The sequence below is a fragment of the Setaria italica genome, chromosome II (genome assembly GCF_000263155.2).
Source record: "Setaria italica strain Yugu1 chromosome II, Setaria_italica_v2.0, whole genome shotgun sequence".
NCBI classification, from domain to species: domain Eukaryota; kingdom Viridiplantae; phylum Streptophyta; class Magnoliopsida; order Poales; family Poaceae; genus Setaria; species Setaria italica.
The window spans coordinates 44,971,618-45,106,571 of NC_028451.1; the positions used below are offsets into that span (position 1 = coordinate 44,971,618).

At 46.7% G+C, this 134,954-nt stretch overlaps 20 protein-coding genes, 1 non-coding gene and 2 pseudogenes across 32 annotated transcripts in view; 9 read left to right on the forward strand and 14 right to left on the reverse strand.

The window, feature by feature from the left end:
- Window positions 1–806: 806 nt before the first annotated feature.
- Window positions 807–5,436, forward strand: LOC101762382 (COBW domain-containing protein 1). Its single transcript, XM_004958157.3, has 10 exons — window positions 807–1,021; window positions 1,459–1,676; window positions 2,100–2,214; window positions 2,480–2,569; window positions 2,746–2,904; window positions 3,603–3,722; window positions 4,241–4,351; window positions 4,529–4,610; window positions 4,689–4,790; window positions 4,999–5,436. The coding sequence occupies exons 1-9, from the start codon at window positions 887–889 to the stop codon at window positions 4,742–4,744; spliced, it is 1,086 nt and encodes a 361-aa protein (XP_004958214.1). The 5' UTR covers window positions 807–886; the 3' UTR covers window positions 4,745–4,790; window positions 4,999–5,436.
- A 720-nt stretch (window positions 5,437–6,156) lies between these two features.
- On the forward strand, window positions 6,157–9,945 carry LOC101762781 (pentatricopeptide repeat-containing protein At1g26460, mitochondrial). Its single transcript, XM_004958158.4, has 7 exons — window positions 6,157–6,898; window positions 7,800–8,016; window positions 8,212–8,685; window positions 8,795–9,001; window positions 9,101–9,238; window positions 9,308–9,494; window positions 9,633–9,945. The coding sequence occupies exons 1-6, from the start codon at window positions 6,285–6,287 to the stop codon at window positions 9,488–9,490; spliced, it is 1,833 nt and encodes a 610-aa protein (XP_004958215.1). The 5' UTR covers window positions 6,157–6,284; the 3' UTR covers window positions 9,491–9,494; window positions 9,633–9,945.
- Window positions 9,946–12,693: 2,748 nt separating this feature from the next.
- LOC101763191 (RNA-binding protein 42) lies at window positions 12,694–16,308 on the forward strand. Its single transcript, XM_004958159.3, has 6 exons — window positions 12,694–13,334; window positions 13,427–13,524; window positions 14,861–14,957; window positions 15,054–15,139; window positions 15,219–15,310; window positions 15,913–16,308. The coding sequence occupies exons 1-5, from the start codon at window positions 12,953–12,955 to the stop codon at window positions 15,270–15,272; spliced, it is 717 nt and encodes a 238-aa protein (XP_004958216.1). The 5' UTR covers window positions 12,694–12,952; the 3' UTR covers window positions 15,273–15,310; window positions 15,913–16,308.
- A 938-nt stretch (window positions 16,309–17,246) lies between these two features.
- Window positions 17,247–24,071, reverse strand: LOC101770503 (putative pentatricopeptide repeat-containing protein At1g26500). 10 transcript variants are annotated; one of them, XR_002676258.1, is made up of 5 exons: window positions 22,489–22,520; window positions 21,808–22,042; window positions 21,272–21,692; window positions 17,977–20,594; window positions 17,247–17,604 (listed from the first exon to the last, which is right to left on the reverse strand). XR_002676258.1 is itself a non-coding variant. In XM_022823917.1 (3 exons), exons 1-2 carry the CDS (start codon window positions 24,065–24,067, stop codon window positions 22,587–22,589), a joined length of 1,374 nt encoding a protein of 457 aa, XP_022679652.1. In that variant the 5' UTR covers window positions 24,068–24,071; the 3' UTR covers window positions 21,755–22,042; window positions 22,543–22,586. The 10 variants fall into 10 exon arrangements, 4 of the variants coding, with proteins under 4 accessions (XP_022679652.1, XP_022679649.1, XP_022679651.1 ...); XR_002676255.1 differs by having other exon boundaries at window positions 21,797–22,042; XR_002676256.1 differs by lacking the exon at window positions 22,489–22,520 and having other exon boundaries at window positions 21,797–21,891; window positions 21,979–21,995.
- A 1,573-nt stretch (window positions 24,072–25,644) lies between these two features.
- On the reverse strand, window positions 25,645–26,711 carry LOC101764266 (proteoglycan 4). The gene has a single exon (XM_014804795.2). The coding sequence runs from the start codon at window positions 26,609–26,611 to the stop codon at window positions 25,889–25,891; it is 723 nt and encodes a 240-aa protein (XP_014660281.1). The 5' UTR covers window positions 26,612–26,711; the 3' UTR covers window positions 25,645–25,888.
- Window positions 26,712–30,059: 3,348 nt separating this feature from the next.
- LOC105913556 (cornifin alpha-like) lies at window positions 30,060–30,966 on the reverse strand. Its single transcript, XM_022824615.1, has one exon. It carries the CDS (start codon window positions 30,932–30,934, stop codon window positions 30,311–30,313), a length of 624 nt encoding a protein of 207 aa, XP_022680350.1. The 5' UTR covers window positions 30,935–30,966; the 3' UTR covers window positions 30,060–30,310.
- A 4,534-nt stretch (window positions 30,967–35,500) lies between these two features.
- On the reverse strand, window positions 35,501–38,892 carry LOC101763867 (pollen-specific leucine-rich repeat extensin-like protein 1). The gene is made up of 2 exons (XM_012843373.3): window positions 38,132–38,892; window positions 35,501–36,426 (listed from the first exon to the last, which is right to left on the reverse strand). Exons 1-2 carry the CDS (start codon window positions 38,799–38,801, stop codon window positions 35,714–35,716), a joined length of 1,383 nt encoding a protein of 460 aa, XP_012698827.2. The 5' UTR covers window positions 38,802–38,892; the 3' UTR covers window positions 35,501–35,713.
- Window positions 38,893–42,036: 3,144 nt separating this feature from the next.
- LOC101770914 (vegetative cell wall protein gp1-like) lies at window positions 42,037–43,490 on the reverse strand. The gene has a single exon (XM_004959754.2). The coding sequence runs from the start codon at window positions 43,307–43,309 to the stop codon at window positions 42,338–42,340; it is 972 nt and encodes a 323-aa protein (XP_004959811.1). The 5' UTR covers window positions 43,310–43,490; the 3' UTR covers window positions 42,037–42,337.
- A 4,559-nt stretch (window positions 43,491–48,049) lies between these two features.
- LOC101771308 (periaxin-like) lies at window positions 48,050–48,716 on the reverse strand. Its single transcript, XM_012843869.2, has one exon. The coding sequence runs from the start codon at window positions 48,635–48,637 to the stop codon at window positions 48,302–48,304; it is 336 nt and encodes a 111-aa protein (XP_012699323.1). The 5' UTR covers window positions 48,638–48,716; the 3' UTR covers window positions 48,050–48,301.
- Window positions 48,717–50,034: 1,318 nt separating this feature from the next.
- Window positions 50,035–50,614, reverse strand: LOC105913502 (periaxin). Its single transcript, XM_012843870.2, has one exon. It carries the CDS (start codon window positions 50,521–50,523, stop codon window positions 50,197–50,199), a length of 327 nt encoding a protein of 108 aa, XP_012699324.1. The 5' UTR covers window positions 50,524–50,614; the 3' UTR covers window positions 50,035–50,196.
- A 4,850-nt stretch (window positions 50,615–55,464) lies between these two features.
- On the forward strand, window positions 55,465–56,067 carry LOC105913505 (protein TonB). The gene has a single exon (XM_012843838.2). It carries the CDS (start codon window positions 55,561–55,563, stop codon window positions 55,897–55,899), a length of 339 nt encoding a protein of 112 aa, XP_012699292.1. The 5' UTR covers window positions 55,465–55,560; the 3' UTR covers window positions 55,900–56,067.
- Window positions 56,068–57,920: 1,853 nt separating this feature from the next.
- LOC101765093 lies at window positions 57,921–58,396 on the forward strand (annotated as a pseudogene).
- An 11-nt stretch (window positions 58,397–58,407) lies between these two features.
- Window positions 58,408–58,752, forward strand: LOC101772105 (annotated as a pseudogene).
- Window positions 58,753–61,596: 2,844 nt separating this feature from the next.
- Window positions 61,597–65,772, reverse strand: LOC101765488 (ribosome biogenesis protein WDR12 homolog). Its single transcript, XM_004958162.3, has 14 exons — window positions 65,508–65,772; window positions 65,320–65,420; window positions 65,115–65,221; window positions 64,412–64,447; window positions 64,230–64,312; window positions 64,035–64,102; window positions 63,826–63,936; window positions 63,617–63,751; window positions 63,097–63,240; window positions 62,618–62,726; window positions 62,398–62,534; window positions 62,274–62,309; window positions 62,058–62,190; window positions 61,597–61,923 (listed from the first exon to the last, which is right to left on the reverse strand). The coding sequence occupies exons 1-13, from the start codon at window positions 65,653–65,655 to the stop codon at window positions 62,098–62,100; spliced, it is 1,308 nt and encodes a 435-aa protein (XP_004958219.1). The 5' UTR covers window positions 65,656–65,772; the 3' UTR covers window positions 61,597–61,923; window positions 62,058–62,097.
- Window positions 65,773–69,238: 3,466 nt separating this feature from the next.
- LOC101765899 (PLASMODESMATA CALLOSE-BINDING PROTEIN 3) lies at window positions 69,239–72,662 on the forward strand. The gene is made up of 4 exons (XM_004958163.3): window positions 69,239–69,590; window positions 70,340–70,573; window positions 71,503–71,536; window positions 71,991–72,662. Exons 1-4 carry the CDS (start codon window positions 69,533–69,535, stop codon window positions 72,232–72,234), a joined length of 570 nt encoding a protein of 189 aa, XP_004958220.1. The 5' UTR covers window positions 69,239–69,532; the 3' UTR covers window positions 72,235–72,662.
- Window positions 72,663–73,707: 1,045 nt separating this feature from the next.
- Window positions 73,708–85,283, reverse strand: LOC101772514 (putative anthocyanidin reductase). Its single transcript, XM_004959756.2, has 5 exons — window positions 85,028–85,283; window positions 84,771–84,940; window positions 74,899–75,111; window positions 74,381–74,769; window positions 73,708–73,945 (listed from the first exon to the last, which is right to left on the reverse strand). Exons 1-5 carry the CDS (start codon window positions 85,164–85,166, stop codon window positions 73,813–73,815), a joined length of 1,044 nt encoding a protein of 347 aa, XP_004959813.1. The 5' UTR covers window positions 85,167–85,283; the 3' UTR covers window positions 73,708–73,812.
- An 8,829-nt stretch (window positions 85,284–94,112) lies between these two features.
- On the reverse strand, window positions 94,113–96,765 carry LOC101766312 (putative anthocyanidin reductase). The gene is made up of 5 exons (XM_004958164.2): window positions 96,653–96,765; window positions 96,374–96,549; window positions 95,134–95,343; window positions 94,554–94,939; window positions 94,113–94,426 (listed from the first exon to the last, which is right to left on the reverse strand). The coding sequence occupies exons 1-5, from the start codon at window positions 96,759–96,761 to the stop codon at window positions 94,285–94,287; spliced, it is 1,023 nt and encodes a 340-aa protein (XP_004958221.1). The 5' UTR covers window positions 96,762–96,765; the 3' UTR covers window positions 94,113–94,284.
- A 2,440-nt stretch (window positions 96,766–99,205) lies between these two features.
- On the reverse strand, window positions 99,206–99,762 carry LOC101773333 (cytosolic sulfotransferase 1). Its single transcript, XM_022823746.1, has one exon. It carries the CDS (start codon window positions 99,737–99,739, stop codon window positions 99,260–99,262), a length of 480 nt encoding a protein of 159 aa, XP_022679481.1. The 5' UTR covers window positions 99,740–99,762; the 3' UTR covers window positions 99,206–99,259.
- Window positions 99,763–100,936: 1,174 nt separating this feature from the next.
- Window positions 100,937–105,255, reverse strand: LOC101766722 (uncharacterized hydrolase YugF). The gene is made up of 11 exons (XM_004958166.2): window positions 104,961–105,255; window positions 104,714–104,811; window positions 104,452–104,549; window positions 104,271–104,320; window positions 103,765–103,860; window positions 103,451–103,540; window positions 103,101–103,190; window positions 102,497–102,592; window positions 101,799–101,864; window positions 101,513–101,679; window positions 100,937–101,404 (listed from the first exon to the last, which is right to left on the reverse strand). The coding sequence occupies exons 1-11, from the start codon at window positions 105,192–105,194 to the stop codon at window positions 101,395–101,397; spliced, it is 1,095 nt and encodes a 364-aa protein (XP_004958223.1). The 5' UTR covers window positions 105,195–105,255; the 3' UTR covers window positions 100,937–101,394.
- A 3,874-nt stretch (window positions 105,256–109,129) lies between these two features.
- Window positions 109,130–112,991, forward strand: LOC101773750 (histone deacetylase 5-like). The gene is given in 11 exon segments (XM_022824037.1): window positions 109,130–109,395; window positions 110,054–110,252; window positions 110,370–110,516; window positions 110,590–110,614; window positions 110,617–110,701; window positions 111,248–111,459; window positions 111,735–111,799; window positions 112,148–112,184; window positions 112,187–112,317; window positions 112,425–112,743; window positions 112,852–112,991. Coding segments are annotated over 10 exon segments (1,347 nt in total). The 5' UTR covers window positions 109,130–109,180; the 3' UTR covers window positions 112,656–112,743; window positions 112,852–112,991.
- Window positions 112,992–118,372: 5,381 nt separating this feature from the next.
- Window positions 118,373–126,031, forward strand: LOC101767795 (histone deacetylase 5). The gene is made up of 13 exons (XM_004958168.3): window positions 118,373–118,760; window positions 119,354–119,555; window positions 119,671–119,817; window positions 119,979–120,091; window positions 121,307–121,518; window positions 121,857–121,921; window positions 122,262–122,432; window positions 122,524–122,613; window positions 123,227–123,583; window positions 124,188–124,381; window positions 124,630–124,786; window positions 125,349–125,413; window positions 125,556–126,031. Exons 1-13 carry the CDS (start codon window positions 118,384–118,386, stop codon window positions 125,719–125,721), a joined length of 2,316 nt encoding a protein of 771 aa, XP_004958225.2. The 5' UTR covers window positions 118,373–118,383; the 3' UTR covers window positions 125,722–126,031.
- Window positions 126,032–127,871: 1,840 nt separating this feature from the next.
- TRNAN-GUU lies at window positions 127,872–127,945 on the reverse strand. The gene has a single exon. It is a non-coding gene; the product is annotated as a tRNA-Asn (tRNA).
- Window positions 127,946–131,350: 3,405 nt separating this feature from the next.
- Window positions 131,351–134,954, reverse strand: part of LOC101768205 (glycine-rich RNA-binding protein 3, mitochondrial) — a 3,823-nt gene continuing 219 nt past the window's right edge. For 2 of the 3 annotated variants that reach the window (XM_004958169.3, XM_022823789.1), the window contains exons 2-5: window positions 134,174–134,320; window positions 134,002–134,070; window positions 133,805–133,911; window positions 131,351–132,764 (exon numbers count right to left, since the gene is read on the reverse strand). In XM_004958169.3, the coding sequence (XP_004958226.1) occupies window positions 131,841–132,764; window positions 133,805–133,911; window positions 134,002–134,070; window positions 134,174–134,285 (1,212 nt within the window). In that variant the 5' untranslated portion in view covers window positions 134,286–134,320 and the 3' untranslated portion in view covers window positions 131,351–131,840. Of the gene's footprint in view, window positions 132,765–133,804; window positions 133,912–134,001; window positions 134,071–134,173; window positions 134,337–134,954 lie in introns of all 3 variants that reach the window. The other variant, XM_012843411.2, reaches the window with a different exon arrangement.

The following is a 134,954-nucleotide window of genomic DNA, read 5'->3' on the forward strand; positions in this document are numbered from 1 at the left end:
AAAGAAACCTCTTCTCTATTAATGCGAAAGGAACAACCTCATGCATATAAGAAAAAGAAATACTAGAACAAAAATGTTGCTCCCCAACTGGGCTATTTAGATGCACAGATAGCCAAGTAGGCGTTATATTTGCTTTAGTGCCCTCGGATGTGGATCGGACGGCAGATCTTTTATTGATACCCACGAGCCAAAATCCCAAACACACAAAAGAGAATAAAATAAAAAATAGAAAAAAGGGAAAGAAAGCGCAATCACACGCTTATGTCCAAATAAAATTATTTAGCCAGTACTATTTTACGGCTCAATGTATATGACCATGGCTTAGAACTATAAGACATGACCACGTGTAAAAAACCCAAGATTTTATCTTTATTAATAAAACGAACTTAAGTTTCTACTGCATGAAACTGGATGTTAGGGCAAAGCTAAGGTCGCGTGACATAAGACACGAAAACTTGAAAAAAAACCTACTAAAACAATATTTTATATATACTATTGGTATGCGCCGTATACTTTGAGCATGTGGTTTATGTTTTGGTAGGCGTCCTTTGCTAGGGAAAAATACTCATCTTTATCGATGTAAAAGGAACACTGTCATGCTTATAAAAAAATAATACCAGAACAAAAATGTTACTCCCCACCTGCGCTATTTAGATGGACAGATAAATGAAGTAGCCAAGTAGGCGTTAGATTTTCTTAGAGCCCTCGGATGTGGATCGGACGGCACACTAAAAGAGAAGCCCCAAACACAAAGTTCCCAAAAAAAAGAAGAAGCGCAGAACACAAAAGAGAATATAATAAAAATAAAAAGAGAAAAAAAAGGAAAGAAAGCGCAGTCACACGTACTCGAGCTGCCCCCTCCCTCTCGGCTCTCTGCGCCGCCGCCATGGAGGACGACGATGACTGCCCTCCCCTCGCCGTCCCGCAGCGAGCGCCGTCTCCTCCGACGCCAGATCCCTCGGAAGCCTCTCCAGTTGGCGTCACCGTCATCACCGGCTACCTCGGGGCCGGCAAGTCCACGGTGAGATGTTTCTTCTTACCCTAACGGCGTAACCGCTCCCTCCCCCCCGCTGTGTTTGGTGAACTAGGCGCGTCAGCGTCCTGTTTCTGCATAGAATCAGAGGCAAATCGCTGGCTACCAAATATTCGCTGTACAGAGTCGGGCTGGTAAAGTGATAAGACACATTTAATCTCACGAAATTCGATCATGGTTTAATCTATGTCCTGCCATATCATGATTAGAAATTATAGGATTATCTCAACAGTCCCTCTGAAAGTTTTCACCAGTTTATTTTTTTTTCTAACATACTTGTTGTGTAGGTGTAGCTCACCTTATGTTTTCTCATGGTACCACTTGTACCCATTAAAGCAGTGTTATGTTAATTTTCTTACTCAGTTTGTTAATTTAGCTGATTTATTTATGGCTTGACACTTTCTCCTTGGACTTGAAACTTTCAGTTAGTCAACTACATTTTGAACGAGCAACATGGGAAGAGAATCGCCGTTATACTAAACGAGTTTGGAGAGGAAATTGGGGTTGAAAGGGCGATGATCAATGAGGGGCAAGGTGGTGCACTTGTCGAGGAATGGGTGGAGCTGGCAAATGGATGTGTCTGTTGCTCTGTAAAACACAGCCTGGTTCAAGCACTTGAGCAGCTTGTGCAGAGAAAGGATAGGTAAAATACAGTTATTCCTATCTACGTTAGGATACTTTGGATTCAAAGTATGACCTAGGATCCAGAAGTATTGGCCTTCCTATCTGTATTTTATTGGCTATTCTTTTCTTTACCTTTAATTTGTTGATGTGGCCAAATAATTAATTTGATATTGACGTCCTGCCTGTTGCTCAAAGTCACTGACACCTGTTTTTGGTTGACAATATCCTGTTTATTTATGAACACGGGGCTGATTATCTTTTGCTAGTGATGGTCGCTTGCCTTATCCAATCTGCATGAAACTGTGGAGTTCAATTTAATTTTTTGATTTGTAATAGTTCATGCTCTTGCATTGGTCCTATGCTATAAGCTGGTTTGATAGCACCCTTTTCTTATGATGATGTAAAATGTCCTAATATGTTGCAGTAATTTGGTATTCTGCAGAATGGATCATATATTACTAGAGACAACAGGATTGGCTGATCCTGCACCACTTGTTTCTGTTCTTTGGCTAGACGACCAATTGGAATCATCAATTAGATTGGATTCTATTATTACGGTTAGTTCTGCCATGTCATGATTCTTTGTTTTCCTTTGTTTGATCAGTAGCCAATCATCATTTTGTGAGATGTAGAAAACACTGTTGCTAATCACATGCATAACCTTGTTGTGGCAGCTTCCTGTTTACACTTCCTATTCTGGTAGTATTTTATAAGTTCTGCAAACTATCTGTTCTTGGCTTCCTGTAGTTGCTCTTAAGATCACATTTTAAAATATTGAATCAGATTGGACTTTCTTTATATGTTTTCTCTATCTATCTGCAGGTTATTGATGCAAAAAACTTCAGGGTTCAGATTGATGAGCACAAAAACTCTTCCTCATTTCCTGAAGCATTTCACCAAATTGCATTTGCGGTAACTCCTTTGTCTCTCTCTTATTCTTGTCATTTCATGGTTTATTTTTGGGATCTTCACTTCTAGAACTAGAATTTGGAGGTTGGCTTTGTTTTGTTTATCCTTGCTGCTGCAGTTAGAATTCAAAGTCCAGCATCCAAATAACTACAATATTATGTCACATTCGTGTGTAACAGGATGTTGTGATATTGAACAAAATTGACCTAGTGGAAGACAATCTCGAGGATTTGGAAAAACATATCCATGATGTGAACACTCTGGTTACAGTGGTGCGGTCTGTCAGGTGCCAGGTTGACTTGAATGAAGTATTTAACAGGCAGGCATATGGTGCCAAGGTCAGTAAATTAGTTAATAACTTTTTCAGTTTTTTTTCTTAATCACGCCAGTGTTTGAAGCACAAGTTTCTTTGATATCTTTGGCAACATGGATATTTATTCTCAGAGGTCATTTGAACCCTACAGTGATGGAGTCTATAGCCGTAAACTGCTTAGTAAAAGATAGCATAAAATTATGAAGGATATATCTAACCAACAAGTCAGTGAACTACTGCTTTGGGGCTTGTGTGTGCTCCGGCTATCTAGCAGTTGACCCTGTAAATTGAAGCCTTGAGCAACTATATGGCATACAATTGATCCTCTATACTTCATATGCTGTTTAGGGTACGAAAATATTACACTACTAATCAACACTATTATTTTTTTTCTCGAACACTCAGGAGAGCTGCGTATCAATATATTAAGAAGGAGAAAGGGTATAGAACCCGAGCAAACTTACACAGGTTTTTAGAAACAACCTGAACACCACTGCACTAACCAAAATCTATTACACTTCCTTTTTCTGGCCAGACCTGACCCATAATCAACACTATTCTTATATGTTCTGAGTTTTAAGAGATTTAAATGGATTCAACGGAAAAATGATAATTGTGCAAAGCTGATTCCTTGTCCATTACAAGGCGTTATACATGCTAGATTTATACAGTGGTCTGATCTTGGGATGCAACTGACTTCTTTTGTCTTTTTTTTTTTGCTAGAATTCATCTCATCTGCAAGAACTGCTGGACTATAGTAAATCAATACCACCTAATCGCCGTCATGATAACAGTATTTCCACCTTGTGCATCTATGAACAGGATCCAGTTTACTTGGCTAAGGTACGTTCTCTCCTTAAATGAACCATTTCAACTTGGCTAAGATACATAAAATGGAGACTCGAAAGAGATTTCTTATTTAAGGATGCCAAGTTGACATATGCACATTTGAGACACCAACAATAGTAGTGCCAGATTGGCTTTCTTTGTATAAACTACATAGTTTCGCTAGAACTTCAGAGTATGTTTCGACTTCTTTCATTTACCGTTCCACATTATGTGGCATTCCTATTTCATAGGATAAGTTGTTCCTATGCCTAATTTGTGATTCCGAAGATATATATATTTCTTGGGACATCAAAACAAGATGTTCAGCACTTTCCCTTTCAGCTGATTTCAGCAGCTGAACTAAATGAAAAATTAACTATTTTATATGGAAACGACTATTTGATATTTTATGGTATCCATGCCTTAGTGGATTTTCCCCAAGGTTTCTCAGTTTTTAATCCAGCGAGTGTGAAACCCCCACTTATTAGTCCCTTCACATGTTTGTCTGGTACTATGTTGTCTTGCTTTCACAGGTGGAATCATGGCTTGAAGATCTTCTTTGGGAAAAGAATTCTAGTATGGATATATATCGTTGTAAAGGGATTTTACACATCCAGGACTCAGATCAAATTCATACATTACAGGTTGTTACACCACTTACATCATACAAGAACCACAGAGGAATGAGTCATGACCTAGAGCTATCAAGCATTTTTTTTAGATTTCCCCTTATCAACCCAATAGCTAGATAGTTGTGCCGTGCAGTTGATTCAGAGTACTATTTTGCCACACTACTGAAGTCTGATTTTTCCCTTATGCAGGCAGTTAGGGAAGTCTACGAAGTTGTGCCGGCTCGAAAATGGTCTGAGACAGAGTCTCGCATGAACAAGATAGTTGTCATAGGTAAAACCCAAAACTCAATAGTTTATGATCTGCAACTTCTAAAGTGGTTGTAATCATTTAATGCCCATTTTACCACAGGTCGCAATTTGGATATCAATGTTCTACAAGATTCATTTAGTGGTTGCAAGGGCTGACAATGATTATCTTGTTTGTCTTGCGCAATGTTCATTTTTCTGCAAGGTAAGTTGCCCTTTGCATTGGCAGTTCTCATTCACATTTTCCATTTTGAGGATATCACGAGCCATTCTGGATAGTATTGCTGTGTGGTATTCTGCTGCAATCACCATGAGTTGCTACATTCACTAATTGGCTTGGATTCTGTTGAAATAATCTGAATTTATACTTGTGTTATAGTAACACATCAGTTTAACTTACTCAACGCACACAGGTCGCCGTGTAATCAAATGCTGAACTGAAGGGGCCCATATGGGCCTAACCTCAACAGTTTAGGTGCTCCATATATATACTTTGTCAGTGGGGGAATCGTCATAGGAACCCACTATTCCAAGATTAAGCGAACATCTCAAAGTGGTCGAGTAATACCAATGTTAGTGCTTCTCTAACGCATCATGTTAGTGTTTTTCTGCTGGGCTTCGTTCTGCTCAGTTGAGAATGCAAGCTGATGTACTTTGGGCATGGGGCATGTATCCTATTATGAGATGCACTTTGTGGAAGGATTTAAATTCGAGGCCTATGCCATCGCCAGCTGATTGAAAACATGTTGAATACAATTATACAAGGGCAGTGGCGGAAATCTTGCATGAGGTAGTAAATGTGATACATCAGGTGAATTTTGCTTTGTGAATTGGTGGCCTCTTTTGCGGCATCTTGTATTCTGGTCTGTGTTCTGTATTCTGCAACTTCACGGAAGAGTAGCGTAAAGCTCAGATAAACACACTGCTGCTTACGGAAATACGGAGTGATGTCCCGTTGCATAAATTGCATAGGCATATCACTGGAGCTCACATTCTAGGAACTATTAATGGTGAAAACCACAACGGATTGGCTGCACAAGAATTACAATGTTAAACCTTCCAGAATACCCGTAGATGATAGACGGTTCTGATAGTAGTGATCCTGTGGGTGACAATTCCATCATCAGCTAAAAACCTCTCCAACGAGTGTCTCGTAGAGAAGAAGCTGATCATGTGGGGGTTACTAAAGTAATAGACTCTAGTTCATCGGCATGTGACTTTTTTAAGAGTTCTCATCGATACAAGATGACACGTAATCTGAGTTCTCATTGAAACTGAGATTTTTCTCAATTTCTTGACGCCCATTTTGAGCATCGATACACGATGACACGTTTTGACATCACGCTCTTCCATACTTCAGCTTATAAGCTGGTTGAAAAGTTGAAACGGCTGATTTGTTGTGATTCAAAGAATTCCATACCACGACGCTCCAACAATTATTCCAATAATTACATAAAAACTTTTGGATATATTCATTCCAATTGAAAAGAGTCTTCGTTTATTGGGAAAGAATCAATATGATAAGCTGAACACGTATCCAAATAACGAAACCACACCATCCAACTCGGCACTCCGCTCTTCCATTCCTGACATCACGCCCGCCCATCTCAAGATCTCTCAGCCGCCGTCTTCTCCCCCGCTCCGCCACTCCTCCCTCCCTCCCTCCCACACCCCACTAAAACCCTAATCCCTCGCCGCCATGGCTGCGGCGGCGGCCGCCACCTCGCTCCTCCTCCGCCGCAATCGCAACCCCCAGCTCCTCCTCCTCCGCGCCGCGATCTCCTCGTCCCGCACGCTGCCCCAGCAGGCGGAGCTCTCCCCGGACCCGACCGCCGCCGCCCCCGACCCCGCCCCGCTCCCCCCGAACCCCAGCACGGGGAGCCCCTTCTACGGCGAGAACTGGCGCAACCCCTCAGCCGCCAACCTGCCCTCCTCGCTCCTCCCCGCCGTCGTCGGGGGCAGCCCCTTCGGGGCGCCCCACCGCACGGCAGGCTTCTCCGACGCCGCGGGGCTCAAGGAGACCTTCGCCGTGTGGATGGCGGAGCAGCGGTGGGAGGACATGAAGCAGCTCTTCGAATCATGGGTGCGCTCGCTCGACGCCGCTACGGGGAAGCCCAACCGCCCCGACGTCGATCTCTTCAACCACTACCTCCGCGCAAACCTCATGGCGGGGGCCCTGCCGCACGAGATGCTCGATCTCGCCGACCACATGCGCGAGTTCGAGGTCGAGCCTAACACGGCCTCATACAACCTCGTGCTCAAGAGCATGGTCACCGCGCTGGAGGCCGAGGGCGCCGAGAAGCTCGTTGAACGGTGAGTGCGTTATTCTTGGTGTGGGAGCGTTGTCATTGCCAAGTGCATTGGATGACAGACATGTCGTGGTTTTGCTGTATTTTGTGGCGATCTATTTGGTAGGTAGTGTATTTACGATATATTTTTAGGTTCGGGCGTGTAATAATCTGCCGGGAGCCTATGGATGCATAGAGCAGGGTTATCTGTTGTAATTACAGGATGTGGTGTTTGATCGAGATGACTGTTACTGGGTCTGATTAGATTACTTCGAGAGTTCCCAGTTTTATTTTGTGTATTGATATGCTAGGGCCATAATCTGATAGCTTGACCAGAGGCATACAGAACGGCAACACATATTTTTAATTGGAACATTTAATTATGGAAAATGGAACTGGCAACATATATTTTGAATTGACACACATAATACTGAAAAATGGAAAATGTCATGATCTCTCAGTGCTCAATGTGTTTGGCTTTGCATTTTATTTTATGGATGCGTGAAGATATTTAATTTGTGATGCTCTGTGTGAATTGTTTTGCTGAGACTGCAGCTGTACTATGGATTTGTGATGTGTGATTGATACAAACTATCCTGTACATGACATGGTGTGTCCATACCGCAAAATCTATATATTATTGTATCTAGTGCTAAGTATACAGGAACTGATAAATGTCTTTGAGGTTGGGATGATAAGGCCAGAAAATTCTATTATTTACACTGCTGTAGTTTACTTCTCAAAACGAGTTGTGTTGATGCACGATAGGTTTCTTGCATTCCTTTATCTTCCTTTTTTGCTCCTTGGTTTTAGTATTGCAATAACTTTACTCTAATTTGTACCAAAATGTGTTGTCTCAAAGTCACTTTGTGACTCTCCACTACATTAGATCTGACTATGAATTGTTTCCTGTTTGTTGAAATCAGGATGCTGCAAACAGGAACTGTACCAGATGATGAAACCTACAATTTGGTTATAAGCCTGCTGATTAGACAGAACCTTTTTGACTCAGCTCTGAAGTACTTGGATCTGATGCTTAAATCAGGCCACACACTATCGCTAACTATTTTCAATGATTATGTCCGAGCATGTGTGAGATCTGGGAGATTGGACACACTGGCATCAATTATAGAGAAGTGCAAGGTATTTATCCTTGGAATAGTTAATGTTGTGTGCCTGAGTTATTTAGGTCTCAGCTCTCAGTGTTTTTTTTTTGTTTTTTGGGGTTAGATGAATCTTTGGCATTCTTATTTTTGGTATATACCTTTTGCATGGATATGTCAACTTTAAAAATATTTGGCTGCCTCATTTGTGATACTGTGATTTGTTTTGTTTCAGACAACAGATAAGAACAAAGTCTTGTGTCCACAATGGGCCTGGTGCATTGACATAGCAGAAGCTGCATTTGATGCTAACAATAGCAAATTAGCTCTTTTTGCTTTGGAATTTCTTGCAAGATGGATTGTTCTTGGTGAGAATGCTAAACTTCAGCTGTCAGTTAATGAAGGTCTTGTAATATCAGCTCTAAGTGCTGCTGGCAGAACTTACAGTACTGACCTCTTGAATGCTGCTTGGTCGCTACTAAAGAAGTCCCTGCGCCAGAAGAGGGCACCCACTCCAGAGACATATCTTGCCAAGATTTATGCTCATTCATCAATTGGCCAGCTTCAACGGGCTTTTGGGACACTTCGTGAATTTGAAAATGCCTATGGGAACTCTGAGGACATTGATTTAGAGCTCTTCTCGCCATTCACTTCCTTGCATCCACTTGTCGTTGCTTGTTGCAAAGATGGCTTTAGCACACTGGATTCGGTAATATTCACATAGAACCTATTATACATGATTTATCGAGATGTCCATTTGTGATTTTCATTTGCAAAGAATGATGAAATACCCTAATCCTATAGGCTTCTCTCTGCAGGTGTATGTTCAATTGGAGAATCTGAGTCGCGCGGACACACCATACAAATCTGTTGCTGCTCTTAACTGTGTTATATTAGGCTGCGCAAACATTTGGGACATTGACCGAGCATATGAAACTTTTGTTGCCATTAAGGACAAGTTTGAACTCACACCAGACATACATTCATACAATGCCCTTCTGTGTGCATTTGGAAAGAAGAAAAGGGTATTATTGTCTGTCTGGTCTATATAGTTAATATTTGTGGCCTGTTTTCAACTTGTTCCACAACAATTTTGTCAATCTGTTTTCCCTTTTATATTGCAGACCGACGAAGCATGTAATGTGTTTGAGCATATATCAACTCTTGGTGTTAAGCCAAATGCAACAACGTACTCCCTACTTGTCGACGCCCATCTTGCAAATAAAGATCCAAAAGCTGCTCTTGCCATAATTGATAAGATGGTTAGTCTAAATTACCATTCAAAAATGTATTTCTGCACGGAAACTTTTCTCTAATTATGTTTGGTTCAGGTTGATGCTGGATTCACACCTTCAAAGGATACCCTCAAGAAGGTTCGAAGGCGCTGCTCTCGTGAATCAGACTTTGACAGTGACGAGAAGGTGCAATCCCTGGCTAAGCAGTTCAACTACCGAATGGGTGGTGAAAACCGGAGAGAGATGCTTTATAACATAGAATACAATCCTGTGTACTGAAGCAGTAAGTACTGGTCCACCAATTACCTTGTAGTGGTTGCTATTTTTGCCAGGACAGTTAGTGTTCCATCTTGTTGCTTAGGCTTCACTGGCTTGTTTTTTCTGACTTTATATGACGCCGGTGTTGTTTTCATTTTGATAGGCAGCTCGTGCTCAGTTTGCTGGCAGTTGGAGAGCACAGACATTGTAGCTTGTAAATTACTTCGCGGTACCTCCTAAGCGGTTTTCAGTTACCCAACCCATCGTTTTTGCTGGAAGGATTGATGTTAGGACATGATAATAAGGCTGTCATACTATTTGTTTGTTCGGAAATGGAAAATGTCAGTTCTTTTTTCATAATTGTAGTAGCATTTTGCATGGCGCTGATATCGCTCTTTTCAATGTTTCCGGAAGTTTGTTTTGGGCCATGTTTACACTTGGAATGCAACTAACGAAGAAGTCCTTGAAAGATGCTATTCGCTTGTGAAATTTAATTGCCAATTGCTTTTATGGACGTTCTCGAACGATGTGGCCACAGATTTATGGAAGTTGGTACATTGTCGTGACACCATCAGATCGACGGATCCTCTTGACATTGTAATGTCGAGTTTGTTTTTGGCCACCAACTCAAATACTAATGTCGGATCTTAGTTTCCTCTTGAGTCTTGACATCCTCAGATTGACAGATTTTATGGAAGTATCTATCACGTCATGACTGGCGCCTCCTAAGAGCAGCTGGAGCGTGCGTTTTTAGGTAGTGCTAAGATGAGAGAGTGAGGTGAGGAGGTGCAATACGCTTGGAGCACCACCCGCAGCTTTACTTTGGCACCCACATTTGGAGAAGAGTTGCCAAAGAATATTTGAATGAAGGTGCATACGTTGGAGATGAATTGAAAATTTATCACTGGCAGTTTGTAGCACCTTCTAAACTATCATAAGCATAGTTGCTTTAATGGTAGCAGATCCGAACACTGCCTGCAAAGAGCATCTTCAGCAGTCTCCTTTTCCCCAATCCAATACTAAAATAGTGCTCCAGTAGTGTCCATTTACTTTTCCCTTTCCCAATAATTATTGGGATAACCCAATAATTCACCCAAACTCTCCCTAAATAAAAGATGAGTTGTGACTCTCCCAATACGGTAGTTAGATTGGGATGAAATATTTGGGAGATTGCAAAAACAACTTTTACAATAGTGGTGAAAGTAATATTGGGATATCCCTATTAACTAATTATCAGGAAACATTTGTTGGGGGACTGTTGGAGATGCTCTAAAGACGATACTCCTTTCCTGTTTGCAGAGTACCAATAATACCTTGAGATTATAATGTAGAGAAAACTGATACTCTTTTTAATAACTAATGAATTTCTCGAATTGTGAAAGAACTCCTGAATTTTTTGAAAAAACCAATCAGATTTTTTAAATCGGGTGCATAGCTAAAGCAATTTTGAGGGTGATTGTACAAACGAAATCGAGAAAACGTTGCAACTGGAGGAGATGCCTTTAGCTGTGGAAGCGGTCCACTGCAAAGGAACGCATGAGCCCATCTGATTGCGCAGCGAGCAATGAAGAAATGTTAGGATTGAGGTACAAAGAGTCTGTTTGGTAGCCCGATCTATCTTAGCTAGGCTCGTCGGTCAGTAGCAGGCCAACCTACCTAGATCCATAGGATGTAGAGATGTTATTTGGGGAAAAAGAATTATATAAGCCATGTTTCACTTGGATCCTGATTGGTAGCCTGGATGAATTTGTGTGAATACTACATGGGCTATGGTAGAGTTACTAGCCATTTTTTTAATCTCTCAGCGAGTAGTGCCACTACACACCGCGCAAGGCCCAAGCGACAAAAATGGGTAGGTGCACGGCGATGTGAACATACACGAATGCTCACAATCGAGGTGAAAGTGGCGACTCCCGTTCAAAAGCCGCCATCGAGCATTTGGTGAAGAGCATGAAGTATGAAAAAAGCATTGAAAGTTGTCCTAACCCTTTTCGCTTGGGCATTCTGAGCCCATACTGCGTGGAATGATCGAAATTTTCATTCCACGTGGTGTAGGAGCTGCTAGGTCTGGTTCACAACTCTCAACAGTCTAGCAAACAAGTCTTCCTGCACCAACTGGGTCTGGCCCAACCCTCATACATGTTACCAACCCAACGAAAGGATACAAGGTAAATTGTAGAAGGTAGAAAATCAATGCTCTAACACTATAGACTAAATAAGAAGGGAATTTTGTCCACCGGACACCATCGAAACGTAGATTTGTGTGTGACACATCCAACTCGTCGATTTAGTTTCACGGATACTACGATTTGGTTGTTTCGTATGCAGCACACTATACCATATAAAAGGACCACCTTACCCTCATCATCTCTCCTTTCCCGTGCTCAGTGTAAAGCTCAGTAGCGGGTCAGCGATATCGGGACGGCACTGCGCGACGAGATCGGCAGCGGTGGTCCACTATGCTTTAGGTGGCGAACTTGACAATGCAGAAGCAGATGGCGGCGCTGTGCTGCAGGTTTTGCGAAATAGGAGTACCGGTAGCAGCAGGCTTGAATCGATTCGGTGGTAAAGTCAGACTCGAAATCGAGTTCATGCTTGATCGGCTGCAAGAAAGAAAGATGCTGACCCGTTTTGTTTTGTCTGAATGATCCGTAAAATGAGATATTTTTTTTCCAATTTATCTACAAATCTATGGCTGTAAACCTTCCCGGAAGGTATTAAACAAATGAGGTTCTAATCTTCTCATAACTGAAGAAAATTATATGAACTGTATGCTTACTTTTATGTTGATTAAATTGTTAATCACATGGTGGTGGAGGTCATCACCTCCGTGGGAGCTTGGAAAGGACGGGTGAAGGAGACAAGGGAGAGAGCAGATTATGAGTGGACCAGCGTTGGGTGGAAAGAAAAATGGGTAATATATTCATTTTATGTACTACGGTGTAATGGAAGAAAATATAAAATCGTAGTGTCCAGTAGATAAAATCGACGAGTAGAGTGTGCTATAGATAAAACCACACATTCGCAGTGTTAAGTGGATAAAAGATCCTAAAAATAATTACTTGGTTGAAATTCATGCACGTGTGAAAACGTAAAATGCCTCGCGGGAGTGAAGTAATTTTCGAAATACGCTTTCATTGGTCACAATGCGAGACTACCACGAAAGCGTTTTCAGCTTTTACGAGTACACGAGAGCAACTAGCCTGTTCTCATCAACCCCCGGAGGCCCTGATCCCCAGCTAGCCAGCTCATCCCCCAAATGGCCAAATCTTTGTGCTCCACCAAAACGCAGGTTGCCGAATCGAGCGTAGCAGAATCGAGCGGAAGGCGGCGCAGCTCGCGGCAGGCGCCTAGACTTTGGGTGAGGGCACGAGCGGCACCACCTGACGAACGGAGAAGTCGGCGACACAAGACACAAGACTACCCTAGCGTCCGTGTCGTGGCTTGCGGCGGTTGAGCCGCTCCCCGAATCGATCCGCCTCCATGCCTGCTAATCCTCCGCCTCCGCCTCCCGGGTCGTCGTCTTCGGCTCCGGCGGGGGCCAGCTACTTCCCGCTCCCTTTCCACCTGCAGCAGCACCAGCCGCAGCCGCAGCCGCAGATGCCGCCGCCGATTGCCGCGAGCAGCTACCAGCAGTACCAGCAGCAGCTGCATCAGGCGCACCAGCTTTTCCAGCGGGACGCGCAGACCATCACCCCTGAGGCGCTACTGAGCGTCAAGGCTGCCCTCGCCACCAGCGACGTCCTCGACCCCGCCGTCGCCGCCAGCGCCAGGCCCTCCGATGCCTCCACCAGCAAGAAGCCCATCCCCCGCCGCGCCGCGGGACAATCCTGGGAAGACCCCACCCTCACTGACTGGCCCGAAAGTACCAAACATGCCTTCTCTTAATTCAGTTTCCTTTGTTTTATGCCTCACCTTCTCCCGTTTCATTGGGTCTGAACTCTCAATGATCTGCAGACGACTATCGGCTATTCTGTGGAGATCTAGGGAACGAAGTTAATGACGATGTTCTCTCCAAAGCATTCTCACGGTTCCCCTACTTCAACATGGCAAGGGTAACTACTGCCTCTGTCCAAAAGACTTATTGTGGTGAAACTTGTTCTTTTAAATTTGATATGCAGTATAGTGCCAAATTCTTTCGAGAGTTTTTATACGAAAGTCAAGGTAACGAAAATGCTCACATTTTTAGTTGTGGCATATGTAGAAATATATGAAAAGACAAAAGTTATGCAGATAGTCTGGCCTGAAATGAGTAATGTAGTCAGGTAACTTTGACAGCCTGCATGTGGTACTTCGAGGCTGATGGGGACTTTATTGCCAAATTCATAGCCTAGGGTAGATTCTACGGTAATTTATACCCCAAAATGATTAATCTTGGTAAGGTTTAATATCATGCATCAGCTTCAACATAATATATGCACTAATATTCGGGCTGTGAATTATGATATATGTACGCGCATCATCGTATTTAAATAGAAGTTGGTGGAACCATGCTTTGCGACAACTCTTGGTCACAAAAGGAAAAAAAATCTTCGATTTTGTCTTATCTGCTGCTTTTATTATCTTTTCTATAGGTATTTAGTTTAGGATGTGTTGATTTGTTTCAGAATATTTATGTAATAACTTAATTGGGTTTTAGTTTACAATAGAAAACAGTGGCGTCCAAACTTCAAAATGTCCTTTTCTATGACTGGCAAAAGTAAATTCATAAATTGTTCTCTTTCTTTAGATCTGCGAAAGCTAATTCATAGGTATCGCCGTTTTGATGGCATGAAAAAGGTTCACGACTACATATATCTAAAATCCCTTAACACACAAGTGTAATAATTAAGCTCGGAAGAAGTTAGAATGATTGGAAATACAACTGGACACAATAACTATATGTTATAAAAAATTTTGCATGTGAGAAACCCAGCATTTGAAAGATATTTCCCAAGAATCTTTTTAATGGTATAATCTGCTACTTCTCATTAGCTAGCTCTGGAAAAAAATTCCATTAGTTTCTATTCATTGACACATGTGAAGTAGCAAAACTTAAAAAAAAAGCAACAGCCTTCAAGTAAGCTTACTCACCCCTGAAGAAACTTGTAGCTAACAATCAACAATCTCCTCTTTGTCCAACATGTTATCTGCTTTCTTCACATTCTCTTCATGTAAAGAGACCTAAACTAGCTCGCGTAGGTTGATGGAGAGAGGAGCTAAGAGGTCAGGAGGCAAATATTCTGAGGCTGGCCTGGCCACTAGATTCACCACCACATTCAATTCCTATTTATGATTGATCCAGATGCTGAGCTATATGTAGCATGGTTTATATGGGTCATTTATGCAGTTATTTGGTATGCATTTGATGATTGTAAACGACTCTAATTTGGATTCGTACTCTTTATTCAGGTTGTTCGGGATAAGAGGACTGGTAAAACTAAAGGTTATGGATTTGTGAGCTTTTCAAACCCTACTGACCTGGCTGCGGCAATAAAAGAAATGAATGGTTTGTATCTCCAATATGTTCTGCGGATTCAGTTGCTGCCGCTTATCTGCATGTTTTCATTGATTCCCTTGTTACTTTTGGACGAACTTCTTTCAGGAAAATATGTTGGGAACCGCCCTATTAAATTGCGTAAGAGTAATTGGAAGGAGAGGACAGATGTTGAGGCTCTAGAAAGGCAAAAGGTGCCTGTCTGTTTCCTTCTTTAATTGTTTTGCTCCCCTCATGTCATCTAATTTTGTCCATACTTTTTCCATCTTTCAGAATCATGTCCAGAGGAAGCCTAAAATGCCTAAGAAGGGTATTCTCCACAAGTAAAGCTATGTCGGCCCTACCGAGGGTGAGCCCTGCAGATGGTAAGTTCCTTCTTAGTTTACAAGCTGGCTTGGTTGTAAACAAATGCTGTGGCTCCACAGTATGGCGCCTCGGAATGTTTTCTAATGTAGATTGTTACCAAATTGTGCAAAAATGTTCTATTGTTTGCACAAATTGCAAATGCACATGTTACCTTGCTTAGGCTGAACTAGTGTCTCAGCACGATCTTGTGGTTTGTCACTTGCAACTTTTCATGTAGCAAATGCTGGGTGTGTACAATAATATTATGGAGAGAAACTGAGGAATGAAAAAAAATGATATGTTGGTGTCATTTTAGTCCTATGTAAAGAATATAGCCAGCCTAGTTATTTCCCGTAGGTCTTGTATAAAATTGAGAAAGTAATTCTTATGGCATCCCAGTTGCTTCCTTCCATTTTTTTGTAATTCTTATGGCATCCCAGTTGCTTCCTTCCATTTTTTTAATCATCCAGCCTGTGCTGATAGGTCTAAATTCTAATGGTTTTCTGATGAACTTCTCATTTTGCTTTTTTCCTATGTTGTTTCATCGCATGTAATTCATGCCTAGGCTTTTTGTATGGACCTTGAGAATGCTGATTTTACCCTACCTAACTATCCTTGCCAGGCAACTTGCCATGTTCCTGCACCGTTTTGCTTGGCCGTACCCAGGGTGGCTCCCGTAGTCCCCCCCCCAGATGCAATCTGCAAGAGCTGTTACTTCTTTGGTGGAAATGGGAAATGAGCTGCTGCCTTTCGGTTCCCTTGGTCAGTGTGGAACCGTCCCCAGGCTTGTAACATAAAACCTAGCCTTAGGTGCCACTATACACAATTGGTGCCCATTTTGCTGTTTCTTTTTCTTCCATTTTGGTATTTCATTTTTAATAGTTTTGCGTTCATATTCCTTTGATATGCTGGAGCAATGTGGTGACTAATGATTAATGAGGGCTTTGACTTGATGAGATGGTGGCCCGTGTTGGGAGCGGAAGAAGACAACCAAATGTACTTTTCGCATTAGGTTTCAGCCAAGTATCATCCCGTATTGAGCTATTTATTTTTTTTACGAGAGCAGGGCTCCGCCTCTGCCAGAAATTATGGAGTTGCTAGACAAACAAGAGTACTAGATCGAGTAAGGTCCTGTTTGGGAGGAAGGTGCTAAAATTTAGTCCTGGACTAAACTTTAGCCCTCCCAAATAGAGTGCTAAATTTTAGCCCTTTGGGGTGTTTGGGTGAGGTGCTAAATTTTAGCACCTGTGTTGATAAAAGATTCATTTACCCCTGTTTTCTCTCCTCTTCTCTACCCCTCCTCTATTTCTTCCAAGTGCAAATCTTGCCCATGCCGTCCCGTGCTCGTGCCGGCATCCCCGACTCCGCCGTCCGCACCGGCCTCGGGCGGCACCGAGGGTGGCAGCACGGTGCCCGTGATGGAGAGGAGCTCGAACTGGCCCCGGAGCAGCGCGGCGGCGCCGCGCACAGCGACGTCCGCGACGGCGCCCAGGACGCAGACGCCGCGGCCACAGCGGCGCACGTACTCAGCGACGCACGCGGACACGTCGGCGCCCGGCGCCACCTCGAGGACGCCCTGCTGCTTGCCCTCTGGTGAGGCGCCGGTCGCCGCGGCCGCGGGCGCCGGCGCCATGGCCAGCACCAGCATGGCCACCGCCGGATCCAGCTGGAGGAGGTGGGGGCCGGCGCGGAGGCCGCGGGGGCGGGCGGGGCCGGCCGGAGGCGGCGGGGGTGAGCGGGGCTAGCCGAAGGCGGCGGGCGAGGTGGAGGCGGCGGGACTGGCGCGGAGGTCCGGGCGGCGGTTCGGGTGAAGGAGGCGGGGAGAGAGAGAGACGGGCGGTGGCGGGCGGAGAAGGATGGCGGCGGGATCTGGCATGGAGGAGAGAGAAGAGCGCGGGGGAGGAGAGAGGGGAGGGTACCGGGTGGAATTTTGGACGAGGGGACCACTTTTAGCACTTTTAGCCAATTTAGCACCTCTTGAGAGGCTAATGGATTATGGGAGGTTAAAATTTAGTCCCTCCATTTTAGCCTAGGTGTTTGGGAGCACTAGGGGCTAAAAGTGACTAAAATGGGGTGCTAAAATTTAGCATCCCCCTCCCAAACACCCCCCTAAACCACTTGTCCGCTTGGTACATTTTTGTCGAAACGGGAGTTTCTATTAAAAGCTGAAACTATCCCTCCACACCGACGCGTCCCACGGTCCTGCTCTCCAGTCTCCACATTGCACAGGTTGCACGCATTGACGCACCCCTGGTCAGTTTGCCCAAGCCGCAGTAGGGACTTCTAAGCCGCAGTAGGGGACTTCCCTGTATGGCTGCATATCCAGAGAAGATTATTGTCAGCAGTGGCTCACCTTAACGTGAAATTCCACAAGCACAAAAACAAACATCTAAAGAAAAGCTTTTGTCTCGATCAAGTTGGCAGGCTAGAAAGATATAATTCATTAATTCTACATAATTCACAGATAACTTTGACTTGTAACCTTGTATATGGGCACCATTTTTTTAAAACCAGCCGACGATTGTGGGCTATAACAAGTGGCACGACATGCTGCTATTATTTCATGACGACATTGCATCCAAGAGATGCATCTTAAAGATAGCATCAATCATGATAATATAACAAACAGTATAAGGATTTTTTAGAGTTCAAAACAAAATAAGGATTTGTTCTTGTTGAGAACTACCTGATCAGCGCAGGTTTTTGACATGAATGCACTTGGCAGCATCGCATAGAAAAGTATTCCGCACTGGTAGGCAGTGACTTAGAGCTCACAAATCTTCAAAATTTATCTAAAATTGAGGACCAAAGGGGTTTCCCCTGTGATCTAAGGGTGGATCCGTCCTTGACTCAGTCAGCTCCCACTGTTTCTCTTTGAAAATGATGGTGGGCTTGTCGAAGTTATTGCTAGCATAAACCTTCAGAGATTGAACAATACCCTTCGTGGCATTACTCGGACAAGCACGAATCAAGACCTCCTTAAGATTCAAAAGAAATTCTATACCTGCAATCTCTTGGATGTAAGTTCCTTCGAACAGAGACAGCTCTAGCTTTTCGAGCCTTGGCAAAGCTCCTTCATGAAATCTTGCTTTCCAAGCTTCAGGCAGAGCAAGATGAATGACAAGCAGTTTAAGACATGGAAATTCTGATGCAGCAACAACAAATTTGTTTTCGACGTAAGAACTGTGATGCAGCCTAAGGTAGAGCAGGCTAGGCAACCGTGCAAGCACCTTCAGGTCTTCCTTGGCACTTAATTCAGTTGCACGAAGGGTTAAATCGGTGAGGTTGGAAAGCAATGGGATCCACTTAGGTAGTTTTCTTAACTGGCCTCGGAAGTTGATACTTTTCATAAACATTGGTGGTCTGGATAATGCATCAAGAGAATCAAAGTTCATCGCACCATCAGGTCGCCAAAGTAACAATGAGCAAAGGTTGCCACTTAGATTCTCAAGTGCAGAGATTAAGGATGCCCAGCTGTTGTCATCATCAACAAACATCATTACTCCAAGCTTTTTCAACCGAGATAGCTTGCCCAGCTCATTAATGCAATGGGATGTGGACTCTGTGAATTCTACCTGTGCAAGTGTTTTAAGGGCATCCATGTTGCCTAGTTTCTTAGGTATATGTATACCCCAGAACTCAGAAATTGGCCACGACCCATTGTGATGGTAATGCCTTTTCCCTCCAAGTAAATTTTCCAAATGCAGAAGATTGGTAATGCCTGGAGGCAAACGCTTTATGGCTGTGCCCCTTATATCCAGAGTCTCTAACTTCTTCAGCTTTCCTATTTTTGTGGGAAGTTCCATAACACGTGTTCCTCTGAGACTAAGATACTCCAGCTGAAACAGCCTGCACACGTTTTTGAGATCTCTACTCGTCAGCGATTCATGGCCTTCCAAGTCTAATATCCTAATCAGTTTCATACAACCAAACTGCAATATTTCTCCATTGGCGAATATGCTCAAGGACCGAACATGGGATAACATTCTGCTCATACCGATATCTCTCACATCTCCACTGTGAACAGAGAGACGCCGAATCTTCTCTTGTGGAACTAAAGTGTGCTGTTCACCTACCAGAGTGATAAAATTCTCCTCAATTGACTTTGTTACAATGATCTCCAACATCACATCATGAACTCGAAATGTTTTAACCTTCCCAGTGAAGCTAATTTCAACCGGCTGGATAATGCTTCGATTGATGAATTCGTCAAAGTAGCTTTCTGCCACCTCAAAAACACTTAGTCCACGCCTTTCAGTCACAAAACGCTCTGCTACCCATCGTCTTAGTACACTTTTCCTTCTGATCTTGTGATCCTCAGGGTAAATACTCAAATATAAGAAACATGTTTTCAAGTGGTAAGGCAGATCATTGTAGCTAAGCTCAAGTATTTTCTTCAATCTCTCAAGTGATGGACTGGTCTCAAGCTCTGTACCAAGAGAACTATAAATCTTCTGCCATTGATCTTTACTGTGCACAGGCTTGCTAGTCAAGAGACCTGCTATACTGACAATGGCTAAGGGACTACCCCCACATTTTCCCAAGATCTTTTCTGAAATTTCTCGTAAGTTCTCGGGACAATTAACTGTGCTGCCAAATATTCTATTGAAAAAAAGGTCTCTCGATTCATAATTAGTGAGAGGTTCGATTTCATAAGCTCGGTCATACTCATGGAAACAACAAGAGTGTGCCACAGCTCTGATTCGTGTAGTAACCAGTACCCTGCTACCATTATTTGAGTCGGGCAGAGAAAATCGAAAAGCTTCCCATGCAGCTATGCTCCAAATATCATCAAGAACAATTAGATATCTCTTGTTTTCCAATTGCTGCCGCAACATGCTTGCAATTACTCCCACATCCCATGTTTCCATGCCCTTGAGCATGCCTTCTCTGGATGCTTCACCAGCTTCAGTTGATGCACGATGGCCTTGTCGATGGACTGGTTGAATAATTTGTAGAAGAATGTCTCTTATCAGCACCTTGACATCAAACCTCTGCGACACAGTTACAAAAGCTTGGCACTGGAAACTTCCACTTGTTGCAGATAGACTTTGATATGTTGTCATAGCAAGAGTCGTCTTGCCCAAACCACCGAAACCAAATATGGATATCACCCTACGTTTTTGTACATGCCTGTCCGTCAACCACCGCAGTAGACTTTCTTGGCGTGCTTCAACACCTACAAGCTGCTTTCTCTCTGGAACAAGTGCAGTGATGCGAACATCAAGAGTTAAAAGATTAGTTGGGGTGTCATAAGCCATGCTATTCCCAGCAGCTCCAAAGATGAAATGATTGCCACTATACCTACATGAGTAGAATCAGCAAGTTATAACCACAATTTGTGACAAAGTATAGCACAAAGTAACAAAGGAAAAAAAAGAAACATTTTAATGGATAATCCTTGTATATGCAGTTTACATGCAAAATGCAGTCCATTGAAGAAGGTTGAAGTTACGCTTATGTGATTACTCAGTTGATGTTTCATTTATCAAGGAAAAAATAACATATATATCTGTAAATCAACTAGTAACTAAAAAAAGCCAAAACAACCTACAATTTGAAACGGAGGAAGTATAACTTAAAAAATTGCTTACAAACCTTTACATATTCTTGTAACCTAGAAAATAATCAACCTAGGCTGCGGACACTGCATATCTCACATCTCTAAGTTATGTATAACCTTGGGGACTAGAGAATTTGCCAGAGTTCAATAACCTATCGAAAAGTATTACTGTCAAATCCAGTTTCTTAAGATGTCAGACTGCTACCATATTTTCACCCATTAACTAGTAGCAGAAGAGCTCATACAATAGTGTGCTTATAAAAAGGCTATGGATATGAGAAGGATAAAATAAATGATGTTGCTCAATCTTTAGTTGCCGGCATCTTGCTGGCGAATGAATTTCAGAAGAAGTGAAAACAGAAGTCCAGAATCTGATACTGATAGTTTGAGAAAGAAAAGCAAAAATTGTGCGAATTACCTAGAATTTCGGTTGGTAACATTTGTAGCACGCATTTTTAGTTCTTGGATTTGTTTGGCTAATCGATGCCGCACTCTGGTGGTTCGTAATATGTGAGTGATCCTGTGAATAAACACAGGTCCGCTGCCTCTACCATCCCTGCTGTCTCCAAGATGGTGTTTGAATTCATCAATACAATCCTCAACATCATATGCAAGCTCACGTACTTGCTTCATCCAAATCTTAACTTGCTTGCGATGTTCATTTCTCTCAGCAAGATCTTGAAGGAAGGCTGTCATGCTTTCCAGCTCATCCTTCAAGTATTGCAGTTCAACCTTGACACTGCCTAGAAGCTGGGCTTCCTGGACAACGACTGCCCCAAGCTTTCCCAAAAGAGTGTGGATTGCACCTTCTGCAGCACTAACAACCGCATGCTCCATTTCTGCATCAAAAGGTCGAGTCAAAGATAAACAAAAAGATACAAGGTTAGCAACTAAGCTTCTGTTCTTGTGACCTCAAATGAAAGCTGGATATGAAAGAACACACCAAGTTAGAACCTCTTAAATTGTTGTAACCTCTTCAAATAACAGCTGGATGTGTGAGACATGGAGCTTGAATACTCATCCAGACTCCAGAGTCAACTGTCAGTTACATAATATTATCTTCTTAAGGTTAATAAAGCCGTGCTGAACTTGCGAACCAAAGTTTGACTAGTATAACGTGGACACCTTGTATTGTTTACTGCTGGTACTTAATTTTAAATGTATTTGCAGACTGCAGGTGCATCAGTACCTGGATACCCAACACAAGTTGCACAAATTAGGTGTGAGGAATTCAAACATAAACTTGGGTGACCATAAAGTGTAGGAAAACACTAAAACATTACAGGTAACTGAATCCTTGTAAAGGAGTAAAGTGCACCATGATCCTTTGATGATCTGACCTTATTATAAGCAAAGTTTTTTTATGTGTTTGCTAAGTAATATGAAAGGAAAAGGAATAGCTGGTGGGTGACACCACCAAACATCAATAACATTGATTGGAACAATACACAGAAATGCAAATGACTCAGCTTGAAATTAACTTATCATGTGTGGTCAATCCAAAGGACCTACTGAGACAAACCCAATGGTAATCAATTCAATCCCTAGAATTGCAGAAATATGAACACAAGCATGAATTATTTGCATTTTCCTCCATAGTTCAGACTACATGAGCAGATCATCTAGAATATGTACTTTTCTGCAGAACATCATAAGCTCCTAGCTCCTGAGAACACAATTAGTAACAACCATCCTGAACTGATTCTAGAAGTCCATTCATTGCTCTCCTCCTCCTATCCCTGGTGGTCATGCGCTCTCCATAGGTTGACAAAATGTCTGCAAGATCAAATAGTCCAACCTCCCTCAGTCTCTTTCCAACCTCTTCAAACATTAGTGCCCCCTCTTCATTGGAGAAATAGTATAGGAACTTGTTATAATCGAACCTTGGCACGTTCACCCCACCCCACATCGTCCTCTCAACAAACTTAGTTGCCTCCAATGTCCTCCCGGCTTTCACCAAGCCACCAACAAATATGCTCTCGAAGTTCACCGATGGATCCTTCCCCTTCCGGCCCCTTTTCCCCAAGTGCCCCTGAAGCAACATGATGTAAGTGTGCATGTTCGGTTCACATCCCCTTGTAATCATCTCTCTGAACACCTCGGTTGCTTCCCCTGCCCGCTTGATCCTCAGCAACCCCTTCATCAATCCATGATACAAGGCAATGTCCTTCTCTCGAACACCATGAAACATCCTGTATCCTTCCCTAACCCTTCTCCTTGCCATCAGCCCATACACCAAATCCCCTAGCGCTTCCCCATCCACCTCCACACCTCTCTTCACCATTTCAGCCAACACCATGTACGCGCCCCACACCTTCCCATCCTTGCAGAGCCAAGACACCACCGCGCGGCAGCACCCACCTCCGTCATCTTGCACTCCGCTCCTCCGCATTCCGTCGAACACCTTCATGGCGTCCGCGGCGCGGTTGTTTTTGAACATGGTCACCACGATCTCCTGGTACGCCGCGGCGCCCGGCTCGAGGCCGCGCCTCTCCATGCCGTTCCACACCCTGCAGGCGTCCGCGAGCGATCCGGCGCGGCAGTACGCGACGACCAGCAGGTCGTCGCACCTCGCGGTGCGCGAGACGCTGTGCCGGTGCTCGGCGCGCTTGATCACCTTCTCCGCCACGTCGGGCAGCCTGCACGGCTCGGAGCACGCGACGTCGGTGACGAACGTGAGGATCCGAGCGCGGTGGCATTCGGGGAAGAGCGTCACGATCGCGGCGACCTTCCCGACCTCGCGGGCAGGGGCGAGGCCGCGCACGGCGGCGCGGAGTGCCGCGGCGGAGAGGAGGGTGCGGGGCAGGGAGAAGAGCGTGGAGTGGAGGATGTCGATGTTCCCGGACTTGGCGAGGACGTCGAGGAGGCGCGCGGCGGTGGCGGGGGAGTGTGGGAACCCGCCGCCGTCGCCGGCTCCGCCGTGGCGGGCGGAGAGGTGCGCGAGGAGGCGGTGCACGGGGCGCCAGGAGAGAGGGAACCGCGCGGAGGCCTGGAGGAAGAGCTCTCGGAGGTCGGTGGGGGCGGTGGGAAGCGGCAGCGCGGAGAGGCGGCGGTGCAGCTTGTCGTCGGGGGCGTACTGGTGCTGGTAGAGGATCGTGCAGAGGCGGAGCAGAAGAGCGGGGTCGTTCGGCCTCGGCACGGTCGCCGGGGCGGGAGACGACGTGGAGGTGGAGAGGAGGCGGCGGAAAACGAGGGGACGGAGGCGGGGAGACATGGGTGGGCGGAGGCGGGACGGCGGCGAGGAGATAGATTGAAGAGCGCGGCGCGGAAGGTGGCAGGGCCGTGCGAGCGGATTCTCTTGGTGGGTTGGGCTGTTGTCTCGTGCAAAATCTGCTCTTCAATTTTTTTTGACGTGTGGGCTGTGTGTGTATGGGCCTCCTTGTGGGTATGCAGCAGATTCTTGGACAAAAGCCCATTTGTATCATGCTACCGCAGCATGCGCTCGTATATCGCATGCACGTGTTGTCTTTCCGAGTCCCATTTGTGTTTGGGTAGGCCACCGACCGGTGGACCCAGCTGCAGGTTACCTTGGGATGTCAGTTTACTGTTTCCTGGTCCGATGACGCAGCTTGTTTCAATTAGTCATCGAGTTAGTTGAGGAAGAGTGATCAGATCAGCTGGTTGGTGACCACGTGGTGGTGGTGCACCCATGAGGCGATTTCTGGTGCAGATAAAAAATCGCGTGCAGGTGCATATGGAATGATACTGGGTCATTATGATCTCTGCATGATGCTTGGTTTCCAAAAAAGGGACTTGATAATGCACGGTAACTACTGATGTTGATGTAGGAGTACACACAACTTGGAGAAGGTTGGTGCTGCTAAAAGCTGTTGGTTTGAGTTTACCTGCTGGTAGAAATTGCTTTCGTCAGTTTCTTGGTAAGCACACGGTACTGACACATCTTAGAGCTGTGCACCATTACTCTTTCACAGAACAAAACTAGGAAAAATAATACAGGAACGATAATATTGGTATTGGTTTAGTAAGAAACTGCTAGCAGGTGCGTGCGTGGATTATTGCTATCCGATCCACAGCATGGACACATGGTGAATTTTATCAGGACAGATAGTGAAATAGGTGCTGGTAGGTATAGCTCTTGGTTACATGTTTTTTCTTCGAAAATAGTTTTCTTCATATAATTATTTGATTGATCGGCCATCTTTTTCATATAATTGCGCACTGATGCATTCTCAGTGAAGTGTTAATAAGAACACCTCTATGAGTTTACTCAAGATGGTCTTTAAACATTTTTGGAAAAAAAAGGGCAACCTTAATTAAAATGGATCTGAATAATTCGCAACAAGAAAACCTGACTAACTCTGGTGTTGATGTGCTTCAACAATGAAATGATAAGGGGATCACGTAATTCATAGGATTTTTCCCGGAAACAATGTTCGTAAGATTATAGTCCTACAAAATAAGTAAATAACCTTTCCATTCCCTGCAAAATTCCAAACATGCTGGCACTGAGTTGTTACGTAGCTCTCACTGAAAATGGCATGCAGACGCTTGTGGCAAAGAAAGTACCGCGCTAGACATTCACTGCAAAAACTATGGCGTGTAGACGTTTGTCCCAAAATTAGCAACCATTTAACTCTTCTTCTTAATACAAAGATACGCAGCTTTCTTGTGTATTCACGAAAAAAATTAGCAACCTCTTGAGATTCACTGCAAAACTTCACTTTCAGCATAGTAGCATGTATTATTGCTCTTAACCAGCTTTCTGGAAAACGAGCATTGTAAAACAGCTTTAAGCAATACTAGAAACACACAGTATTTTGCAAATATGAACAACTCTCAAGAATGTGATAGAACTCTTTTATTCATACAAAAGATATACATACGGTGAAGCACAGATCTCTCCTAGCTGAAAGCGCAGCGCTAACTAGCTCATCACAAGCAAGCTCTCGTAATAAGCAAAGCACACAGCAATACAGCATCAGAACTCATACACATAACTGTGCATAGACACAACATGCACGGGCGTAAAATGATAGAATATAGATCAATAGATGACTATGTCTGCAATCTCCGCTCATGGTTTCGCCTCCGCCGGCTCCGGGTAGTGCTCCTCTGGCTTCGGTGGCAGCTCGTGCTTTGGCTCCTCCGGCACCTCTGGGTGCGGCAGCTCCGGCACGGTGGGGTGAGGAGGCAGCTCGGGCTTTGGCAGCTCCGGCACGGTGGGGTGAGGAGGCAGCTCGGGCTTTGGCAGCTCCGGCACGGTCGGGTGCTCTGGCACGGTGGGGTGAGGAGGGAGCTCGGGCTTTGGCTGCTCTGGCGCGACCGGGTGCGGCTCCTCATGTTTTGGCAGCTCAGGCTCAGTAGGGTGAGGTGGCAGTTCAGGCTTCGGAATCTCCGGCACAGGGTGCGGCACCTCGGGCTCGGTAGGGTGAGGAGGCAGTTCGGGCTTGGGCAGCTCTGGCACGGGGTGCGGCTCCTCAGGTTTGGGCAGCTCTGGCTCGGTTGGGTGAGGAGGCAGTTCAGGTTTGGGCAGCTCTGGCACGGGGTGCGGCGCCTCAGGCTTGGGCATCTCCGGGACGGCGGGGTGGGGTGGCACCTCGGGCTTTGGCAGCTCAGGCACGGTAGGGTGCGGCGGCAGCTGGGGCTTGGGCAACTCCGGCACAGCAGGGTGCGGGTACTCCTCCTTGGGCGGCGCCTCCTCCAGCAACCGCGCCGCGCCGCTCATGCCGCTGCAGGAGAGCAGCAGCGCCATGAGGAGAAGCGAGGACATGGTGGTGCTGCTGGAACTCCAAGCCATGGCTGGGGTGGTTTGCACTCGTGATCGATCTACTGTGTGCTTCTTGTCCCGATGAGAGAGCAAGATCGTTGTGTGTGATGGCTGGGAAGGGAGCGAGGCCTGGTATTTATAGCGCTCGATGAAGCCCTTGAGCTCTCATCGTTTGGTAGCTGGTAGGTCATCTGCATCAACGTGGTTGTTTAACTTTGTCCTTGCGATAAGGTTTAATTAGTTGGGAAATCCTGAGACCTGGGTGATCTGGTTGGTCGATATGATGCAGTGGTATTGTGGCGGCTCGTACGTGTGCAGTGTGTCTCATCATCAAATCTATTTTTGTTTGGCCACCGGGGGTGGTTGGGCAAAATTATGGACTTGCATGTCAAGAATCGACTTAGAAACAGACTAACATGGATACGTCTGTAGTGAGGAGAGGATGGGTGGATCTGCTTGCTCTAAACTAAAGAGACCCAGTTGAAAATGACCCTACCGCCGAAACTTATCCAAAGTGTTATTTTTCTTTTTTGCTTGATGCTTTAGCTTTCCTTTTTCAATAATTTCTTTGAGTTGTAAATGTGAAGTAGTAACATTTACATATAGATGTCCTGGAAGATAGATGCACTTCAAGTATAAATTTGGGTACACTATTGTCACATGAAAAAAAATATTAATAAGTCCACTAAAATTAGTTCCATAAAAAAATTTATGCCCAACTAAAGATGTTGGATTTAGTTATTCCAATAAGTATACATGATGGTTGGATTAGGAGTAGTTTGCCAAATTTATCTGCTTGTTTTCCAACCTAGCTTCTTCTTCATGCATATGTATAAATGATATTTGTTTTGAAACAGGTTATGCATGCCGTCATGGTCAAAAGCATATACTATTGAATTGTAGAGGTAGGAAATGACGGGGAGGAAGAGGGAGAGCGCCGAGGTGAGGAAGAGGCGGACTTTGGGGGTCGAGGATGGCGCTGATGTCGGAGATGCCGCTGAAGAGATTGAGGTTGAAAAAGAGGCCGGCGAGGACGAACATGATGACGGAGGCGGCCACCATGCTGGGCTCATTGCGCTTCTCTGTGTAGGATGACGTGAGGTTGCCGATGCACGAGTTAATTTCTACTACTGGGCAGCTGGGGAGACCCATCGTTCTACAAGCTAGCTTGAGGGTCGTTTTCAGGGATGCTAGCTACCATGTATGGCCTGCACGCATATATAGGCCAGTGTGCAAGGTCATCGTCGTCGTCAATCGTCCGTCGAATGGCATCACGTGCATGCCAAGTAAACTTGTTTTGCTTTGGTGTCAAGTACGTTGAGATGGATCGACGGATTGTCGATGCATGTGTGGATCAAGAGACGGCGTCGCAGGTTTAGAGGGCTCTTGGCATGTGCAGATGTGCTCTTGCTGATCATCACGTACGTGATGAGCTAGCAGTCTTTGCTTTTATTCTTCTTCTCCGTCTTTGTCTTTGGTATCTGTTCCATTTTTTCTTTTCTTTTCCGATGTTTGCCAAATCAAGGACGTACAGGGCCACGAACCTGATTCACATTATATTATTGGAGCTATGCTTTAACACGATGAATCCGCTGAAAGGCTGCACTAATTAAAGATTGATGCAACTTTTTGTCAGCTGTATGGAGCTTTTGTCATGTGTAAGGCAACTCTAAAGTTGTGGAAACGAAGCCGATAGTCTTTTATTATGAGCAAATTCTAGTTACGGCATCACCATCAGCTCGATCTCCGGTTAGGTTATTGCTGGGAGCATCTGATCTGGTCAGGGGGCCGGCTAATTGCTAGCTAGCAAAGCACATGCACCTTTTGTTTCTGTAGCTGGATACTGCACTTCTCTCTGTCCCTTCTATATATCCCAGTCAGCCTATTCCGAAATGTGTTGATGCACATGAGGACTATGGTGGTGGAATCTCATCTTCCTAGTTGTCTCGTTGTAACTGTATCTTCTTAGTTTGTAAATCAATGGAAGGAAAGAAAAATATCCATCGCAGCAATGGTGCATGAGTTTTCGCATAGTGCTAAATTTTATCTTACAAGGTAGTTGTGTCATGACACCTTCACGACCATGCACAAGATGACTGATGTCACCAATGTATTTTTACGTGGATCTTGAATGATGCTCGACTATTTCCCCTCAAACAAAATTAGTAGTTTGCTTGCTTGTTTATTAGCAACTACTGAATATAGATGGCACAATCTTTTACATGATTTAAAGGGAAATTGTAATCAAACCCAAATTTAAAGTCGATAATTAAATACATTTAGTCCGTCCACCGTACTCTCACATGGGACTAAAAGTTTAGAGCGGCATCAAAAGTAAAAAAAATAGTAAAAAAGTTAAGCCCATAGCTAATAATAAAAAATATTTAGAATAAAGGAAAAATATTATCACACTAGTAGAAAAATGACCTTCCATCCTCAACAAAAATCTCAGGTGTTTTTGGACCCGGGACTAAAGCAAATTTTGTAGTCCTTAGAGACACCTTTAGTCCCAGTTGACTAAAGGTGATCCTGTAGTCCGTGGAGACATCTTCATGCATATATATAAATGATATTTGTTTTGTAACAGGTTATGCATGCCGTCATGGTCAAAAGCATATACTATTGAATTGTAGAGGCATAATCTTTTAATAGTTACCTATGAATAAATCATTACTTATATAAGTTCTTTAGGTTGTCCGCGGTCATATTATCTATATATACTTATTTTATTTCACCATCAATCTTCTTTACATGTATGTTGAAGCCGAATGACTGGAAGTAGTATTGGTAGACTTATATATTGAAATGAAGTTTCAAAATACAAATTTATAGTATAAAAGTGCCATTATTTTACTTTTGTAAATATATAACAAAATAAACTAATTGTAACTAGTGGCCTTAGCCTTGTGATGGAACCTTCATTCCTAACCGACTTCAAGTCCGTGACTTAGCACATGTGCATGTGCTCATATGTTCAACTTACTATTTTTTAGTGGTAGACGATATGTCCATTAACCGCGAGACACGGTGCATTGTGTTTTGAAAAACAAAGCCTGAGCTGTTGGTAGCTACTTCCTCCGTCCCAAATTACTTTTCGTTTTAGCTTTTCTAGATACATGACCTTTGAAATGCACCTAGATAAATATTATGTCTAGATACATAGCAAAATTTATGTATCTAGAAAAGTTAAAATGAATAATAATTTAGGACGGAGGGAGTAGAGTAGTATCTAGGAGGTCCTTTTGCCAGAAGTGGAGCAGCTTTGGCACAACTGTTTTCCTTGTTTATTTCCACAAACATCCGTATAGTCATTCATATCTTATTGCTAGAGGTAAAGGACTGTACTGATTTGCAACATTCTCACGCGCAAAAAAAAACTAAAAATATAAGCAATTTTAAGCCACATCTTCATAATATACATGTAAATAGAAGTATTTGGAGGACTCTATTGAATCATATACAGAAATGATAGTGCATATATAACATGAAGATAAATAAATAAATAAAAAACGTGTGATACATACCATGCATAGACTCGCATGCATACAAAGCAATGTACATTACATCATCAAAGTACAAGCATATACATACAGAGTAAACTACTGGTAACATCGATCATGCTCTCCTAGCTAGCCCATGGCCAAAGAGGTCGCAGCCTCGCAGGCATACGTCGAATTTTACACCATATGTACGTACACGGTACACAGATGTAGAAAAAGAAAAAGGTGGTTATTGATACTGGGGCAATGCGGATGCAAGTCGATCATGGCTTGGTATCTGGCACCGGGTAGTGTCCCTCGGCCTTCGGTGGTAGCTCAGGTTCCGGCAGAGGTGGCAGCTCATGCTTTGGCACCTCCGGCACGGCGGGATGCTCAGGCACCTCAGGCTCGGCGGGGTGCTCCGGCACCTCAGGCTCCGGTAGCTCCGGCATGGCGGGGTGTTCCGGCACTTCGGGCTTCGGCAGCTCATCAGGCACGGCAGGGTGCTCCGGCACCTCAGAGGCTTTGGCAGCTCCGGCACCTCGGGCTTCGGCAGCTCGGGTACAGTAGGGTGAGGTGGCAGCTCAGGCTTCGGCAGTTCTGGTACGGCGGGGTGCGCCGGCACCTCGGGCTTCGGCGGCTCCGGCTCGACTGGGTGCGGCGGTAGCTCCGGCTTAGGCAGCTCAGGCACCGTGGGGTGCGGCGGAAGCTCGGGCTTGGCAGCTCCGGCACGGCAGGGTGTGGATACTCCTCTTTGGGTGCCGCCTCCTCCAGCAACCGTGCCGCGGTGCTCATGCCGCTGCTGCACGAGAGCAGCAGCTCCATGAGGATCCATGAGGAGAAGGGAGGCTGGCATGGTGCTCCTGGAAGCCATAGCTAGGTTCTTTGCACTAATGAAGCGATCGAGAACAAGATCGCTATGCATGGTGACTGGAAAGGGGTCGAGAGAAGCATGGTATTTGTAGTGCCAAATTATAAAAATCGACCGATCGTTTGGTAACTCTTCATGATTGTTTTTTTTCGAGAATACGTAGGAGAGCTACGTATCTTTGAATTAAGAAAGGAATAAAGTTTTAGTTACAATATGAGACTCCCCGGCACACGCACACAGTTCAACACTATTAGTAGAGTGATTACGTAGAGGAAACAACAACTGAAAACAATGTCCCAAGCGATTAGCTCACTAACTAGTTGTGCTTCCACCGGTACCGGCCATCCTAAGAGGTGTTTAGCACCTGCACAGGACCATAGCAGTGCTTCTTCCAGAATGTCTTGTGCCAGTTGTGCAGCCTGCTTAGGAGAACCTCTTCTGAAGACTCGATCGTTACGTTCTTTCCATAACTTCCATGAGACGAGCATGAAGGTAGAGTCCAACCCTTTTCTCTGTTGAGCGTTGATTCTCTGTCATTTCTGAATCCACCAATCCATGAGACCTATACCTTGAGCTGGTGCCTGGTATTGCAATTGCAGTAGCGAGGTAATGTTTTGCCAGACTTGCTGAGAGTAAGCACATTGGACAAAAAGGTGATCAGCGGTCTCCAAATCCTGATTGCATAGCGCACAAGTTGTGTGGTCTTGTAATTCCGCTGTCTAGAGATGGTCTTTGGTAGCCAACCACATGAAAGAGCCCAGGTCTTCCAAATTAGCTTCCCCCCGGCGAACTTTGCTGCATCAATGAAGAACATTCTTTAGGTTGATCTTGCTAAGTAGGAGCCAGATGACTCCCATCTCCAAGTGATCGTGTCTTCTATGCCTAGGTTGAGGTGAATCCGTTCCATTTCGTGCCACAGCTGAATGTATTGTTGGATGGCGCTTACTGTTACCGGTCTGACAATATCCGCTATCCATTGTTTCTGCTGCCACTACTAGAAAAATGAGCATTCGTCCTGAGGCTCAGTACTGGTTGCATTTTGGCCCGGTACTAATATGAGCATTAGTACCGGACCTATTGGATAGTCCCCGAGGAGGCCCCCCGTGACCCGCTTTAGTACCGGGATGGAGCCTGTGCCTGAGGGCTTTTAGTACCGGGTGGAGCCTCCACCCGGTACTAAGGGGTTCCCTCTGTCCTCGCGCTGCCTTTTTAATTTGCACTGGGCCCCTCGCTCCCTTATCCTCTCCCTCCGCTCTCCTCAGCCTCCTACCCCCACAGTGCCAGGAGGTCCTTCTTCTCACCCTCAACGCTAGGAGCCCCTCCTTCCCCTTCCACCGGCCCCCTCCCTCCCTCTCTCCGGCCTTCCCTCTCCTCTCCCCTCCGCTCGCCCCTCACCTCGTGCCTGAGGCGAGGAGCGGCGGCGGCCATCGGGCGGAGGGCGACAGCGGGGCAAAGGGCAGCGAGGCGGAGGTAGGGCGGGTGGGGACGGGGGGCGGTGGCGGAAGGAGGGTGGAGGGCGGGCGGAGGGAGGGTGGAGGGCGGGTGGTGGGAGGGGTGGCGTGGCGGGGGGCGGCTAGCGGGAGGGGGTGGGCAGTGAGAGGGGGGAAGCGGGGGTAGGGCCGGTAGAGGATTTTGTTTTTTTTTAATTTTTTAATACCGTTTAGTACCGGTTATTTCAACCGGTACTAAAGGTCCTCTTTAGTACCGAACTACCAGTACCAGTTGCAAAACCGGTACTAAAGGGGTTCTCAATCGGTACTAAAGGCGTTTTCCATAGCAGTGTACATTGCTTCCGCAACCGTTCACCTTTTCTTGGTTCGCGCTCTTATGAGGTTGCACAGAATCGGGGGCGATGGTACATGGGGAGGAGTCACCATCCCCATGGTTGTTAAATTAGGATCCGTGAGCTCTCGTTCTCTTGATCCATGCATCCTTTGATTTGTTCGGAATGCTGCGCGACTTGCATTGAGAGAGATCAGCTGGTCGTTGGTTGAATCACTTTCTTGGCACCTTGCGTTGTGGCTACACACGTGTGCGACGTATCCCATCGTCTCATCGTTGTGCAAGTGTTTGGCCACCGGATAACGCAAAGTATAGGGACGTCATTCATGTCAAGGACAGGCTGAGACTGAGAAACCAACATGATCACGTGTTGCGAGCTGGACGAGAAACGCCTTACCAACCATCATTAGATCAAAGCAGCGCAGTGGCGAGATGGAATACAATCACTCCATTGACAAGGGGTGGATCTAGATCCAATACAACCCAATTGAAATATATATACGTACTTACAGAAAGTATCGTATGTCCAGGGAAAAAGTGTTTTAAGGTTTTTAATTATGTCGATGTAATGATCTTGAAACTAATAAAGATTCCATTATCAGAAAAAAAAATTGGAGGAAAAAGCCCTGCATGTCCCCTCCCAACTCTCAATCTCACAAGCAAGGACTAAATACTTTTTACTAGATATCAAGCATATTTCAGTAACAATGAATTGATTTTCATAGCAGTTGTAAAGCGAGTTGAAAATGGCCCCTACAATAAATGTTGAAGGGCCTTTTTTCCTACATCGATAATTTTAGATTTTAAACAAGTTGCATCAGCTTACATGCACTCCTGAATTATCACCCACGTTGTGTGCTATGCAAGTTCTTTAGTTGGCTAGCTATCCAAGACAGGATATGGATATCGGATCGACTAGAGCGTCGGGGATGGCCCAGTAACCCACGTTGTGTGCTATGCAATACTACACAGGAGACCGGTTATCACCTTTTCACCGACTGTCACTTTGCAAAGACAATTTGGATAGGGATGAGTGCACGGACAAGGTGTGCAGATATTAACCCGAGTCATTGGGACATGCATGACTCTTTACACAATTGGTGGACAGCTTTAGTGGCCGCTCTAGTGGTCGGCAAAATAGGGTTGCGTAGTCTAATTATCCTTGTCCTATGGGAAATTTGGGCGAAGAGAAACGCGATGATACTTCAACACAAGGAGCAGACAGTTAATCGAGTACTTAACAAGAGCAAAGACCAGACTGCTACATGGATCGGGGTAGGAGCTAAACATTTAGAGTATTTCATTTACGCGACATGACATTTGTAGTTGCCCCTTCTGAGTTTCTAGCAGGGTTTTGTTTATCTTTTCCGCTGACGGGACGATAGTGTACAGTATGTAAAGAACCTTTTGTTTCTCGGCCCCTCGGACTTTCCTCTTTTTTAATATAGCATCAGCCACTGGCTCGTTTCAAAAAAAAAAGATTTCTTCGAAACACAGTTACACATCCCGGGAGCAAACTCATTAACACCTCCGCTAAAATGTGTTCTACAGTTCATCATAGTTCACACTTCACACGCAAATGAGCACCCCTCCTACAAGTTCTCCAACATCAAATAGATTCGACGTTTCCTCCAGATTTGGGATTAAATTTAGTGAGGTATATGTTGGATATATATTCCTACATCCACAAATTAGCGAGTGTACTGCACTACTACTAGGGCATTCATTATATTAGCATGTGTGTGTATGTGGTGCACGTGGTTGTTTGGTAAAATTGCATAGACACCCCTATAAAAGACCACTTCAAGTTTGGCATTGCTCCCCATAAGTTATTATGTTACAAATACCCACCCACCTACTTAATTCTATTGCAAATATCCACCCAGTGTGTGCAAACTTAACCGATTCAACATGATTTCAAAAATAGCGAGCTGCCAATGTGATCTTTATTGAAATTAAATACTTCTAGGAGTATAATCTTGAAATTTTTTTGGAGACTCCACAAAAATAATTGGTAAAATTGTGCATATTGGGGTGGTTTTTTGCAACAAAATTGAGTATCATGGTGGGTATTTGCAATAAAATGACTTATGAGGGGCAATGTGAAACTTGAAGTAGCTTATTGGGGGTTTCTGCAATTTTACCTTACTAGAATATAAATCAATGTTTCCTCTTGTTTCTAGTTCTAAGGGAGAATATTTTGCTCACTTTTGGAAATATAATGCAATCATTTGGAAATGATTTTGCATTTCATTCATCCATAGAGAGGCGATATTAGATGCAATTGGTAATGAAATGCATCTAGAACCTTTTCTTTCCTAGAATACTAGTATATGTGAAAATGTTCAGTGAAAACAGACTTTCCTTTTCTTTTTACCAGTGGGAACTGAATTTTTTCTAGTTATTGGGATCGACGTATATGTTATGACAAACAATTCCTACAAGACTTGCAATTTTTAGTTTTGGATAAACTAGGTTTTAGATGATTCACATTGTGAAATTGGTTTACTAATTTTTTCTAATTATTTTTGCAATGCATTAAAGACATACATGGAAATGAAGTAAGCAAGTGCATTTGACGGGACACTGATCCTTCATTAGAACTAGAAACACCCATAGATTAATCCAACACAAAGAATGCTTATGGGGAATCCTTCATATAGTACTGCTACATTGAAAGCCTACTTATCTTGTAGTCAGTCATGTATGTATTTTCATGCCCACATCATTTGTAGAGTTTGGACATCCAGATAACTCTTTAATTACTGATTAAATATTACTCCAAGATAAATGAAACACATCTCATACACATACTCTGTATATATATAGTGCATAATAAAGGACAATATATACGTACATCACCAAACATACAACATTGAAAAGTAACAATCCTAAAGCTAGCTTGTGACCAACAAGATCACATTCAAACATAAAAATATCACACCATAATACACAAGCACATAACGTTTTTATTACAGGGGCGACAGTGATGCAGTCCGATCATGGCTTGGTCTCTGGCTCTGGGTAGTGGCTCTCGGGTTTCGGCGGCAGCTCATGCTCTGGTACCTCCGGCACGTCCGGGTGGGGCAGCTCCGGCTTTGGTAGCTCTGGCACCGTGGGGTGAGGAGGCAGCTCAGGCTTCGGCAGCTCCGGCACGGCGGGGTGCTCCGGCACCTCTGGCTTCGGCAGCTCTGGAACGGCGGGGTGAGGAGGGAGCTCGGGCTTCGGCAACTCCGGCACTTCGGGGTGCGCAGGCACCTCAGGCTTCGGCAGCTCAGGCACGGTGGGATGAGGTGGCAGCTCAGTCTTCGGCAGCTCGGGTACGGCGGGGTGCTCCGGCAGCTCCGGCACCGTGGGGTGCGGCGGCAGCTCGGGCTTTGGCAGCTCCGGCACGGCAGGGTGTGGGTACTCCTCCTTGGGTGCCACCTCCTCCAGCACCCGCGCCGCGCCGCTCATGCCGCTGCACGAGAGCAGCAGCGCCATGAGGAGAACAAGGGAAGCCATGGTGCTCCTGGCAGCCATGACTGGATCGATGCTTAACACTTGTGAGCTTTTCTGTGCCTCGAGTCTCAGTATGTAGAGCGAACTAGATCGTTGTGTGATGGCTGGGAGGGGAGGGGAGCATGGTATTTGTAGTGCAAAACGCATGTCCTGTAACCACGATCGATCAGGTGAGCGTTTACGTCCTGGAGCATCTTGTATTTTGGTAGCAGCTGGTAGGTCATCTGCATCTTTGGGTGGTTAAAATTTTGTCCTCGATTCGTGTCCTCGTGATCTCCCTCCTGACCCCTGCTTGCGTATGATTTAGTTGGTTGGGAATACACTGATATCTGATCGATCTGGTTGGTTGAAGCACTACATGTTTTTTGGCAACACGTGTGCGATTTATCTAATTGACCCGTATGTGTTTGGCCAGCAGATGATGCAAAGGACGTGCAAATGTCAAGGACAGATTGAGATTTGTACAAGCATGAGCTATAAAGTCCACGCTGATGAGATGTGTGGTTCGGAAGCAGTTCTGAAGTTAGTTGAAAATGACTAGTGACGTGTGAAATGTCCAAAGGGGCCTTGCTTCTCATTTTTGGCCTGGCCATTTTTCAAATAACTTACGTCAGTTTACATGCACTGATATGGTAGCATAGAGAAGAAGGCTTAGTTGTTTTGCTTCCCTCAGTTGCTTTAGAACATTATTTCTCAGAGAATCAATATTGAGGCATGCATGTTCCAAGATACGTGTTGGGCGGCATGCATATGCATGCTCAAAGATACGAGTTGGGCGTGGTGATTTGAATTGTCAGAGAAATATATTTTGGGCTCTTGAAAATAAAATTCAATTGTTTGATAACTGCTTTTGCATTTTGTTCATCAGGGCAACATTTTAATAATTAACTGGTAATAACATGTGCTGTTATTTATTATTTAATTTGGCCTCAGTGATAATATATATGTGGAGACATTATTTCATCAAAGCTGAAATCTTTTATCGACAAAAGTATTTGTAAATAAAATGCTTTGTATTTCTTTTTTTATCTTTTGATAAAAAGAGAAAGTGGAGTGGCATTTGTTTTTGATAAAAAGAGAAAGTGGAGTGGCATTTGTTTCCCACAGAACTCTTTACTGTTTTGGAAAAACTTGTGTACCTGAATTTTTGTTCTTTTGAAACAGATTAGGTTGTAGATAGTTGGACTCGAAACTGAACTACCAACTTTATTTCTTTGTTTGTGTCGGTAATGCATTAAGAACATGCTTAAATGACATGAATTTTGATAAGGTTTATGGAAATGGAACAAAGGAAGGACAATCACATGTCTAAGAATGAACCCCTTTAATGTATCAACACAAGCAGCTACGTAGAAAACATAAGGTATTTAATTCATCATAGTGGTTCTAAATTCAAGGCTGTGACACATACATTTTCAGCCACATATTTAACATATGCATACCTTGTGCACAACTAATTTGGAGATTTCATTGTTTACTCCCATGGTTTGAAATTATGAGTATTTTTGTTTCATTAGGATAACCCTTTGATCAATAATTTCTCTATTATAGTACATGATTTTTGTGACAGGAACTGATGTCATTTAATTCGTAAACATACTTTCTTAGTAGTATACTTTTGTACCATATAAATAAAATAACAATAGTGTAACTGTGGGCCAAATTCAGCCCTAACAAAACGAAGTACGCCTTGAAATTACAAATGGAAGGATTATATAATAAGAGACCATAATAATGTAATGAAAAAATACGTGTATATATATCATACGCCAAAAGCAATACACGGGTAACATCATCAACCGACAAATCAAAGGAGCACAACGTACAACCCTGAACGTCAGGCTCCTACTGCAACATCAGATACACACAAGTACAGAACGTATTTTACTACTGGGGAAACACGGGTGTAGCTCGATCATGGCTTGGCCTCTGGCACCGGGTAGTGGCCCTCCGGCTTCGGCACCTCCGGCACGTGAGGCGCTTCTGGCTTTGGCAGCTCCGGTACTTCGGGGTGAGGCGGCAGTTCAGGCTTCGGCAGCTCCGGGTGCGGCAGCTCGGGCTTCGGCACCTCCGGGTGCGGCAGCTCTGGCTTTGGTACTTCAGGCACGGCGGGGTGCGGCAGCTCGGGCTTCGGCACCTCTGGTACGTGAGGGTGTGGCAGCTCCGGCACGGCTGGGTGTGGCAGCTCCGGCTTGGGAACCTCTGGCACAGGGTGAGGGATCTCCGGCTTTGGGTGCTCCGGCACGGTGGGGTGCGGTGGCAGTTCAGGCTTGGGCAACTCCGGCAAGGTAGGGTGCGGTGGCAGTTCAGGCTGCTTCGGGTGCTCTGGCTCGGTGGGGTGCGGTGGCAGTTCAGGCTTTGGGTGCTCTGGCACGGTAGGGTGTGGAGGCAGCTCAGGCTTTGGGAGCTCCGGCACGGTGGGGTGCGGCGGCAGCTCTGGCTTGGGGATCTCCGGCACGGTAGGGTGCGGCGGGTACTCAGGCTTCGTCTCCTCCAGGTACCGAGCCGCGCTGCTCATGGAGCTGCAAGCGATGAGCAGCACTGCCATGAGAAAGGCGAGGGAGGACATGGTTTTCTTGGAAACCATGTCGAATGGCTTGTGCTTTCTCAGCTGCGATCTCTGTGTGTATCAGTGTGAGCTAGTTCTTTTGTGATGTTGTGATGGCTGGAAGGGAAGAGGAGCCCTCTATTTATAGTTGCGAAGCAAGGCTTGCTGCATGCATGCATGGGTGTGCTTGCAGGAGTCTTCTGGTCTTGGGTGCCTGGTAGCGGTAGGTCATCTGCATTTTTTCCTCCTGAAACCTCTAGACTCTAGGTTATCTTCTCGATTTAATTAGTTTCCATGCAATCTCTACTACCAGTGTCAGGTTTAATCAGTTGAGAATACTCTGAAACATGCGTACGTGATCTGGTTGGTGGATGCTTTACTTTTACAAGCGTAGTTTCTGTTGGTGCTAGGTGACATGTGTGCTACACGTCTTCTGTGGTTAGGCTACCAAATGTACTACCGCAAAGTGACACCGTGCATGTGAAGAACAGCAGATAGCTGAGATACAGAGAGCAATGTGAAAACCAAGCTGACGAAACGATTGGTTTTGGTAGTTCCAGATAGGGTTGACAACGACGACGGCACTAGAATAAGGTAGGAATGAACTTGCAACGTATGCAGTCACAGTACGTAGCAGGACATGAACCAGAAAAGGAGTTAATAGCTAGCTTATCTCTCTGACTGAGATGCCATTTACTCGAATGGTCAAGTACACAGAGTCCTTGCAGATCATCTGACAATAAAACGGAGTGGCAGTTCAGCTGCTTCGAGTACGTGGTAGTAGGTTCTGGTCGTTTTCGTCATCCTTTTTAGAAGCTTGTTTCAGATGCCTGCGATATCGAGTTGCTGAAGTCCAACTGATGACCCGGTTGACGATCTCTGCTACAAATTAAAAGAGGTGATGGAGCACGCTTTCGCGTAGCAGCGTTCAGGCGTTAGGTCACCGGTGCAGTACGGTGTGAATGGAGATGTATAGCTGGGCTCGTCCTTCTTAAGGCTCAGGAAGCCAGGAACACCGGCCGACACGTCGTCAAGAAGGACCAGTGTGAGGAGATATGTCAGCTGACATGATGATATATCGGCACAGGAGAGTTGTTGGGATGCGAAATCAGAGCAGAAAATGATCGCATGTCTAACAGTGTTGAATTTGCTGCAGACACACTTGCTTCCGTTGCTTGCATGTTGAGTTAATTGTGGTTGATAGGCCATCGGCATGGCCGTCTTGGAAAATAGGAGCACGTAGCGCACAACCGTGAACCGCCCTGCCAAATGTCACTTCACTACGGCTCCGAAAGAAAGGAAACCACAGCCAGTGGGAAAAAAATACAGCTGGGGCGACTTGGACTCAACTCACACCCCACCTACTACTCCTGGTCCGTGCATCACCAGAGACGTACACCGCCGACCACCGATCGACGCTCCTGCTGTACTCGCTCGCACGGACAATTTGGAAAGTGGGATCGATCGAGCCTCTCGGCCTCTCTGGTGTGAGTCCGTTGATTTTTATTGACTTGGCCATTGGGCCTTCGCGCTTCACCTATGGGCTACGACTGCCGAGCGCTTGGCATGGCCCAAGAAAAACAATACCACACAGCAGACACAGGGTCATCTTTCTTCTCACGCTTGTCGTTTTGCTCATCGTCCATGGCGCCCGACGCCGTGCTCGGCAGAAAAACGGATGGGTAGAGGCAAGGACCAGTGTCCAGAGGTGTAAGAGGGGTAGTGGGCTAGCACACCAGTAGCTGGGGCGGCCGCCCCACCGTAGCTCCGCCCCTGACTACAGCTAGTTACCAGTAGTTAATAATCAGATGTGCTACAAAATCTTTAGATAATCTCTCTGTTTTTACAAAGTGCTCATGTATATGTCACATTTTGTAATTCTTGACCATCGATTAGTGTCCCATTATATTATTTTGGTGACATAAATTGGTTGAGAGTGTTATATTCATATTTGATGACACTTCTCATACTAAATGAGTTCTCAAAAATATCATCACAAAGAACATGAGTTGAAAGAATGCCATCCCAATGCGTCTTTTTCAGTTGCAAAACACCATTCTGTCATGTTTTCCATCACCAACAAACATTAGAGAACTATTTGGATGGAGAAGCTTTTAGAATATCAATACTACCCTAATTTTCATCTTGTTCCTCTTTGCATTGCGGTTTTATTTTACTAGTTTTGCCAAAAAAATAGAAATTCTACAAAACTTGGGTCTTTTAAAATCTTTTTAGATGGATTAAAATAATTAAATTTTCTTAGGTGAGGTTAGCACCTCTAAAACAAAATAATCTTTTTTTTAATAATTTTGGAAACTTCTAACATATTTATATAAGGCTTGAAATCACTTCAAACTGCTGTTAGATACCTCCTAAATAAAGATAAAAGTAGTGGCAGTCCACATGCAAAGATAGAAAGGAGGAATACGGGTAGCCATGTGTATGGTATTTGCAACTCAAGACACTTTGTGATGTCATTCTTCAACTTATGTTATTTGTTATGATATTTTCCAACTCCATAGCTCTTTTATGATGGTACTCAGAATATTAATCCATAGACAGATTGTATCATATAACGGACTAATAACCAAAGCTCAATCCTGAAGAACTAGAACTTCAGTTCGTACCATGTCATATATTTATCCAATCAAATTAAAGGATCGATTTATTTGGAATGCTGATCGTTAAATTTATACTGAGACAACTAACAATAACTGGAACTGAAATGACGAGTCGGCAAAGATCTATAGTGACTCATGGTTGGTTGATAATTGGTATAGCGGCTTTTACCAACTCCAACATAGTTGGTGATATGAGGCTGTGGTATTGTGGATTCGGTGAGAGCGTGCATTGAATGATATTAATGTATATTTCCCAATGAATTGATCTGTTTTGGAGAGATTGGTGTTAATTTAGCTATAGAGTAATTAAAGAGGACAAAAAAAAAGATGGGTAAGACCTCAAACCATTACATTTTAGATGAGAACAAAGTTACTCAAACCTTGCTGAAGCTACATAACTACCGTAAGATCTTACAATAGAGAGTAGTTCATTAATTTGATGGTATTAAAAATAATGGCCACGAAGTAAATGTCTTATTCATGTTTGTCCACATGTTTCTGCAATAATAGCCGCAACAACGGCCAAATTTCATGAATAAAACGAAGAGAGCTTAGGAGGTCTTTTTTTTTCCTAGCATTCAATGGACACATGTAATGCATTCGTCCATGACTTCAATGAAATTCTGAAATCCATGCATTTGTTCGGTAATTCAGGGTCGAACTCGATATGAATGGTTTGACAGAAATACGTAGATATACAAACGAATCCATTTATTTATACACATGGATCTCGGCCAGAACACACAGAGATCACAGTCACGGCCGGATTAGATGGCATGGCGATGCACATACATCGCTCACGCTCCAAATCTGATATGCTAGCTATACAATATCGTCAATTACCCAGCACGCATGCATGTGTGTCACACGAATGAGCAAATTACAATAGAAAATAATGTCTAGAGCGCTGTTTCAATAATATGCGCCCCTAGAGTTATCATGGTAGCTCATCGATCATGGCTGTAGCGGGACCACCTCCGGCTTCGTTGGCACTACCTCCGGCTTTGGTGGAAGCTCACCAGCCAGCACCGGAGGTGGCAGCTCCGGCTTCGGGAGTTCGGGTTGGGGCAGGGGCTGTGGTGGCACCGGCAATGGCTCCGGCTTCGGCAGGGGTTGTGGTGGCACCGGCAATGGCTCGGGCTTGGGCAGAGGTTGTGGTGGTACAGGAAGCGGCTCAGGCTTGGGCAGGGGTTGCGGTGGCACCGGCAGTGGCTCCGGCTTCGGCAGGGGCTGTGGTGGCATCGGCAACGGCTCCGGCTTCGGCAGGGGCTGCGGTGGCAGTGGCAGTGGCTCAGGTTTGGGCAGAGGCTGTGGTGGCACCGGCAGGGGCTCCGGCTTCGGCAGGGGTTGTGGTGGCACCGGCAGTGGCTCGGGTTTAGGTAGGGGCTGCGGTGGCACCGGCAACGGTTCTGGCTTCGGCAGGGGCTGCGGTGGCACCGGCAGTGGCTCCGGCTTCGGCAGGGGCTGTGGTGGCACCGGCAGCGGCTCGGGTTTAGGTAGGGGCTGCGGTGGCACCGGCAGTGGCTCCGGCTTCGGCAGGGGCTGCGGTGGCACCGGCAGCGGCTCGGGTTTGGGCAGGGGCTGCGGTGGCACCGGCAGGGGCTCCGGCTTCGGCAGGGGCTGCGGTGGCACCGGCAGCGGCTCGGGTTTGGGCAGGGGCTGCGGTGGCACCGGCAGCGGCTCAGGGTTTGGCAGGGGCTCAGGATTCGGTAGGGGCTGTGGTGGCACCGGCAGCGGCTCAGGGTTCGGCAGGGGCTGCGGCGGCACCGGCAAGGGCTCAGGCTTCGGTTCTTCAGGCTTGGGAAGAGGCGGCAGGTCAGGCTTCGGGAGCTCCTGCATCCGCCGCGCCGCGTTGCTCATGCCACCGCATGAGAGCAGCAACGCCAGGACGAGCACGAAGGAGGACATGGTGTTCGTGGAAGCCATGGCGCCTTATCGATCAACTCTGTGTTCTGGATGCAGAGAACGGAAGGCGAGCTACGGTATTTATAGAAGAACGAGCTCACCGGAGGCGTTCATGTCGGTGTCTTCCCGCTCACCCGAGCGCGTGCGGTTGGCCGATGGCCATAGCCCTGACGTTTCTGCTTCCCAGCTTCATTTGGCTTCTGTGATCGATACGGCTGCTTGGGGGCGAGGACGTATAATTCCTGTCCTGTGATTAATGGGGGTTGTCGACTGATCGGGCGAGAGGTCGCCATATCGGCGTACGCCGGGTTGCTTGCCGCGCCTGCGCGACGTGATGATGAGAGCCGTGGGGCGCCTGCCCGGGTACCCGCCGCCGAACTGATCGAGCCCCCTCGCCGGAACGGAAAACGACGGCACCGTACGGTGGCGCTGCACAGGTCGCGGTAACATGTGGTCCGCGAGAGACTCGCGCGGCGTGGGGAGAAGAGTAAAAGGTGGATCACGCGGCGGCCGCGGTGAGGTAGGCCGTGGCCGTGGGATTCTGACGCGCGAACGGCGCCGGCCTGAGGCCTTGGGTGCCGCCGGCTGTTGGCCGAGCTCAAGAGTCGTTACCGCGGGGTGATTTGGATGGCTCCATGATACGAAGTTGTTGCCCGGGGACTCTGGAGTCGGGCGCCGACATGCTGCGAGGAAGTGTGGATGGAGCGGTAGTAGTGCCACCGTGCCGGCAATCGGGAGCTCCTGATCGAGGGGCCGATTCGGGAGGGAGTGGGTGCGGAGGGAATGGGCTTTGGCGTGCGACCAAGAAGATGAGAACAGAATTAAAGTTAGAGTGAAGAAATTTTATATATGGCAGTAAATAAAATCGTATGAGTTGGTTCCAAACATACTGTATGAGTGATTTTGCTTAGTAAAAAGAAAAAAATTGCTACACTCTTAGTAAACAAAAGAGAGAGAAACAAAACATCTCTGTCCTCTCTGTTTTTAAGCACAGCTCCAAAACAGCACGTGTGAGGTAGTTAGCCTAGCGGTGGTGATGATTAGTGACACGAAACAATGAAGTGGGGAATGGTTAGTCATGGGTGGTGTGGAAGGAAGAGAAAAAAATATATTGATGTGTTGGTGGAAGCGAAATGAATCTAACTATGAGAGTTGTTGAGGTCACTACAAGACTTTATAGACTTTTTCAATATCTTTTTATTTTTAAATGGGCAGTTTGTAGTTCTAATATTAATTATCTAGCATAATTGATAATTGTTGGCAATTTGTTTTTTGAATGATGTTATTGGCAATTTGTTAATATTATTGAGAAAGATAAGTAAATGTACTAAAAAAACTTTGGATGCTCAAGAAAATTCTAAAAACTGTTAAAATTGTTGGTCACTTACTGAATAACTATCGTGAAACATTAAAACTCTTGTAGTGAGACAAAATGGCGGACAAGGCATGAGCGAAAGCATGTGTCGAACAAGAACCCTTATGAAATGCTTTAGGAGTGTTCTGCTAAAATTTAGCACCTGTCACATCAGTTGTTTGGATACTAATTAGGAGTATTAAACATATGCTAATTACAAAACTAATTGCACAGATGGAGTCTAATTCGCGGGACGAATCTATTAAGCCTAATTAGTTCATGATTTGATAATGTGGTGCTACAGTAACCATTTACTAATGATGGATTAATTAGGCTTATAGCGGAACAACTTCCTCGCGAATTAGACTCCATCTGTGCAATTAGTTTTGTAATTAGCTCATATTTAATTTTCTTAATTAGCATCCGAACATTCGATGTGACACTGCTAAAGTTTAGCACCTGGTATCCAAACACCTCCTTAGTGTAGTGGCAGAATATTGCTTGTGCTTTTGCTCTTATGAAATGCTTCTCTCAATGACTCAATCGATCTTACTCTTATCTCTCCATATGACATGTTTTTCTCTATCTTAATATTATCTCTTATTTCTTGCATTCTTTTGAGCGGCGATGATCCTGTTCTACATAGGCATATTATCGCTTCACGAACAACAATATTTTTCCTAGTATAATTGAGTAGAAAGTTAATTCCTAGTAGAAAGCTCTAAGTTCTAAATTGAGCGTTTGGGATAAAAATTTGACTAGTTGTGAGTTTGAAAAAGTTCAAATTTGCAAGTTGAAAGCAAAATTTCAGGTTAATGATGAATGGTTGAAAATTCTGGTTCTAAAGTTCAGCATAAATGTTTTATTGGTGGGTGAACACGTCGATGATAGAGCAATATAATGTATAAAAATGGAATATAGCAAAGAAATAATCATCTGAAAGTAGAGTAGTATTCCCTCCATTTCAAATTATAGGTCATTTTAATTTTTTTAAGATCATAAATATTATTATGCATTTAGACATACACTATATCTAGATGAAAAAAATTAAAACGAACTACAATTTGAAACGGAGGAAGTAGTACATTATATTTCATCCGCTATGTTTGGATATTTGGTTGCTAATCGTAGCAGCTACGCACGCGCAATTCGCCGTGGCATGTTCGATCGAAGCAATTCCATCCTTCGATGCCAGGTTTAATGAAAAAAAAATTACTCGGTTCAAAGCCAGATAGAAATAAAATAGTTCCTGGGCCGAGGGCTCGCTGGTGTGATCGGGCCACCAGGGCAGCTTGTTCATCTGAGTTCGGCTGATGGTTTGGTGACAGCATAGCGCTGTGCGCTTGTTGCTGACATGCAGTACAGGTTTTGCGTCTCTTACGTGCAGACTGCTTATGTGACTTCACAGTTTCCAGCATCGTTAGATCAGCTGCACAAGAGTAACTTCAAAAGCTCCAAATTACCCCTAATACCTTAATTAGGGATAAAAAAGAAAAAATTCGGCCTCCAACAGCTCCCGAAGAATCACCGTAAAGTTTCGTAGACTCATATCCCGCGTACCTCGCTCCGCATATTTCCGCGGATCCCTCACCTCCCCAATCACCCCCCGAGTTGCTCCTTCACGCGCGAATGCCTCCGCCCTGCTCGCGAGTACCGCTGCCCAGGCTGCAGCAAGTGCTACGCCGTCCAGACCGGCCTCAAGGGGCACGCCAAGACCTGCGGCACCTGCGAGTACCGTTGCGACTGCGGCACGCTGTGATTGCTTGCTCGCTCACATGTCGCTTGCTTGCTTCTTCTTCCTCGTGGCCTGAGCTGCCTCGTGTGGCGGCCGGAGCCGTTGCCACCGTGCGTGGTGGCCTGGTGGTGTGTGCGGGGTTGCATATGAGCCACCACCATCGCTCGTCTCGATTCGTGCGCGTGGAATCGTGGGCACGATGAGAAGGAGCTGCGGTTGATGATAAGAATGGATGGACTATTTTTTATTTTTCTATTAATCGTGGGGTCCACACGTGCTGGTGTGATCAGTTTTGAAGTATTGAGAATTTTATTATTGGGATCTGCTGTGGGGTGACATTATTTTGGGGAAAGAAACTTTTAGTAGAGTCTCCAATAGATAATTTTGGAAAAGTATTTTTTGGAAGACTCTTAAAGTTGCTCTAAATGAACTTCCTTTTAGACTGAGTTTTAAAAAAACATAGATACGTATATTGTTTGGGCTGAGATTTGTATTCAGGTGGCACGCTTTGTGATTCTTGTGGCTTCTGCACCCCCACGGAAGAGAGCTCATGTGCAGATAGTGGTAGTAAATGGCATTTAGCAGGCATCCAGATGCCTAGGCCGTGGCCGGAGGAGGAGGGTGCCACGACCCGCGCGAGGCGCTGTGGGGCGGCGCGGGAACAGAGTGCACACGCCGGAGCTGCGGCAGCCTGCGCGCCATGGGGCTTGCCTGACCGCGCATGGCCGTCAGCAGGGAACGGACCGTCTGGGAGCCGCGGCGAACCTGCTCGGGCGTTGCCTTCGTGTGGGAGAACATGAACCCGCTCCGCCGCGGCGTCTACCCTAGCTCGCCGCCACCGCCCGGAAGCGGAGAGGCGATGCCGTCGGGCCCCGCCTCGAGGTGTACCCCAAGCAGCAGCCGACGCCGCCCATGGCTCATCCTAGCCGGCGAAGACCATTTTACGTTGACCCCTGATTTGGATCGCGATTATTAATCGCGATCCGATGTTTAACACTTTAACCCTTTTATTTTACATTTACCACCCTATTTTGGATCGCAACTATTAATCGCGATCCGATATTTTTCACTTTAACCCCTGTTTTTTACAGATCAGCCCTGCCCCTCTCTTTCTCCTCCACCGTCGGTGGCCCGTTCGCCGCCGCCCGGAACACCGTCGACCAGTCGTTCAGAACCAGCAGGCGCCGTAGACTTCGCTGGTCTTTCTCTTGCTCGCCCGCCGCCGTCCGTCCGTTCACCTCCTCCCGAGGCGCTCGTCTAGCAGCAGTTCGGAGCTACTACGTCGCCATGGATTGGTGTAGGAGGGTTCTCTTCGCCGATGCGCCGGCATGGGCGGATGGTTTGCTCTCTGCCGGTCCGCCCCTCCAGTCTCTCCCGCTGCCCCTTCCTCCTTCCGCCGGCACACGGCGCGCTCGTCGAATTGCCGTTTGGGATGGAAGCCGCGATGCGGATGCTGGCACCGTCGCTGTTGTCGGAGAAGAAGGACGTCCGTCCGACGACTTGGGCTTGATGCAACAAGCCGGGTAAAGGCCAGCCCAAAAGACGAGAAGTGGGCTGGCTCCACCATTTTGGGCCGGAACCGAGCTGTTCCGGCCTTCCGGGCCCAATATACAGTGTTGGACATTTGTAGACTTTTGCATCTTCTCTCACTTGAAAAACATATATTGCTTCCTTTAAAAAAAATATATATTGCTCAAATTTACCGAAGACGGGATCGCCGAAACCATGCGTGAACTGAATTTGTTGAAGCACACTCGATGGAAAACGAAGCTGGCACCAAGAACACGAGCAGCACACCATGCGGTGCAAGGAACGATGGGACAACACAGGCACACAGCTTACGAGTAGCAAGAACAGCACAGGGCACGAACAGAACTCGTACACACGACACGATGGATTATGCAGCCTGCTTTATCGCTTTGCGTCATGGCTTAGCCTCCGGCACCGGAAAGTGGAACTCGGGAACGGTGGGCATCTCCGGCTTGGGCGGCAGCTCGACCTCCGGGAACGGCGGCAGGTGCACGTCCGGGAACGTGGGCACCTCCGGCTTGGGCGGCAGCTCGACCTTGGGCAGTGGGGGCAGCTCGTGCTCTGGCACCGGCAGCTCCGGCACGGGCAGGTGCGGCGGGAACTCCGGCTCCTCCTCCTTGGGCGCCGCCGCTTCCTCCAGCGTCCGCGCCGCGCTGCTCATCTGGGCGGCGCACGAGAGCAGCAGCGCTAGGAGGAGCGCAAGGGAGGGCACGGAAGTTCGCGACGCCATCTTGGACCGGACGGCTCGTACGATCTGTGGGTTCGAGCTTGGGTGCGCGTTAGAACGCAGGTGCTCGATCTGTGTGATGGACGAGGCCTAGAGTGATGGTGCATTGGTACTTATACCGTGTCGTCGTGTTTCAGCTAGCTGCCCAGCGCGCTAGCTCGAGGACTTTGGTTGTTCACCTGCCGGAGCTGCTACACATCAGGTCGTGCCTGGTTCTGGTGTCCGAGATCCCTGTGTGCTGAACTGCCGGCGACGGTGCCTGATGACTCTGCACGCCGGACAACTTGGTTGAGAAAAGAGTGTCAGTGCACGGTGGATGGATGTCGTGTGCAGGACAGGGGTACGCGCACGGAGTAGTCTAGCGGATCCCTGCATCGTTTGGCATCGGCGTCGTGGAGACCATTCGCTGCGACTCCAACGGACGATGAGACGACAGCCCGCGCGTACTCCCTGGCCGCGGAATCGGCATTCAGATGATTTTGCCGGGTTTGTGATCGGGCAGGGAGCATCCGGATGCGTAGCCGCAGCCGGAGGATGATGAGACTGATACGACGCGCGCGAGGCGCTCAGCGGCGGCGGGCGAGCAGGCGTCGTGTGCGCGGGAGCTGCAGCGGCCGCCGCCCGGCGGTGGACGCAGCCTCCGCACACCGCCGATCGGGCTTGACCGCGCATGCCAGTGGAGAGGCGAGCCGTCGGGCCCCGCTTCGAGGCGCACGCCAAGCAGCCGCCGCCGCCCAGCCTAGCCGGCGAAGCCCCTTTACATTTACCCCCCTAATTTTAGATCGCGATTATATTAATCGCGATCCGATATTTTACACTTTAACATTATTATTTTACAATTAGCTTCCTATTTTGGATCGCGACTATTAATTACGATCCAATGTTTTGCACTTTGACCCCTGTTTTTACAGATCGGCCCTGCCCGTCTTTCTCCTCCGCCGTCGGCGGTCCGTTCGCCGCCGCCCGGGACACCGTCGAGCAGCCGTTCAGAACCAGCAAGTGCCCGTAGCCTTCGCTTGGCGGCGGAGGATACGTTTTCGTTGTTCATTCATGGGCGGATGGATTTGATTTTGGTCTCTCCCCTGTTCCTTTCCTCCTCCCACCACGACCATCCTTCCGCCGGCACTTGGTGCTCTCGTCGAGGTTCGAGGCTGCGAGCACACCCCTTCACCGTTGCCTGTGAAGAAGGACTTCCAGCTTGGCCTTATGCAATGAGCAAGGTAAGCGCGAGGCTGCAATAGCTCAGGGGTTCGTGTTGCTGCTGTCTGACTGTCTCGGCTCAAACCTGAGCTTTTCCACGGCAACTGAGCTCGTCTGTCGCTTTCAGAGCGGCCCGACGGCATGATCACCTATGAATCTTTGCAGATTGCCCAGATTGCAGAAAAAAATTGGTCATCGGAAAAACATTGATATATCCATCTTATTGTTGTTGATAAACACACAAGCACTCTCATCATGCATCAAGTACATGGACCAGGGGTCCAGGGGACATCACAAGTACACACGATGACACAAACAGAATCCATACACGCACATGACCGATACGCAACCCGATCGTGCAATCATGGCTTAGCATCTGGCTCTGGGAAGTGGAACTCGGGAACGCCGGGGGTCTCGGGCTTAGGCGGCAGCTTCACCTCTGGCAGCTCGGGCTTTGGCGGCAGGTCGACCTCAGGGAACGGCGGCAGGTGGACCTCCGGGAACGGAGGCAGCTCGTGTTCTGGAACCAGCAGCTCCGGCACGGGCAGGTGCGGCGGGAGCTCCGGCTCCTCCTTATTAGGCGCCTCCTCCTCCAGCCTCGGCGCCGCGCTGCTCATCATGATGGCGCACGAGAGCAGCAGCGCGACGAGGAGGAGGGCAGGAGAGGACACGGCGGTTCTCGATGCCATATTGGACCGGACGGCTCGAACGATCTGTGAGTTAGAACCCCGGAAGCGTTGGAACGCACGTGCTCTGTGGAGTCGGATCGGAGGAGGCTTAGGCGATGCAGTACTTACAGGCCATCGGCTGCAGGCGTGTTGTGCGTGTCGCAGGCTAGCTGCCCGGTGCTCAAAGACTTTGGTTGGTCACCAGCAGGGCCTGTGCACGGTTGGTGCCTTGTTTTGGTGCTGGAATATCTGATCCCTGTGTGCTGAACTGCTGATGCCTGATGAGTCTGCTTGCCGGACACTTTTTTTTTAGGTGTAACGGGGGGAGAGAATCACCACCTTTTCATTTCATGGAGCTTATTGTAAGCTCAGTAAACCAGGAGGGTTCAGCAATTTTACAAACCATGGGGCGGGAGATAAGAGAAAGTAATTGTTACATATTGAAACAAAACGTTTGACACCAGGCTTCAGTCACCATTTGCTCGTCGCGAGGTAATCTGCATCGCCACAGACGTGCTTCTTCCTTGCAGGCCATCATCAAGCGTGGGAGGGAGGCGTCCTGTCCTCGGAACACCACATCGTGTCGGTGCTTCCACAGCTGCCAGGCGCACAGGAGGATGTATGTGGTGAAGGACGACGCAGGCAGCTGCGCCGGCCTGGAGATCTCCCAAAGGGTCGCCACTGTCAGTTCCGGCGGGATCACCACGCCGACTGCAGCCTAGAATTGAGTCGCAAAGGGGCAGCGCAGTGCCATATGATCAGGAGACTCAGCGCCAGAATTGCAAACTTCACAGCGATCCTTGTCGACGACTTTTTTCAGCAGCAGGTTGGTCTTGCACTGGATCCTACCTTGCACCAGGAGCCACCCGAAGAAGCGCACTTTTGGGGGCGCTCTGTTGATCCAGATGAATTTGTAGAAGGACTCACTCCTTCTGATCGCGCAACCATGGTTGCTCTGTACAGAGGGCCCGCCCGGAGCACACCATCCGGAGCTGCAAGTGGGCAGCTTCTTATGTCAGCGTCGCCTGAGAGTTCGATCGGCTGCAGCAGTTCCTCCAAGGCTGCAAGTTCAGCTGCCGCTACTCTTGTCAGGCGTGGTACGAGGTGGTCCCTCAGTGGCGCGCCGAGGACAGCTGCTACGACGGCATCTGGCGCCGTGGAGTGGGTGTAGAGTAGTGCTGGCATTGCCTCACTGAGGCGGCCAACCGGCAGCCGATTGTCGTGCCAGAAGGATGTTGCGGTGCCACTGCCGACCGAGGAGGAGGAGATGGCCCTGTACACAGGTAGGAGTTCCTTGAGATCCCCGAGCACCTCACCTTGTAGTGTAGCCAGATTCACTTGTGCATTGATCCAATTGGCCCAGGAGGAGTCATTTGGCCGGTGTAGCAATTTTAGTAGGAGACATTGGTTCAGAAGCTGTAGGTCCTTAACACCGAGGCCGCCCTGTTCCTTCGGTAGAACGACTCGTTCCCAAGCAACAAGACATTGGGCTCCGGAGGTAGTAGCTTCACCAGACCACAGGAAAGCGCGCCGGCGCTGGTTGAGCTTGTCAATCACACCTTGCGGGAGCTGCATCGCGGACATGATGTATATCAGTGCACTATCTAGTACCGAGTTCAGCAGAACGGTACGCCCCATGGCGTTCAGGAGAGAGGCTTGCCATCCACTTAAGTATTTATCAGTCTTGGAGATCAGTGGGGAGAAGGCATTCAGGTTCAGCTTGACGTTGGACAGTGGCATGCCAAGATTCGTTTGTGGGAATTGCTCTTGCTTGCAACCGAGCACATTCATTAGTTCAGGTAGATCTTCGGCAGGGACATTCATCGGCACAACTGTGCTCTTATGAAAGTTTATCTTTAGGCCAGTGGCTTCAGCAAATTGGTCCAGCAGGTGTTTGAGACGGGTGGCACTTGTTAACTCAGCCTTGAGCACAATCAAAGTATCATCCGCGTATTGTATGACCGGACACGGCGTGTTGCTGGCTGCTGGATGGAGAACGCCCTTGTCCCATTGGATCAGCCTCTGCAAAACATCTGCCACGAGGAGGAAGAGGTACGGAGACAGCGGGTCCCCTTGGCGCAATCCTCGCTTGCAGGTGAACCATCTCCCGGGGCATCCGTTGAGGAGGATCGCCGACTTGGATGTGCGAAGGATGTTGTCGATCCAAGAACACCACCTAACAGGGAAACCTCTAGCTGCCAGAATGCTGAGCAGGCTGCCCCAATTAACAGAATCGAAAGCCTTGGCGAAATCTAGCTTGAGCACTAGTGTTGGCAGCTTTCTCTTATGGCAGCACTGCACTAACTCCATGGCATAGATGAAGTTCTCTGAAATCGATCGTCCTCGGATGAAGCCTGTTTGATCTGTGTCAATGAGCTTGGTGATTTCTCGCTGTAGAATTGGATGTGAGAATTTTGAGGGGGCAATTCTGCAGGCAGATGGGCCGGAATGCATCTGGCGTGGTGACTCCGGGCTTTTTCGGAAGCAGTATGACATATGCTCTATTGAGGCGTTCCAGATCGACAGTTCCATTCTCAAATGCTGTCAAGAAATCCATGACCTTTTCCTCAGAGAAGCTCCAGGTGGCCTCATAGAAGCTGGGACCAAAGCCGTCAGGGCCCGGAGCGCTGTATTTGTTCATTTGCTTGACCGCCGCCCTGCCTTCCTGCCGGACAATTTGGTCGAGGAAAGACGAAAGAGTCACAGTTGCCTAGTGTCCGGTGAGCGCACGGTGGATGTCTTGTGCCGGGCAGGTACGAGCACGGAGCGCGTACGGCTGTTAGGCCACCAGTTGGGAGGAAACGGCATGTCTGCAAGAGCACCAACCCTGTACTGCACGGGCAGGGAGTTCAGAATCCGTGCCAGAAAACGGTAGGCGCAGACAGTGTTTCATGTTCAGTGTGGTGATGGATCAATGATCAATCGATCACGTTATGGATTCAATATCACACTACCGCATCGTCCACGTTCTCTGATATGACGATCAAGAAAGGTTGTAAGATTACTGAACTCTGCTCAAAAAGAAAAGGAAAAAGGATTACTGCACTGCATAGGTTCGTAATAATTAAATTCCTTGCCAAATTAAACATGAACCCCGTTGAACACGATCGAGTCCAACCGACCCAGTCCCCTTCGATTACGCACCGGCACCCACGCATCTGCATGTACCAATCGGACTACACATTGATCCAAGGCCCTCAGGAGTCAGGAACTCAGGACCTGCACTGCACCCGCCCAAGGTTTAACCTACCGGCCGGCGATGGCGGCGGCGCCGCTTGTGCGGGACAAGGACCGAGCAACAACGCTCGCTGATCCCCTCGATCTCGAAAACGACGGCTCCGGCGCGCTGCCCGCAGACGTGCTGTACGAGATCCTCCTCCGCATCCCAGCCAAGGCGCTGTGCCGCCTCCGCCTCGCCTGCCGGTCATGGCGGTCGCTCACCTCCGATCCACGCTTTGCCACTTTGCCAGGGCCCACTCATCCCGCTACCCCATGATCGCCGGCCTCCGTGACAATGGTATTCAGAGTAGGATCCAAATAGTCGACGTGCGCTCCGGCAACATCGGCAAGAGGACATACAACCTCGGGCTTGAGCATCTTGCCCCATGGCAGCATGGACGCTTCTTCATCAGCGTGTACACACGGGCACGTCCCCTCCACGGGGGAGTACAAGGTGCTTCATGTCGGTGCTTCCATCCCTCCCGCAAATCGCCAGCCGTGTCAAGTCATAACACTTGTTGGCTCCCAGAGGTGGAAGACGAGGCCAGATCCTTCCCTTCCTGTATCAATTTATGGGCATACGGCCGTCGCCGGAGTCGTATACTTCTTGTTGGACGACTTCTCTATCCGCGACTTTCCCGACGCCAAGCATGACGACATAGTCGCGTTCGACCTGGCGACCGAGGAGTACGTGGAGGTCAGCGGCTATTCGGGGTCCATTCAGCGCCCGTCTCGTTGATGCCAATGGAAAAATTGCATATGATCCTCCAATAGACTACCTCCGATTAGCCAAGTTGAACAACTGTTTGGTCACAATCCATTATAGCAGGCAATATCGCTCAATGGATTTCTGGTTCCTGGTTCACATGGATAAGGGGGCACTGGACCAAACGATACACCATACCATGCCCACCACACTTGAATAGTCCTTATTCATATCCACTGGTTATCTTAGATGATGGGAGGATAGTACTATATTTTAGAGTGTCGCGGGTCTTACGAGCATATGATCCGAGACTAGGTACATGGACGGATCTGACTATACGGAAAGATTATTTTGCAGTGAGCTTATACGAAGGAACCTAACTGCAGTACTCAAGTATATGCTCGAGTACCCAAATAGCAGTCATTCTGACTTCGCAAAATAAAAACCTGTCATTCTGGCATAACTATTGTATTATCCCAGAATCATGAGTTATAAGTTAGTTGATTGCTGGGCTGGTCGCTACTGTTTTATGCTGTGAATGTGATTAACGTTATTTGTGTGAAGTTTGTTTCCTTCAGAGTAACTTGTACTATGTGCCTATGTGTAGTGTGTGTTGTTATATTGAATTCCTAATGTGTTTGATACATAATAACCAAGCTAAAGGAAGGGGGCCACATGACCAACTCCCACATCCAGGATTGAGACATGGCTACCTTCCAATTTTTCAGTATAGCTCAAATTGGTTTTGATTATTATTTTCTTAGAGAAAAAGAACAGGCAAGAGAGCAGCCTAATGTATTAGTACTGATGAAAAGAAGTTTAGCCTGCTTGTTTCTGAGCTCACTGTCTCATACTGAGTTGGTGCTCCGTAGACATGCCGCATCCAGTATCCTATTAACCGGTGGCCTAACATCAGTTTTCTCAACCAGATCGTCCGGCTAATAACCAGGTACCAACTTTGTAGAAACCCGCAGGCTGCAGATGACCAACCAGTGGCCAGTCCGGCAGCTAGCTGCGAGCTATAAGTACAGCATACATGGCTCCTCACATCCTCCATCCCCAACAGGCCTCAGAAGTCAGAACACCTGTTTACGTAGTAGCTCAAACTTCTAGTCTCTGGTCACACATCCAGTATGGCCTCGAGAACCTCCGTGCCCTCCCTTGCGCTCCTCCTCGCGCTGCTGCTCTCGTGCGCCGTCATGATGAGCAGCGCGGCGCGGAAGCTGGAGGAAGAAGCGGCGCCCAAGGAGGAGGAACCGGAGTTGCCGCCGCACCTGCCGGTGCCGGAGTTGCCGGTGCCAGAGCACGAGCTGCCCCCGCTGCCCAAGGTCGAGCTGCCTCCGTTCCCGGAGGTGCACCTGCCGCCGAAGCCGGAGCTGCCGCCCTTCCCCAAGGTGGAGCTGCCGCCGAAGCCCGAGATGCCCTCCATTCCAGAGTTCCACTTCCCACAGCCGGAGGCGGCTAAGCCATGAGCCCAAGATGCATCCTACGGCATATATGCCGCGCTAGCTATATACTCCGCTGGTTGTGTTGTTGTCAAGCATGGACTTGGCACTCGTGATGTGCCCTTGTACACGGTGTGTTGCATTGCCTTGTGTTCTCGCGTCAGCTATTGACTTCTTGCTTTTTTGTGGTTTCAATCTCTCATACCAGAGCGCGTGTGTGCAAGAAGTAGGTCACAAAACAATATGCCCAAGTGTCCAGATAATTGACATCTGACGTGTGTCAGGCACATCATAGCAATAGAACAAACATAGAAACTTACATATAATCAACTCCATACAACTCACTCCCTTCCAAATTATAATTCACTTTATTTCTTCTAAAATGTATCCAACCCTTACAAAGTCTATAGAAAAATAAAATAACTTTTATAATAACAAATAATTTTATTATTAGTCCTATGGTGGATTTAATGAAATTAGGTCGTTGATGTTGATATTGGTACTTGTTTCTAGAAACTTTGTCAACCTGAAGATCTGATCGCAAGAGGCTTCCTTCGTACATGCTCACGTGAAAATAACCTTCTAGCATAGCCAAATCTTCCCATGTATTTAATATTGGATCATATACTCTTAGGGCTCGTGCCTTTCTAAACCATACTACTATCCTCCGTCATCTAACACAACCAATGGATATGGAAGATTAACCCTTCCACCATCAAAAGCCAATGGATTTGGAAGATTAACTAAAAAGTACTTGGATAAGGAAGGATATTGTATGGAGTACCGTTTGGTCCATGACTCCTTGCCCATCTTAACCTGTAGGAACCATAAATCCATTAAGCAATGAGGGTTGTCATGATGGATCATCTCCAAGCATCTATTCACATTGGCTAACTGGAGGTAGCCCCTTCGATGACTGTAAATGAGCTTGGCAACACGGAGATGGGTGCTCAAGGGACCCCGAATAGTCGTCGGCCTCCAGGCCTCGGTTGACAGGTCGAAAGAAACTACACTGTCTGACTTGATGCCGCTAGGAAGGTTTTTCATAGAGAAGTTACGCAGCAAGAAGTAAATGACTCCATCGATGACTGTTGTGTGCCGGGAATCTGCTAGTGATACACAGACGGAAGGATGTGGGCTCGTCTCCTTCCACCTTTGGCCACCACCGTTGTCGATGACAAGTGTTATGACCACACACCGTTGGTAATTTGTAAGAATGATGTCCCAGCCGTTGCGGAGCACGACATTGCCAACGCGGAGCAACTTGTGTTCCCCCGTGGAGGGGACGTGCCCAAGTATGCACGCTGATAGGTCAGATTCCATGCCTCCATCCGAGAAGACGGTGGTTACACCGGTGATCGGGTCTAGTACACGGGCTTGTGACTTGAGCAAGTTAGGAGTAGCTGCCGAGAAGCAAACCAGATCACCTTGTGTGCTGAAACTCAACTCGTGCGGAGAAATAAGCCCAACAAGGCCCTCCATCCTCCTGGCGATGCTGCCTGTGTGCACGTCGACGACGTGGATCTCATGGTCAAAATGGCGGAGGCCGGTGATCAGTGGGTGGCGGGACGAGTGGGCTCTGATGACGCGGGGGTCGGAGGTGAGGGAGCGCCACGGCAGACGAGGCGGAGGCGGCAGAGGTCCTTGGCCGGGACGCGGAGCAGGATCTCGTAGATCGCGTCCGCGGGCAGCTCGACGTTGTCAGCGACCATTGAGGCTCGGTCGTCGCGTCCCAGCGCTGAACCCATCGTCGGCCCAACTTTGGCGGGTGCAGTGCAGATTGACGTTTAATTTCCAGGGCGGTGGATCGATGCGTCGGCGGACTCATATACGCAGATGCAGGAGGGAGGGCGCCGGTTCGTCACTGAAATGGAATAGTAGATCAGACTATCGAGTTGAAGGGGGCTCGTATTCGGAAAGGCACTAGCCAATAAAACCCCAACCCCCCGCGGCAAGAACCCCCAAGAGCCACGCTACCCCACGCGCCGAAGCAGCTGCTGCAGGGCTTGCCAACGCCGCCGCAACATCCGCAAGCGTAGTCCGCGTCCATGGCGAAGGGCAAGTTCAAGCACAAGCCCACGGGGGAGCGCACCTTCTCCTCCCCGGAGGAGATCGCGGCTGGTAGTTCAGCAGACCGTCCAAGAACCTTCAAGAAGCAAGCTGAAAAGGATGTCTCTGATACAAGGGGACAACCAGAAGAGAAAGAAGAATCTGAAGGTTTGCAAAACCCAAACACAAGGGTACGGAAGGCCTTATCGAGATTGAGAATCCAAACCTGGTGAAACCAAAGAATATTAAAGCCAAGGATATCGATATTGGCAAGACAACCAACATCTCCAGGCGTGAAAGGGAGGAGCTTGAGAAGCAGAAATCTCATGACCGTTACATGAAGCTTCAGGAGCAAGGAAAAACAGAACAGGCTAGGAAAGATTTAGATCGCCTTGCTTTGATTCGACAACAGAAAGCAGAAGCTGCAGAGGAAAAAGCTGCCAAAAAAGAGAGGAAGGCTGAAGCGCGCAAGTGACCTGCCAAAGTATGGACAGCATACGGTTTTATGGGAGCTGTCGTAGCTGAATGTCGTAGCTGTCGTAGCGCTCCTCCTCGCGCTGCTCCTCTCGTGCGCCGTCATGATGACCAGCGCGGCACGGAAGCTGGAGGAGGCGACGCCCAAGGAGGAGGAGCCGGAGTTCCCGCCGCACCTGCCCGTGCCTGAGCTGCCCCCGCTGCCCAAGGTCGAGCTGCCTCCGTTCCCGGAGGTCCACCTGCCACCGAAACCGGAGCTGCCGCCCTTCCCCAAGGTGGAGCTGCCGCCGAAGCCCGAGATGCCGGTCGTTCCCGATCGAGTTCCACTTCCCAGAGCCGGAGGCGGCTAAGCCATGATGCACGATCAGGGCTGCATCCTACGGCATGTACGCCGCACTAGCTACTCCACCCATCCGTGGTGTACATGTCCCAGCGTACTTGAACTGCTTCCGTGTGTTTCCTCCTTGTTCTTGCATCGGTTCTTGTTTCCTTGTTGTTTTCCAATGCTCAGATTGCGTGTGCCAAATTACTGTGGGGTACGAGGCTGTCTTACGACTCGCCATGATGTACAAACAATAAACTCTGCCAAGTTCAGTTTACGTCATTGCTTATGTGCAGCTAGTCTTTTAGTATTGTCAATTTAGGAGTCCTTAAGATTTTCTCTGTGCGAATTGAATTCCCTGCGAGATGCTTCGCACTGGTCTGGTCCCTTCAAAAACAACGCGAGGGTCTATGAAACCATCTACACTGTCCTGTTTTACAAATCAAAACAGCACGAGAATAAACTAACGATTGAGTGCAAGAACTTCTTTTGGAAATACTTCACATTGCGACAAATGAGATAGGATAAACCTTATCTTCGTTTATACAGTACTCCATACATATATCACACGCCTACAAAATAAATAATTTGAATTACTAAGTATCTAGATAGTTGACATCACCACTACCATGTTTGACGTGTGTCTCGTCATAGTAATAGAACAAATATAGCAAATTACACATAACCAACTAACTCCATACTGCTCCAACAGTACCGAAGTATATCTCACTTTAACTTTGTCATAATCCGAATTATAGTAACATATAATTTTTTTAAAAGGAGAAGTATCATTTTGGGTCAAAGAATATATTGCTCTAGCATGGCCCCAAAGTATGCAAAGAAATAAGGATTCACAATCAATTAGGTGCATATATGCTTGAGGAAGCTCAAGGGTCAACCTGAAGACCTGATCGCAAGAGACTTCCTTCGTACATGCTCACGGGAACATAATCTTCCAGCACGCCCAAATCTTCCCATGTACTTAGTATTGGATTATATGATCTTAAAGCCCGTGCCTTTCCAAACCACACTACCATTCTCCCATCATCTAACACAACCAATGGATATGGAAAATTAAATAAAAGGCAATTCGACAGGGAAGTAGTGTATTGTACGGTGTATTGTTTGGTCCAAGACTCCTTGTTGATCTTTTCCTGCAGGAACCATAAATCCATTGAGCAATATTGGTCCGCGTGATGGATCATGACCAAGCAACCATTCAACTTGGCTAACTGGATGTTGCCCAACAATCGGTGACTGTAAATGAGCATGGCGTCAAGATGGCTCAAGGGACCCTACATTGGCGCCCACTCCTCGGTCGCTAGGTCGAACGAAGCTATACTGCCATGCTCGTCGTCAGGAAAGTCATCGATGGAGAAGCCATCCAACAAGAAGTAAACGACTCCGTCGACGACTGCTATCTTCCAGAAATCCAGTGACACGCAAACGGGAGAATGTGGCCTCGCCCTCCAGCTTTGGTCTCCACCGTTGCCGGCGATGAGAGTTTTGACCTCACACTACTGGGGATTTGTAGCAAAGACTTTGCCGACGCGGATGTCAGCACCGAAGAGGAAGCAAGTGGGCCGCGAGCTATGCCGAGAACCAGGAGGCCCAACAAGCGAGTCACTGGTAATGAGTGGATCAACTAGAGGCCGCTGACCCATCTGCTTGCTGGGCTTATCGCTGCTACTTATGCTAGGGAAAGATGGGAGAGAAGGGGATGTAACAGATTAGTAAACTTGCTCACGCAAGCTCCTTCATCCTGGATCTGTTCTTCTTGCCTCTGCTCTGTGCTACCCTTCCTCCAATTCTATTCTCCAGACTTGTATCCTGTCACCGGACGCTAACAGCGGAGCACCTTGTGGTCACCCGTGGAGGGGACGCGTCCGAGTATGCACGTTGATAGGCCAGTTTCCATGCATCCATCCGGGCAAGACGGTGGTTACATCCGTGATCGGGTTTAGTATACTGGATTCTGAATCGTGCATACCGGATCGACGAGTATTAGAAGTAGCTACTGAGAAGCAGACTAGATCGCCTTGCGTGCTCAAATTCACGTCGAGCGGTGTGATCCCGAGGCCACGTATCCTCTTGGCGATGCTGCCGGAGTACACGTCAATGACATGGATCTCATCCTGGTGGCGGCGGAGGCCGGCGATCAGGGGGTGGCGGGACGAGTGGGCTCTGGCAAAGCGGGTGTCCGAGGTGAGCGACCGCCAAGACCGGCGGACGAGGCGGAGGCAGCAGAGCTAGAACGCCTTGGCCGGGACGCGGAGCAGGATTTCGTAGAGCACGTCCGCGGGCAGCTCGACGTTGTTGGCGAGGGCGAGGGGAGGATCAGCGACCATTGCGGCTCGGGCTTCGCGTCCCAGCGCCGACCCCATCATATCGCTGGCCGCCCTGGCCGGTAGGTTAAACTTGGCGGGTGCAGATCGACGTGCACTACAGTTCCAGGGCTGCGGATCGATGCGTCAGCCGTTTTTTCATATACGCAGATGCAAGAGTTGGTGCCGGTACGTATACGTGATCGAAACGGACTGCTCGAACAGACTCGAACGAGTTGACGGGGATACGGCATGTCTACGGAGCACCCACTCAGTACGGAACAGTGAGCTCAGGATCAAGCAGGCTAAACTTCTTCTCGTCAGTACTAATATAATAGGCTGCTCTCGTGCGGTCTTGCCTGTTTGTTTTTTTTTTCTATAAAAAATGATAATCAAAGCCAATTTGAGTTCTACTGAAAAACTCTGTCCTGGATGCGGGAGATGGCCATGGATCCCTTCCTTAAGCTTGGTTAATGGTTATGTATCAAGCGCATTAGGAGTTCAATATTACAACACACAGTACCCACATACTAAGTTACTCTGAAGGAAACCAACTGCACACAAATAACGTTGATCACATTCACGGCATAAAACAGAAGCGACCAGGCGGACCAGCCCAGCAACCAAGTGACTTACAATTCATGGTCTTGGGATAATACAACAATTTTGGTGTCAATTTCACCAATGAAGTAACAAGCAAAAAGTTGAGAGCAAAATTAGTGATCCATTACTAAGGATCTTACTTATGCATACTCATGCATAAGTGGCATACATAAATGGCAAGCCCTGTGCTGTATCTTCATCTGACTGAAGGGGCTGCATATGTCCCAACCATAATTGACATTGGTTGGCTTTTAGGTATGGCTTGTCGACCAATGTTATCTGTGAAATTGAACGGCAGTTAGCTAGTAGTTAAGAAGCATCTAAGTGGTTTCACAAGGGGAAAGCGTAAGTATACAGCAGGAAAGAATAAAATAGAACCATTTAAAACAATGTTACTTAAAAAAAGTTCGAACCTGAATAGCATGGACTCAAGGGGCACGACAAAAAACTTCATCACACAATTTCAATACCCGATGCGATGCATAACTTGGAATCAGCTCCACCACTGATCACACTGTCCCCTTTCCACCAGTCCGCACATAAAACCTGAAATAACCAAAGCTAGCACACCTCATTCTTTTCCCCCTTCCCCTGAAATATGGAAAATGAAACACCGCACAAAAGAATACCTTGTCTTTGTGTGAGTCCACAGAAGCAAGCGGCCACTACAACAGGAGCAATATCATTAGCCCCAATTTTATGCAACAATTTAAGGCGCAAATGAGGTAAATAACGAGATTATTAGAATCATACTGCTGTTCTTAGATCCCACAACATCACTTTCCCATCAAAAGAAGATGATACCAGATGAAACCAGGAGCTTGGATGCCATTTACAGGCAGTGATCCAGCTTGAGTGAGAGGAGAACTGAAAAACAGGAGCTAATGATCCTGTTTTGAAGGGGAAAAACACATCGGCTAGTTAGAATATGGTCTAAGAAAGATAAATAAAAGTATAGTCATCAAATATTTACCAGGTTTGCGAGGGTCCCATACTCTCAAAATGGGATCAGAGCCTCCAGCAGCAATCAAGGAAGAGCCCTCACCGCCACAGTCCAAGCAATTCAAGGCCTTCTCAGAAAACTAAGAAAAGGTTCATGTGAAAATGTGAAATAAGACGGAATCAGTTATGAAACAGAACACGATAGTTCAAATATTAATTCACTACATTTAACAGTCAAGAACTATGCAGAGACTTCCATTTTTTGCAGTCTCCTCAGCCAAACTCAGGAGAAGATCATCACTAGAAGTGGAGATGCCAGTGAATTAGCATAGAAAAATAGTTTTCTTCTTAACTGTATGCTAGCAGAAAAACAGAATGCTGTTCATACACCCCCTTTGCAATACACGGATGAATTTAAGTGAGGGAAAATCATCAGGACTCATCTACGGTAACCAATTAGAGAGTTAACTACATATTTAATATTTTAGAATATAAAGAAATTGTACATACCATATTCCATGTTTCTTTCACTGCTTGGACATCCCACTGCCGAACAGAATGATCCCAAGATGCTGAATATATTGTTTGCTGCTCAGGCCATGTAACAGCAGTAACACATTGTGTATGTCCCAGAAGTGTTGAAATGGCTGAACCCTGGATTACAACAGGAACCAAACATTGAGATAAGTGGGACTTATCATGAATTTTAAGACTAGAAAAGGGGAAAAAATCATACTGAGTGGCAGCCTTCTATCTCTCACAAAATCATGGTAGTAAATACACATTAAATACATATACATGGTTTTGAAAACCATTAGCCAACCCAAACCCAATAACTGTAACTTATTCATCTAATCCTAAAGCAGCACCATGAAGAGAAATTCTTGTTTTGTGGCTGAGTAACCATATACTTTACAGGTCAGCACCTCAAGGGCAAAACAGTAGATATCAAATAAGGTGATGAAAATACATAACTTCCTAACTAAATCAGTCAAAGGACCATGAATTCAGAGTAGAATGTAGCTAGTACCTCTAACTGAGACTCTTCAGGTCCAGATGAGTCAGAATTCGTCCTTCTCTTCTTCAATGAAACAGCATCACCGTCTTCTTCAGATCCTTCAACTGCCCACAACTTGATGGTGCTATCCCAGGAACCAGAACATAGCTAGGTACCCAGAGAAGAGGTCAGAAGGAAACATGGACACAGTAAGTAAAAATAGCAACACTTGTGATTATTACCATATCTCTTGAAGGGTCTACAGCAATACTTTGAACTGATGATGTGTGCCCACGAAGAATTTTGTAAGCCCCAACCCGCTTTGGGTAGTCCATACTGACTGATGTATCACACTTCAGGAGTCCAAGGCATAATGTAGGATATAAGAAAAATATTACAATGGAACGAACAAGACTTGGGTTAAAAAGTAATAAAAAAGTAGCACATTTACCTTGTATAGCCGCAATGATCTATCCTTTGAGCCAGTCACTACATGCAGACTGCTCTCAGTGTCACCTCCTGCAACAACATAATTCATGCCAGTAACTATAACATAATATGAAAATGCGACAATGGAGCAGGAAATTTTGGAACGGATGCCCTTGTAACATAATGAGCAAAAAGCTGTTATATCGAGCATGCTTACCTTTATTGATGAATCTGGTAGAAGTAATCGCCTCGCTGTGTCCCTCCAAAATTTGTGTACATACTGCTGCATCTTTCCATAACCTATGTAAACAGTGGAAGGATAAGGTATGCAACAAGTCCATATACTTGCAACAAATCTACTAGAGTTAAATAAAATACTAGATTTTGAGCTATATATACCTTGCAAGACCATCATAGCATCCTGTTAATATGAAACTGCCAAACAACAAGTAATTTAGTAGTTACACAAACCACATGAAATTAAAACTTTAAATAAGATGCAAAATGTTCATTCTAACAACAGAAATAATCAAATTCGTCACTTTGTATAGCTTCCTCTGTTTTTATGTGATATTATAGAGGTGAAGTGTTCTCTTTGATTAGTACCCCTAGCTTATATGGTGTGCGCTATACTTTACAAACCAATGTCTATGTTTTATGGTCATCCTGTGATTTTTATTTCAGTTGTACTTCTAGTTGTGTCATCACTAGTTCACTACCCAAGTAGGTGGAAGGAGGAGCAGCGGAACAGCATATAACAGCCTAACAGGAACAGGATGCTGTGCTCAAAACTTAGCTGAAGTGCACCAATGCCAGCATAGTTAAAATATATATCAAGCAACTATTAACTAAAGTATCCAGATAGGTATTTAAGCAAGCAGAGCCATCTGATTCATTTCCCAAACCAGATGAAGTAAAACGCTATACAATCTGAGTTTCTCCTACAAAACTAAGGCACATCGATCAAATCAAAAATTTAAACCCAGGTCATCCACACAATACACAAGCCGTGCCAAATAACAGAAAATAGAAAGCATTTATAATCCAGACAAGTTACTTCCACAGTTATCAGGCTGCACACAAACAACAAGACAACCCATACCTTGGGTTTGATCCATCGACCGCACTAACCCAGTCATCATGGGGGCAGGGTTTGTCCTGCTTCCTTGGTGCCACGGCTTTCACATACTCGAGCTCAAGCACCCTCTCCTGCAAAACATTCACACCCAATCCTCGCACAATTTACAACCGCAACCTGCCACAGCAACTCCGGAAACAAATTCAAGCGTAGAACAAAAATTTCGTACCGCGGTGATGCCCTTGGCGAGGAGGAACTGCTGGAGCGGCAGCCGCACGAGCTCGCCGTCCACGAGGAAGTCGAAGGGCTGCGCCTTGTGGTCCGGTTCGGCTGCGGGACGGGAGCGAGAAAAAAGGTTAGAAATCTGCGGCTCGTACATCTCTACGGATGGCAGGGACTGGGTCGTGGGGCGCTCACCGGCGGCGAGGAGGCTGTTGACGATCTCGGAGAGGCCCATGCGGGAGAGGTCGGCGGGGACGGCGATGGCGGCGGGCGGCGCACGCAGTGGGGGCGGCATCTTGGTGACGAAGCGCACGCGCACCTGGCGCGAGGGGTCGGCGTCCATGGCTGCGGCGGCGGATAGGAGGAGGGCGAGGATGTGGTGGTGGTCGGCGACGGCGTGGCGGCGGCGGGAAGGGTTGGGGAAGGGTTTTTGGAGTTCGAACAGGGGTGTTGGGGTTGGGGAATGGGGATTGCAACTTTTGGGACAAGCCCCTCAACCTAGTCTTATTTATGTTTAAATCCCGCTAAGGTTGCAAAATACTAATGTCTTTGACAGTTGGAGTATTAAATATTCCTTGTTTTTGAAGGTGTAGATATAAAATCTCCCTTTATTATTGGATCATCAAAACTGGACTTTGGACTTGCGTTTTAGATTTCTTTTCTCTTAGCCAAATGACTAGCCCTGACAATTTAGCCTCTTTGATTGTTTAGCAAATGCAATAATATGCAGATTTTATGTATGTGCTCAGCTAAAAAAAACATGCATAAGATGTTGTCACATGCTCACAAAGTTGTGATTGCTGATCGAAAAAAGTCATTGTACTTTTCAGAAAAAAATTTGGATGATTTATATGCAACTTGAAGTTGGCTTAAACTGCCTAAAAGTAACCCAAGTAAAATATCTTTTTCCTCTCAGAAAAAAAAATGCCAGGCAGGCCTCAGAGGAAAATAAACTCCTTCCGCCGAGCTGCCGAGCCAACCATTTTCATCGTCATGCGGGGCAAAGTAGCAACATATAACTTGGCCCAGCCCACCCCGACGGCCCGACCCGACATCGTTCTGCCAGGCCGAGGGATTTCGGTCTGAAGAAAAGCACAGAAGTCATCATCCTCGGATGGGTTGTGGTGGAAGGAAAACGGTGATGCGCAGCAACCGCAATTCTCAGGAGCAATCAGCTCCGTCCTATGCCATGGCGTACCGCGCTGATCAATGCTGTTAGGTACCTGCTACAGCAGACTTGTACGAACCTCGGAGGCGGCTTTCGCTGCCATGCCGCATGGTAATGAGCAGCGAAAGTTTGGTCAGGTAGTCACAGCTCACAGGGCATGGTGGTGGTGACGGCAGCTCCAGGGCACGGTGGCTGTGAGCCTGTGACTTGCAAGCTCGGTTGCACCTTCACGAAGCTCGCGAGTCGCGAGCGCAGGGTGACGGACCTGGCTTCAGGCGACGAAACCCAGGACGACACCAAGATTCTAGTCAGCTCCACAGCTGGCTGCACTGCGCCAGGGTGGCGTGGCCTTGTCCTCGACTCTTGTCCGATCCGGCCGGCTATCCGGCACGGCGCGCACGGAACTTGACGATGGTCGCCATCACCTGGTTGCCGTTGAGTTGATTGATTAGCCTAGCTAGTCCTCGAACTCTAGCACTGGCAGCGCCAGTCAGTAGCCGTTCAGGCGTTCAGCAGCCATAGACAACAGTTCAAATATACTAGCAGTACTATCTCCCCCTCAGCTCCTGCCGCACGTGCACGCTAGGAGCAGACACCTCAGTCACACACACACACATGGTTGCCCAGTCATCCCTGCGCGAGTGCAACGGCTCCTGCGCGATGGGATCAGTGAACTGGGATCGCTAGTACCAGCGGCCGCACGAGCAGCCGAGTCGCATGGCTACTAGGAAAAATGCCTTGAGCACATGATTTTCTTCAGAAAACAAATGCGCTCGCTCGTCCGGCCGGTGACTGGTGGGCGTCCGGACACGGCGCAATGATTCGCAGCCCACTTGACGGCGGAAGCATATATTCCCGTCCATTCGCGCAGGCCGGCACTGCCACCAACCAGAGAGAGAACCAATCAGTCAGAGCATGCACCACGATTGGAGTTGGGGAATCTAATCTGAGCCGCGCTGGGGTCAAAGGCGGTGGGTGATCATCGCCGAGCGAGTGATCTGCCGGCCACGCGCCAACCAAACTGTGCGGGCTCTGGATCGTCTCAGTGAGCGAGCGAGCGAGCGAGCGAGCGCGCTCTCTGCTGTCTCGCAAAGCAGCAGAAAGGCCCGGGCTCCGGATCGGAGGCGGGTCCTCGCGCATGCGTCGCCAGCCTTCACGCGCAAGAGCCAATCTGGCGGCGCCGTCTTCGTAGTCGTGTAGCTACTCCCGGAGTGTGTGTTCCGGAGAGAGTGCGAACAGCCGACAGCCGGACGGCGTATGCTTAGCTTTGCTACGTCAGGTATGCCGTGTACAGATTGTTGACGCCAGTTCCAGGCCCTTCTCTGCATTTGGCTGGAGAGTATCGGGCTGGGGACCTTACATACAAGTTACATCTTCTTCTCGCTCTTTTGCGGTTCCTTGCAAATTGGAGTATGTGTGCTCCAAACAGAAACCTGCTCGCAACGAGGTAAGCTCGACCACTTCGTTTCTTCGTGCCGGTAAGAAAGAAGAGTTTCTTGTGCCCGAGAGGTTGGCTCGAGCTTTCTTGGTGCCGGCGACGATTGTGTTGGTGCCAACATCAACAACATCGCTCGGTGTAACTGCAACGTTTTTGCATTTACAGCTTTGCTCCAGACACACTGCAAAGTGGACTGAGAGACCCATCCAACCGGACGTAGACGGACTGTCCGGTCGTTTTCTCTGACAAGGTGGGCCCCGCCACCACACCCACCATTCCACCAAAGTATAATGAGCCCCATCAAGGTACAGTAAAATTCTCGGAGACAGCAAAAAAATTGCTGAAGCCCCCCTCTGACTGTGCCACCTTTGCTTTTGTATTGACACCAGTAACCACGCTACACGACGTCTCGACGACTGGTACTGTACCGGAAAAAGGTCACTGCTGTTTTTTCACCTGGGGAGCCGTAATGACATGGGAGCGTACCACATGAAGGTATTTCCGCTGCATTTACGCCGATACCAGACGTGCAGGAAATGCTTCAGGCCAGCAAGGCATCGATCCATCCATAGGATTCTCTCTACTACTACCAATTTGACGCGGAATGCAGGGGCTCAGGGACATTAAAACCAGATTTATGAAGCTGATCGTCCGTGTTCGGTAGAGAGATAAAACCTGTTCGTCGGATCCAAAGTCACAAATCCATCTCGTATCAATGCTATCATAGGCAACCCTTTTAAGATGTTTGGTGAGACCGTCCCAGCTGTGATCAACAGCAATACGGTTTCGTCTCGTCAGAACATCCAGAGAAATGCGGGCAGCATGGTGCATCTGAACTTTGACGAGCATTTACTAATTAAACCACGCATTTTATTTTTCTGTCTCCATCACTGACCTATTCATTTCAGTCCCGTTATAATCTGCAATTAATTCCACAAGAAAAACAGTAGGGAATTGACAGATGCAATGCAATGCAATGCTGACCTCAAGAACACCATCCAGAAGGCGCAAAATGCTAATACCAGTATCTATTTCGAAGAATAAAATCCCCAGGAGAAAAGCATATAAAATACCACGTCAGGAATCAAAACTTTTGCAAAGTTCCACGCACAAAAAGGGTGGTGCCAAGCATCAGGAGATGAAATTCCACACGAAATATGCTGGCGATGGCATTTTGCAACGGTGCGGTGGGCAGGCAGGAGAGCGGGAACCTGCAAAAGGCCGCAAAGCAGAGGTGGTGGGTGCGAGTGCGAGGCTGCGAGCTCAGTCTCCGAGAGGTCGTAACCGTCGCCGATGCGCGTAGAAAAGGACGAGGACGCAAATTAAAATCGGAATCAGTAGGCACCCGTGGCAGATCAAATACACACCGAAGCAGAAGCACGCGTGCTCCTCCTACTGCCGCGCCCTTGTCCTGAGGTGACCCGCCACTCCGTGCAGCCGTGCTGCACTGCACACGCTCTCACTCTCACTCTGCTCGCATCTCTTCTCTTCTCCTCCGTGTGAAGGCGAGCTCACACAGGCACAGCCCCCAACTCTCACACTCTCTCCACGAAGCTCTCTCCCAGAGAGCTCTCGTCCTCCCCTAGGCAGCAGCGGCAGTAGTACAACAAGATCATGAAGGCCCTGGTGGTGGCGGTGGTGCTTCTTCTCTCGTCCAGTCTCGTCGCGTCACGTGAGCCCCCTTCCCTTTTTTTTTTCCCCTAACCTTTCTCTCCTCTCCTCTTAGATTTTGTTGGTTTGACTGCCATAATGTCTCCGGACGCTTCTTTTCTGTCGTTCTCGCTGGTTATCTTCGGCCGGATCAGCTCGAGTTCTTTGTGCTTGTTTTCTGTGTTCTAAAATGTGTGACCTTCCTCAGTTCTGGACGAATGAGAAGGTTCCTTGTTTTCATCTATTGTTGCTTCTGAAACAATGAGAAGCTTTAGTTCCTTTGGTTTAGTTCCTTTTTCCTTGTTTCGTGGACGAACCAGACGTTGCTTCTGAGATGTACTGTTTATGCCATGGAATTCTTTCTAGATTCCATTTCCATAAAAAAAAATTCCAAGTTGACGGTGGTCATCCGCTGCATCATTTCAGTATTTATTCCTCCTGTTTTCAGGAGATTCGTTCAAGAACAGAGCAGGGGAGAGGGAAATTTCTTCTCACTTACTCATGAATGAAGATTAGAGCTCCCCCCAAAAGGGCTTCTTTGACACCCTTTTTTCTGCTTTTGTTTAACTGACATGCAGCACAAAACTTACACGAAAAGCTAAGATTTCCGTTGCAAAAGTGGCGTGCCCTCTTCCTTTCGTTGTGTGAACTGGCAAACCTCACTCAAATCTGTTGCCTTTCGTCACATTCCCCTGGCATGCTGGCCATCTGCGCTGAAATGCCCAAAGCTTTCCTGTAATCTCTAGTGATCTTTTTGATATTGTTGTGCAGAGTGGTGCGTGTGCAAGCAGGATGCGCCGCAGGCCTCGATGCAGAAGACCATCGACTACGCCTGCGGCTCGGGGGCGGACTGCAACTCCATCCATGAGAACGGGGGGTGCTACAACCCCAACACCGTCGCCGCGCACTGCTCCTGGGCGGCCAACAGCTACTACCAGAACAACAAGGCCAAGGGCGCCACCTGCGACTTCACCGGCACCGCCACCCTCACCACCAGTGACCCAAGTAATGGCATCTTCATGAGATTGGCTGCAAGTTGCATGCTAGTGGCTAGTCGAATCAATACTCACTTTGCTTTGCAGTGCATGTGCATCTCGAAAGTTTGTTAGGTTTTCTGAACTTGTGCGCCTGTGCCATCTGAGCTCAACTTTTTTTTTCCGTGGAAGATTGTGAATCTGATCATTTTGCTACATTTCATTTAGTTATCAGTTAGTGTTAGCAAAAGCTATCCTGGTGTATTGGTCAAGCTTTAGGGAATCAGGTTCTGTACAGGCACTGGATTAGGCTATTGATGTGGACTCGCTTAACTAAAATAGTCAAGTAGAAACTTTTCAATAACTAAAAGAAAATTTTGCAAAGTTCAAACCTGTTGCATTGTGCTTTATATTGGTTGGTGTGCGCTGAAAGGAAATGACGAATTGTCGTGATAGTGGAATCATTATTCATGCCATCTACCATTGCATCTCTAAAGTTCGTTAAAGGTTTTAACTTGTGTGCTTGTACCACTTGACATGGAAGATTGTGAATCAGATCATTTTGGTACATTTCATTTAGTTACTAGCTTAACTAAAATAGTAAAATAGAAACTTTGCGAATAACTACAAGAAATTTTCAAGAACTTTTTGCAAAGTTCGAAGCTATTGCATTGTGCTATATTCTTTGGTGTGTGTGCTGGCACGAATTGGCATGAAAGTGCATTCAATTTTTTTCCTTGTTTTCTGAAGGAAGTAAATTGTAGTATGATGTAGATTTTTTTTGCGATGTTAATTGTTCTATCATTCAAAAGACAGATTCCAGCGTTGTATATGATGTTTATGTTCTATTGCTTCCATATTCTTCTGGCTGGTGGCATATCACTCAATCAGAATCTTTGGAAGACCTCAATCGGAGTCTTGCTTGTATCTTATATGGTCTTTATGTTCTATCAATTTCAGGTTCTTCTGGCTGCTCTTACCCTACAAGTGCAAGGTACATTGTGAACTTCACTTAAATTATTAACTCTGTAGTCTGTACCGTGATCCATGAAGTACTACTTCAAAATTGTATCATGTGTGCACTGAAATTGAAATGATGCTCATGCTACTAGCGAATTCTGGAATAAGAAACTGGAATTTATACATCAGATCAGTTGCACTAGAGGAATATTCAACATGCATACCTATGAATCGCAATTTGCAATTGTATGTTGGGATATACGCGCTATACTTCTTCATGGCCATTGTTGTCCTTTTTATGTTTCTATAGTCCCATGCTAGAGATCCTTTTTTTTACAATTCTGCATCATGAACTTGACTGCAGCAGTGTGTTCAATTAGCACTAGCAGCATGAAAGACATAGCTGGCAGATGATTGTATTAGGAATTGCAGAACATTCAGCATATACTTGAATCAATATTACTAACAGCATTGCCTTCCTTATACAGCGCTGTTGGAACGATGACCCCGACCACTGGAGGCACAATGGGCGGTACCCCAGGAACCTTCACGCCCGGTGCCGGCACCACCAGCACAGGCATGGGAACCGGTACTACTACTGGAACCACTGGCGCTGGGCTCGGTCTAGGACCGGCAGGCACCGGCATGGACACTGCAGCGGCGAGCTTGCTCCCAAGCGCTGGGGTGGCCGCCGTCCTCACCGTGCTCCTCTCCGCCATCGCATTCGCATGACGTTTGACCCCAAGAGACAAGACCCTACTCCTCCTACCTGCTAGTAGAAAGCACATCACCCTTTTGGCAAGCTTGCTTCAGGAGTGCTCTGATGATCCATGGAGAAAGGAACATAACGGAAGCCTAATGCATCCTGTCCAAAACTCCACTAGTGCCTGCTTCGTGTCCGGTGCCGATGGGGGGTGTTCATGGGTGGGGTGGCGTTCTGTTTTCCTTTGAGACCACACCATGTTCTTCAGTGTACCCTGTTATTTGGTAGGATGGCGGTCTCTGTCGTGCAAGGACGATTGCCTATCTTTTTATTCCGTTGTTAATCATGTAAATGTAGGGAAGCCAGTAGGTTAGATCAAGGCTGGTTGCAATGAAAATGCTGCTGGGACAATGCCATGGTGTGCTTTTGATCAACTTGCATGTCATCAGGTCCCTCACACCTGTCGCCCTGTGGGTGGCTCCTGTTCTCGGTGTCCTGCTCCTTCTGGGCCTCGTCAACATGAAAAATTGAGACTGAGATAGAACTCTGTGACCTCCAGAATATGTGATGTTCTCTGTCGATTCTTGACGCAAAGACTCGCACAGCCCTCCTACCCCGTATAGTCTTCAAAAGGAAATCGCGGTACTTCCATTGTCGATGCCGTTGAGCCTTGCTATAAAAAACACGGCGGCAGCGCAAATTGATGTTACCGTTAGGTGGCTTGGCGCGTCAGGTTGGTCTGGCTCGAGTGGGGTTCCCCTTGCTCTGTCGCCGCCTTGTTGCCTTGCTTAAAGCACGGATTCGCGGTGGATGCTGCCCGTAGGAAGAGGCACACGCTAGTTGCAAGCCGCAGACGACCCCACGGCCGGGACATGCCGACCGAGCAGTGCTCGCCGTACCAAGGCGTCCCGGATCCAGCGAAGCCTAACCAGCTGAGCCTGAGCTGCGTGACGAGCTATGATGAATGGCGCAGCGCGGTCAGCCTGCTTCTGCCTGCCCGGTTGTGCAAAGCGACGCACTCGATCGTGGCCGGGCGTGGCGTACCGGGAGCCGGGACGGAGCGCCGGCTGGATCCGTGCGGATGCGCACATGGTGTCGCGCAGCGCGGCGAGGAGCATGATTGGCGCGTACCTGACGGGGGCCAGGCGAGTTACCGCGGGGGGAGGGTAGTAATGGCGCGCAGGAGCAGGGGCAGGCAATCATGCGCGCGGCATGGGGGCGCTTCTGTGCCTGCCCCGGCGCGAACCGTGGTGTGGCCGTGGGGCAGGGCCGCAGGGTGTCACTAGAATTTGGAGATGTCCACACGACCACGCCGGCGTTTTTGGGTGAACGATGCTGACGCCCGGACCGCGACGGGGGTCTGGTGAGCCGCGGAGAACCCATACGGATGCGCGCGGGGCGATGGCGCGACCGCCGGCCGTGGCCAGGGCGAAGGCGAACTGCTCTGCTCGGCGGCGGCAGCCGCGCGAGCTGCTGTGATGGCTCTTTGGGACAAGGAGTCGTCAACGGTAATACACACACACACACACCAAAGGACGTCATCGTACGACAACAGCTGCAATCGGACCCCAATTGCTACGCATGATTCGCGCAAGCACGCACACCGTCTAGAGCTCCCCCAGCCTCTTGGCGCACTCGACGCTGGCGTCCAGCGTCTCCTCCACCCCGTACCTGTACCTGAACCCCAGGTCCTCAAGCTTGCTGGTGTCAGCCCGCACCCTCACCCCCTCCCCTGTCACCCTGCACATAGCAGAGATCAAGAACGATCAGCCACTCATCACACATTCAAATTCACCAAAATTAATTTAGCACCTATTTGGATGCAGGTTTAGCACCTGTCACATCGGATGTTTGTATGCTAATTAGGAGTATTAAACATAGTCTAATTACAAAACTAATTGTACAGATGGAGTCTAATTCGCGAGACGAATGCCTAATTAATCCATATTTTGACAATGTGGTGCTACAGTAATCATTGTCTAATGATGGATTAATTAGGCTTAATAGATTCGTCTCACGAATTAGCACATTGTTATGCAATTAGTTTTATAATTAGCTTATGTTTAGTCCTCGTAATTAACATCCGAACATTTGATGTAACACTGATAAACTTTAGCACCTGGTATCAAATACCCCCTAAAGCAAATCAAGAACGATCCGGCCAACGCTACGTACTGTTGGAGCTGTATCCTGAGGTCGGGGTACTTGGCGGCGAAGCGGTCGAGGATGTCCCGCATGCTGGGGTACCCGGCAGCGCAGAGGAAGCGGCCGGCCATGGCCGGCTGGTCCATGCAGAAGGCGTGCGCCTCGCAGACGTCCTCCACGTGCGCCAGCGGCACAGAGCCCATCAGCGCCTGCATGAACAGGAGGGAGTTGTGGTGCACCGGGTGCCCCGTCAGCGGCGCCACGATCACGGGGATGGTGCTCCACAGGTCCGGCTGGATGGTGTCGCCGCCGGTGAGCGCGCACGCCAGCGAGACCACCTCGAACGCCGGCCGGGCCTCGCCGCCGTCGTTGTAGCCCAGCAGCTCCTTCTCCGACAGCGACTTGGACCACACGTAAGCCTGCGTGCAGTGTTTCATGAGTTGATATGACCGGCCGGTCACCATTGATGTCGGTTGGACTTGGACCATGAGCTGATTTTGATACTCCTACCGTCTTCCTACGAGGAGTCGAAAGGAAAGCTTACGTACGTCCAAGTGGACGTTGCTGAATCCGTAGGAGAGGTTGAGCGGCGTCCAGCGCGACTCGTTAATGGAGTCCTTGTACCCACCACCGTCCTCTCTCAGCGGCGAGGCGGCCGTGACCGAGGCCGTGTGGATGACGCGCCTCACCGTGCCGGAGCGCTCGCATTGCCGCAGGATGGTGCGCACCGCGTCCACCGCCACCTCCGTGGTGTTCTTGTACTGCGGGAAACCTGCATCGTTAGGCGGCCATTGTTGCAGCGCGCAGTGCACTACTGAACTGGACAAACACTCAAGTCTAGTAGGATGACAAAAAGGTTACGCACATGGTCACACAGTTCAACGTGAGGTTGCGTCAACGAAAACCTCCAGCTACACAAATCATCAAGATGCATGAACCGTTGTGAATCGATGGTGCCCACGACGATTTGTCACGATTTTAGTCAAGACAAAATTATAAAATCTAGGAAGTTAGGGGTGTTTGGTTCACGGACTAAAGCTTAGTCCCCGTCACATCGAATATTTGAATAGTAATCAGAAGTATTAAGGTTGTGTTTGATTTCCCCTTACTTATTTTTAGGGACTAAACTCCTCTTGACTAAAGGACTAAAGTTTAGTTTCCCTGTTTGATGTAGGGACTAAACAACATTTAATGACTTGAATAATGACCATATTACCCCTAATCATTGCTACCCCTCCCTTTTTTCCCTCGTCCCAGGCTGCTTCCCTCCCGCCAGAACCCCCTGTTAGGATGCAATGTTGACGGTTAGGCTACAGTGACTACGCGCAACCACACTTCTTCCACGATCGGATCCAGCACCACCACCGCTAGGTCGAGGTGTTTGGAACGCGCCAAATCTACCGCTAGCACCACAATCTCTTCCACGCTGCAGGATACCTGAGTACTCTTCAAGGAAAGGGAAACCGTCATCCTAAGAGTTGAGATCAAGGTGCTTCATGTGCACCCTCCCAGCCGAGAGGCTTAGGGCCGCTGGTGTGTGCGATGACGCTTGCGACAGGAGGTCTAAGTCGTCGGGTTTGGGGACGACGGTGGAAGGAGGGAAGGCGGGAGCTGCCGAAGAAGATGCTCCCTGCGAGAAGTAGTTGTTGACACCGAATTATCAGACTTCTATAGTTAGTTTCGGAACATGAAGCCTTCATACTCCGAAACTGGAGGGCCTGTGTTGACACCGAATTTTGGAAATATGCTCTGAAAGGAAGGAATCGACGCTCCGTTTCCTATCGGCTTTCTAGCCGATGGTTATTGCTAAATTATATTAAATCGGCTGGATGGCCGATGAAACATTCACGCTTATCAAGGATCACATCGGCCTGATCAGCTGGTTGCCTCGGACATCAAGAGGATCATCTTCTCCTTATCAGTTGAATGGTCAAACGGACTAGCACGCTCGCGCACCCCACACGCGCCGATTTGGATTCTGCACTGGAGTTAAGCAGATCTCCCAAGTCCTCATGTGCTGATGCAGGATCCACCACCGGCAGGATTTTGTGTCAACACATTTTGGCACGCCCGGTGGAATACGAGGAAGCATCGGCTGATTAAAAATGCATCGGCCAATTGGAATAAAGAAAAGGGAGTTGTATCGGCTGATTACAGAAAATATCGGCTGATTAAAAAAGTATCGGCTGGCTTCTTTATTTCCATCGCCTCTTTTCAGTCGATGGACACAGCCGATAGAAACTTCAGCCGATGGACAAGAAAAAAAATAAAAAAAAGGACAGCAGCCGATAAGAAAAGCTGTCGGCCGATGGGCAAAGGAATAAATAAATTTAAAAAAAGGGAGCAGTCGGCCGATGGAATATCGAAGGAATAAATAAAAGAAAAAAAAAAGGGGAGCAGCCAGCCGATGGTAAAAGAGCTAATAATTAATTTCAATCGGTTGGGTACTTCCGTCGTTGGCTATATAAAAAAAAGAATTATGCAAGCCAATCGACTGGGAACTTCCGTCATCGGTTAAGATGCTACTGAGAGTACTAGCTCGCAGGCTTTACACAAATTGATTATTCTTTGGAGCTGAGCTGATAGTGGGGTAAAAACAATACATCAGCATCGGCCGGTTGGTGGTGCATCGGCCGATAGACAGTTACAAAATAATACTTGGTGTCCGATGATGAGGCTAGTTTATCCAGCCAATAGGGTAGCTGATGGCTTGCGATCAAATCGGCTGAGTCATGTTATTTAATTAAAGACTATGGAGGTATCAGTAAATGCTAATCGCTCCCAGCTTATAAAGGGCCGATGGAGGTGACTTCCTCTCAACAAAGTAAAATAAGATGTCGAACTTACATGAAGCTAGTGGAATAGTCGAAGATCCCAGCATGATGAATGATTAGGCAGTGAAGATGAAGTTTTTTGCAAGGTACATACCTGTTCAAGGCTCAAAATAATCCTTCGTTGCCTGGACTATCGACCTGTAGACTAGTGGCCAAAGTGTTCTCAGGACAGCGGATGGAGTGAATCGGCTTAAAAAACAAAAAGGCTGACCTGAATAGCCGATGGAATGGTCGATGGAGAAGTCTCACCTTATAGTCGACGGAAATAGTAATTTACATGCTAATTACGTGATGGCTCTAGAAAAAAGTATCGGCTGATTACAAAAAGTATCAGTTGAAGTCTTTAGTATCGGCTGCTAGATATTTGAGCAAGCGTCGGCCGATTGACTGCTTGGCAAAAACCGGCTGATTGCTTGGTTCATAAATTTTTTTTTTGCATCGGCCGATTGGTTCAAGCAAAGATTGCATCGGCTAATTGGTTCAAGTAGAATAGTATCGGCTGCTTATTAAATATATCGGATAGTAATTTCGAAGCATGAAATAGTCATACTCCGAAACTGGGGGCCTGTACGTGTTGACAACAAAAGCTTGCTAGTTGCCGCATCAAGTTTTGGTGTCAACAGACTGATCTGCTGTTTTCACTGCCTGCGAATTCATCGGCTCAGAGTGGGATCAAGGCATCAAGCCAATGGAGTTCTTTATATTTCAAGAGGAGTCGATGTGGCTTTGAATATTGCAATCAGATGTCATTGGCTCTAAAGACAAGTATCAGACTTCTATAATTAGTTTCGGAACATGAAGCATTCATACTCCGAAACTGAGGGGCTGTGTTGACACCGAATTATCAGACTTCTATAGTTAGTTTCCGAACATGAAGCCTTCATATTCCGAAACTTGGGGGCCTGTGTTGACACCGAATTTTGGAAATATGCTCTGAAAGGAAGGAATCGACTGATGATGCAAAAATGACGAAATCTCCTAAATAAGGCTATTTGCAAGCTGACCGTAGAAATCAAGAACGCGTGTGCATGAAGAAAGAGAAAGGAAGAAAGCTAGAAGATTAAAAGAAGGAAATCAACTCACGTACGGGAGGTTGAATAAAATATTCTGGAGATTAAGTTGGTTAGGGATAAGCTTGGTTAGAGATAGAGTTGGATTAGTTAGAGAGTTTTTTTATTAGAAAAAGATTATGTACGTGACTTGCCTTGTACGTAGTTAGATGCCAATTATGTAACGTTAAAGGCCATCCGCCCTATAAATATAAAGGGTCGTGGCCATTGTAAATCATCACACGATCAATAAACAAATATATTTACGTATCTACTTTTTCGGCTTCACGCCATTGCATTAGGAGTAGGAGTAATGTAGCTTCTTGACGAGTTCCTTCCAATAAGTTGGGTTGCATCGACCTCGATCTCCAGCAAGGTGCGAGTTCCGTCACCAGGTGTTCCAGACTTCAACGTCCGGGCGCATCGCTGTCGTTGGGTCTGGTTTCATCTACTAGTTATCGAGTATCTTGGATCTTTGACTTACGACGCATCGCTTCTATCTCGATCTATGGTATTCACTAGTTATCCTGCCTTGATTAAGCTTGCATCGGCTGATATTTATCTGTTCTTTCGTCTTGCCGTTCAGTTTGTTTTAATTAGCTTTAGATCGGTTCATCATAGACGATAGATCATTTAATAGCCTGTTGCATCTTAATTTTGGCTACCCAACCAGCAAGCTTTTGTTGTCAACAGTAGTCACAATAGTCGTTGCCGTGGCCGTCCATGGTGGATCCGGTGGAGGCGTGGGGAGGAGTGGTGGCGGCTTAGGGAAACAGAGGGGCGGTGGCGTTGGATCCGGGGTAGAGGGGAGGGGAACCGGCTCCTGGCGGCGGAGGGGTGAGGAGGAGCGGTGGGGGCGAATTCGGAGGGGAGGAGCGGGCTCGTGGCGGTGGAGGTGTGAGGAGGAGCGGGATAGGTGGCGGCATACAGGAGCAGATCCGGCGAAGGCGTGGCCCGAAGCAAGGGCGGTGCCGGCGTAGGGACGCGGTGGGAACAGATCCGGGGGGAGGAGCTGGGGCGCAGCGGCGGAGGCGTAGGGAGGAGCGGGGACGCCGGCGGGAGCAGTGGGTGCGGCGGCGGGGAGGGCGGAGGGTGCGGCAGCGTCGAGGAATGGAACAGGAGAAGCAGAAACGGATCGAGACGGGTGGGTGCGGAGGGGTGTAGGGGGAAGGGGTGAGGGGGTCACGGACAAGTCATAAAGGAGGGTAGGGGGTGTCCATGGTACACTTTAGTCCCCCGTAAGCAACTCCTTAGGGACTAAAGGGCTAAACTTTAGGGACTAAAGTTTAGTCCCTATAAGCAAGCCTGTTTGGCATTTTAGGGACTAAAAATGACTAAACTATAGTCCCTGAAGTTTAGCAAGGCAAAACTAAACAGGACCTAAATATATATAGGTAATTACAGAACCAATTGCATAAATGAAGGCTAATTCGCGAGACAAATCTATTAAGCCTAATTAATCCAATTTGATTAATTAGGCTTAATAGATTCATCTCGTGAATTAGCCATGACTTATACAATTAGTTTTATAATTAGTTCACGTTTAATCCTTCTAATTGGTATCCAAACATCCGATGTGACCCAAACTAAAAATTAGTCCATGGATCCAAACACCACCTTAGTTGTCTAGAAATCAAGGCCCTAAGCAAATCCCTACCGTTGATGATACCTTTGTGGAAAGTGTGGTCTGATGGCGTCACTTATCTAACATTTATTTGGCGACAAAAAGGATTGAGAGGTCAATCTTCTATAATCAATCTCTGTTTGGTTTGCCCTTGCTTATCTTTAGGGACTAAACTTCCCTCCAGTCAGGGACTAAAGTTTAGTCCCCCTGTTTGGTTCTAGTGACTAAAGGGCATTAAATGAGTTGAACGATGACCAACTTACCCCTAATCATTGCTGCGCCTGCCTTTTTCCTTCTCTGCCTTCCCACGCAGATACGCACAGCACACGCGTGAGCAGCGGCGTGGGGGTACGGAGGCAGCACAGGGGTACGATGGTGACCCGACAAACGGTGGCGCAGGGGTAGCATGGCGGGGGCCAGCAACAGGGCGGGTGTCGGGAGGGCGGGAGTGGCTGGCGGGCAGCCGGGAGCGGCGGGGACCGGTGGCGGGGCGGGTGGCCGGGAGGCGGCGGGGCGGGTGCTGTAACACCCATTGTTATTAAAAGCCTAAGAAAGTAATTTAGAGGTTAATGATGAAATTTAAATGCAACGGAGGTATTATGGACCAAAGTCACATTTGACCAAAGATTCAAATTCAAGATTTAAAAATTCAAAGGACTCCCACAACCAAGAGTTGGGCGACAACTTGATAAATGGAATCTTTAATCTATGGTTAACCATTCCAGAAGGTCTTGACCCAAGAAACATGAATTTAAATTCCCGAATTAGAACTCAAAGAGGGGAACAAGTTACTATCGCGCTATCTGCCGAGAACTGAAGGGCAGAGCACCCGGGGTGTTAAAAACACTCAAGAATGGCCAAGAACAGGATATGACAAAGATTTGAGAGTTAATGAGCTTTTATGGCCAAAGTCAACTTTTGGTCAAATTTTAGCCAAAAATACCAAATAAGAGCTTCAATTTCAGAAAAAGTTGACAAATGCATGAATTTGGACCTTATGGACATTTGGAACTTAAAGAGGCCATTTGAGAAATAAATGGACCTTAAATTGTCCAAAAATCAGAAATGGAGGATGTTACTGTTCACTAACTGGATATAGGCATAAATGCCTTTGAAAAACAGTACTAAATGGAATGAACTTTGATTCAAGAGATTTTGGAGAAATGCTATATGAGCCTTTAGTTTTATGGGGAAAATGGAACTTTCATGTCAAGCTTAGCATGATCTCCAAGTTTGGCATGAAACAAATGGCATTTGAAGTGTTAAATGGAAATTCAAAGTTAAATGGGGGATTTTGGTACTTCTATCGAGATTGAAGCCATTCAGTGCAATTTCAATTCAGTGAAAAGCAAGAATTGGCAGCCAGCTTCAGGACCAACTTTGGAAGGGAAAAAGAGAGATTTAGCTTTTGAGATGAATAATAGAAATGTAGAGAAATAGGTTCTCTATAACTTCTATAAAGGAAATTTTGAGAGTTTAAGTGAAAACAATGGAGTAAACACAATCTGAACCCCTTCAGCTCAGAAAAATTGACAATTCTGTCAATACTGGAGGATGAACAGTAACAGTTGGTTTTGGAAGCAAATTTCAAACCCTTAGAGTAAAAATCAGAAGAAGCTCCAAATGTATCAAAGATAGTCACAAATATTTCCTATAACTTTGTTTAAGGGCTCTAAGCAAGCCTCTGATTGAATTTTAGCCACAAAAATCGACCTGAAGATAATCTGTCAAAGGCTTAGCTGTTGAAAGGAGGAAAAGTAACAGTCAGGTTCAAAAGGAAATTCCCCTCGATTGGTTGGGAATCTGAAGGAGGCATAGTAAGATGAATTGAAATTCAGCAAATTTCCTACAGCTTTCATAAAGGGACTTTTGAAAGATCAGTTTGGATTTTTATCGTAATTGGCCGTTGAAGTTTTTGACAGCAAGGTTCAAAAAGAGAAAATTTAGTTAAGCTGAAGTTCAATGTCCAGAAAAGTTCAGAGACGTTTATCACGTGGAAGGAGCGAGGTTCAGCCAAAAGTGCACATCTATGAAAGGTAGAACTTTGGATTTCCTCCAACTTCAATAAAGGGAGTTTTGGATGTGTTGTTGGCCAGAGAAACTGGAGGATTCAAATTTAAAATGAAGCTCAAAGTAGGCAAGATGAGCAGATTTCAGCCTCATTGCTGAAATAAGTTCTAAGTCTGAAAAACAGTGATGATTAGCAGTTTTTGGCGCAAGTTTCTGAAAAATCTAGCGTGAAAGGCATATGAGTTCTTGTGCAAAATGGAACCCTCGTTAGTTGTAGAACAAAGATAGATAAGGGTTGAGCGGTACAACACAGGATTGAGTATTTAAAATTGAGCTAAAAGAAGGGCAAAGGTTCCTGTCATAATACCTGACGAAACGGAATCAAAGGATTCAGTTACAGTTCATTTTTGCTCAAACTTGGGGCTTAAAAATCAGGGTCTTAGAGTGAATATTTAGACTTGGGACCAATCTATCAAATGAAGTGCATGGATTCCTATACAAGTTTGTTTAAAGGAGATTCGAAAGTTTGGTTTAAAAATTCGATGAAAAATGGGCCTGAACATGTCGGTTGGGAGGAAGAAGAAAAGAGAAACAACATAACAGAGGAGGAGTCGTGCCGTCGCCGGCACTCTCGTCTGCCGACCAGCGCGACGGACACGTCCGCGCCACACTACCTGCCACGGGCCGAGGTGGACGGCATGCACGCGGTGAAAACTTGTATATTTACGCTCCCGCGCCTATCGGTTTAACCCTGCCGTCTTTTTCACCACCGTCGCGAGCAGAAGCTCGAGCGAGCAGCGCCGCCGCCGGCCAACACCCACACCGCTGTTTTCCTTCGCGTTTCCACCGCCTGAAGCCTTGACAGCCCCACCGCGATGCCCCACGCCCAACCGTTGCTCAGTTCCCCGCCGGCGAGCTCCTAATCGCTGTCGTTTTTGTCCGCCCGCTGCCATCACCACCATCCTCTCGGTGAGCTCCTCTGTGCCGCCCTTTCCCTTCAATTTCTGGGTCTTTGGAACATAGATAGGCCTTGTAGAGGCCGTAGGGTGCTGCCGTCAGTCGTTTTGCGCTGCCGCCGGGCCTAGAGCCGGCCGGCCACCGGCCATGGTGCCGCCGCCCGTGGAGGGGCCGGCTCAGGCCGCCTCCAGGGGGGCCGCTGCCACCCGTGGGTGCGCTGTGGCCTGGGGATGCCTCCCAGCCCGGCCATGCCGCCGGGGAGGCCGCTGCCGGCGAGTCCCCACCCCAACCCGGCGTGCCCTGTCCCTGGCGTGAGGAAGAAGGAGAGCCTGCCGCTAGGGCCCCACCTGTCAGCGACTTGGGATAGGAGAGGCCGGTTTGAATAGGATTTTAGGAGAGAGAGGGGGGCCGGTCAGTCGCAGAGGGTAGATAGGGGGTGAGCGGGAAAGGTTTTTCCGGGGGGTTTGGATAATCATTTTTCTTTTGCAAATAAATAGTTTAAATTATTTTATCACCATTTAATTCATTAGAAATGGTAGAAATGTCCAAAAATAGTGAAATCAATTTTATTAGGATTGTTTTATTTTCCTTTATGCGTTAAAATTCTTAAATCCTAGAAAAATAATAAAATTTAGGTATTTATTTAATACCTTTGGATTAAGGTATTTAAATAAATGCTTAACCTTTATTAAATACATAAAATTTTGAATAATGCTTTCTTATTCATAAATTATTATTAAATCATAGGAATTAAGTTTTGAGATTAGAAAATAATTATAATGCTTTTCAAAAATAAAAGAAAAAGGTTTAAGTTTGGTTAGTAAAGAAATCTAAAATTGTGGGTTAATCTTATGGGTAGTTTAGTGTTGGCTTGCAACTTTATCATGAAGATAGGTTGTACAGTCACTTGTGGGCTTGGAATTTTATCACGAAGGAAAGTTGTATAGTCATGTGTTCAAAGTTTGCATCTCTTATTCCTGCATGTACTAAATCGTAGACACTGAAGCTTCAGAAGTGGAACTCTTGAAATTATCTGAAGAATCTTCGGAGTTTGAGGAGGTTATCGAGTTGATCCCTTGCGAGGCAGGTTTATCTGAAGACGCTAACTTTTTTTATCAAGGTAAGCTCCGGTGCATCTAAACCCATCTACTTTTGGGAATTACTATCATGAGTTCAATTATTGGTTATTTCCTTACATGCCTATTAAGTCTAGGAGTTGATTGCAACCCACTTTTGTGCATGATCATACCTTGTCTTTCTGGATATCTTTGCCACTTGTTCAACTAATTAGCCATACTTAGATACTTTCAAGTAACTTGGTTACTTTACTCTAAGGCCCCGTTTGGATCCCTTCATTTTGAAGGAATTGGAATCTACTTAATGGAGTAGGCTAATTTATCTTGGAATGTGGCATTCCACAACTTTCCAAAGTTTATATATAAGCCTATCTTAAATTCATGGGGTGGGAGATGGAAATTGATTCTATAGATTATGATTATTAGAATGGAATTCAATTCTTATAGCACGCTCGTGGACTCACTTCCCTATAGCAGAAGTGCAGCACATAAATATTTCTCCTATATCACCAACAATAATATACAAATATATTCCACATACAATTATATTAGCTTAATTAATTTGTGTCTAAATAATGATTATTAGAATGAAATTCAATTCCAAGGATTCAAACGGGTCTAAATGAATTCCATCCCAATATTGGCGTGTGATTTCCAATCATTGATTGCGTGTTCAAGCAGTGTATCTGCATGATACAATTTTCCCTCTTTTGTCGTTAATTTACTACTACCACGTCGAAGAAACTTGAATCACGTGGCCTCCCAGATCGGTTGCAGCGCTACATCAGCTGGATCGAGTCGTAGTTTTTTCCCCAAACTAACACTGAAACAGATCCACGGATGGATTGGATTCACCGGGGTCGAGCGTACCTTGGTGCTGGTGGGGTCGTGCACCAGCGGCGTGGCGACGAGGAAGACGAACTCGCAGCCGGCGATGGCCGGCTCGAAGGTGTCGGCGTCGTACATGTCCGCCTGGAAAAGCCGCAGCCGCTCCGCCGCGCCGGGGAGCGACCGGAGCAGCCCCGCCTTCTTCTCGTCCTCTGCCACCAACGAACGCGGGCATCCACGATAAAAAGGGTCAGAGAGATCGATCTGGGGTTCGGACATGCTTATCGTCACGCACGTACCGAGGCTCCTCAGGGTGGCGTGGACGACGCAGCCTCTGCCGAGGAGCTTCCTGACGAGCCAGCTCCCGATGTATCCGGCGCCGCCGGTGACGCACACCACCGTGCTCCCCATCTGCTTCTTCTCCCCCTCGTCTCTCATAGCCCCTCCAAGGCTCCAACTCCAGTGCCTCCCACAGTCCCACTTCGTGGTCGAGCGCAGAGTCTCCGGCCAGCGGTGCCCGCGCTCCGCCGGTTTAAGTAGCTAGCGAGTAGAGCGAGCGAGATCGCTCAGCTTTGGACCACCCTGGACATAGAACATTATATGGATGCATATCATATTGTTCTCATTTGCTAGCGGATCATTGGCCAGATCGAGCAGCTAGGCTAAGACCCTGGTCATCATCTTGACGAGACGGCCGGACGGTGTCCGTTCGTTCAATCGTTCGGTTGACTCTCCTCCTCCCTCGATACCCTGGCACGCCGAGTGTTTTTTTGCCGTCGGCAAAATGTTTGCCGAGTGCTCGCGTTTTGACACTCGGTAAAGTGGTGTTTGCCGACACAATATTTGCCGTGTGCTATATGCTAAGTGTAACATTCGGCAAAACCTTTGCCGAGTGTTTTTAGGTTTTCGCCGAGTGCATGTGGCACTCAGTAAATTAAGTGTTTCCCGTAGTGTAGCGAGCGTGGCGCCGACGGCTCGAACGCGCACCAAAATATCACCACGGCCGTGACGCCATGTGCAAGTACGAGCGTGACCCTAGTAGCGCCTGATTCGCTGCTGGACCTTCTGCTTCCTAGTTCCTTGGCACGTATGTATGTGAAAGTAATAGAACACCGTACCACACGGTCATGTATGTGAAAGTACGGTGGTGCCTAAGGCGCCTGATCTTTTACTACTCGTAGCTCCCAAGTGCTAAACCCGTGTGTGTCGCGCTCGTAGCCTTGTACTTCTCCTTGGCGCGATACGAAGTCGTGGCCAAAGTGTCGCCGTCGCATTCGTAACGAGCCTCGGACCATCCGCTCAGCTTTGGACCACCCTGGACATAGAACATTATATGGATGCATATCATATTGTTCTCATTTGCTAGCGGATCATTGGCCAGATCGAGCAGCTAGGCTAAGACCCTGGTCATCATCTTGACGAGACGGCCGGACGGTGTCCGTTCGTTCAATCGTTCGGTTGACTCTCCTCCTCCCTCGATCCCCTGGCACGCCGACGATCGGATGGTGACAACCGCGAGGGTGTGCGAAGTTACGAGTTTGCCCCAGGCACGGACACGCCGGCCGGTCGTGGATCGTAATCCCCTCCTGTTTGCCAAATGTCACGTCGCCGGAGCTAACGCACGCCAGACGGACAGAGACGTACTGAGCACTGACGTAGAATGTCCTGTGTCTTCAGCGAGAGCCGGAGGATCTTCTGATGCTCGGCTGTTCAGGCCAAACTGGCCACTACTTCTACCGGATCTTTATTTTGGCGCTAATGGCGTTTGAAACTGTGTGGCCATTTACTGTTAGCAGCAGGATTTTTTTCGGAAGCTGTATTGTAACACGCAAATACGCAATGGCAAAGCAAGATAGACGACTTGGTGCGCTACCTTGACTGCCCGGACGGATACGCTAGCTGCAACTACTACTTTGCAGCAGTAATCAAATTTTTAGCGGGAACGCGGGCAATTGATTTCAATTTTTTAGCACAAACGCAGCCTAGCCAATCAAAATAACCTGTCATCACCATATCAATAGCCAATGAATCAGTGCCGTTCTACTAACAGTTCATTACAATAAAAAATTCCGCACAAATTACTTGACATACAACGTATGGCTTAAACAAACACACATAGACATAGAACATTATATGGATGCAACAGCGAGGCATCGAGTACCATTGCTAGGGTTTGTTGGCTCAAATTCCACGAACTGGCTGCCTAATTGTCAAAATTTGCTGTCACCACTTGCATGTACCCATTTTGGCATAGCCATCAGTCATCACCAACATCCGTCCAAACTTGTATAGAAGGAAAATCCAAAATCAGCCATACCTGTTAACTACATGAAGCAGATTCTCACCGCGCTCCAATATCGTACACTTGCCATATCATATCAGGTGTAGCATTTGCTGTCACCCATTCGGATACTTGGTAATCCGGAGTTCGCGTCACGTTCCTTTCTGCAGTACTTGCATCGGCACGGTCCAACAAATAATTGTGAAGTGCAAAGCAAGCAATAACGATCTTCGTTTGCCTCTCTCGTTCATAAAATGGGATTCCTCGCAAAATATGCCACCTCGATTTGAGCATGCCAAATGCCCGTTCCACAACATTGCGAAGACTCGAATGGTGGAAGTTGAATTTCTCCTCCAAAGTTTCAGCCCCTCTGCGACTGAACTCATCAAGATGGTACCTCGTACTGTGATATGGCCCCAAATATCCTTCACGAACTGCGTAACCTGAGTCCACCAAATAGTATCTTCCTACACAACATCAAACATATTCACCATTAGTGACAACACTTTTACAATTGTTGCTTCATGAACGTAAGTAGCCAACTAACATACTTGGAGGTGGATGTGGGTAATTTGGTGTCTCCATACAATCCCTCAACACCGCCATGTCATGATAGGACCCAGCCCTCCCTGCTCCTACAAATGTGAACCGCATGTCCATGTCCACTATGGCTAACACATTAAAGCTTGGCCACTCTTTGCTATCAATGAAGTCCAAACATGACTCACGCCCGATTTGTATAGGAACGTGAGTTCCATCTAAAGCACCTATGCACCCATCAAAGAACGGTGCATATGGGTTGAGCCTATAATTAACCTTTAAGTACGATGGGTCCTTTGGAGCGATAACCGTCTGTGCGAATGAGAACATGACATCTGCCACATAAGCCATCTTCCTACATATTGTGTCCAATGACCGCTCAAATCTATCTCTAATCTGTCTAGAAGTCTGTTGTGTCCCACAAGCCCAGAGGAACATAGCTAAAGCCTTGATAGATTCGACCACTTGTGTTGATTCCAGCCCATGAAAATTAACTAAGATATCATGCAAATGAAGGAATGCGTCAGGATACATACGAAAATTTTTGTGGCACCTCCAGCTTTCCCGCATATTGCGTCAGGATACATACGAAAATTGTCATGGCACCTCCAGCTTTCCCGCATATTCAGCTCAACCCATTGACGTCCGGTCATTCGTGGCAACTCCACGGGCGGGTTCACCACAGGAGCTGGACTACTGCTCCCAGCTGCATATGCTCCTACAGCTGCTGCTACCCCCGCCACATGGTATATGACGGAGCTAGCATCACTGCCAATGTCGCTATTTGATTCCTCAGCGCTGCTCATAACGCAAGCAATATGTGCATGTAATAGACATTAATGGTACATGTAAATCCGTATGATTTCTCAAGGCGGAGCAGAGCTATTTGATAAGTATTTAAGATCATGACGAGTTACTTAAGGCTACAAAATGGCAGAACCAAATTTCAGGCTATAAAGTAAAAGTTCCACCACAAGTTAGAGAACAAACTCTTTCAAACCTGTCAATATGGCTTCCCTTTCCTCCTCAATGGTCCTCCACGCCTTTCTGTAGAATGAAAAGCAAGTTAAAACTTCTTTCTCACTGATGCACATGCAATATAAATCACATGTGTTTTCACTTATGAATGAAATAGATGCACATACAATGTAAATCACAAACCATATTTTATTTGGAAAATAAGACACCACCCACCACACATTATTTAGGTCAGAGGCCACATTACATGCTAAGACATTTAAACATGTCGACCATCAGTTCAACTAAAGAAGTACACAACACTTCAATAAAACCAACGAATGCCACACGCCAATATCTGCAAAGCATTTGCCGACCTACTGCACTAGTTCTCCCAGTTGAATTGGATCCAATGCAGGCGACCCTCTTTGATCTTCATCATCATGAAGGCCCTTTGGTTCACTGCATTCTTGCATAAAAATATTACCATGCAGTACAGATCAGACCCCTCCTCAATACCATCTTCTTCTAAAATCTGCATTGCAAGGTCCAGCTCCTCTTGCTCACAACTGAGCCGTTTCTGGCTTCTCATGGATACAATTTTGGAGATTTCTCTGACGTAGTCTTCAAGCTGCCACTCTTTTTTTCGGAGGACTGTCAACAACTTCCTCCCAGGTTGGCCTTTTAGATATATTACGAACACTAGAGGAACCAATGGGGTCTTGGGACATGTCTACTTGAGTGTCCTCGCTCCCAGTAGTGGGTGTTGCCTCACGGACACCTCCTGCACTTAGCAATGTCCCCCTATCTTGGGTGGTGCGGCCGAACAACGTGTGAAGTTTTCAACGAACGGTGGTGGTTTAGCATTACTCGCTTGGTCGGCACCAGCACTAGTTTCCTATAGGTGACGCAGAAACATGTTAGAAATGGAGCGGGTCAGAAAAAATTTGTTGCTCGAATTGAATGAACAAGAAGGACTGCAAATGTGACAGGACGTACCCCTTCGTCGGTAGCCAAAAAAGTGTCATCAGCTGCAACGCCTCCAGTATTTTTGTCAGGATCTAGGCCTGTGGACTTGAAGATCCCTCCAATGCATGTACAACCTTCGCATGGTGTTCAGATTGTTCTGCATCTGCTTGCTGTCATAACTAAGACTAGTCTGTTGTTCGAAGTTGCGGTAGACGTGTTGCCATCCCAACTTAGTTAGGCACTTGTTGCTCCAATTCAGTTGGTTCTTCTCAGCAATCCAGAGGTTGAGGAACATTTTCGTTGTCGCCTCATCCCAATTGGCATGGCTGTTAGCCATCTGAGCCCAGTTGTACAATGCATTGTTGCATTAGGTACGAGCTGAAATTTTATTTAACAAAGAAGAAAATGCATGAGACATAAAAGTAGACAAACAAGAAGTAGACAAACTCAGCATGTAACGAACATGTCACTTGCCTTAGCAGTTGTCTTGACGCGTTTGTAACGGAAATTTTATCGATAGGCTGGTGGGGGAGAGCACGAAGAAGTAGATGATGATGCTAGTGTGGGCACCATTGCAAAGGACTAAAGTGCAGTTGAAGTAGGCTCGTTGCGGAGGACTGCATATGTGCAAAAGAAAATATTGTCAGATTAATGCTTCAAATTTGCACTCAACATTGTACCAGAATTTAGTTACAGAACTTGAGGACAATCAAATTCAGAGAAGCAATAAACTTGCATAAACCTTTATGCAAGCTAGAAATATAATCTATAGATAAAGAGAAGTAATAAACTTGCATAAACCTTTATGCAAGCTAGAAATATAATCTAGAAATAACACAGGGATCAAAATCTGATAGGCAGGCATACTGATCATGGCAATATGCAAATCTCGTAGAGACATAGACTAATGAGTAATTAACAAGCATACTGACTGGCATCATTGAGATACTAAGTTAATTCAGGAATTTAATCCTATATTTCGAATTGTTATAGAGGAATCATAGTATGATAAATTCATGAACTGGTAAGTTAATAATTGTGTTTATGGGAGCTACAAATGTCTCTCGGTATAAGTAAAATAAAAAGTGATATATGAATATGAGAAAAACTTGCCTAAAATATCAGAATGTATTTACTAATCCAAAAAAAGCAACCACATGCATATCCAATTTCATTCATTTGAATGAGATGGCAGAAGGTCGGGATGTTGTACGTACATTAAACAAAGACTTCAACAGGAAAGGGAAATCAAAACATTTGATCTTTTGTTATGAGCAAACACATGAGCTGAAATAGTAAACCAAATGACTAATCAGATGAAAAAGAAAAATACATGCAATTTAAGCAAATTTACTTAATTCAATATTGTTTTTTGCTATGTAGGTCAATTGTACCAAATTATGATATTATAAATCTTAGGTTGAAAAGACAATGTTAGGTTGTCTCAGCATCATGTATGCTATTATCTAACATCAACATGTTGCAGAAGAATGATAGCTGCAATGACAGCGCACCATGTTTTCATCTTTGCAGCATCCAATATTACTATTTTGGATCTCATGAACAAAAAGAAACCATGAGCTTACAGTAACACAAGTGAAGGTTGGCCTAAACCAGGTGGTAAGCTTTTCGTGTCAGTGAATTATAGCTCAAGTTCCTGACCAAGCAAAAGATATAACATTAGCTACCAAGGCTGGATCACATACTGTTAACTATAGAAATAACCCAAATAGGCATTTACATAAGCTAGAAAAAAGAATTCTCAAGAAAGGTACAAGCACATATAAAAAAATTGGCAATGGTAAACAATATAAACTTCTTAATTCAGACAATGATAAGTCTAAAATATAACCAACTATTAATCAGGTCCGGACAAGCAAGAAGGTAATTAAGACGAATTCTCAAAACAACTTATATTTGACATCCTTTAGTATTTGTGGTCATCATTTGTACAGATGAATATATATCATTCCAAAGCAAAAGAATGTAAAAAAACATGTGTATATATGATTTCGAAACCATTTCGACCATTCATAGAGCAATTAATAGTACTAGTAGATGCAGTTTACCCAAACAGAGAAGATTAACAAGTCAATCAGTTCATTCTTAGGTATTATTTGAATGAGCTTTATCAATTTATACGTGATTAATCAAGTAAGAGGGACAAGGATCCGAGTCCGATGGAAACTTTTAGAGGTGGAGAGAAAATATGAACCTACACCCCTATGTACCAACAATAATCAATAACAAGATAATATACGCTTCTAAGGTATTCAATTTTGTACCCAAGGCCTACTGCCAGACATTCACCTGCCTCAACAATGAGCAGGCTTTAGATCCAATAACATCACTCTAAATATTTCCTTTTGCTATTGCAGTACAGCTTCAGTCATCTTGAGGAAGAAGCATTTTGCGGTAAACAAGGGGATTACCTGGATCTAAATGGGGGACTTCCTCGGGCTATGACGACGCTAGGCCGGGATGTGGCGGATGAGAGATCTGCCGCTGGACTTCTTACTCAAGTTGTCAGGCGGGGGGTGCCGCGGTGGAGACGGCGGCCACCGCGAGCCCGGATCCTGGCTGGCGTGCTGGGCGGCGAGCTGGATCCCTAGCGGCCGGCTTGACCCCGACTGCCTCAGCGCTGCGGGTAGACAACAGAGGATGCGGTGGGGGCGAATGGTCCAACGTCGGCGACGAAAAGGCCACCCCGTGCTGGATCTGCTTCAGGGATGCCGCGTCGAGGACAGAGGGAGGCCGTCGCCAGGGAGGGAGATGCTGGGGACGACAACGGCGGAGAGAGGGTGAGAGGGAAGTGGATAGGGATGCGATGCGATGCGGGGAAGATAATGAGAGAGGAAGAGGAAAGGAGGCTGGGTGTTGGTGCTAGTAATGCAGCCGAACGGCTGCGCTTATCAGCCCAGCTGGAAACGGCCGCAGCCGGCTGGATTCAACCCAGCCGAACAGCGTGATGGATCAAACGTGCTCTTCTAGTGGTCACATCAAATCAGGCTCATTCGATATCATGCAAGTCTGGTAAAGGCAAATCAAACCATGATCCAAAGATCAAAGCGTAGTCCACGTAATTCAAAGGCATACTCCGTTCCAAATTTTAGGTCGTTTTGACATTTGTAGGTTCATAAATATTATTATGCATCTAGATATATACTATATCTAGATGCATAATAATCACATCGCAGTCAGCCTACAACACACAATTCATTGGATTATCGATGACGAATTTTGAAACGTTGATTTGGCGGCCTTGGGCACCACAGAGGTGCAAGATTTTCTCGTGGTTAGCGGTGCAAAACCGGCTATGGACGGCAGATAGACTGCAGAGTAGAGGGTGGCCAAATCATATCTACTACCCGCTCTGCTGCTCAGAGTTAGCGACGTCGCTACACATCCTCGCGGGCTGTAGGTTCACTAGGCGGACAGGGAAAACATTGCAAGCTGGACGGCAACTCAGACGGTTCACCCAAGAGAATGGGCCCACTCGGACACCGTACATGAATGGTGGACGGCAACAGCGGCATCGGCAAGCACCTCCAGGAAGGGTTTGCAATCTATGATCATGCTAGCATCCTGAACAATTTGGAAGGAGCGCAATGCGAGAATTTTTGAGCGAAAGGAAGCTATAATCGCCGTGGTATTTGCACGGATAAAGGATGAAGCGGCTGGATGGATGATGGCGGGGGCTAAGCACCTGTCCAAAACTACTAGCTAGAGTTTAATGTACATGCATAGGAGTTTTTCTCTTTTTCCTCTGTACATAGAGGTCTTTACGGTCCTCCTTTCATGTATTTGTTGCCCGTCTTTAGTCATTCTGCTTTTTAATATAATAGGCAGCTCTTCTGTTGGTTCGTAAAAAAAAATAATAATATTTATGAACCTAGAAAAACCAAAACGACCTGTAATTTGAAATGAAGGGAGTACATATATTCCCTCCGTAGGAAGGAAAAAGAGGGTGGTGACGGTCAGCAATGCACTACTCTATCCACAAATTCTAGTATACTAAAATATATGAAAATCAAGGCAACAGGCTGAGGGTGGTCTTCCTAGTGTGTGTACGGCACGGAATTTATGGAAGGAGCACAGCAGATGAATTTTCGACGGCAAGTCAACGGCCGGCTGCCCGGTTTGGGTGTTTAACCTGATCAATGACCCAGGGTGAACTGATGTTAATTCAAGTGGCCCAAACTTATTACAGAGTGTAAAAGCAGGTAACAGTCAACAACATTAGTTGCGAAAGCCTAAGCTGGGCCTGTAGTCCTGTACCATGTAGCTAGGCATGTATGACAGTTCAAAGCACAGGCACCCAGCCTCCTCGCGCATTCCACAATGCCGCCCAGCACCTCCTCTACTCCGTATCTGTACCTGAGTCCCAGGTCTACGAGCTTGCTCGTCGATGCTTGCACTCTATCTCCCTCTCCTACCACCCTATTAATGATCCAAGCAAAACATATATACAGACCGAGATACCACTGAAAGATGACATCTTTCCTGACGCGCATTTGTTCATATTGACATCAGCAGAGCAGATCGGAACATCAGGAGGAGATCAGAGGAAGAAAAATGAGTATGAAACGTTGAGTGATGCCGTGATGGAGTCATCTAGATTCGATGGCTGCTGTAAATTCAGGTAAAAACACTCGATACAGGCACGTTCCCTTCCATATCTCAAGAACAGGTTTATAGCAACAATGATAGAGAGATTAGGAACAGGATTATGCGTGATAGCGCTCCGGTTGCTACAAATCAGCTATGAAACCTGGGTACACAAAACTGCAAGCATGAACACACCATGCATCACAGCAGTCCAAGCCTTTTTGCGCACTCCACGCCGCCGTCTATCACCTCCTCTACTCCATGCCTGTACTTGAATCCCATGTCCACGAGCTTGCTTCTGTCGTCAGTGGCAGGCTGGACTCTCACTCCCTCTCCTGCGACCCTAGCAGTCCAAGGAGAACGACAGGGCCACGAAAACTCAATGAACGATGACCAACCAATACATTTGAAGTGAATTCATACTTTGGGAAAAAAAAAAGAACAGTTCAAAACCAGACATTTACACATACTCTTTGATCCGCAGCTTCAGCTCCGGGTGCTTGCGGCAGTAGTGATCCACGATGCCGCGCATGTTCGGGTAGCCGGCGGCGCAGAGGAACCGGCCGGCGACGGGCGCCGGGCGCTCCATGCAGAAGGCGTGCGCCTCGCATACGTCGTCGACGTGCACCAGCGGCACAGCGCCGAGGAGGGCCTGCATGAACTTGAGCCCGCCGTGCCACGTCTCGTCGCCGGTGAGGGGCGACACCACGCTCCGTATGCTGCCGGGCACGTCCGGCAGCAGCGTGTCGCCTCCAACGAGGCCGCACAGCAGGGTCACGACCTCGAACGCCTTGCCCGGCGAGTCGTTGTAGCGCAGCAACTCCTTCTCGGACAGAGTCTTGGAGGACACGTAGGCCTGCGTGCATGTCACTTCAGCAAGTGTTGATCAACATCAATGGCCTGTAAGTGTTACTGATTACTGGAAAATTCTCATCAGTTTCTCCTACAAAATAACTTGTGCAACACTTGAGAATTTGTAGCATTATGCTTCGGTTTAACGTGTTGCATCGACCTTAAGCAGGTGAAAAGGCATGGAAACTGGACACTCACGTCCAGGACTTCGTTGCTGGCGTAGCCGTAGGACAGATTGAGCGGGGTCCAGCAGGATTCATCAACGAAGCGCTTGAACCCTTGGCCGTCCTCCTTGAGCGGCGCCGCCGCGACGACGGAGCCGGTGTGGATGACACGCCTCACCGTCTTGGACCGCTCGCACTGCTGCAGAATGGTGCGCATGGCGCCGACGATCCCTTCGGTGGCGTCCTTGTACACCATCGCGAACAAAAGTTAGAAAAAAGCAAACCAAAAGCGCTAGGATGCTAAAATTAAAAAAAAACATGAGTAGACGGCCGCCCTTGATCATATCCGATCAATCCTTAATTAAATTGGAGCCTCCACGTTAAGAACTTATAAGGTGTACTGAAGTCAAACTAGCACTATAAGATATAAAATCTCCCGGTTAGCTGTTGGATGAGCCGATCCAGTGGTCCACAAACAACACAGCAAACCTATCGTCTTCTTCTATCCCGCGAACTTGAACCGGTCTCAAGCTACAAACACGTGTTAGCTTTAGCTGTAAACATTCACTTGTGAATGGTTGAGGCCGGATTTTCCTTAATTAAAAAGTGAATGGTTGAGGCCGGATTTTCCTTAATTAAAAAACCGCGTGTTAGCTCATGAATCTTTAATTTCTTTCCCCGGCAGCCTCGATGGTTGACAAGGAGCAAACCTTCAAAAGATACGCATCTACTCATCCATCCCAAATTATAAGTCATTCCAAGAATCTTGGAGAATCAAAGTATCTCAAGTTTGACCAAATTTATATAATAATATAATAACATTTATGATGTCATCTAAGTATCATTAGATTCTTCATCAATTATATTTTTATAGTATACCTACTTGATGTCATAAATCTTTATAATTTTCTCTATAATTTTGATCAAACTTGAGATGCTTTGACTTTCCAAAATTTTTAGAATAACTTATAATTTGAGATGGAGGGAGTAGGACGCAATCGTCGTGTGGCCACCAATCATGCAAAGATAATCCACGCTCTCACGGCCTCGGCCGGGCTCCACAGCTGGGGTGTGTACGTGTGGTGGGCCGGGATACTACCGAAAACGGCAAGGAGACTCCTGTGCAGTAGATGTAGCTGCAGAGGATATGTTTCCGAAAATGAGAAAGCTCAACTCCACGGTACTATGCCTTTGACCAGAAGCGCATAACAAACGCATACTGCACATTTGCGAGCGGTTCTCCTGCTACAATATAATTCAGGTGCATGGCGTACCTTGGATCTCCCGGCGGGGATGTCATGCATCATCGGCGCGGCGACGAGGAAGACGAACTCGCAGCCGGCGATGGCCGGCTCGAAGGTGGCGGCGTCGTACATGTCCGCCTGGAACAGCACCAGCCGCTCCGCCGCGCCGGGGAGCGCCCGCAGCAGCGCGGTCTTCTTCTCATCCGCTGCCGCCGCCGCCGCCGCCGTCCATGGGTAAGTGTAACGAGATCAGGTTATTGAGTGCCTAGCTAACTCTGAACTCTGAAGGCATGAAAGCATGGCACGTACCGAGGTTTCGCAAGGTTGCATGGACGATGCAGCCTCTGTCGAGGAGCTTCTTCACGAGCCAGGAGCCGATGTAGCCGGCAGCTCCAGTGACGCAGCAAACCCTGCTCATCTCTGTCGAGTCTCGACGTAGATCTGCTTCCGTCTTCGTTCCCCTCCTATATATATTACTGCTACCTCTATGTATAAGCGCGTCATAATCAAGTGGCCCAAGCGGCATTTATTGCCGGGATAGAGGCATTTATTGCACCTCACATGTTTTCATTACATTTTTTGCCCACGATGGGTGTACGGTTGCTCGAGTTAAAGTTTAGTCCATGTCACATCGAATGTTCGGAGGCTAATTAGAAGAACTAAATATAAGTTAATTATAAAACTAATTGCACAAATGGAGGCTAAACGGCGAGACGAATCTATTAAACCTAATTAATCCATTATTAGTAAATATTTATTGTAGCATCACATTATCAAATCATGAACTAATTAGGTTTAATAGATTCGTCTCGCTGTGTAATGAATTTTATAAATAGTCTATATTTAATACTTATAATTAGTATTTAAATATTCGATATGACATATGTTAAAAATAAACGACGGAACCAAACAGGACCGAAATTTCAGTCTTTTGCAAGGGCACACCAATACACCATTGCCAGCATGCATCACAAGTCACAGCCACAGCACTTACAATATCTTCCCGCACTCGACGCTGCCGTCTAGAACCTCTTCACTCTTCTACTCCATACCCTCTTTCTTTTTTTCGAAAATACGCGAGAGTTTTGCCTCATCATTTATTACATAGAAAGAAAGTTGACTACAGCACCTCTCGGGGTGAGAACACAACTCAGGACTTGTTTTGATACAGAGCGATTGGAGTGGAACAAGACCTCACAGTCCCTTCCATTCTTCATTAATCCACCGCTGTCCGAACAAGACCTCACAGTCATGCTACCTGGGCCAAATTAAAACACCACATGAAAAAGGAAGAGAAAAGCGAGAGATCCAACAACTGGACACTGAAAAAGCTACTAATTAATTAAGGTGAAGCAGCTAGAAGTCCTTGTTGGATTGATTCTTGGACCAGGAATAATGCCGCCTCCATCTCAATGGGTGTACTTGAGCCCCAAATCAACAAACTTGCTCGTTTCAGGCTGCACTCTCTCCTTCCATCCTCAGGGCATGTACAACGCTAACTAATGAGCCGTCTGTATAATGCCAAGTAATAAATTGTTTTCGCTGAGTTGGATGAGAGTGAGACAGGAGAGAGAACGAAGCCGTCGTCTCACGAGAGGACGACCGCGGCTCGTGCTCCCACGCTCGTCGACAGCTTCAGTTCCCCGTTGTACGATCCGTCGACGCCCACTCAGATCGAGTGTGAAGATGAGCCCCCTGCTCGGTTCGCTCTAGCTGCGCTGCATCGGCGCAAGGCCGGACGCGCCGAGCAGCGCTTGCCGTGCCCGCACTCCGCCTCGCCGGCCGCCGTTGTCAATCCACGCTTGGCTGCAGCGCTTCCAGCCAGGCCAGATGCCGTGGCGTGCCGAACAGGTCCGGACCAGACTTCATCTTCTCTCCCCTTCGATTGAGAGACGGAAGCCATGAGAGAGACGAGAGAGATTGAGAGGAGAGACGGGAAAAGAAACAGGAAGGGGACAAGAGTCGCCAGATTGCCGCATGCAAAGAGATAAGGTTGGAAAGATAATTTCTAATCTATAAACCACGGCAATCTGGCGGCGTGCCCATGGCGTGCCGCCCCTTCTTCGGGGACCAGCAGATGAATGCGCGTGACGTGGCGCGCCGGTGGTGCTTTGGCAAGGTGCTGGACGAGGACGCGCCGATGACGCGCGGCGGCGTGGCGGAGGCGGTGGCGTCGCTGCTCGCAGGGGAGGAACCGAGGAAGGGGTCCGGATGAGGGCCAGGGCGCGGGACCTGCAGGCCAGGGTGGTCGAGGCGTTCGAGCCCGACGGTGGATCCACGAGCAACTTCCATAAGGTCATGTTTAGCTACCTCCCAACTTCCAATTTTAACACTATGCAAAAGGAAGATTCTCCATCACATCAAACTTGCGGTACATGCATGGAGTACTAAATGTAGACGAAATTAAAAACTAATTGCACAGTTTTGTTGTACTTTGCGAGACGAATCTTTTGAGCCTAATTAGTCAATATTTGGACAATAATTCACAAATACAAACGAAATGCTACAGTGTGCTACAGTGTTGGCACAGTAATTTGGCACCTTCCAATTTGGCCAACTAAACGAGGTCTAAGTTTGTCGAGATGGTCAGTGCTCAGTGTGATGGATCGATGGCGTGCTACGTACTGCAGTGCACGCGAGGTAGTCATGGGAGAGAGGCTCCGTGGATCAGGCGTCTCATTCTCGTGATACCGTTGGTAATATCGATTGGAACTTTATATAAGCTCGCCGTACACACGTGCCGCGGCAGGTTGAACACGACGTGATCAGTGCCTGTGTCTGTGTCAATAGCACACGCACGTAACTGAACGAGCCATCCCGGGTGCGAGACAGCAAAAGCAGAGACGATGCAAAAAGGTGTGCTTCAGCTTACAGCGAGCTTCCCCCTTTTATTCATAGGCTCAAACAATACATCGATCACGCGAAGGAAAGGCCTGACCCGCGGAGCTTCTCCTCCATGATGGCGTCCAGACGCCGGGCCATCTCTGGCGTCATGTGGTTCGCCCAGTCCCCGGCCTCCCCTCTTCTGAAGTAGGAGTTGTTCGGGAAGAGGCCGTGGGAGACGGCCTTCTTGTTAACCTCCAAGCCCTTCATCTTGTCGAAGCTGCAGAGCCTCACGACATCCATCGCGACCCCAGCGTCCTCCTCGGCCGGCGAGAACGGCTGCCCGACGAACAGCGCGAGCTTCCTCACGTTTTCGACGGGGTCGCGCAGGATCTCCTCGTACCTCAGGAACAGCACCGTCTCCGGGCTCTCCTTGCTGGCGTTCCAGTACCCCAGGACATGGTCCCAGATGGGGCCATTGAAAGACACGCCCTCGCATGCGCTCTCGAACACGTCGGTGAAGGTGAGGTTGGGTTGAACCGTTCTGGTGAAGTGCCACAGAGAAACTAGCATGTCCTTCGGGTCCCTGCCAAACAGTTGTTAGCCTGTTTGGACGTGAGGTAGTTTATGACATGTCACATCGGATGTTTAGATACTGATTAGAAGTATTAAATATAATCTAATTATAAAACCAATTACACAGATGGAGTCTAATCTGATTAGAAGTATTAAATATAATCTAATTACAAAACCAATTACACAGATGGAGTCTAATGTAGCACCACATTGTCAAATCATGGACTAATTAGGTTTAATAGATTCGTCTCGCGAATTAGTATAGGGTTCTGCAGTTAGTTTTATAATTAGCTCATGTTTAGTCCTCCTAATTAGCGTCCGAACATCCGATGTGACCCATGTTCGATGTGACCCACCCCTCCTAAAGTTTAGTACCTAACACATGTACATGTGATTTTGCATTTTTTGAGACTATTGTCCTCATTGTGTGAGAAACGCGCTGCAGTCTACCACTGAACGAACACGTGTATGTACCCTAAAACTCATTGCGATTCGTCTCCACTAGAGATCGAACCCGTGACCTCTTCTGGAAGCCGGTGCTACTGAGGCTCTACTGACCATGGCAGGCCCATTCATCTTATGCATGGAGTTCTTACACATATTTTGGAATTGAAGTTTGCTTTCAAGCATATTCTCCCTCCGTTTGAGAATGTAGGTTGTTTTATCTTTTCTAGATAAATATATATTTTAAGAGTCATGTTTAGATACGTAGCACAATCTATATATCTAGAAAAGTTAAAACGACTTACGTTTTAAAATGGGAGAGTAATATATAAGGAGTCAGGAAGGTGAGATAGCTGCGTTGTAACAACGCGTGTATTATTCAACTTCTGCAAGTGATAGTGTCACAGTGTGTGTGAGTTCAAGTTGCAGTCCATGTTCTTATCTGCCACCGGATGCATTTGTCCGATCACCGGATGCATTTGTCCGATCCACGTACCATCCACCCACCCTGGCGTCGGGTGCGCGCGCTGAGGTCGCTTGGTGGATTGCCGCCGAATCGATCGGCCATCGGGCTAAGGCTGGGGGATCGCTGTGGATTTCTCGGATGATCACGGCACAGCCGCACGCACGGACTACGCCATGGCACGCGATAGGCGATGTGAGTCGTGTCACCGGTCGCCGGTCGGGTTGCTAGCGCGGCTCCGGCAAAAGCGAACGGCGAGCCTCCGATGTAAAAAGGCAAACAGCAAAGCACGAAACAGGATAGTCTACTGTCTTCCCATAGAACACGTACAGCAAACGAACGAAAACAGCTTCCATCAACACGAATCCACTACATGTTACATCAATATAATACTGTCGCTAGCTTTATTCCCGTGTTAAAATATCTTGCATTGCCCTATTATATTGCTAGTGTTAGCTGACCAACAACCTAAAACGACGGAGCAGCTGACCAACCAACATGGACGCCTGGCTCTTCATCTCCGCTGCATCTTCTAGTGTCACTTGTTCCAGCTCCACAGAGAAAGCTTTGGTACCAGCTCATCCACTGGACTTTTCACCGACGCACACAACCCAGTCCATGACCATACGGCGAAACTTCGACAAGTTGAGCAGCCATTACTGAAACCGCATTGAGCGTAGCAGTTATGTCCATCATCCATGGGTGCATTTCACTTTACGCAGCCCTAGCCTGAAGGCAGATCTGTTCAGCTATTCCTGCATTATTTTGGGGTTTGGACGTTGAGCGATAAACCAGCGAAAGCATACTCATGAATTGAACGCACAAAGAGTAACGCAACCGGCAGGATAGCAAGGGTAACGTACGTAAGCACTGGTGTTACTGAAGAAGCCCGATCTGTGTTTTCCGCTTTATCTCTTTCAAGGAATTCAAGAACAAGTTTTGCAGCTTCCCTTGGCTTTTCGACATGAGGAATATGGCCACACTGCCGTACCTGCCTCAGAATTGCATCTGGGAGTTCCTGATGCAATCTCTGCAAAGTGACACAAGAATAGCATGAGCATGTCTGGTAGGACACAGTATTAGCTTTCCTCAGCGGTTTAAATTGCGACAGCAGTTTAAATTGGTGTTGTTTGTAACATTTAAACTTACATATGCTAGTTTGCTGCTTATTATCCCGTCATCCTCTCCCCACATGATCAGGCATTTATGCTTCACCTGTAAAGAAAATAGGAATTTCTTTAGTAATTAGTTCTGCTCAACCCATTCCATTTCTTTTCATGCGTGGCTTTGATTCAGAAAGGTCATAGTATTTGCCTCATCGTTCGTTGTTCCAGTGAGAATACTAGTGTGTTACTTATCGTTCCTCTTGGCAAATAGAGTATGACGAAACAACAGTGCAACAACCTTTCAGCATTTTTACTAACAAGATGCAATATTCAAGGTGTTGCATTTTTGTCACCATTTGGTTTGGTTAGTACTGCAGGATGTGGTCAAAAGCCTTCATGCAGAGAGGACCAAAAATGTATCAGGGACAAAGGAAGCAACCCTAAGCGTTAACAAGTATCAAAGAAACCATGGACGCCATCCTTCCTGTTGCTATGGTATTAGTATTGGTGTTACTGATATCTCAGTAGCTAACTATCAACATGCAGGGAAATTTTCTTTTAGCATCTGGGCGTTGTCATATATAGCAGCAGTAATTCTCATCTCAAGAGCATTTTGTTCTGTTGCAGCATGACGCAGTATCATCAATGCAAAGAGGACAATGAATGAACTAGAAAAATCAGAAACTTTAACATCCTTGAACAGTGAAAAAAATCATAAGCAGGGTGTTTAAAGAAAAGAACCTGTTTTATTTGCTTTATGACATTATAACCCCCTCTAATCATAAAATCTACTGTAGAATCCTCCCACCAAGGAAGTAGGCAATGTAGACGGCCAATCTGAAATTGTAGGGGGGGACTGTCAAAACACATGACTTCAGATACCCAAGGTACAGAGGAACAAGAAAATGGAATGGCTTGAGTAGCCAGTTTGCAAAGTTTATTGAATTAATCATGGCGATACTTTTGCACTGTTGAAAATAGGATTTCAGACATGAGAAAAGGAAAGTTGGAGTGGCAGATAAATATTTTGTTTCAATACAGAATTATATATGCTCGTGAAAGAATACAGAATTATATATTGTTGCATGAATCACAAAAGTTTGGATTATTATGTTAGCCCCCATCAACAGAAACACAAATACTGTATAAGTACTTATACAAAGACACTGATTATCTTGCAGCATCAGAGATAACAACTTTATAGTAAGGTACATTGTATAATTTCAGAAGGTAGAGGAAACAACTTGAACAAGATGGCCGTTGAAGGAAAAAAAAACAACAAGAACATGATTTCCTTTTCGTTTTGGTTTCCTTTTAAAGTTTAAAGCAATCACTGGAGGCTTACTTGCACCCAATCAAAGAATTCGTTTGGAGTATTGTTAAATGCCAAGCGTGTTGCTAAAAATCGCAGTGGAAGACTCTTCAGTATAAACACCTGGGGCAACAGAGAAAAAATATCAGTTTACTCCAGTGGCCCAGCTAATGGAGACGGACACCACTAGATTGTTTTGAGCCAAATAGAGATAATAAGTCAACATGAAAGATTCCAGATGAGTAGCACAACCATAATTAATTAAAAAAAGCATTATTTTGCACCAAGTGCAAAATACAGATATGATAACTCAAAATAGAACATGTAAAATGTTTTTTTATGAAAAATTAAATAAACTTAGCATGGAACTCAGAACGACTCACCCCAGCATATGAAACAAACTTAGGCATCCTAGTCATATCTTTTGGGCCCTCAGAGTATACACTTGCACCAATGAAGATCATTTTTGAGACCTGCTAAACCAAGCTTATACTAGCTTATTAGAATACAAACTTTCAAAATTGTAGGATCAGTCTTGTAAGAAGGCTTGCCGCAGAGAAATACTCAAATTTAACATCAAAGGAAGCATTACAGATATAGTCAAATTAAATATCAAAGGAAAGATATATCAGTGCAGTCTGCGCTGCTACTCTGCGCCAAAGAAATATAGAGAACAAAAATTAGTCTTAGCATTTACCGCTTCCGGATAGTTGATTGAAAAATCAATGGCAACAGCAGCACCAAGGCTGGGCCCGACTAACACCATCGGCCTTTTGATGTAGGATTTCCAGAACTACACAAAAAAGTTGTTAAGATGTAAGGCTCATATCAGTGTAATCATTATATAGTAGCTTCAGCTCCACTCCAAAATTTTCATAGTGCATATCTAAGTCACAAGAACTTACTGGTCTTAAATGGCTGAAGAAAATACAATATGGAGCGATAGAATGAAATTTTGATTAAAGAAAATGTCGTGAACTCGTGATTCAAATTGAGGTACAGGTTTTACCATAGTACCTATCTGTTTTCATGCCCTGCCTGCCAAGGCCAGTTTTCAGTTACTGTCATGCTAAGATAAGTTGTTCAAGCTGAGTTACTGCTTCACCGCATTAGAATCGCAAACAAGCCCACCGACAAGGAAAGGTACACATCACATGACAATTAGCAGCAGGTATAGCACCACTGTTTTTACCGTATATTTACCTGGTAAAGATGCTCCCGCTTGGACGCAACATCACATGGTGGCCGTGTCGCTACGAATGAGACAATCAGAAAATATCACAATGGGGGGCTACTAAGTACGAACTTACAACTCTACCAAAGTACAGTGACCGAAAAAAATCACATGGCTTAAAGGAGGGGGGGGGGGGGGGGGGTTGGGTACCTAAATCAGAGAAGCCCCAACCAAGGATGTCCACAGCCCAAGCCTCGTGTCCAGCCTCCTCAAGCAGCGGGTACGTGTATCTCCACTCTAGACAAGAACTGTAGCGAATATACTTTTAAATCGTCCAGCCTGATGGTTATGTAGCAGAATCACAATGTTTGTTTCTAGGAACAAGGTTCCACAGACAATGACCAGCAATAAAATCTGACAGTGCTAGTTGAACCACGAAATTTGTGCTTTGCATTGCAAGTTTGCAACCCACCTGTCGAAGCCATGCAGCAGCACGATTGGATCAGCGTCCTGTTGCTGCTTGAGCGGCCTCACACAGCTGCTCTGTATCGGACTAACCGAGAAACCGGTCTGAAGATAGGATAAGTTCAGACTTCACAGAAACACCGAGCAATGAGCGTACTGCATAGTATAGAGTACAGAGTACAGGATGCCTTTCTCCCCAAAGGGAGGGGATATCATTATCAAGAAAGTAGGAAAATCTGGAGAAATTGGCTCGCCTGGACGGGCACCCGCTCGATTCGCTTGGCCAAGCGGATGGCGGCGCCGTCGCGGATGCGCTCCACCGCTCGGGGGAGGAACGACGGGAACCCGCCGGCGCTGGTGCCGCTGGCAGCGGCCCCATCCGGGGCAGAGGCGGCGGCGGAAGCCGCGACCCTGACGCGGGCCCTGGACGACGCGGCCAGCGGCGGCGGCAGCGCCGGCAGGGAGGAGGAGGTGAGGAGCAGCGGCATTTGGCCCTGGTCGGGTTGAGCCGCTCTCTTGCCCGCGCGCTGGACGGTTGGAGCGTGCTCTGAGCTGAACGGATGTTATAGGGCGCGAGGACGGTGGAGCAGGCCGCGTGGCATCCTGTGCTGCCACGGTATCGTGCCTCGGCCAGATGTAAGAACATGTGATTCCTCATTTCCATCACGAGGAGAAAATAAAGAGAATGGACCGGATTGAACTATTGGCCAATCCTCCTGAAATTATATATAAGTCGACTGCGCATTCTTGCAACCTTACGGGGAAAAAAAATATATTGCATGTGTTTGGTTGCATGCATGCATAAATGATCATGGTTCAACCAATTTGCTTGTACCATATGGTTCACTCTAATTAGCAGAATAATTTATTAAGTAGGATGGCCTCATTCCGGATGAGTTGGTAGAAATCACCCAACCAAACAAAAGGATCATTATTATTTTCAATCATTTCATACATGAATCAAATGATGCGACCAACCAAGCACACCAGGAAAAAAAAAGACAAATAGTTAAAAAAAGGAATTAAAACAAAAAATGCCAGAAAAACGAAGAAGAGGCCAACTAAAATTTTACACCTTCTATTTCCATTCAAGTACTCCTAACAATTGGGCCAAGGGCGGAGTCAGGTTCAGCTCAAAGGGGTGCTAAGTACTCTTAACAATTGGGCTAGGAGCGGAGTCTTGTCTTCTGTACAGAACTTAGGATAAACCGGCTAATATTACTTGGACTTGCACGGGCTGTGCAGCTCCACCCCTAGTGTAAGCCCCTCCCGCCCGCAATAGGAAGAGAAGAATGATAAGCTCACTCTCCGTAATCGGATTCTCTAGCGTACATCATAGCGTGGTGTTACCATTGATGTATGAGTCTTGTGCATAACGTAAAAGAGGATCACATCTCTCTTATTTGTTTCTATTTTATCAGCCGTTAATTTTCTTAACTGTTTACGGTAGCCACTACACCTTGTGTTTTCTTCTCCTTCTCCTTGCTGGAGATTTCCAAACAATGAGGTTATTTATAAAATTCCATGCAGCAGAAAAAAAAACAAGTTTTATTTTTGGGTCTTTATGAGATTTCTTTTCACGGGTTCTGTCACGGTTTGGATGTTGTATGTGCATAAATCATAACAACAACCATTGAAGATTTTGTTTTTTTATAGAGAAACACATGGTTCATGAGTGGCTTCATCGTAATAGTGACATTATTGTTCAACATCACACTCTGTAATGTCCACATTGCTAAACTTATACGACAATTTTAATTTTGCTCTCCATTGCAAAAGCGATGCACCGATATCTTTGCAATAGATACGTACCACATCTTTTGTATTTATGGGTGCATATCCTATGAAAATGAACTTGCACCAGATGAAGTTGAATTTGCTCTTGAAATTTAAGGAGAATATTAACATACGTTTTCTGTGTGTAGCAATGTTTCGAGGCATTTGTACAGCCTATTCATCTTCACTTGAATTTCATGCATTAACGAGCTCTTCCAAAAGGTTAATCTGTTTGCGGTTAGAGGGCTTCGACAATGGAGAGCAGAGCCTGGGTGATTTTGTGATGTGCAGGGCGGAGCTAGCTCAGAACGGCTCCAGTGTCAGCACCATTAGCCCTATTCACCCGTGGGTTTTGCTGGGTTTGCCTGATTTTGCAAACTAGACCGCAACAAGTGGTTTAGACCGGATTGGTTTCGTTCTATAAGTTGCACGGAACTGGTGCTGATGGGTTCTGTTGGGCTAGTTTCACAGTTAGACGGTTTGAACCGTTGTTGTTTGACTTCAACGAAGAATCGTCTTCTTCCTCCATGCTTTCAGCCATCGTCCATGACCTGCTGATTCACTGGCTCGCTCTATAGTAACGTGGGTTCTTGTCCTCGCCAATCAACACTACCTCTACCTTTCTCATCCTCCTTCAGTACCTCTCGACAAGTGACACTATGCTCACAAGAATTCTTCTCTGTTGATTAGTTGCAGTTTGCTCCAATTCCAGAAATAGAATAAGAGCTTTGCTAAAATCTTTTCCATGGCTTCCTCACGTAGTAATATCAGAACCAATTTAGCAAGATTGTCACTCAATTTTGGATCAATTTTGGTAGGTACCACAGGACGTACAAGACTTATCCAGATCACACCAACTTTTAAGCGGCCGCTACGCTTGAGCACACTCCCACACATGGCACAATCTTAGCCGAGATGCCGGTCAGCTGTTTGACTACGATTCCAATGCAGAGATATGAGAAGCTCCGAGGGTAGCGTCGACGGACTTGCCTCGTCTTCCAACCAAGCTGAGCGCTCTGTTTTGCTGCTGCCATGAAGATGCAGCTCTATAAGATTGCTCTCCTCTATTGCCATCCCGTAGACATTCAGATTCATGCTTGCACTGCCATCGATCGCAAGGAGTTGTGGACACCACACGGATCTCCACCGTAGGAAGCAGAATTGTTATTGCTGATGCTGAAACACCACATGCGCAGGAATTAGGGCGGGTTGAGCAGGTTTGTGCGGTTCTAAACTGTGTTCAACCCTAACTCATTGCTACACACACAGGCTCTAACTAGAAACCAACTAACCCGCCCAAACCCACTTCTACGGTCCGGTTAGGCTGGGTTGGCAGGTTAGCTAGTTTCGACCCAACCCGGTGAACAAGCCTAAGCACCATTACAGGCTGGTGTGAGGTCCTTATTAGAACAGTGCAGAACACTACTTTCTCACTTGCTGACACCGACAAAGACAAATAGGTCTAGCTCAGCTCCTGGTGATGTACCGGGATAATAATGGGATTTGAGTTCTATAGAAAATGAATGATTTTTAGTGTTATATATCAATGACTTTTATGTCTGGATCCACCTACAGTCCTCATGATCCACAGCCCTACGGCGGAATCATCAGTGCTAGGTGTATATAAGGCAAAACATGCGTTCGCACGTGACACAGTCGGGACGACGACGACGTGGTGCATGGTGCTATGATATGGTGGGTGGCATGTCATGTGCGGCCGGCCGGGTTCGCTTTGTCACGACTCATGGGGTGGCATGATAGTGCAACAGTGTGCAACTGTGCGCGCAGTACACGGGTCGGAAATCCTGCTGGATTCTGCCGGCCCAACGGAGATCCGTGCACGCCTGTGCGTTTGGAGGACGAGTGGACGACGGATCGCTAGACAACGACACGTCGACATGTTACGAAGTTTTCGTGCACTAGTATGTAGTCGTAGTGGTGCGTGGATGGGACCGCGCGCGTACGGCAGAACGGCCAGGACCCAGGAGGAGTAGGGCAGCAGTACACACAACTGATACAGCGCCAGCCAGGTCGACGTCCCGCACGAAGCGAGCGTGACCGGGCTTGTCGTCTCCTGCCGCCCGATCCTGTAGCGGCTTCGTCCGGAGACGGCGATCCATGGATCGCGATCGGCGGCCGGGCAGCTAGCAGGTGATGCATGTGACGATGCTTGAACGGGGATCGAGCGAAACGAACAATACGTGAGCAGGGAGCTCTCGATCGCGAGCTCGGGAACGAAGCGCATACCACCGCTGGTGCAGTGCTAAATACGATTTCGCGGGGTCGGAGCTCGCGCTCGGGTCCTTCTCTTTCTTGATCGGGCATCAGTTTTTTTTTGCCCCACTGCGGCTGCCCTAACACATTGCTTGATATGCTTGGGCCTTGGGGCGTCAAATTTCCGGATTCAAAGCAACAAGACAGCACGGCAAAGGGGCTCATGGGCCCGACTCGGAAGCAACCCACTTGAACAAACACCCGCCATGGGCCCTCCGCCTGTGCGCTTCCAGGCTTGGAGCCGACCGAGGTCAACTCGAAAGTCCGGAGCTGGCCACTTCCAGGTGGGACCCACGTTTGACATCCGCGCACACACCGACCAAAACCAGTCCAGTGGACGACTGGGCGGCGGCGTCGGAAGTCGGAACGGCGCCCGAAAAAACCCCATTTCCGCCTCGCCTCGCCCCTCTCGTCCTCGGGTCCGATGGTTAGTCTCCGCGCCGCGCGAGACCGTCGCCGGCGCGCGATGGCGGCGGCTTCGCCTCCCCCGGTGCCCGCGGCGAGGCCGCCGCGGGTGGGGCTGCTGTACGACGAGCGGATGTGCGCGCACGCGACGCCCGACGGGGAGGACCACCCGGAAAACCCCGAGCGGCTGCGCGCCATCTGGCGCAAGCTCGACGCCGAGGGCTTCACGTCCAGGTACGGCGCTAGTACTGGTTCGCCTGCTCCCTTGTCCCGAGTTGACAGCAGCGTCGTTTTGGTACTAGGGATCGAATCATCGAAGAGGCGAGCGGGGTGGCCGCAGTCTTTTAACTGTTTATACGGTTCGGTTCGAATCGCCTGAGATGAGAATGAGACCCTGCTCGTCCGCTCGGCCCTGCGTTTAACTTACTCTGCTCCTTCAGTTGTTGACGTGTTGTGGCCGTGCCCATTTCGATCTGATGATTGACCCAGTAATTGCGTAAATTAGTTGGTGTTCATGATTTCCCCACTAGGCTAGGTTTTAAATCGAAATGTCTAAAATATGAAACAAAAATCTTGAATAATGCAAAGAAAATAACTTGGTGAAACATTTGGTCAGACAATGCATCAACTCCTCGCCAGAAAATTATGCTTGCGTACACTTACAAGTCTAAACGAACTTGTTATGGTACCAATGCATTTTCTGATGGAGCTCTTGCTTTTCCGCATTAACCTTGATGCTACTAAACTTAAGCTTAAACATTGTCATTACAGCTTATGTGTTATCAATCTGATTCGCCGTTTTGCTTAGTAGCAAGTTAGCATAGTGCTTTTACATTTGGTGAGGATGGCGGTGGGGTTTCTGCAATGCTATTCTAACGTGATTCTCATCCAGGTGTGTGCTCCTGAAGGCGAAGGAAGCTGAGGACAAGTATATAGCTTCTGTTCACAGCCAGGATCATATAAAGTTGATGAAGGAAATTAGCTCGAAGAATTATTCCAGCAGAAACAAGATCACCAGGAAATTCAATTCCATCTACTTTAACCAAGGTTCCTCTGAGTCCGCTGTTCTTGCTGCTGGTTCTGTCATAAAGGTAATTGTACATATTCATTTTTTGCATTGCATAAGCACATTTCCTACTTCTCTGTTGCTATCCAGTTCCTTCTTATTGGGGGGCAAATCACTGAAAAGCGACTTGTTTGACAAATAGGTAGCTGAGAAGGTTGCTGCTGGTGAGTTAAGTTCTGCTATTGCTCTAGTGAGACCTCCTGGCCACCATGCAGAACGTGATAAAGCGATGGGATTTTACCTCTTTAACAATGTGGCAGTTGCAGCTAATTATCTCTTAAACGAGAGGGTATGTATCTGAACCTCCCATGTTGATTGTTACAAGGTGTGTTCACTTTGAAATATTCTTTATTCAATTGCAGCCTGATTTAAGCATCAAGAAGATACTGATGTCGATTGGGATGTTCACCATGGAAATGCTACACAGAAAATGTTTTATGATGATCCTCGTGTATTGGTCTTTTCTGTTCACAGGTTTGAGAAATAAATTTGACATTGCTTTGCTAGTTTTGTTTAGACTTTAGACTAGCTTCATTACCTTCATAATATGATGGTAATAAAGTTATGATACCTATTTTCCCTTGGCTACAATATCTGGATTGTGTATTCCTTTCCATGCAAATATTGGGTACTTTGCAGTTAATAGAGAAATTTGAGATCTGCAATGAGCAGTTACATAGAGCAAACCTGACCCAGTTTTAGTGCTGTTGTACATGTATATAGTAATCCAGTGCATTGACGCCTGAATTCCACCAGCTCAGCTTGATCATTCATTACTACTAGTACTAGTCAGCCCTTCACTATATGAAAATCAACCACTCAAAGTATTGTATCTCTCCAAGAGTTGGCTGAATGACATGGTTCTTGCACAATCACTTGAGCAGTTCTATTCAGTATGGTGCATTCATGCAGCCAATTTAATGACGCTGTTAACAAAATCTATTATTTATTTTTCTTCAAACAGTTGGGAGATCTGCTCACCATTATATTAAGGGTGCTATTCTAACGCTTGTTCTGTAGATTTGATTTTGGAGACTTCTATCCTTATGAGGAGGATGCTTCTTATAGTTTCATTGGGGAAGAGGCTGGTAAAGGGTATAACATTAATGTACCCTGGGAGCAGGGGAAGTGCGGTGATGCAGATTATATTGCTGCATGGGACCACATACTGCTTCCAATTACCGAAGCTTTTGGTCTTGATATAATACTAGTTTCTGCTGGGTTTGATGCAGGTATATAGATGAAAATTTCTTTGAAACTCTTTTATTTCATGAACCTATCAACTTTTTACTTCAAACAAACATTTATATAAGACAACGTTGTACTAATAGGCTTTAGTTTCTCGATTGATTTTATGTGTTAGCTGTGCAAGAAATGAGATTTTCACTAAAGAATTTTTAATCTCATTAATTTTTGTTTTGGTATTGACCTTTGTATCTAAATAGATAGTTTTGTTCTTAACGTTCGGTTTTGATATTCAGTTCTGATATTTGACTACCGTGGTTAGCACTGGGTGATCCTCTCGGTGGTTGCTGTGTCACTCCAGATGGATATGCACTGCTACTAACAAAGGTATGCAGTTGCAGAAAAATGACTTTTACTCAGATTTTCACCCAATCATGCACTGCACTCTCCTTACGACATTAATATTTGAATTTCCAGTAAAGTTCAGATGATGATTAAAGGATGTAATTTTTATGCCTTCAGCTTCAGTAATTTCATATTTTGTTCTTATGCTTTTCTGCTACCGGTTAGGAGATTTCATTTGATCTCTTCCATTTATCTAAAATGTCATCTGTAGATACTGGACATTTCACTGTGTTGATCAACACTTGCGTTTATCACACAAACCCATCAAAAAAGCATTTGAAAAATAAGAATCCATTGCTGCTCTGCTTATCTTTATGACAAATCCTGCAGTTGTTAGGATTTGATCAAGGAAGGGTAGTGATGGGCCTCAAGGAGGCTATAACCTTAGGTCCACAGCAAATTCAGGTTTTGCCTGTGCAGAAGTTTTGTTGGGGGATAAATTCACATTCAACACTCTGGAGAAACAGCCACATGAATCTGCATCGAGAGTTATGCAGGCGGTAATGCTCTGCATGCACTATTGCACTATTGATGTCTAGTTCCATACTTACTGCGGATTTGTGTAGCAACGCTTTGCCCTTTTCAACTCCATATTGGCCATGGCCAGGTACGCAATGAATTGAAGACATGCTGGCCTGTTTTGACTGGTAAACTGCCAGAGAATGTGTCACCAACACCGAGTGAGGTGCATTTCCTCGGACTAGAGGAAATCCAGGCAGTCAGCAAGCGGGGCCGCGAAACTTCTGGCCCTGCTCGAGCTACTGGCAAAGTGGCAGGGCCCTGCGTGGTGCCTCAGGTCCACTATGCGATGGAGGGCTCCGGTGAGAGCAAGCGGTGAAGGCTGGGCGGTGATGAAGGCGGCGAGATGGAGGCCAAGGGGGACAGATTGGATGAGGACATGGGGGTTGACTCCAATGTCAACGACAGTGAGTCTCTTTCTCTGCTTCCCCTTACCCTTAGGGACCTAGACCGTAGGATAAGGTACTATACCTTAGCCTTCCCACACTCGACTCATGTATGTGCGTTCGTTACAGGTACCACCAGCCAGGAAGACCAAGAGGAGACAGAGCGAGAGGATGAGCAGGGGGCCTCTGGGGATCAGGTCCCTTTTCCACCCAGGCCTGCACTGGTCACGGCCCTGAACAAGGTGGCCGAGAGCCTAGGGCACATGAACTCCCCGAGGGCAACCTCCGGGCAGGAGGACTCTGCATGTTGGGAGCTTCCGAGTTTTCGGAGGACTGCCTCTGGGCAGGACTCTCGGGGCCTCAGCTTTGATGGGCTGACCCTAGAGCACTTGGAGCTTCCCCTAGAAGCGAGGGATGCCTTCGCCACGGCAGCGTCCCAGCTGCATAGCACCTCTCCGGAACACCTGGTCGCACAGCTTGAGGATGCGGCCTGGAAGGTATCTGCAAACTGTGTGCGGGATCTTGCTTCATCGTTCGGACCCGCTACGATATCTGTATTCACCTTTCTTTTTCTCCCGACAGAAACTCCTCCACGTCAAAGCAATGCGGCACTCTCATCGTCAGGTCCTCGCTGCAGCTAGGGAAGAGGTGCGCGAGGAAATGGTGGAGCTCGCCGAGTTGAAGGTCTCCGAGTTGGAGGCCAAGCGGAAGCAAGAGGAGTGTAGGGAGCGTGCCGAGGAGGTGGCACGGGTCGCGAACGATGCCCGGGTGAGCGCGGAGGCATCTGCTCGCAGACTTCAGAAAATCCTGGACTCGCGTCGGGAAATCCTGGACTTGCGTGAAGTGGAGCTCCTAATTCTGCAGTCCGCGCAAGTCTCTGCACGTATAGAGCGGGATGGTTGGGCGAAGGCGGCGACCGAGGCTCTCCAGGCCTTGTTGAAGATGAACGCCCTTGGTGACCTTGGCTTCAAGGGCATTACAGCCACCTCGCCCGGGCCGGTGGACTCTTTGGGTTTAACGTTCCATTGGCTTCGGAAGGCCGCGCAGGCGACGCCCAAGGTGGCAGAGAGGTACGGGTCCATCTGCGCCAGGGCAGCTATGAACTTAGCCCTAATCCTACTCCACTCCGGGGGTTGCACTCATCTCGGGTCCGTTGCTCGGCCGGACATGTCCTTCCTGACCGATGAACGGTTCACAGCGGAGGTTCGGGAGGCATCCAAGGGCTTCTACAGGAACGTGTGGGAATGCTTCGGTAGGAGGAACGCGTTAGACTGGATCGCGGCCTGCAAAAAGCGGAAGTCCAAAGCTGACGCCCTGAAGGACGGGGCTCCAGTAGTGAGCTGCTTCCGCCTGGAAGGAAAAGGATGCTCCGTCGAAGTAGCGGCCGCGGCCGCCTGGAAGGAAAAGGCTGCTTTTGTTTTTGGCGCGCCACCGCTGTGCCTCGTCCCCCAAGTCCGGGTTTGTAATTGTTATTCTAAGGATTGCCTCTTCTAGAGCATCGGCCCTTGTTCGAACTCCAAAATTCAGCACAGCCGAACCATGTATGGTTCGGTACCTCTGGAGTGAAATTAGCATGGGAGGCAGGAGAGTTTCATTTTATCTAATCATATCCAGTCACATGCCTTACAATTAAAGGTCTGCTTGGTTCACCGTCACAAAATGCCAAGCCTAATGTTCGGCCGCCCTGAGAAAGTTTGGTAGTGCTTGGTTGGGACTTAAACTGCGGCTGTCACGCCGTTTCTTTGTTGTTTCTCGCACCGCAAGTGAGGCGTCGTAAGTTTGGCGTCGCCGCAGATGCGGCTTGGCGTGTTATGGCTGCCAGCCAAACACGCCCTACATGGTATGGATGAACCTGTGTCGTTTCCTCTACATTAGTCATGGTGACGTAGCACAATGCTATTGCCTTTGTTTATCCTGTCCACCTTTCCGGTCTGCAGTGGCGGATCTAGAAATGGGCTCCGCCCTGGGCTAACTAATATAAGGCTTAAAATCTTACTAGCCATACACTATTAGATATAACATATTTTTCAAAGAACACAAATAATTATATAATTATATTGATTCCAAGTGTTCAACCAATTAACTCAAACAATACGTAGAAGATTGAAGATAGAAAAGTACCAAATTAAGAGTCTTCCATGATAAAAAAAAAATCATACACATCTTCATGATTTAACACCACTTGTACCAAAAAAATCATACACATCTTCATGATTTAACACCACTTGTACCGATATCCTCAATTCTACATAAAAATTTTAAAAATCTCAGCTCTTTATAAAGCAAGATAACATTATATATTGAAATAGACTAATACAAGTAAACAACACGCACCTTGAGCCCTCGATTGGTAAATTCATCTTACGATTTTTTAAGCCTTGAAAAAACTTTAGAATTGTTTCATCTTCAATCGATGCAAACAAATCCTGCTCAGTATAGCATATCATGCTACTATTCATCCAATCATCATTCATTTTATTTTATTTTTTCGATCTTGATAATATTCATAGTAGAGAAGGTTCTTTCAATCGTTACTGTTGCCACTAGTAATACACCAAAGGAAAAGTTGTATGTCTATCAGTCTAGACCATCTTCTCAGCAAGGTTACCAAGATCAATACAAGTACCAAAATTATTATCATTTCTAACTTTGTCCGTGAATATAGGAAGGTCACCCACAAGTTTTATGCAGTCATAATTAGAGAAGTCATCTTTATAAATCTTAGCAAGCTCAACTAACTTCTCTACCTCAAAGTTAGCAAAAGAATCCCTCGGATCAAGACAAGCAACACATCTCAAGAGTTGAGTTGATTTTTTTGGAAATCGATTGTTTAACTCACAATAAACTTGATCAATCACAACATTGAAAATTCCACGATGAAAATGATGGTAGTAATTCACTAATTTAGCACCACGACATCTCGAACGACCTTTAACTGATATCGTATCTTCCATATTAGGAATGTCTATGTTGTTGAGGAGGCAAAACTCCTTTACCTCTTCAAAAAGAGCATCCCAACCATTTTCCCTCATTTCATTCATATTTCTCATCACAGAGCCAATTAATCCTATTGCACGAACAATGTTTTGATTTTTTTTTTTGCAAACATTATGGCAGATCTCGAGTCATCCCCAATACTCTGATAATAAGATGTAATATGAACACAAATTCAATGACTCCATTCTTTGAATTAATCCAGAGGCTATAGTTTTCTTTCTTTTCCCTATCAGTTCCATCTTCACTAATATTCTCTAACACCTCCGGTACAGAGGACCACATGATCATAAGACGTGCCAATGTTTTGTGATGTGTACCTCACCGTGTATCACCAGGCCTAGCAAGATTAGTTTCTTAATTTTTCCCTCTCCCGAAAAAATAGCACCACTAACTGCTCAACAATCTTATCATGGTGACTTTGAAGGAGTTGATCTTTTCTCTTGCAAGAAGTAGTAACAACATTGACAATTGAAGTGACATAATTGAAGAAATCAAAAGTGAACCACAATACTTGGCTACCGAAACTACCACAAGCTGCAATTGATGAGCAAAACAGTGGATGTAAAAGGCATATGGGTTTTCATTCAATACCAGTCTTTGTAACTCATGAAACTGTCCTCTCATATTTGAAGCTCCATCATATCCTTGCCCTCTAATCTTGGAAATAGATAGACCATATCTTCTAAGCATAGTATCCAATGCTTCTTTTAAGTGAAGGTGATGTGGTGTCAGAAAAATGTTCAATGCTAAGAAACCTCTCAATCACACTTCCTTTATCATTGACAAACCTATAAGAGAAAAGAGAAAATAGTGTTATTTGAAAGCAACAAAACAAAGTCAACGAAATAACCAAATGGAGAGGAGATATATACCTCACAACTACAGGTATTTGTTCCTTAATAGATGCATCACGAGCCTCATCAACAAGAACTGCAAACCAACGATCTCCTATTTCACTTTTAATTAACGCACTTGTCTCATCTGCACAAGCCCTAACCAAATCTTTCTGAACCATTGGACTACTCATTTGATTATTCCTTGGAGCATTTTCACTAGTCACAAGTGCAACCTTATGATCCTTCTTTCTGTACCATTCAAGCATCTCCATAAAGTTCCATTTATTTCTTAATATTTTAGACTCATCATGTCCACGAAAGGCTAGAGCTTGGAGAAATCTAGCAATGCCTAACATGATAGTTAAACGAGCTTTATATGCCTCCTCTTCTGTTGCACTTGTAATAGTCCACACATGTTGAACGCTTTGCCTCTGATTTTTGAATTAAGTGCACGCTTTCTTACATTACTATGAAAGCCATCAATTGATTGAGCATGCTCCTTGAAATAATCTTTTGCATTCTTCCAATTTCTAAACCCAACTTTGGTGAATGTATCATTACTATGAAACCCAGTTTGTTGTGGCTTAAGAGAGAGCAATAAAAGCAATAAGTTGCATCCTTGGCTACACTGTACTCTAACCAATCAAATTGATCCAACCATGATCCAACAAATCCTCTTGATTAGCCTTTACCATCTTTTTCGTTTTTGAACTTATGACCAGCTAGCCTATATGGACCTATTTGTAGATATGCTCCTCTAGCCTCATCCCTAATGTCATGATGAAAATCATCAATTGGCTTCCTGTCTCCTGGATCAGCAACTATATCTCTCGTATCAAGTTCAATCTTTGGTCTTTTTTCTCAACCCGGCTCTCTATAGTTTCGGCACTACTCTTTGACACATCTTTTTTAGCATAGTATCTCTCCATTCTAAGATATGAAATGTTGCAATTGCAAAGTAAGACTCAAATACTCAATGAAGTAATGAATATTGCAAAGTAATGAATTCTCTCCATAGTATCTCACCTACATGTGCCTGTACTGTTGGCCATTGCCTGCCCTCAGCGGCTCAGCCACTAGCACGCCGTCGCAGTGCCGCTCAGCCAGCGGGGGCGTGGGCGCGCGGCCGGCGGGGCTGGGGGGGGTGAGGGCAATCGGCGAGGCGACGACCTGGCGGGGGCGCGGGGCCGTGAGGGCGGGGGTGAAGGCGAGTGTGGACGGGTAGTGCAGGAGGAGGTGCGGCATGACGAGTGCGGACGGGAGGCGCGCGGCCAGCCAACCAAGGCTAAGGTTCCAGCCTGCTGGCTCACTTTGCGTCGAGGTGAGCTAATGGGCTGCCTGACCTTTTTATACTATTTTTATGAAACTTGTTCCCAGTCTTCTCGAGACTCACCCCGGGCTGCAGCCCGAGGCCCAAATCCACCCCTGCCGGTCTGTGACGCCACTATCTCCTGGTTGGGGTGATGTAAAGGAGGTACCGAAGCCCAGGACCGAGGGGGAAGAAGAGGCATGCCACAGCTTCAAATTTTCAAACTGAAAATGCGGGATGGGCAATGAGAGTTGTGTACTGGAAACAAAGCAACCTAACCTGCCTTTCTTCCCATACATGCAAACTGTTGCAAAGTCGCAAATGCACAGAGTGACGCAGATGGAAAAAAAAAAAAAGGTAACAAGCAGAAACAGAAATGATTCGATCACACGCGAAGCCGCGCCGTGTGTAGCAAACACCGCAAAAGGGAACATGGGCCCGATTCGAGGCCGGTCCACGCTCCATTGGCCCTCCGCCCTCCTCCTTCCCCCAAGCCAAACTCAAAACGACAGCCCGGCAATGCCCATTTTCAAGTGGGACCCACGTCTGACATCCGAGCACGCCCACGAAGGCACGACCAGTGGCGAGGCGACTGGCGAGGCGTCGTCGGAGCGGACACCCTTGAATTCCCCCGCCTCCGACTCGCCTCGCTCGCCCCTTTCGTCCTCCGGGTCCGGGGTGGTCGGCCTCTCCGTCGCAAGAGGCTGTCGCCGGCACACGATGGCGGCGGCTCCGGCTCCCCCAGCGGTCGCGGCGTCCAGAGCGGCGCGGGTGGGGCTGCTGTACGACGAGCGGATGTGCGCGCACGCGACGCCCGACGGGGAGGAGCACCCGGAGAACCCCGAGCGGCTGCGCGCCATCTGGCGGAAGCTCAGCGCCGAGGGCGTCGCGTCCAGGTACGGCGCCAGTGGCCGCTCGCCCCGCTCCCTTGTCTTTTGTTAGAGTTGAAGAGCGGCGTGGTTTCGGTGGGGATCGGTGAGGCGCGCGCGGGGTTTTGCTGAATTCCCTGGGACGAGAGCCTCGGCGTCCGCGTGCCTCTGTGTTTTACTCACTTCGCTCGTTCTGCTGTTGTTGACTTGTTGTGCCGTACAGCCGTGCCCATCCGATCTGATGACTGACCTTCTAGTTATTTTTGTAAATTAGCTCAGGAAGTGTTGGGGTTCATGATTTTTTCCCCTAGGCTTAGGCCTTGAAATCCGAAATGTCACTATGCGAAAAAAAAATTGCAAAGCAAATTAACTTGTTGGGACATTTAGTAGTTCAAACACCGCATCCACTCCTTGCCAGAAATCGATGCTTCAATTATACTCTTACAAATGTAAATCATGAACTTCGATGCGAGTAAGGTTAACCTTGAACACCAGCATTGCAGCTTATGTGCTGTTGATCTGGTTCATTGTTCTGCTTAGCGAGTTAGCGTGCTGCTTTTACTCTTATTGAGGATGACGGTGGGGTTCTGCGATGCTATTTAAACATAATTCTCTTCCAGGTGTGTGGTCCTTAAGGCGAAGGAAGCTGAGGACAAGTATATAGCTTCTGTTCACAGCCAGAACCATATAAAGCTGATGAAGGAAATTAGCTCGAAGAAATATGATTCCAGCAGAAACAAGATTGCCAGGAAATACAATTCCATTTACTTCAACAAGGGTTCCTCAGAGTCTGCTGTTCTTGCAGCTGGTTCTGTCATAGAGGTAATTTTCATCTTCGTTTCATTCACTGCATAAGCACGTTTTCTACTTTTCTGTAGCTATTATGTCCCATCTTATCGGGGGGAAATCACTGAAAAGTGGATTCTTTGGCATTTAGGTTGCTGAGAAAGTTGCTGCTGGTGAGTTAAGTTCTGCTATTGCCCTAGTCAGACCTCCAGGCCACCATGCAGAACATGATGAGGCAATGGGATTTTGCCTCTTCAACAATGTGGCAGTTGCAGCTAATTATCTCTTAAATGAGAGGGTAGGTGTTGAAACTTTTGTGCTGTTTTTTTTGTGGGGTTTACATCAAAAGGTGCTACCGATGTTTATCACTTTCTACAAAGAAGCAAGCGCTATACTTTGTTTTAATACGATCAAATAAGGTGTTTTGTTCACTTACAAACTTTGCTCTTTCTGTTGCAGCCTGATTTGGGTATCAAGAAGATACTGATTGTCGATTGGGATGTTCACCATGGAAATGGAACACAGAAAATGTTTTACAATGATCCTCGTGTATTGTTCTTTTCAGTTCACAGGTTTGACAAGACACCTTGACATTGCTTTGCTAGTTTTGTTTAAACTTCATAGTAGAATCACTACTATTGCAATATGATGTTAGCAAAGTTATAGCAGTTGTTTTATCTTTTGTTTTGAGAGTTATTGGTCTTGGAAGAGCCATGGTATCGACATCCCGGTTTCCTTTCCATGCAAACACTGGATACTTGCTGTTAATAGAGAAACTTGAGACCTCAAATGATTATCTGCGTGGTATCAACAAAGTTGTTTGAGGTTGAGCGCTGGCTGTATTTTGATGCTGTTTGATTATATGCCGTGATCAAGTGTGGTTTGCGCTTGCATTCCACAAATTCACCTTGTTCATTACTTGTCCTTTACAGCATGAAAAATATGAAATCATATCATTGTATCACTCCAAGAGTTGGTTGATGGCATGCTTCTCGCATAATCGCTTAAGTGCCAGTTTTACAGTATCAAAATTCTTCACCTCTAATTCGTTTGTACAACGTATTGTGCCATGGAACTCACTGACCAAACACTTTGCCATCATGTGCACAACTGTAGTGATAGAAACTGAGCCCAGCTCAGTTGGTGGGAGGTGCAGTGTACACTCTCAATCTTACCACCTAGGTTGCGTCCCTTTCTGCTCAAATTTGGTGCCTATTTTCTTAGTAAAAAGATCACCTGTCACATATTTGGCGCTATCCCGTTTTGTGCACACTAAATCTAAGGTAATGTTGAATAGCATTAAGTGCCCATTCCCATCACTATAGTACGAGTAGCTATCCAAATTGTTGCCCTCTAACCCTTGATTATTTTAGATGTGATAACCAATTCATTGCATTTGTCTTTGGTACTTGTGGCGACCTATTGTTCTATTAACTAGCTTAAGATGGATTCACAGATTGTAACCTGTGATATGTGGCTAAGACGCCTCCTTGAAATATCCAACCAATTCATTGATATGACAAACTTATAAATTTAGTATGTAATTGCTATTTGCATGCTTATATAAGATAGACTTCTTTTTAGCTCACTGTAGTGTTATTGTGGTTGATTTTCAATACACAGCCCTTTTTCTTTTGGTTCTTTGAAAATTGGAACACGTCCATTGTTGCAATCAACATAATAATCAATTGAATCTTGGATCATAAGCTATTCATTTTAATGCATGTTTGTTGCCAGCTTAATGAAGCCATAATCAAATATTTATTGTTCGAATGTTTGTTCTATAGATTTGATTATGGAAGCTTCTATCCTGCTGAAGGGGATGCTTCTCACTGTTTCATCGGAGAAGAAGCTGGTAAAGGGTATAACATTAATGTTCCCTGGGAGCATGGGAAGTGTGGTGATGCTGATTATATTGCTGCATGGGACCATGTATTGCTTCCTGTCACTGAAGCTTTTGATCCTGATATAATATTGGTATCGGCTGGGTTCGATGCAGGTATATAGATGAAAAATTCTTTTATTCTCTTAACTTAATAACAACTCGTTATTTTAAGCATTTATATAAACCAAGGCAACAATGTACTAACAACCAACAAGTTGTAGTTTCTTAACTGAGCACACACTAGTCCAACTTATCTTTGTAATTACGTTGTTGCATAAGAAGTGAGATTTCTGCTGAGGAATCTATAAATCTCGGGAACCTTTTCTTGTGGTATTGAATTCTGGATACACGATATTAAAATATATTCTTTTGGTGCATCTATGTGGTAGATCATGTCTGTTCTTATCATTCATTGGATTTGAAATTCTACTCTATTTGTTTTTCATGGTTAGCACTGGGTGATCCTCTCGGTGGTTGCTGCATCACACCAAATGGATATGCCCTGCTACTAACAAAGGTACACAGTTGCAGAAAAATAACAGCTTTTAATCAGATTTCACCACATCATGCACTTCACTGTCCTTAAAGAAGTCAATAGTCTTGCTTGAACTTTCAAAAAAGTTGGGATGAACTGGAATAGTTTAGATGGATCAAAGTTGTCTAAAGCTCTAATGTGGCATCTTCAATGCCTGTTAGAAGATTTTCATTTAATCCCTTCCATCTGTCTAGTGTTTCTTCTATACATCTTGAGCTTTCCACTGTGCTGATCAACACTTGCGCCTATCATGCAAAGCCCATACAAGAACCTTCTAAAAACCCATTGCCTGCTCTTACTACTTATATGCCAAATCCTGCAGCTATTAGGATTTGCTAAAGGAAGGATAGTGATGGCCCTTGAAGGAGGTTATAACCTTAGGTCCATAGCAAATTCAGTTTCTGCTTGTGCAAAAGTTCTCTTGGGAGACAAATTCACGTTCAGCTCTCCAGAGATGCAGCCATTTGAATCTACATGGAGAGTTATACAAGCGGTAATGATGTGGATGCACTATTCTGTCTGGCTCTTTACTTCATGTGGACATCTATAGTCATGCTTTGTCTTTTGAACTCCATATTGACTAGGTACGCAATGAATTGAAAACATGCTGGCCTGTTTTGAGTAGCAAGCTGCCAGAGAATTTATCATTGAGGATTAAGCCTTCACCAAGTGAGGTATATTTTCCTTTTCTAGAGATATGTTGTCAAAATAGTTCCAGCTTTTACTCCCATTGCCAGGTCAGAATTTTCAGTTCAGTGTTTAATACAGTAGCATAGTGTAGTTCAATTAATTCAAAAGGTGAACGCATGAACATGAATTGTGCCAATTGCGTTAAGAAGCTCAGTTCATAAGCAATTACATGTTATAATTTTTTAGAACAATGAACATTAGGAAAAGAGATTTCTGTATCATCCAATAGATGATTGTGAATTTCCTGTGTAATGGTGATAAATGTGTGATTGTGAAAGCCCTCTGTCTAATGCTGACACCGTGAGCCCAAACTCACATGCCACACCATTGAAAATGCTGAGAAATGCTTTCAGCCTTCATGTGTATTGCTATATCCTAACTCCTGAGTGCCTTGCTTATGGAAAACATACGTGAGTTATATAGCTCAACTTTGTTGATTTTTATCTACAACTATCTTGTATTACATTTGATTTATCATTTATGTGGCATGTTGCATTGAGACTTCCTGACAGTTGAGATAAAAATCATAGAGACACATTAATCCAGTAGTCAGCCTTGAATAATTTTCCTTTCATGTTTCCTTATGGCAATGAACAGCTCTACGCTTCCTCTGATTCTGAGCCTGACAGTGAAGATGTTGATGAGCTCTCTGGTGCTGTTTCATCAGTCAATGTTATTCAATTTGCTGATGATGCTATAAGTGAACACCTCTCAAAAATGAAACTTGATGAAGACAACCTTGCAGTGAAGACTGCCTCAAGTTGCTCAACAGCAGAACATCATCCAACTGATTCAGTACAAGTAGATAAAGGTGTATCTGTGGTACTGTCCAAAAGAATATCTGATTTATCTCTTGCTTGGCGATCAGATTTATCAAGAATTTATGTCTGGTATGCCAGCTTTGGTTCAAACATGTGGAAGCCAAGGTTTCTATGCTATATTCAAGGGGGGAAGGTAAAGTTCAAAACTCAATGTTTTTGCAAGGACCAACGAGCATTGGTTCCTTTGATCAGTGTGTTCTACTTGTTAGATGTCACTGCCGTTGTGACCTCCATGATTCTCTTGGGATATATAAATATATTCCAGTACTTGAGTAATGTCACTGAAGGGCGGACCTGGTGCAGTGGTAAAACTCTCCACTTATGGCCCGGAGGTCCTGAGTTTGAACCAGCCTCTTTGCAGAATTTTAAAAGAATTTTGCAAGGGTAAGGCTGTCTAGGAATTCCCTTCCCCAGAACCCACCTTGTGTGGGAGCTTTCGCACTGGGTACGCCCTTTTTGAAGGGCGGACCTAGCGCAGTGATAAAACTCTCCACTTGTGGCCCAGAGGTCCTGGGTTCGAACTAGCCTCTTTGCAGAATTTTAAAAGAATTTTGCAAGGGTAGGCCGTCTAGGAATTCCTTTTCCCAGACCCCACCTTGTGTGGGAGCTTTCGCACTGGGTACGCCCTTTTTTTATTACTTGAGTAATGTCACTGCCGTTGTGACCTCCATGATCTTTTTATATTATAAGCAGTATGCTTTGAAAGATAAATTTCTATTTTGTTTTGCCTGTGACAGGTTGAGGGTATGAGTATACCATGTTGCGGATCACGTGACACGAGCTCACCAAAAGGAATCATGTGGAAGATTGTGCCTCATAGGTTGCTTTTCGGTAGATCCTCTACCCCTTGTTGGGGTACTGGTGGTGTTGCTTTCCTCAACCCTGAGATAAACTACAATGAGAAGTCTTATGTCTGCATGTACAAAATAACGTATGTATGCCACATTTACATGCTACTCCCTCCGTCCCAAATTACTATTCGTTTTGACTTTTGTAGGTACATAACTTTTGTTATGCACCTAGATATATATTATGTCTAGATACATAGCAAAAGTTATGCATCTGGAAAAGCCAAAACGAATAGTAATTTGGGACGGAGGGAGTATTTATCTTTGAGTTCAGGCAGGGTGGCATTCTGTTAACACTCCACGTCTCATCTAATTTGCCCCTCTTCAACAGGCTGGAGCAGTTCAATGATATCTTGTTTCAAGAGAATCGTCTAGTGCTGGAGGATGGGACAGATGGAAATGTTGTGTATCCTGACTCTCCTTTGATTGGTTCATCTGAAGTGGAGTTTATGTCTACAAATAAAGCTATTCATCTTGAACCTATCAAGGTTTGTTTTGCCTGTCACAGTTCGATAATTGTACCCTTCCCTTTGTATACAATTTTTATGTTGCTAAATGAGATTAAATAACATTGCACTGTTGAACACGTCACTCCTAAACATATGTCAGTCTGGCTGCTGTTCCAGGAGCTTATTGATAGATGACAAGTTCTTTTCCCATAGCGACATAGGTCACTTTTACCTTGATGGTTTCCTTGAAAATTTATGCTGATGTTTGTATGAACTTTTAATCTTAATCTGTTTAGCAAGGAGCCATAAACAGCCTCTTTGGGTTATTCAAGTTCATCTTAGCTTAGCAATGCTTTCTTAAGCTAATTTGAATCTCTGTTGACATCGTAAACGATGTTTAAAAGAAAGTCTGATTTTAATAAGATAAAGCTAAAAATATAAAACTAAGTACCAGTTTCACCTCATCAATAGACAAATTCCATACCTTCCTTACGAGCATAATTCTGACACCATATTATTTCTGTTCCATTATCTACGTGTCATGCTGAGTTTCAAAAAGTTCTGTAACATAGCTAATGTTCGATAGATGAATTTCTTGCAGGATAGCTGGTACTCCAATGTACTTTATCTTGGGGACGAGGATGAACTTCCAATTCTTACTATGACGTGAGTTTCATTGTACCCATTATTAAGTCTTGCCCCAATTTGTCACTTGGGGATGACAGTTCAATGCAACCTTTTTAAGGGCAGTCAGAATGTGTTATGCTCGCAATGTGATGCTTAATTAACTTTCCTCCGGTCTCTGCAGGTGCCCCTCATCAGATATTGAGCGGTACAAATCTGGTGAGCTACCTCTAGCACCTCCGTCAAAGACCTACGCCGCCACTCTGATAAAGGGACTAGTGGAAGGGGAGCAACTGGATGCTGACGGAGCTGCCAGCTACATCAATGCTGCTGCTGCAAGAGGGTTGTGATTTGTGAAGGCTGCTTCAACGTGTGCTTGTACAGCCGGTAGGGAGTAGTAAGGATAATATATTTTGCTAGCGTGTGATGACATCGATTTAGGACCAGGAGTGATGTCCAGGCTTCATTCTCCGCGAATGGAGATTCTGAATCCCCTTTTTTTTTTTAATACGCAGGAGAGCTGCGTATCTCTGTATTAAGAAGAAATTGTTCGTTACGACACGGGCTAAACCGGGCACGTGCACACGGACACATTACACCTAAGGTGTTTACAACCTGAAGAGAAAAAACACGCACACACTAGCTAGCTAATGTTGTACATGATCCTGAGCCTAGGCCAACCGTTGCTGTCGCCGGTCAGCCCAGAGCTGTAGGATGCGTCAAGTAGACTAAAGTCCCCGGCGATCATCCAGGTGCAACCAATGGAGGTTTGGATTGAACGCAGCTCGTCAAAGAACTCGATCTTGTCGACATCAGCCTCGCGGAGATTGTCGTGACGACATCGCACATTCAATCCGCGAGTATTCCGCACGAGGATATTGTAGTTTTGCTGATCCATGAAGAATGGCGACCAAGTGGCAGCGCCCGGCTGATCAACAGACGCTGATCGCCCCGCTCAGCTGAACGGCTACCGCCCTCAGATCATCATCTGAAAGCGCCTGAGCAGCGGGGAAGATGCCCCTGATGGCGCAGAAGTACTTTGCGTCCAGTGGCCTTTGGAAGATCGAAGCCAACTGAGGGTGAGGCTGGTCTGGCACAGGTCCATCAGTGGAGCAAAGGCCAAGCTTGCGCATGACGAGCACCTCACCCTTCTTGGATGCACGAACCGTGGAGTTCAGAGTTTGCTTGGCCAATCTTCCGCTACGGCGAGGTCTGGACTGAGTTGGTGTGGCCGGTACCGACATTGCCATGGCAGCGCCTCCCCTGGCTGGCATGCTCGCCAGGGGCACCTGGAGTGCTTGACTGACACTGGCGAGGAAGGCTGCCGTCGCGGCCTTGGCCTCCTCCAGGCTTGGGCTGGGCTATGTCTTGGTACGCTTCCGCGGCGTGGGGTCGATGTCGGGCCGTCTAGATTTTGGGCCGGTTCCTCTGCTTGACTGGGCTTCGTTTCCCTGAACCACGCGTGGCTCGGGATCGAGAGATCCTCCCGGCTCTGTCGGCTCAGCGGTCGGCTCGCAAGGCGGCTGAGCCTCGCCCGATGGATCCAGCTCCTGGTCCTCGGCTGACTCCGTCGTCGGCTCGCAGGCTTGCTCAAAGCTGAGCAAGGTTGGTGGTGGCAGGGCGGCCTTGTCACGGGCCGCAGCGCTGCGCACCCTGCGCCGGTACGACTTGATAGCTGGCGAAGGCGTCAGCTGGTGTGGGGCGGCGCTGCCTCCCTCCGGGCGGGTCCCCGAGGGCATCAACTTTGGGGTTGGTGCGATGGATTCAAACAGCATCGGATCCCCAGAGGCACCCCCGTGGCAGTCGCGGACGGGGCACTGTTCCTCGAAGGCCACCAACTCCGGGAACGACAGCACGGGTGCTTCCCCCTTGTTGTCGGCTTCCGCTTCTGGAAAGTGGCCGCTGTGCCGTCCCGCAGCGCTGCGTCGTCCTGCGCCGGCGAGGAGGTGGGCGGCGGCGCCTGGGCGAGCAGCAGGAGAGCCGGGGCCTCCTCCGGCTGAGGCGCCCACGATCTCCTGGTGACGTTGCCACCGCCGCTCTGTCGTCCATCAACCCCATCAGGCACGCCTCGGGAGCAGTGGAACCCGTGGAGCCGTGGCCCGCCGTCTCCATGGGACTCCCCATACCCATGGGCCGGGTTTCCATCGTGGCCGGAGTCGCCGTCGCTGGATGGCAGCGACGGGCCTGGTGACGGGGGAAGGCGACCTCGAGGAGAAATCAGCGATGCTCCGCAGGTGGATCAGGACCTCATACTTGAGGAATTTCTTCTGGCGTAGGTAGGGGGGAAGATTGCCGAAGATACGCTGTATGTCCGGATCGTCGTGTACGACCGGGAGCTCGTGCTCTGCGATGAACACCGTCTTCCTCTTTGGGATTCTGTTCTCTGAGTCGCGTCCCGTCGAAAAAGGAAAAAAAACGAAATGATACCCAAAAAAATATGTTGTTTTTGGAGACATAAAAAAAGAAAAAATTGTTGGAAGATAAACAATAAAATAAAATGCGCTAGAAGGAGGGCTCGAACCTCCGACCTTATGGTTAACAGCCATACGCTCTAACCAACTGAGCTATTCCAGCTTTTTGTTTCATGGCAGTTTAATAAAATAATTATATAAATAATAATTCCTGACTTTGAAAACAGAAAAACTGCAATATGTTGCTGACCCCCAAACAGCATATCTGGAGCAGGGGTGCTGTTGTGGAAGGCCTCGCCGTCTCTATGCTTGGGTCCACTGCACGATGGTGCACGAGTGAATCTGTCCTGAGCTAAGACCAAATCAACCAACCTTGTACAGGCGTCAGCCAGAGGACCGGAGGAGATTGTAGTGGCACTGGGAGCAGAGGAAGGGAAGAAGTTTCAGACTTTCCAGATGAGCAGATGCCACTACAGTGTGAGCTGAGTTGAGCCTCTCTGTTCCAGATGATGTGTGAACAAGATGAACAGATGCAGTTCGCGGATGGGACCGCAGCTCTGAAGTTGGGGCTCACCTAAACCTCGATTGCTAACACGGCAGTGCACCGTCTGTTGCGGGAAGCGGAGCACCGTCCGTCGGCCGGGCATGGGCGAACACCTGAACCTGACGACGAAAGGATTCCTGGACCTGAACGAACACCTGCCATGCTGACCGGAGCCCTCGGGTCCCGGCCACCGGCTCTTTCTGGGCGCGGCATGTACAGCAACACGCCTCGGGTAGAGACCACGTGTAGCTGCCGCCCTCCGATCTTTGCCGGCGTCCAAGCGCTCGTACCTGCCGGTGGCGGCGTCCAACATCTGATTGAATCGATGAGACGATGACCACGATCCCCAACCCGAATGCTCCTGGCGAGCAACTCCCGCGACGACAACCGAGCCCACGGCCCTCAGCGTGAGCAACCCTCACCTCAGGTCGCGCCGCCGGTGGCGCTCTCAGACGGTGGCCAAGCAAGTGAGAAGCCCTCCTCTCCCTCTACCACGCCGGAGCTGGCGGAGCACCGCGCCACGGCCTCCGGCGCCCGACCCTGTTTCTGACGAAGCAGAGCGCACGACGGCTCCGTCCGCGATTCAGTTAATCTGGACCGCCCACGTCGCATCGGACGGCAGCTAGGCACTCAGGGGGTGGATGGTATTTCAGATACCGTCCACCCCCCGGACGGCGACCTGCTCTGCTTCTCTTGCTCAGACGGCGAGCCACCGAGCCGCGGCGTCCTGCGTCCGAGCTTGGCGACCTGAACCGCCAGCAATTGAGCACGAAAAATCACGACTGCGTCGATGCGACAGTAAGGGCCGGCTAAGGACAATTCCACCGAAAAAATTGGCACCATGTTCTGACTGCTGAGTTGCAATCACGCAGCTGCAAGACGAAAAAATCTATCTACTCCTCTCAAGAGCAATTGAGAAAGATCGGAATGTCGAAGCTTTCCTGGAACCTTTGGGATTGTCGCTGCTTCAACAATCCGATGGCCTAGGAGGAGCATAACAATTACCCCCATGTCAGAATGGCGCGGAAATCACGCCGTGGAGAAGTATACCTGCAGATTAAAGAGACGCGCAAGCGCAAACACAAGATCCTGCACGGCTGCACAAACAGAGTCTGCAGCCAGATCGCTACAGGCGAAGCACGTGCCGGCCAGTGACCGCGGCGAACATCTGATCCCAAATTCTAATCACCAGTGTGTTTGCAGACGCTCAGCCTGCCACTGCTCCGGCGAGGAACATGAGCTCCAAACCTCGCTACAGGAACTCAAGAAGCCAGTCAGGTTGAAGTAACGAACCTCAGGTCACGCCGCGGTGTAGATCTCGACGGCGAGCAAGCTAGTGAGCAGCCCTCCGCTCTCTCTCTGCTTCGCCGGAGCCGGCGGAGCACCGCGTCACGGCCTCCGGCGCCCGACCTGTGTCCCTGTCCCTGTTTCTGATGAAGCAGAGCGCACGCCGCCTCCTTCCGCGATTCAGTCATTGTGGGCCGCACAGGCCGCATCGGACGGCTGGTACGCACCGAGGGGGTGGACTCGTCCACCCCCGAGGCCAGGGGCTGACGCAGCTAAGGGACATGGGTGTACAGATGTACCCCCAATAATTTTGGTAGAAAAATCGCAGCTAGTCTAGTCAGTCTACATATATACAGGTGCATGCTGTTTATTTGGTCAAGTTGCTCTGTATTTGAGTGAAGGATTCAAGGGTAATGGTTGACAACAATAATGACTAATTTCCACTGGGTTAACCCTCGAGTGTTCGGAGTCGGTTCCGAACACCGAGCTTTTATTTTTTTACTCTTTACTGAGGAATGATGCTTAAAGAAGAACTAAGTTAGGACCTCTTGACCAGACTCAACGAAGCAGGCGCCTCGAGGCTAGGCGTTCATCTCGGATCGCGGATGAAACCTCGAGGCTGGACGAGAAACGTGACCACGCGGAAAAGTTCAATTTGTACGGTGTTTCTTAACGATTTTTATGCTAGCATATCCTAGGATACAGTGGTTGAGAGAGGATATTTTCAGAATGTAAAGTAGGTCGTGGATCATTATAAAAGGGAGCCCTACCACATTGTAAAAGAACAACACGTTTTCAATTGTTTTCAATTGAAAGGTGTAACCCTAAATCTGTTGTGCTGAAATTGTTTGACACTGTCCATCAACAACCTTTTAGTTTTGGGTCGGCCTTTTATTTTCCCGTTGTCATCTGGCCCAATGCAAGTAAGAACAATGACCAGTGAAGAGACGTTCACCATTCTTCTCGACTCTGTGTCCATGCCGTCCACAGGTGTGAGAGGGCACAAGGCCACGCGGACCATGGCAGCTTAGTTTGGGCGAGCGGCGACATGGAGGGAGATGGATGAGCCTCTGCTCACAGCGCTATTCTTCATTTCACCACCACAAAAATGTTTGTGCGAACTTTAATTAATCATTCTGGTTCTTTTGGCTTTAATTTGTGTATATGATGCATATGCTACGTAGTTGGTGGCAATTGGCCAGCGGCAAAGAAAATTTGTCTAGTTTTAGTACCTCAGTCAACTAAAGCAAGGTTAGTACAATGACGTATCAGTATAATAGAACCGATGTTTTCTTTTATAAAAAAAACTACCACCTCCATACCAAAACTACAAACCGGACAAATCAAATTTCAAAGCGATTTTAATTTTCTTCTGCTGCTTTCTTAGTTTTCCTTTAGATTAGAACGATTCTTCAGCGACGGTGGCCCACTGGAGAACAAACAGCTGCTAGCAAGGAGGCAGGGCATGGCAGAAATGGCCGGCGATGCCCAGCTCAACCGAGGTGGCTCCAGACCACCGGAGTCCGGAGTTCGACGACGCATCAACGGGTGAAAAGGAGTGGACGACTACTCCGTTTCAGGCTTCCAGCCCTCAACTAAGCCTCTGCACCAATGCAAATATTGACGACAATGTAGGACGAGAGGACGACGGTTCCATCACTCTGATCATGGCTTAGAATATAGAGTTGGTGCTTAACTGCTTATAGCTTTCCTACACTACTCACAAAAAGGATGAAGTGCTTGCAAGTTCAGTAGATGTTGCATAAAGAGTTGAAGCACCAAAAATTACAAATTGTTCATACATACAAAACAATTTATTCTCACCGGTTAAAACAACTGTATTTACAACTTCACAACTGGATTAGGGGTACCGTTGTTTAAGGCCTCGCCGTCTCTGTGCTTCCACATGTTACGGACTTCCCTAACAATGGTAGCTTCGGGCAATCGGCCTTGCTATCAAGGAATCAACAGTATGTAAGAGATGCAACTACCAATTTCTTTTAAAAAGAGCATGTAACGCCAACCAGTGCGAAAATTGAAAAAGCACCACATAACTTGTCTGGAAACAGAACGCAAAAACTAAAGCAGCGTACGCTCTACTATACCCTAATAAGCTCAGACAAAGTTTTTATTTGCTCTATTTATCACGGTCGATCCGATGCAGCTTGGATAAACAAAGGATCTGCAGCAACGTGCATCAGATGAATCATGAATGGGTGCAGCACTCTCATCTATTCTCTGCCGCTTCCTTGTCAGCGAAGTAGCTGTCGCCCAGCAGGTCGTCTTGGCCATTGTACTGCGGCTTGTTAGCCCCAAATCCTGTTGCCCCGCCACCAGAAAATCCTCCAGCACTGTTGTGGCCACTGAAGCCGACACTAGTCGCATTTCCAGCAAAGTTACTACCACTGTTGGGACCAGCAGCAGCAGCAGCAGCAGTGAAACCTCCATTGCTGAAACTGCCACCAAAACCACCGAAGCTTCCACCACTGGGAGCTCCACTGTTGTTATTGCCTGCACCATAGGTGTTTGGAGAACTGTACCCACCGGTGTTTCCACCAGGATTGCCAGTGGTACCGTAGTTTCCTCCACTGCCGTATCCACCACCGGAAGCACTGTTGAAGTTGCTAGCATAACCGCCACTGGTAGCTCCATCATTGTAACCACTGTTGCCAGCATATCCTCCACCAGAAGCATCGTTGTAGTTGCCTGCACCATAGGTGTTTGGAGAACTGTACCCATCGGCATTTCCACCAGGATTGCCAGTGGTACCGTAGCTTCCTACATTGCCGTATCCACCACCAGAAGCACTGTTGAAGTTGCTAGCATAACCGCCACTGGTAGCTCCATCATTGTAACCACTCTTGCCAGCATATCCGCCACCAGAAGCATTGTTGGAGTTGCTACCATAGCCGCCACTGCCGCCACCATCTCCACCGTATCCACCGCTGTTACCACCATACCCTCCAGAACTATATCCACCACTGTTACCACCATATCCCCCAGAATTATATCCACCGCCACCGCCATACCCACCAGTAGCATATCCACCTCCACCACCATAAGCACCACCGGAGCCAAATCCACCACCTCCACGTATTCCACCAGCACGGTCATTGGCATGGTTCACCTTTACAGGTCGGCCTTGAAGTTCCTGTATGAGATGAAATAGTTTCAATGCTTTGCAAACAAGCAAACTATTTATGTTCCAGGAAACAGCATGCTTATTAGATACAAGTATCAACAACGTGAGACTCAAATAACTTTTCAATTCACTTGCCATGTGAAAATGATAAAATTTATTCTTTTAAAAATTCCAGAGTAATAAGGGCCTGTTTCAGGAGAGCTCCAACTTCTGTATTCTTGCAGGATCTGGAGTTTGTAGGATAAAACCAAGATGGTCTAAGACTTTGTTTTTAGTCTAAAATGGAAACAAGACAGCTCGCACAAAAACCCTCTAGTCTTGACCCAACTCCAGCTCCAAGAATTACAGGCCCAGTTATTTTTAAGCTAAGCTAAAACTCCTAGGCACGAATCAACCCAGTGTAAATTTAATTGTTTACAGGAGTCATTTATCACATACACTGCTCTGATCTACTCTTTCGGTGCTTACGAATATACCAACTGGATTGTTGCATCAGAAACTAAAGATAAACAAAAAATCATTGCAATAATACATACGCCAAAACTCTGCAAAAGGGGCTGCAATACTCTAACCCAAGAATATTTTGGTCAAAACCATCGCTTGTATGTATGGTACCATATCAATCCATGCAGTGAACTACTGAAAAGAAACCACAGTCCAACATTGAGCCCAGCTAAAAATCAACGGTTAGCAGTTGCTTGTTTCTATTGGAGTTTTAGTCCGCATGAAGTGGAGATAAACTGAACAAAGAGATGGGACTTAAGAGTTAATAAAATGTAACGAGAAGTAGAAATTGGAATTTGGAAGGTCGATAGTGCCCGTTCTCAGAACACTATGTCTAAGCAGTGAAAAGAACACAATCTTGGATGACAGGGAGCACCTTAACTACACTGCACATTCTGACCTAATACAACAAATTCAAGAAATGTACACTTGAGGTGCTATTCCTCAAGTAAAACCATGGAACCTAAGGGTGACCTTTGGGTTCGCCTTTGCAAATAAAAGCGGTTCAAAGGATAGACAATAAAACAATAGATATGATGGCCTACCTTGCCATCCATGGCAGTAATTGCAGCTGAGGCTTCTTCACTGGATGTATAAGTTACAAATCCAAATCCCCTTGACCTGCCGGATTCCCGATCCATGATGACTCGGGCTGAATGCAATACAAAAATAGAGAAGTGTTAAACACACAAGGAAAAATGCCCACAGAGAAATGCGAGCCAAATTAATTGGACAAACAAACCTTCAAGTACATCTCCATATTTTGAAAATTCATTCCTCAGAGTGGTTTCATCTGTGGCATATGAAAGTCCTACAAGCAGGTTGATTAGAAATAGAATTAGATACCCAGACAGCATAAAACAAACCCTACATCCAGAAGGTAGAAGAGGAGATTAAAATCGATCTGAACATACCTCCAACAAAAAGCTTGGAAGAGGACATGCATCTTACTGCCTGAAGCAGCGGCGAGCTAGAGGGCACCGAAGTTCTCCTGAGCGCATTTCCAATTCTACTAGCGAAAGCCATTGCACCAAGTCCTCGCTAGAAACCAACCGCACGCACTGAAAGAAGCACAATCTGGCCAGTTGTCAGACACAAAACTGTATACAGCTGCTTATGCAAAAGAATCGACCCGAGAAAGGAAACGAGAAGAGGGTTGAACTTGAAACTTGACAGATTATTGAGCCTACTCCACTCTATACATCTGATTTTTTTTAAAAAAAATAAACACCGCAATCATCCATTCCCCAGGGGCCTTACGCAACTTTAACAGGAAATATTAATCCAAATTAGATACTAGAACGGACAATCCAGAGAATTGCATCCATTCCCGAGGGGCCTTACGCAACTTTAACAGGAAATATTAATCCAAATTAGATACTAGAACGGACAATCCAGAGAATTGCATCCATTCCCGAGGGGCCTTACGCAACTTTACCAGGAAAGATTAATCCAAATTAGATACTAGAACGAACAATCCAGAGAATTGCATCCATTCCCCAGGGGCCTTACGCAACCTTAACAGGAAAGATGAATCCAAATTAGATACTAGAACGCACAATCAGGAGAATTGCAGAACCAGAAATCGATTCGATTTTCCTACTCATACACCTAACGCTCCAGATGGACAGGCAAACATCACAATTCATTTCACAAAACTAATAAGCCGGCTCCAGAGCGAGAGGCATCCGAAGC

Bases quoted from the DNA above. Each gene is read 5' to 3' on its own strand.
- LOC101766312 (XM_004958164.2), bottom strand. From the start codon at position 96,761: ATGAGCAGGGTTTGCTGCGTCACTGGAGCTGCCGGCTACATCGGCTCC. The intron at 96,550-96,652 runs GTACGTGCCATG...CGGCGGCGGCAG, and splicing joins TGCAACCTTGCGAAACCTCG to CGGATGAGAAGAAGACCGCG. The intron at 95,344-96,373 runs GTACGCCATGCA...ATGGTGTACAAG, and splicing joins TCCCCGCCGGGAGATCCAAG to GACGCCACCGAAGGGATCGT.
- LOC105913502 (XM_012843870.2), bottom strand. From the start codon at position 50,523: ATGGCATCGAGAACCGCCGTGTCCTCTCCTGCCCTCCTCCTCGTCGCG.
- LOC101770503 (XM_022823914.1), bottom strand. From the start codon at position 24,067: ATGTCTCCCCGCCTCCGTCCCCTCGTTTTCCGCCGCCTCCTCTCCACC. The intron at 22,043-22,542 runs GTTGTTACTAAT...TTGGGTATCCAG, and splicing joins TCTAGAATCAGTTCAGGATG to GTACTGATGCACCTGCAGTC.
- LOC105913505 (XM_012843838.2), top strand. From the start codon at position 55,561: ATGGCCTCGAGAACCTCCGTGCCCTCCCTTGCGCTCCTCCTCGCGCTG.
- LOC101770914 (XM_004959754.2), bottom strand. From the start codon at position 43,309: ATGGCTTCCACGAACACCATGTCCTCCTTCGTGCTCGTCCTGGCGTTG.
- LOC101763191 (XM_004958159.3), top strand. From the start codon at position 12,953: ATGCCTGCTAATCCTCCGCCTCCGCCTCCCGGGTCGTCGTCTTCGGCT. The intron at 14,958-15,053 runs GTTTGTATCTCC...AACTTCTTTCAG, and splicing joins GGCAATAAAAGAAATGAATG to GAAAATATGTTGGGAACCGC. The intron at 15,140-15,218 runs GTGCCTGTCTGT...TCCATCTTTCAG, and splicing joins AGGCTCTAGAAAGGCAAAAG to AATCATGTCCAGAGGAAGCC.
- LOC101762382 (XM_004958157.3), top strand. From the start codon at position 887: ATGGAGGACGACGATGACTGCCCTCCCCTCGCCGTCCCGCAGCGAGCG. The intron at 3,723-4,240 runs GTACGTTCTCTC...TTGCTTTCACAG, and splicing joins ATCCAGTTTACTTGGCTAAG to GTGGAATCATGGCTTGAAGA. The intron at 4,352-4,528 runs GTTGTTACACCA...TCCCTTATGCAG, and splicing joins ATCAAATTCATACATTACAG to GCAGTTAGGGAAGTCTACGA.
- LOC101767795 (XM_004958168.3), top strand. From the start codon at position 118,384: ATGCCCATTTTCAAGTGGGACCCACGTCTGACATCCGAGCACGCCCAC. The intron at 121,922-122,261 runs GTACACAGTTGC...CAAATCCTGCAG, and splicing joins ATGCCCTGCTACTAACAAAG to CTATTAGGATTTGCTAAAGG. The intron at 122,433-122,523 runs GTAATGATGTGG...CATATTGACTAG, and splicing joins CATGGAGAGTTATACAAGCG to GTACGCAATGAATTGAAAAC.
- LOC101766722 (XM_004958166.2), bottom strand. From the start codon at position 105,194: ATGCCGCTGCTCCTCACCTCCTCCTCCCTGCCGGCGCTGCCGCCGCCG. The intron at 104,812-104,960 runs GCGAGCCAATTT...TCCTATCTTCAG, and splicing joins TCGAGCGGGTGCCCGTCCAG to ACCGGTTTCTCGGTTAGTCC. The intron at 101,680-101,798 runs GTAAGTTTAAAT...GTCACTTTGCAG, and splicing joins TAAGCAGCAAACTAGCATAT to AGATTGCATCAGGAACTCCC.
- LOC101772514 (XM_004959756.2), bottom strand. From the start codon at position 85,166: ATGAGAGACGAGGGGGAGAAGAAGCAGATGGGGAGCACGGTGGTGTGC. The intron at 84,941-85,027 runs GTACGTGCGTGA...CGTTGGTGGCAG, and splicing joins CGCCACCCTGAGGAGCCTCG to AGGACGAGAAGAAGGCGGGG. The intron at 74,770-74,898 runs GTACGTAAGCTT...CACTGCACGCAG, and splicing joins TCAGCAACGTCCACTTGGAC to GCTTACGTGTGGTCCAAGTC.
- LOC101765488 (XM_004958162.3), bottom strand. From the start codon at position 65,655: ATGGACGCCGACCCCTCGCGCCAGGTGCGCGTGCGCTTCGTCACCAAG. The intron at 63,752-63,825 runs GTAATAATCACA...CTGGGTACCTAG, and splicing joins TAGACCCTTCAAGAGATATG to CTATGTTCTGGTTCCTGGGA. The intron at 62,191-62,273 runs GTATTCTTTTGT...TGGTTATTTCAG, and splicing joins TGGACTCACACAAAGACAAG to GTTTTATGTGCGGACTGGTG.
- LOC101762781 (XM_004958158.4), top strand. From the start codon at position 6,285: ATGGCTGCGGCGGCGGCCGCCACCTCGCTCCTCCTCCGCCGCAATCGC. The intron at 8,686-8,794 runs GTAATATTCACA...TTCTCTCTGCAG, and splicing joins GCTTTAGCACACTGGATTCG to GTGTATGTTCAATTGGAGAA. The intron at 9,239-9,307 runs GTTAGTCTAAAT...TGTTTGGTTCAG, and splicing joins TTGCCATAATTGATAAGATG to GTTGATGCTGGATTCACACC.
- LOC101771308 (XM_012843869.2), bottom strand. From the start codon at position 48,637: ATGGCGTCGCGAACTTCCGTGCCCTCCCTTGCGCTCCTCCTAGCGCTG.
- LOC101765899 (XM_004958163.3), top strand. From the start codon at position 69,533: ATGAAGGCCCTGGTGGTGGCGGTGGTGCTTCTTCTCTCGTCCAGTCTC. The intron at 70,574-71,502 runs GTAATGGCATCT...TATCAATTTCAG, and splicing joins CCTCACCACCAGTGACCCAA to GTTCTTCTGGCTGCTCTTAC. The intron at 71,537-71,990 runs GTACATTGTGAA...TTCCTTATACAG, and splicing joins TCTTACCCTACAAGTGCAAG to CGCTGTTGGAACGATGACCC.
- LOC105913556 (XM_022824615.1), bottom strand. From the start codon at position 30,934: ATGGCTTCCAGGAGCACCATGCCAGCCTCCCTTCTCCTCATGGATCCT.
- LOC101764266 (XM_014804795.2), bottom strand. From the start codon at position 26,611: ATGGCTTGGAGTTCCAGCAGCACCACCATGTCCTCGCTTCTCCTCATG.
- LOC101773333 (XM_022823746.1), bottom strand. From the start codon at position 99,739: ATGCTAGTTTCTCTGTGGCACTTCACCAGAACGGTTCAACCCAACCTC.
- LOC101763867 (XM_012843373.3), bottom strand. From the start codon at position 38,801: ATGGTTTCCAAGAAAACCATGTCCTCCCTCGCCTTTCTCATGGCAGTG. The intron at 36,427-38,131 runs GATCGAGCTACA...ATGACCTACCAG, and splicing joins GGTGCCAGAGGCCAAGCCAT to CTGCTACCAAAATACAAGAT.